This window comes from Oncorhynchus nerka, linkage group LG1, assembly GCF_034236695.1.
Source record: "Oncorhynchus nerka isolate Pitt River linkage group LG1, Oner_Uvic_2.0, whole genome shotgun sequence".
NCBI lineage: Eukaryota > Metazoa > Chordata > Actinopteri > Salmoniformes > Salmonidae > Oncorhynchus > Oncorhynchus nerka.
In genome coordinates, this window is record NC_088396.1 from 10,828,062 (window position 1) to 10,972,240 (window position 144,179).

The window sequence follows — 144,179 nt, forward strand, 5'->3', positions numbered from 1 at the left end:
TTGTGTGCCTTGGACTGGACACCAGGTCTACTGTGCACAATTGTGCAGGATAGACTGTTGCGCAACACCCAACGCTTTTCCTATTAATTGTTATGGATATAATGACAACAAGTTACATAGCCTAGATGGTTTATTCAAAATATAATCTGTTAATGAAATAACATGACAAATACATTTTTGTCCGATGTTACACCTGCAGTTTTAAACAATTACAAGGGGCTCGAAAATAGCCTTTTTGAATTTGGAGCTCAGAAATTCAAGTACTCGAATAGGCCTACACGCAAAAGATTAGGGGTTCAACAAGGGTTCTTCTAAGATCCTCAAATTTCCTCGAAGAACCTTAGGTTTCTTGGTATTGAAAATGGCCCCCAAAATGTTATTCCGGGAACCCCATAGGAGGGGTTCATCGAGGAACCCCCTTAGTCGGTGAGGGTTCTTGCAGGTAGTGGCGGTTCTAGCTTATATGGCTCCCTGGTCAAACCTCCCTTCAGCAAACCCCCCCCCCCCCCAAAAAGCACCATTTAGCACTAACTGTAAATAATCAGAACATTTAAAACTATATAAATACTAAAATAAGACTAAATATAAAAATATCAACAAGAAGTCAAAGACTTGTAGTTTATACATTTAAATAAAAAAGGGAATTGAATTATTACACTATTACCCTAATGCAAACAAATAACACAACTAAAACAAAATTGCACAATTCCTATATCATACAAATACACAAATAGAATAACACACTTATAAAGAAGAGAACCTGATTATTACACTATTGCACTTCAAACAAGAAACACACAAACTAAATTGCGCAACTGCCATCAAAACCCTGACCTTTCTTGCCTTCCCTGATGCAAAGTCATCAATTATATCATCACAACAAATCTGCCCAGCAATTGCATGGTTAATACTGATGACAGCAAGGCTACTGAGGCGTTCCTGTGACATGGTGGACCTCAGGTAGGATTTAAGGAGCTTCAGCTTTGAAAAGCTCCTCTCTGCTTCAGCTACAGTCACTGGAAGAGTAAGACTAATTCTGAGAGCAGTCCACAAATTTGGATACATTTCTGAGAGCTCCCATTCTTCTATAAATATCAGCAGCTCAAGCAGGGTCATGGTCTTCGATGGCAAGTCAGGCAAGTTCTTCAGTTCCTGTGCAAGCTCTCTGCCATCCTGAGTGTTCTTCATAGTGTAGTGTCACACTAAGGGCCTCTCATTGTTCTGTCAGCTCCTCATTGGAGAGACTTTGGAAGGTCGACAGCACTCCAAACTTCTCTCCCACATTTTCCAGTGTGGAAAATCTTTCCTGAAGGGCTGAGGTTGCAGCATCAACAACGACAATGAAAAATGTCACCTCCAGCTTCTTCATGGCATCACTCAAAGGCTCATCAAATGATTCGTATGAAAAGTGTCCGCTTTGTGGACCTCAAGCCTTTTTTGTTGTAGAACGGCCTCTGCATTCATACTCTCGCAAATATCCTTGGCTGTCGCTTGTGCAGTCGCAAAGCCTGTTGCCCTGTAGTTGATGAGACCTCTCTCTGTCTTTCTGAGAAGACTGACTGCAACATCCACATGCATACTGTGAGACTGCATCAGCTTGCTTACATGTTGGATCTGGCTCAAGATGTCATACCACACCACTGTACAGATGCTGAAGCTGACAAGGACTGGGCCTCAATCTTTATCGCAGGGTCTTTATCGCAGGTTTGATCCTTCACCTCAATCAGTGCCTCTCTCACCGCTGCTGCCTGATACCTCTGTGGCTCGACACTCTTTACTCTCCCACCACTCTTTACTTTCCCACCTTGTCTCAGTCCACATCTTCAAAGTGATGTCCACATGTTTTTTCAGGATGGCCCATTGCTGTGTGGAGGCTAAGAACAAGGCGTACAGTTTGTATAGGATGCCAAAGTGGCATCGACAGAGCTTTTAGCAGCATCAGCCACAACCAGATCCAATGTGTGAGCCCCACATGGCACAAATAGAGCTCTTGGATTCATTTCCAGGACTCTGGCTTGGACACCTTTGTTTTTTGCCTCTCATGTTGGCCCCATTATCATAAGACTGTCCTCTGCAGTCCTCAAAAGGAATTTTTAGCTCCTCTAATCTTTTGAGAATCAGGGATGTGAAATGTTGGCACGTGTACTCCTCTGCTTCCAAAACCCCCATAACATGTGCCTTTACGTGGGGCTCCTGAGGTGCAATCTAGAATGAGAGAGAATCATTTTGCCAGCTTGATGTCACTCACCATTATTGAAATGACCTTGCTGCTCAACAAATCAATGAATTCATTCTGTATTTGGTGGCCAAGGTAGCTGGTGGTGTGACTCGAGGTCCCTTTTTGGAACCGGTTAAGGTGCTCTTTCATGACTGGATCAAATTGTGCCATCAGTTCAAGGAAATGTCCATTAACTGGAGAGTACAGTGTTTGTGTGTCCCCTTAGTGCCAGATTTCTAATTGCCGGAGACTGCACAATAGCAGTCAGACGTGTCAACACCTCTCTCTATCTTATCCTCTCAGCCTCCATAAGTGCTATCTCATGCTTCTCAATCTTTCCCCATTTTTGATCCTCATTGCCAGTTCTTTCCATGTTTTCACTCAGTTTTGGTGTTCTGGACTGTTGTCGTGTGAAGTCAAAGAACGTGCATGTTTCCAGTCTGTCAGTCCTGACTTTTCTAAATGAATTTTCTTCTTAGAAAACAGTTTGCAGCAGAAGCAGAAGAGGCTGTTGTTTCTTTCAGAAAACACCAACCAACTTCTAGGGATTTTTTCACCACTCACCAAGGTCTTCCTGAAATACTGGTGGTGGCAACTTCTTCCAACACTCTCATTCCTTGGGGTAGGTGGTACCTCACTTGGTCCTCTGCAAACTAGTTGTGTCCGAATCAGTCAGAACTGAAGGCTAGTCAGCAGTGGTTCATCCTCAGCAGCAGGATTTGGTGGGGATGCTGCTACAGTACAGGCATTTCTAATGGAGAGCACATGGGCATTAGTTTACACACGTTATTCACAGCATTTATAGTGGTGGAACATCCCACATACATACCCAGTAATAATAAAATCATCATTGTTAGCTACAAAATGGAAACTTAAAACTTTGCAAAAGGGACATTTATTTATTTTGTTTATGTTATGCAGGGTTGCACACATAAACACATGTACATGCACCCACACACACGTGCACACAAACACACCTGAAGAATCCTGCTGGGGAGAAGTGGAAGCAAATGGGTCTTCATCCTCAGGCTCAGACAACATTTGTGAATACACCTGTGTGGCTGAGGAGGTGATGGCTCCTCATCCTGAGGCACCAAGATCATTTCTGAAGAGGCCTGTTTGGCTGAGGAGGTAGATGGCTCCTCATCCTGGCCAGTGCCAGAGGGTGCTCCAAAATATTTCAGAAGTGCCCCTGAATTTGCATTGAAATACAGTATATGAGTCTGACACCCTAAATGCATCTGTTGCACAATTTATCAAACTTTCAGAATAGGAACCAAATGAACCATACAACCTCCTTGGCTAATTCTAGGCATAGGACACACCAAAATACTCAATATATCACAAAAGATACAAAATATCAGCATAATGTAGATGTCTTTTAAGTTAGCCTACAGCATTGGAAATTCCCCTTACTGTGCTCAGGAGCTAGTCATTACAATCACAGAAAACCTTTATGATGTCACTTCAATGAAAGTTAACCAAATCGATGTGCTAGTTTGTTTGTAATCGTTTTGCTGCAGGCTACACACATTGTCATGATGAAACTGTGTGAAATTATATCCAATGTTATGTAAGCTAGTTGGGCAGAAAACTGAATATTGTCACCCTACTGTATATGTAATAACATAGCAAGCAACATATGTTTGTTAGCCTAAGTGTTATACTAGCCTATTTCATTACTTGCATAATTTTATACTCATAAAGAGATGACATAGCTGTACCTTTATCTTTTACGTGTTTCTCCTCTTCTTCTTTCCTCTTTTTCCTAAACTGGGCACCTGATGGCTTAGACCTTTTCTTATCCATTTGTGTTGATTTGGCACTCGAGAATCAATACATTACCCATCCCCCAAACACTGTCAACCAAGAGTCAAGACTAAACCAATTCACCTTGCTGGTGTGCAGACTGGTTATATATTATTCTTAATGATTTTAAGCCCCAATATGCAACAATATGTCTGTGAAACTATATATTCACAGTATTATGAATGAATTGTGGTTTATTTGGTAGCATTTCATAGTGTGACTGATTTTACTAATCACATTAGTACTGTACAAAGTTAGATGTGCGCTATTTGATAGATTCCTCCGCTCCCCCTTCCTCGGGGTTCCAGTGGGGAGACCTGAGGTCAACCTACCCCCGCCCCCCTACCCATCTCTTACTTCTAAGTGGGTGACCTTCCCAGGCAGTAGCCTGCCTAGCTCACAAACTAGAACCAGGGTGCCCACTATGACAAGGTTAATTGACCCACAGTCCCACATTGTGACATGATATCATTGGCATGATATGCATATGAGCGATATAAATCCGATCGCACAAATGTCACCATTACAAAAAGAAATGTGCGGGCGCGCCGTGCCGCCCGGCCCTGGGTGGCTGCCGATGTCGCCCATACCTAAATTCACTGCAGCTTGCAGGAACCTAACTGCCCAAATGAAACATTTAGATTTGAATTTCAAAGGACAGCAGGTGCGCGCATTTAACTGAAAAATTTAAAGATCTCAATTTAAGGTAATGTTGGTACCTTAAATGATCTACATTTTTTGGTGATACCATCTATCTTTCCATATTTGTTCAAATCTTTCTAAATCAGAAAATGGATACAATTCAATGGATATCAATCAACAAAGAGGTAAGAATATGTAGGCTATAAGAATATGTTGAAGGCTAGCTGTATTGGGTGCAGATGACGGAACTGCTCACTTTTGTGTCTGTGTCTGCAGGTATACAGACGAGGAGACATACAAAGGTATGTCTATTGGTATGTTGTGCAGATCACATTTAACATCCTCCTCCCTTACCTCTTCTATGAAAATCCCATAGGCCTCTACATTATGGACATGGTATGTCTATGAAAACCATTATCAAAAGTTTTTTTCCATTCACATACACCACAAAAACCGAGGCATGAATACTGTCATGTGCATGTTTTTTTAATCATCTTTATAATAAAGAAATGTTGGATTCACAGACTTCCTCCTCCATACGCCTCTGATGAATATAACAGGAAACCTGTTCGATCACCATGTACTGCAAAATCATTCTGGCTAAGGATAAGGAGAACATCAAGACATTAACATCAACACGCCAGAAGATATACCCATTGGACTTGAGTCTCTGCTGGGAGTTTTTAGATTTTATAATTTAACCAGGCAAGTCAGTTAAGAACAAATTCTTATTTACAATGACGGTCTACCGGGAAACAGTGGGTTAACTGCCTTGTTCAGGGGCAAAACAACAGATTTGTACCTTGTTAGCTCGGGGATGCGATCCAGCAACCTTTCAGGTTATTGGCCCAACACTCTAACCACAAGGCTACCTACTGCCCCCATTTACCTCATATTTAGATATTTTTATTCTGCTTTGCTACTAAAATCATAATAAACACTGAGAACTCAAATATTGTGAAAATGTTATGCATATTATTATTATTAATAATAATAATAATAGGAAGGGGATAGTTACATTTTTTACCCCAAAAGGTTCTTCAAAAGGTTATCCGAGGATTGTTGAGGTAAAATGACGTACGGTTATTATGAGCAGATAACATCCAATGTTGGCTTCAACTTGGCTTTCCATACAAATCCTTCCATTAAAAAAGGATCCTGTTTTTTGGTCACGTTTTCATTATAAAAATGGTAAGATTAATGCTACCACTAATTCATAGTGTATTATGTGTGACTGCGTTGGCCACATAGGCCACGGAAAAATCGCCATGCATGCATCCAATCTATTTAGCCTAGGCAATGTCCATATTATTCTCACGTTTTAGAATGTCATAATAATTTTAATATCAAGGCCCAAAAAAATGCATTATTCTTAGTTGTACTTTTTATTTGACACTTTTTTTTGCATGTTTTTGTGGGGGAGGTGGAGGTTCTTTATTAGTGGGGGGAGGTGGAGGTTCTTTTATTCTTTATTTATTCTATAAATTATACAATTGTATAACATTGAGGTCATTGAACATTTTAATTAAGTGATTGAAAAAGTCCCTGAAAGCCTTTGAATTTGACTTGCCAATGTCTGTATGAAGCCTGCTTAAAGAATGTATCGTCCTGGGCTATGTTGTTGTATAGGTGGAGTATGGGCCAATTTGCATATTCAGTTTTAAACATATTTTTATTTTTGTTTCAAACCATTTTGATTTGTTGATCCCAATGTCGCACATTGTCCCCATTATGTATAGACAACCCCTAATATTTCACCTAGGCCATGGAGCTCTGTACAGTCAAGGCCATGGCCTGGATTCATGGCCTTTATAAGTTAAATGTCATGTTGAAATGGGGAAAAGGTTCACAGCACAGCCAAAGCTTTAAGACCATGTAAAAGTTATAGATCCTTCTCTCTAATGAGGTCCTTGGTAAGAATCACCATATTTCACATTTATATGCTGAAATGCTTAACAAAAAAACAGTTTACTGCTCTGCTGAAGAGTCATTACAATATAATGACTTTGGGAAGGACATGGGATTACTCAACAATAACCTGACAGTCATTTCTATGTATCACTACTTCAGAGAGGAATTGACAGAAAGGCCAGAAAAGAAAATTGATGATCAAGAGTATTATTTTTTTTGTAGGATAAACAGCAGTTGCCTTTTGGAGAATCAGGAAATATGTTTCAATGGAAAATAGTTGAATAGCAAATATCTTGGATTATACAGTTCTAGTTCTATGAGCAATGATTGTCTATCCAGATCCCCCAGAGGCAGTTTTACTAATATGCCATCATTTTTAGAACCAAGGTTTTGCAGCCCATCCGTGGAGGGCTGTGTTGTCTCTTTGTTTTTCTTTAACTCTAAAATGCAGTTAGTTGTTCCCTTCAGTTTGATTAGGCTACTGATTATTTGGAGCTACAGCAGTGGTGTGTTGTTTGCTTTCTGACTAAAGAGATCTGGGGTGTTAACAGAGAAAGCTGCAGACACCCTTGATTTGGCTTTGGAAAAACAACACGATTTTCATATAAGTAAGATGGCGTCTGAGTTGAGACTTGATTTATGTCTCCGCATTGGGCACCGGGGGGTGATTTTGAGTTATCATACTCGGGCACATACAAACTTAATTTACTTCCTTCCTTATTTTGCTTGTTGTCGTGTTACCCAAGGCTATTTTGATTGGGTCTCTCCAAGTCTTCTAACTGAATCTGCCATTTTATAGGCTGAGAGGTGGAGGAAAGCGAGAGCGAAGAAAGCAATAGGCACTATGCTTTGTGATTGGATGAAAAAAAAGTAACCAAGGAAACCAGAGTGCTTAAAGTGTTCTAATTTTTTTAAAGCTATTTAACTGCATTGCGAGTTGCAACATTGGTGAAGTAAACATCAATCAGTGATGACACTCTACCTATTCCTGTATACCCCATATCAAGTGTGTGTATCCGCAATGTTGCAAGTGGCCTGCAAGAGTATCTTATGGAAATTTGGAAAATAATGAAAATCGTTTCAAAGGTACCCTCATAAATAATGTAAATTCAAAGTTAAATGTCCAACAGCCAGTGCTGGCGCTGCAGAAAGGCTGCCCTCGGAAAGGCTGAGCTGGTCTGTCTGGTCAGGTGGATTCATTGAGGTGCCATAAATTGACAGGAATGGGAGACAGTGCAGAATAAATAGATTGGCTTGAGTGATGAACGCTCCCTATTAATAATGTGTCCAATGAGGAAATCTGATAGCCTACAGGAGGGTTGAGACATGTATTAATTACCACTTCACACAAAAACCATTTCTGTACTCCTCAGATTTGTCCAGAATAAACATGAGAACTAATTTATGACTTCAGAATAGATGATCTGTATCAATCATGTTGGATAATATTGATAAACCTGAAAACAGATGGTGGTAATGGGGTCGCAAATCCCTCTCAAACAAATCATTATTGATGGGAGCTCTAATAAAATTGTTCTATATGTATACATTTCAACAGCAGAACTGACAAAGTATTGCCACACTATTCGTTAGCCTACTATACAACACCAAACAGACAGTGGGTATGTACTTCAGCAGAGAGGTGTCAGGTTGTGGGGGAGGGGGGAACAAACAACGCAGTGTGAAATAGATGCATGATACACGCTATCAAGTCACAACAAGGCCGACTTCAAATGCCGACATCCATAGGCAGCGCATGAGTTTCACGTTCGGGGAAGCTATTTCTTCACCATAAAAATGCACCTTTTATAATAAAGGATTGCAAGCAACTGTCATTGGGTTTACAGACTAATGTAAGATGGGCTACTATTCCTATTGTGACGAGTATATTTCATAGTCATTATTTAGGCTAATACAGTGATTGTCTTCAGAAAATATTCACACCCCCCTGACTTTTTTCACATTGTGTTACAGCCTGAATTTAAAATGGATTGAATTTAGATGTGGACACACAATACCCCATAATGTCAATGGAATTATGTTTACGAAATGTTTACAAATTAATACAAAATTAAAAACTGAAATGTCCATAAGTAGTCAACCTCTTTGTTATGGCAAGCCTACATAAGTTCAGGAATACAAATGTCCTTAACAAGATACATAATAAGTTGCATGGACTCACTCTGTGTGCAATAATAGTGTTTACTATTATTTTTTTAATGACTACCTCATCTCTGTACCACACACATATAATTATCTGTAAGGTCCTTCAGTTGAGCAGTGTATTTCAAACACAGATTCAACCACAAACACCAGGGAGGTTTTCCAATGCGTAGCAAAGAAGGGCACCTACAGTATTGATAGATGGGTCAAAAATAAACAATGCAGACAAATGAATATCCCTTTGAGCATGGTGTGACCACTAGCATATTTTTTACCCTGTTTTCTCCCCAAAGTAGGTTCCTTGGCTCATCTCTGCAACTCAATGGACACAGGAGAGGCAAAGGTAAAGTCATGCGTCCTCTGAAACATGACCCGCTTAGCCGCCTACTTCTTATCGCACTGCTTGCTTAACCCGGATGTCAGCCACACCAATGTGTCGGAGGAAACACCACTCGACTGACGACGTGAGTCAGCTTGCAGGAGCCCGGCCCTGTCACAAGGAGTCGCTAGAGCACGATCAGCCAAGCCCCACCGGCCAAACCATCCCCTGGGCCAATTGTGCACTGTCCTATGGGGCTCCCAGTTACAGCCAGGCTGTAGTGGGGCCTCAGCAATTACTGTTAGCAAAACAAACAGTTCTGAACAATGCATGGCTGAGCGCGTAGTGACATAGAGTAGACCTAATCACATTTGTTTCTTCTCCTTTCTTTTCACAGGAAAATGTCTTGAATGCAACCATCTAATTTAGGCCCTACGAAAAGGGGAGACACAAATTGTACAATATGACTATCCTGCCTACTTTTATAGGCCACAAACAGCTGACACCCCTGCTTCAGCATTAGCTTTTAAAATAAAATCAAGCTTCACCATATCAAACATCTACCAGTCACAGAGAAACCTTCTCTCTTTCCTCAAAGCCTAGGCAGCAAGGGTAATGTAGGAACACTTTAGCGACAGTTACCCCCCAAAGGAGTTCTTACTCGTGGATTTTATTAGCAAAATCCTATTTCACACATTTGTCTCATAACTTCTTTGGCACTAGTCACCGCTTTGTTTCTCTGGCACAGATCTTCTAGTAGCCCTTGCTATGTGAAGTTGAGCTACACTGTCAATATAGTTGTTTTTTCGGACAGTTTTGTTTGTTTTTCACTTCTTAAAGCAACAGCTTTAGTCACTCAGGATTATACCTTGATTTAAGAAGACCCAGTAATGTCTCATTTGTTCCCCAGAGAGCAGTGCAGTGCAGAGCACCCTTCTTTTTAAGTGTTGGTCTACCCTGTGGGCCTGTGACGGATGTGTGTGATGTCTCTGGCCCAGATCTCCAGGAGTGTGTCCACTTTGATATTCTGACTCCGGGGCATGCATAAGCGTGTTGCGCACAGAAGCCAAGGTCACTGCCACTCTGTCGCCAGCTGCACACTCATGAATATTATGATTAATCAGTCCTTTGGCTTGGAGTAATAACAAACCCAACATTGTTGAGGGAAGAGCATAATCTGTAGATTTGACGCCGTTGTGAAGAGCCGTCTTTGTCCCAAGCCCCATTGGTGCCGTTTTCCTTGTGTGAAAACAACCGTTTTCTCCCAAGGCACCTGTTTGTCTAGTTCAAACCTATTAGGGTGAATATTAGATGAATACAAAATATTTGGAACTGAGGTTATACAGAGTTCCCACTATGAATGATATTGCTCTTTTGTACGCGGTAATTAATGTATTTTTAAAAAATGTATTAATATTGATTCCTCCAGACATGCGTTTCATGTTTTCACATTTCACAGGGGAATCCAGCACACTACAGTAAACAAATCGACCCCACGAAGCATGAATAAAAATGACATAATCAATCAGCCTTTTTTAATGAGTAAGTTTCATATAACAGCTGCGAAGAAGTCAATCAATCAGGGCATTCAGGTATGTCGATAGCACAATACCAACAATCATTAGATTTTAAGTCACACACAGCGATGCTTGTAGAGCACTGAATCATAGACATAATTTCACGTGCAATTAGTCTGAGCAAATCGAATGGAGTCTCTTTATTATGAGACACAAGACACTTTATTTCTTTCTCAACTCGACGCCAGCCACCGGGGAAGACAATATTTCACATAGCTGCTGGTCCATTTGCCATGGTAGTGTAATGTTAATGTTGATTTTTACAAGCTGCCTCGCAGTGCAGTGTGTTCGGAACAATTAACCTGTCCAACTTAGAGCCGGGCATGTTGGCTAATTTATTAGCAGCCGTTTACTGGGCTCCGGTTGCAGCCAAGCCGTCACTGTCTCTGTCATGATGTGCCCAATCTAAAGGCCTTGTTCCGCCGAGGGAGGCCACCCCTCTTTACCTGTCACTGTGTTACTCAAGTAGAAACAGGTGTCTTATTTGATGCTCTCCAGCTCTCCAGCAACCTACTTCTTTATTTATTTCAATCCCCCTGATGGTCTCTGCTTTCAAATTGAGTTGTTCCTACCACTGCTGGTGTATGGGAAGTGTTTGACAGCTCTCGAAGGGTCTTTGGGATGCCTTGATGGGCATTAGACGGTTTCACATGCCCAGAGGATTGGAACACATGTAAGGACATCTGCTGGGTAGGTCTACTGTCTCTGCATTGGTTATTGTAGTACATTTTAAAGGGGTAGTGGGATAGTTTCATTTTAAAAAGAGATTTGTTTTTGTTTAACCTACAGCATTTCAGCATTTTTCTTGTCAACATTTCCTTGACGTTCCTGTCAGATCTGAGTCCATAGTCAATCTATCATCCATCTTCCCTGGATTGATTTACAGTCCAGCTAGCATCTGTCACTAAACTCACTTCCTGTAATGGAGCCTTTGACCTTTCCCGTTTAGCCATTCTTTCTTTTGTTCCATTTTGCTGCTTTTCCCTTTGAGGACAAATCCCTCCGAAGAATCTTAGAATACAACAGTTTTATTATGGATGTTGACCTTTAATTACAAAACTTTCATGACCTGGAACCTTCTTTTTTACTTAAGTTGACATTTATAAATACCGAATGTCCCTTTGAATTGCTTTTTGTTGAAGTCACTGTATTGCAGGGCCAGATAGCATCAGTCCATTTGTTCCAGACTGTAAGTATAGGTTCGGTGGGAAGGCAGGGCGTGAGAGGTGGACAATGCTATCGGTACATGTATGTAGAGGACAAAATAGTTAGCCCAGGTCTCCTCCGCAAACCTATCAGTCACAGTAGCGATGGAAAGCAGAGATAAAGATGGTACTCTCCTCTGCTCCCCTGCTCGTGTACCCAGGACAAGAAATCAATACTGCCGGCTTCAGAGACTATTTTACAGTCAGGGCACCTCTCATCTTAAATGTTTGTCTGTTTTAGTCAATGACACTTCTCTGCAAACTATTACCCACCGGGAATGGAGAACAACTGTGAAACAAATAAACTAGACGCCGACTCACCTTGGCATTGTTTGCGCTTACAGATGGAATCCTGATAGTGTGGAAATTGTCTTTGCACAGCGTCAAAGAAAAATCTATCACGGCCGAGATCCGAAGCCATTATATTACAGCCTCAGAGGAAATATTACTTCTCTCGCAGGCTTGTTTTATCCCTGATCTTTCTGTCCACCCATCATCAGAGGGATATGGAGAGGCGCTGGAGAACAGCACCTTTCTCTGCCCTCGTGATAAAGGAGGATTTCCGGCTGATATGCAATAAAGGTTATCTGGATCTTAGCGATGCCTCTTGTGTGACATGCAAAGCCAGCCAAAACAGTTCTGCCCCGCAAAAAACTCATTTCTGTTTTTGCTAGCTAGCCAGTAAAAAAAAAAAAAAACAGTACTGATGTGATCATAATTCTTTCTCTCCACAGTGAGTACTAGTGTAGTGTTTGTTCCCCATGCTTATATGGCTCTTACTGTGCTAGATCTTGTTCGGCTCTTTTAGAAAACAACAAACATTCAGTCAAATTTGAGGGATCAACCAGAAGTCAATATGTAATTTGAACACTATTTTTGTGTGTCATAAAATTACATCTCCAAGTACTCTTTGTATTGACTCTCCATGGTCGACATGGGAAAATATGCTACTATTTGGGTATTCTTCAGGGATCCTTCAGAACTTTAGTGACACTTAGACTAGCTTCACAGACATTATTCAGTGAAAGCGACTGTCGTAGCTGCAGAACAAGAAATTTTTAAGTATTTCTAATTTATTCCAACATACATTTCAAGACACTCATGTTCACTGGCTTTTAAGCACAGTATTTTCAGTCAATTATTTAGTTGAACTTCAAAATGACCTGTTTCTGACAAAGGGCCCTATTTGACAGGTATTGCTGTTACTGGGAAGAAAAGGAGAATGGAGACTGATGTTGCGTAGAGCAGACAAGCCATCCTCAGCCCCGTGTCGCTCACCTGGATCCAGGCAGGATGGAAATAGCACTAAAAGCACCCACTCTCACTTTGTAAATGTTCCTCTGTCTCTTGCATTACTGCTATGGCTGTAAACCCCACGTCTTAGCTTATCTCTCATGGAATTTTTCCACATCACTGCCTGGTGGTTCCCCCACCTAGACATTTTAACCCCTGAGATTCTGGGACAATGCCCCTATAGACCAAGGGGCTGTCACTTTAACTTCATGCATAAATATATGCTTTTTGGTGGTATAGCAACAAGATTCATGTCGCCTGCCACATAGCTTGTCAAATAGCAGAGGTAAAAATATATATAGGCCTGGTAATATAACTATGTGCAGTAGGCTTTACGAGTGGTTGAGCTTTTGCGGCTTTCTTAACCATCCTTATTGTTCGATCAAGCGGGGTTTCTACCATCTCCACTAAATATTCCCACTAAATAAAGAGCAACTCTCCTTGGCACGGTCATGTATTTTAAGGGTGAATATTATGGCTTCGAGAGTGTGTTGTCTGTACTGCTCTGCAATGACTCGTCCTGACAAGGATGGGGGACCCTCCCTCTCGCTGCTGGAGCCTGATTGATTGGGCAGTCACGACCATAGGGGCTGTCCTTCACAGCGGCCAGGAAGGACAGCAAACAGACTTTGTCTGTAGTTACTTGCTCTGAACAGACACTGTTTGCAAAGGCTGTGCATGATACAAGACACGTAGGGGCTGCAGCTACTCAGCGTACACAATAGTGATTTTACTTAGACAATAGTGCCTGTCGGCCGAAGTCAAGTTAGTTTTAAAGATTGAAATATGTAATTCTATATTTTTTCCAGAACCTTTATGTACAATATGTTTAACACTGTATTTGATTATTGACAAAATAGCAACCTCTCCGGGTATATTAATAATTGTTAAATTTTTGGTGGCAAGGATTATGCTTAAAATATCTAGTTTCTTTTTCATACCTCTTGCCTGTTGTTTTTCCCTAGTTCTCTAGCAATAGTGACAGATTCTCTTTGGCTCAAACTACACCTCAAGGCTATCAAAAGTCAATTTCCTCAGAGTAATGTGGTCCAGGGAGCCTACATGGCACTGTCAAGATTCTCCTCAGCTCCACAATATATCATGTTCTAGCATAGTAGAACTGTTTGATTACACCTAGTTAATGTAAACATCTAATTATGTCATAGGGATGGGCACAGTTATTTGAATATCCGAACGGACGTTAGTATTGGATTACTTGGCTGAGTATTCATTTTTGAGTCAAATATAAAATAAATTGTTAAAAAAGGCTCATTTTTTTAAGGCTTTGTCTAAAATGATCCTTGTGACATTGCTTCATAGTCTTAAAAGGATAGACCATTAAATTCACACATTTTATATGACAGCTTTTGAGTGCGCCCCATTAAAAAGACGGTGCGTAAGCCTACATGTAGCTTGTGTCACACCCTGATCTGTTTCACCTGTCCTCGTTATTGTCTCCATCTCCAGGTGTCGCTTGTTTTCCCCAGTATATTTATCCCTGTGTTTCCTGTCTCTCTGCCAATTCGTCTTGTATATCCAAGCCTACCAGCGGTTTTTCCCGGTTTCCTTCTTTTTTTTTTTTGCCATTTTCTAGTCCTCCTGGATTTGACCCTTGCCTGTTCTGGACTCATTACCTGCCTGCCCTGACCTTGAGCCCGCCTGCCACTCTGTACCTCCTGGACTCCTGATCTGGTTATGACCTTTTGCCTGTCCACGACCATTCTCTTGCCTATTCCCTTTGGATTTATTAAACATCTTAAACTCCAACCGTCTGCCTCGTGCGTCTGCATTTGGGTCTTGCCTAGTGTCACGATAGCTTGTCATTGTCGGTCAATTGTAGCTTCTTTATTGTCAGTGAATCTAAGCCGTGCTACAGTCAGAAGCTCGATGTGAAGCAAGTGAGGTGGGAAATTTCTAATCAATGCTAAATGGAATTAAAAATGACAGAATTAAGTTGGCTAAATGAAAAGGAGTTGGCTACAATGATCAAACAACAGGTAGGTTGTTGTTTCATATGTTTGGAGTTGTTGTAGCCAGCTAGCTTGTCTAACTTAGCTGGCTACAGTAGTTAGCTTAATTACAAAGATGTGACGCAGTGAAGTCTAGCAGCAACAGATGGTATTATAACATATGGCAGAAACAAGTTTGTCTAACTAGCGCGAGTCGTTTTAGATATTGTCTCTCTCTCTCCCTAGGTGCCACACACACAGACTGTCACAGTTTCTTTAAAACACATATCAACAAAAATATCATATTCAAATTTCCATCCCTGTTATGTCATAGGAAAATCCTCTCCTGCTCTATAATGAAAACAGTTGTCATTCATTTCTATTTCAGAACCAAGCAGTGTATAATCTACACCGAACAAAAATATAAACGCAACATGCAACAAAGATTTTACTGAGTTACAGTTCACATAAGGAAATCAGTCAATTTAAATGAATTGATTAGGCCCTAATCTATGGATTTCACATGACCGGGAATACAGGCATCTTGTCTCATCGCTACAACTCCCGTACGGGCTCGGGAGAGACTAAGGTCGAAAGCCATGCTTCCTCCGAAACACAACCCAACCAAGCCGCACTGCTTAACACAGCGTGCATCCAACCCGGAATCCAGCCGCACCAATGTGTCGGAGGAAACACCGTGACATGGTTAGCGTGCACTGCGCCCAGTCCACCACAGGAATCGCTAGTGCGGGATGAGACAATAATATCCCTACCGGCCAAACCCTCCCTAACCCAGACGATGCTAGGCCAATTGTGCGTCGCCCCACGGACCTCCCGGTCGCGGCCGGCTGTGACAGAGTGCGAACCCAGAGTCTCTGGTGGCACAGCTAGCACTGCAATGCAGTGCCCTAGACCACTGCGCCACCCGGGAGGCCCTCGGATACCTTTAAAGAGGTAGGGGCATGGATCAGAATAGCAGTTAGTATCTGGTGTGTCCACCATTTGCCTCAAGCAGCGCGACACATCTCCTTCGCAATAGAGTTGATCAGGCTGTTGATTGTGGTCTGTGGAATGTTGTCCCACTCCCCTTCAATGGCTATGCAAAGTTGCTGGATATTGGCAAGAACTGGATGTAAACTAATTTGTGCACAAAATTTGACCGTTTTGTGCATATGGAACTTTTCTGGGATCTTTTATTTCAGCTCATGAAACACGGGACCAACACATTACATTGAGGTTATATTTTTGTTGTATGAAAATGAAATGACTCCCTTGCCTCCTTTCCCTATAAATGCAGCTTTCATATGACAAGATGGGCATCCATTAGCTACTAACAAGCACAATACACCGTTTGGAATATAGACAGGCTGTTTCCTCAGTCGTAGACATGAGATGTCAGTCTACCCCTTTACCTTCATCCATTTTAGTCAGGACCTTGTTAAACATTTCCAGAGTGCCAAGGCACACAGGAGCCGTAGCGTCATCCCCATTACGAATGAGCCGGGTCCCTCTTTTAAATGTTAATTGCCTTCCCTCATGCTTTCTCATTACACCCATTCTAAATGATGTGCTCTAAGCTCCAGTGAAAGTGTTCTCATTCATTCTCCAGAAAGACATTAAAGATATGTAGTTACAGTATATTCAAATCACAAATTTGCAATAAATGAAAAGGAATCGCTCGCCACATTATGGTGTGTGCATTCACCGCTGTTAGTGATCAGGGTTGGTTGACTAAATTGTTCAGCCAAGTTTGCAGGAATTGAACAGAATGCACCAGTGTCCAGAATGACCACATGCATTATGGAATGTAGTGTATGCTCTCATTAGGTTGGTGCAGAGATGCTCGCTGTCTATGTGTGTATCTGCTCTGACCCACTCAGCTACTGCATAATGCATGGGACTAGCTACAGATCAGCATGCCATATAAAGCCAAATTAAACAGTAATGGTTTCAGAAATGGGCATTTTGTGGATATTTTCTTTTTGGTTTTTAGAAAGAGTGGAACAGTCTTGTTACACGACCTGCAGTACAATTGTTTGCCTTTTATGGGAAGTATGCGACATTTAGTGATTCATTTCTTACCGAAGTGATCCTCCATGATTGTATTTTATATTTTTATACAATTAGTGTAGTTGAAAAGTTGCCTTTATAGAACCCTATTGCTTTTGGAACTACTCTTAAAACAATGGCTATATCAATTATGATCTCTCCCAACATTGCCTTTCCTAAACCAAATCCCAAAATATATTGTCTTGTGGTACACAACAGTAATTACTTTAGTTTGATAATATTCACCATGTTTCTTGACTTAAAAATATTTCTCTAGTTTGTCATTGTGTTGTTCTTTTGTAAATTGCAACACATAGGCCTAAATGTAAAATGATTTTGAAATTCCTTTTCAGACATTTCCCTCCAGCCTGTTCTTCAGGGATTGAAAGGGGACCTCTGCAGTACTATTTATTACATAAGCATGTTTCTCTGCAGATCCATCGGGGGTGCTGGGTGTCAAACTCATTGCAGAGAGGAAGATGAGAATGCCAATAGTCAGGGCCTAGGGCTTTGCACCTCACGTCGTCAACATGGCTCCTGTCCTTTCCTACTGTAATGGCATCTGGCAGGGAAAAAAGGCTGATCCCGGTGCAAGACTTTGGGGTAAAAGGGAAAAAAGAATTTCAGGGTTTACGTAATCCCCAAACTCTGGGATGTATTGAGTGTTCCAGACAATCTAGGTATCAAAAGTGAGACAGGGAAGGTACACTATAAAAATACACGTATGTGGACACCTGAAATGAGTAGGTGTGTCCAAACGTTTGACTGGGACTGTATATCTGACTTGGTACAGGTGTTTTATTTTTTAAGCCCATAACCAAATGTGTGAGGTGTATACTTTTGTTTCAAAGTAGATTTGTTTTAGACTACCAAGATTCACTCTGTGTAGCGCCGATTTAACTTACTGCATTAAAATGTTTTTAAAGCATTCATGTGAACGCCGTTGGTGCATAAATGTGCCCTGTATCAACTCTTCATATGCCCTCCCCCTCTCATAGCCCTGGCTGTGATGCATATTAACCGATGTGTCTGGAAGAATGGACTTTCTCCCCATTACAATAAAATGGAGCTGATGAGAGCTCGGCAGACTGGTGTTCCTGCACCTTATATGTCTGGGTAATTCCTGTGGTGAAACTCAACTTGTGATAATTACGGGGACAGATTAAGTGTACAGGAAGGTGTCTGCTAGTCTGTCACTCTGTTCATCCATTTTGCATCATCCCTCATTTCCACATGAGCTACTAGTTAGTCGAATCAAAATGTTTAGTGCATGAGTATGTACAAGTTGAACTCTTTTCTCACCTTGTATCAAGATTCGGAGCACACAGCAACTGAAGAATAATGAGCTTCGTTGTAGGAATCCACCCATTTGTCACAACACGTCTTTACCATCAGCGCGTCAGCTTGTTATCTCTATGTAATTAACCTGGCTGAAGAGATTCTAGTGGAATTAACCAAGATGGGTAAAGCTGCAGCATCTTGCGTGATGCCGGTTGCCTTGGAAACCTTGGATTTGAAGCACCAAGCGTTGGGCAAAGTTGGATGTTCAAAGGAGCATTGGCACAGGGCGAAAAAAAAAGTTAATTGGTTTTGGAGAATCTACCATAACTGTCCCAATAGTTGGGGAAAAGAAAACATATAGAAAGTTTTAGAATCTGAGGCCTCGCCGAAGAAGAAAAAAAGAAGGATTCCATTTCTGACACGTACAGGGATATGCTGCTCTAGTCTAGGGAAGGGGAATCAGGATCGGGGTCTGACACAGTGCGGCTATACAAAAGATGGATCTGAAGTCTTGGGGATCTGCAATGGAATGCACAGAAGTAACAGAAATACCCACTACAAAGGGAAGGGGTGAAAGGGCAATTATTTAACCAGATGCCCCACTCAGCAAAGAGGGGATTAAAATGCTGCTTATCACAGGTTCCCCTCAAAACGTGGTGCCAAGGTCAGCCTTTTATTAGTGCTCCTTTGTGTGCAAATGAGAATGCGGAGGGATCTTTTCAGAGACGGGATTTAGGTGTTCTTTCTTCAAAGTTTGTGTCCATAAAAGAAAGAAAAACAAGGGTAATGACACATGAATTCTGGCAGGGGATGGTGGATACTCCCTAATGTGTCAGCATGTTCAAGTTGGACTGAGAGCAGATCTTTGGCAATTGTGTCCAAAGGCATAGGAATTTGGCAAAAGTGTAATGTGAGATTAAGTGGGCAAAGCTGCCTTGGTTTTGGGAGTGGAGCACTGTATGCCCATGAAGGACAAGATGTCTACCAACACACACAGTCAAAGTGTTTTCTTTGATGCACTAGGCTACGTTTTCATTTTATTCCACTTCAAAATAGCTGGTCCAGTGAAGGCACAGCATAGTATTTCCTTGTAATGCTAGTGACCTGTGAAGCAAATTACAGTACGTATTCCCAAGGTGCCCTAGTAGAGCTTCTGAATGATGAGGGGATCCTTTGGGCGAAGGGAAAATAACTTTCTACTGTACTGGATTATAGCATTTTGTTTTAGATGCTGTTTATTGTAAGGTGCTTCATCTTGAAGGTAGACAGGATTTACTGGTGTAATCAATTGGCCTTATCACATAATTGTGAAACTACCTGTAATTTAGGAATTAAAGAACTGCCAAAACCTTAGTCAGCAATGTTGAACTGGTTGAAGTAGATGAGTCAAAGTGTTAATATTACTGTATTTTGATGAAGATATGAGTCATTCCTTTTCAAGATGTGAATAGGCAAATTTCCTATATAAAAATGTTTAATTCTGATCATAACTTCCTCTAGATTATTCACTCAGGAGTGAGTGACCATAGACCATATATCAGTATTGTTTTATAAGTGATGGTGTTGAACAATAAGCAAATCCATGTAATTTTAGACTGCCAGAAAGACACACTTTGCACCATCTGTCAAAAATACAAAATAGTACTTTGCGCAATGTCAGTTTTGTATTTGACCACCTGTTTATGTCCATTTAGGTGAAGGGAGAAAATGTCAGCATATTTTTCTTAGCTCTAGAGCCCACTTCAAAGCCATTAGGCCTTCATAGTAGGATGAATATTCCCTTCACATGAACAATTGGCTGTGAATTTGAGGTTGAATTATGGGAGAGGTTTATGAGAACAAATGAATCTTCAATTTTACACAACAGTAAAGACAACTTAACATATGACAACGCCAGTCAATACCAACAAGGCCACAACATGTAACAGGATAAAATGGCAAAACTCATATCTCAAGGGAAATCAATTTCAGTTTGTGCTATCTATTTTACTGTGGCTTAATACATTCTCACAGTGAATGGAAGTTGACATTACAGTCACATGTATGATCTCTTTACTTGTAACTCAAATGTCTTTACCACATTTCTTGATTCATCTCTTGTCAATCCTTCTCCACATCCATTGAACGGAATGTAAAAAAACATCTGCCTTTTTTAGATGAGTCTCAGGTTATTATCAGCGAAGCAGTCATATAATTGTATTTGATTATTCAATCATGTTAATATTTGAATAACATTTTCACAGAAAATACAGTGAAGTCATAATGGTTCACATGAACATTTGCATAATCCAAATGACATAGAATTTCCAATGGTTGTTGGCAGCAGCCTTCCTGTATTAGTACTCTGTGGCCCCCATGTAAGGGGGATGTTGTGTTAAGAGGAAATTCACTCAATGTCACGTTCTGACCTTTATTTCCTTTGTTTTGTCATTATTTAGTATGGTCAGGGCGTGAGTTGGGTGGGCAGTCTATGTTTGTTTTCTATGATTTGGGGGTTTCTATGTTTCGGCCTAGTATGGTTCTCAATCAGAGGCAGGTGTCATTAGTTGTCTCTGATTGAGAATCATACTTAGGTAGCCTGGGTTGCACTGTTTGTTTGTGGGTGATTGTCTATGTTGATTGCTTGTTTCAGCGCAGTTCGCATTAGCTTCACGGTTGTTATTTTGTTTATTGTTTTTGTATAGGGTTTCAGTGTTCAGTGTTTTCTTTATTAAAATTCATGATGAACACATACCCCACCGCATTTTGGTCCTCTGATCCAGATGAAGAGGAGGAAGACCGTGACACTATGTGTTTTACAGTAAACGCCAGCTCAGTCCCAATTTATCAGAGAAAGCAGATCATGGAAGACCACGCTAAAAGGGAGCACCCACTGTAATCACGGCAGTTCTTATCGGTGTATGTTAACATAGAATAAAGTGATGATGGTCAAATGGAAAGCCCCCAGCTTGTTTAGTTCTTGACAACACAGTACTCGGGTGCTTTTGTTGTTGTGGTGGTGGTTGCACTACTGTCAAAGACGTCAGATATGTGTTTCATATTACTTAAAGTGTTTGTCCTTTGAGAGTTATCATACGCAGACTGCTGTCAATTCTGTCACCTTAGGCCTGGGGGGAGGATATGTCACTTATTCATAAATATGTTGATATAACTTGCAGTCTGTGGTTTGTTATACTTCTCAGTGTTGAATGCCCTTAGGTTACTGAGGTGGATTTGCCTCCTCTCCTTGGGAAGGTCTTTGAAAATATTGTCTGGGTAATTGTCTGGATATGACATCGTTCACTAACATCAATCTTGAGTTTTCAGTTGTATATCATTTTTTATCAATGGCAGAGTTGGTCTACAACAGTATTCTCTCTCCATCTTGTCTGTAGATGAATATGCCTTTAAAATGGTCCCCTATACTGTAAATGTACTTTCCAGAACTAGGCTTGGTATATGATATAACCGGTATATTTCGAAATACCGATGGTGTGATTTTCAATACCGCAAAAAAAGATATAAAGTTGAAGTTGGAATTTTACATACACTTAAGTTGGAGTCATTAAAACTTGTTTTTCAACCACTCCACAAACTTCTTGTTAACAAACTATAGTTTGTCATTTTTCCAACAATTGTTTACAGACAGATTATTTCACTGTATCACAATTCCAGTGGGTCAGAAGTCTACATATACTAAGTCGACTGTGCCTCTAAACAGCTTGGAAAATTCCAGAAAATGATGTCATGGCTTTAGAAGCTTCTGATAGGCTAATTGGCATAATTTGAGTCAAATGTACCTGTGGATGTATTTCAAGGCCTACCTTCAAATTCAGTGGCTCTTTGCTTGACATCATGGGAAAATCAAAAGAAATTGTAGACCTCCACAAGTCTGGTTCATCCTTGGGAGCAATTTCCAAAAGCCTGAAGGTACCACGTTCATCTGTGCAAACAATAGTATGCAAGTATAAACACCATGGGACCACGCAGCCGTCATACTGCTCAGGAAGGAGACGTGTTCTGTCTCCGAGAGATGAACGTACTTTGGTGCGAAAAGTGCAAATCAATCCCAGAACAACAGCAAAGGACCTTGTGAAGATGCTGGAGGAAATAGGTACAAAGGTATCTATATCCACAGTAAAACCAGTCCTATATCGACATAACCTGAAAGGCCGCTCAGCAAGGAAGAAGCCACTGTTCCAAAACTGCCATAAAAAAGCCAGACTATGGTTTGCAACTGCACATGGGGACAAAGATCGTACTTTTTGGAGAAATGTCCTCTGGTCTGATGAAACAAAAATAGAACAATTTGGCCATAATGACCATCGTTATGTTTGGAGGACAAACGGGGAGGCTTGCAAGCCAAAGAACACCATCACAACCGTGAAGCTCGGGGGTGTCAGCATCATGTTGTGGGGGTGCTTTGCTGAAGGAGGGACTGGTGCACTTCACAAAATAGATGACATCATGAGGAGGGGAAATTGTGTGGTATATTGAAGCAACATCTCAAGACATCAGTCGGGAAGTTAAAGCTTGGTCGCAAATGGGTCTTTCAAATGGACAATGACCCCAAGCATACTTCCAAAGTTATTCTCACCCCCCCCCCCCCCTTAAAAGATTTAGATGCACTATTGTAAAGTGGCTGCTCCACTGGATGTCATAAGGTGAATGCACCAATTTGTAAGTCGCTCTGGATAAGAGCGTCTGCTAAATGACTTAAATGTAAATGTAATGGCAAAATGGCTTAATGACAACTAAGTCAAGGTATTGGAGTGGCCATCCAAAGCCCTGACCTCAATCCTATAGAAAATGTGTGAAAAAGTGTGTGCGAGCAAGGAGGCCTATAAACCTGACTCAGTTACGCCAGCTCTGTCAGGAAGAATGGGCCAAAATTCACCCAACTTATTGTGGGAAGCTTGTGGAAGGTTACCTGAAGCGTTTGACCCAAGTTAAAAAATTTAAAGGCAATGCTACCAAATACTAAATTAGTGTATGCAAACTTCTGACCCACTGGGAATGTGATGAAAGAAATAAAAGCTGAAATAAATCACTCTACTATTATTCTGACATTTCACATTCTTAAAATAAAGTGGTGATCCTAACTGACCTAAGACAGGGAATTTTTACTAGGTTTAAATGTCAGGAATTGTGAAAAACTGAGTTTAAACGTATTTGGCTAAGGTGTATGTAAACTTCCGTCTTCAACTGTGTAACTGTATATACATATTATTGTTATTATTTTATGGTGTGGTGGGGGTGAGTGCAACGCAAACTGATTATACCTTTAAGTTAAGTATAACTATAAGAATTCTATGATGTCAAATAAATTATATCCAGCTCAGGGGTCCAGCTATGCATTTGGTTTGCTAAATTGCTAGCAAAGTGGCTAGATGTCAAGATCAAGCTTCTTGGTTACAGCAGAGACATTCAATCCCCTCCTATTCTTTATATAGTACACTACTTTTAAACCGAGTATTTAAAAGTTAGGGCACTAGGGCAGTGGTTCCCAACCAGGGGTACTAGGACCCCCCCTGGGGGTTATTTGGCCTATCCACAGGGGGTACTTGAAGACTCGTGAGACCATAGGTCTACATGTCTACTGGTAAGATGCACATGAGGGGGTACTTCAGGGGTACTCCGGGCAGAATTCAGTTGGTGGTACGGTAACTGAAAAAGGTTGGGAACCACTGCACTAGGGAATAGTTTTCCAATTGAGACGCAGACTTGTAATTTAATGGCAAGGTTTACTCTACTCCACCACTTGAGAACAGGAAGTCAAATGACATGTTTAAAATCACAGAACTCACTCATTTTGAACTTGTCCCCATAGGGGAGCTCAAGCAGAAAGGATTTATGCTATCCAACCATTGTACCTGCAGTAAATTATAGATGTCACGAATATCACCGAAGGTGGCTCTCCTTCCCGTTCGGGTGGCTCTCGGTGGTCGTCGGTCTACTAGCTGCTACCGGTCCCTTTTCCCCTTTTCGTTTTGTTTGGTCTAATTGGTTTCACCTGTTCCTTGTTTGGGGGATTTGGGTTGGGGTTATTTAAGTTCAGTTAGCCCGCCTGTGTTCGTGCGGGCTTGTTTGCTGTTTGGTCCAGGAGTGTTCCTGTCTTTTGGATTTTCCGCTGTACAGTGTATGTACCAGTGTAGTATATGTTGGAGTGTTTTACGCCTGTGTTCAGCGTCACCCTCTTTGTGCACTGTGATTGTACGGAATAAAGTGTTTTTTTTCCAAATCCTCTGCTCTCTGCGCCTGACTCCACACCCATCACTCTTTGAAGCCTGACAATAGATTTGAAGATAAATGGCAAAGCGGCAACAAACAAAAAAATCGCAGACTTAAGACATGAAGTGAGCAGACATAAAAAAAAATGATTTAAACAAGCTCAGAGTAAATTGTATTTGAGAATACCTTGTCTTGCAAAACACGACCAGTCAAAAGTTGTTGGTGAAGCAGACACGCTTTCATTAGTTCAGTCATTTAGCACTATTGAAGCATGAAGATTGGTGATATTATGTTAACCTCCTGTTTTTACATCTAGAGTGCAGATTACATTTCACTAGGGAGCTTTTGTAACATTCTGCACAGTCTTCAGGTAATTGATGACTGACTGAAGCCATTTAGTGAGTTGAGTGTCTGTGCTATCGTTCTGATTCCAGGTCGTGGCATATGCCATTTTTACAATGATTGACCGCAACTGTATACATCCTCTATGTAACTCCTCCTTTTTGGTCTGAATGTGGGCCCATATTGTCGCAATGTTTGGCGAGGGCAGCATTTTTCAAGGTAAACTGACCAAGATGCACCTCCAACAACACATAACACCTCAAATGATTCTGCCCAAAAACAATGATAACTTCTCTCACTCAGCCTTACAGTACAAAAAGTAGTAGCCTATGTGAGTTTTTCTGTAACCCTAGACTGGAGACCCAAATGTATTACAATGTCATGAGGCAGACACTGTTTTAAATCATCAACTTATTAATGAGAAGAGAGAGTGCAGGCAAGCGGGCAGACATCCGTTTTGGAGCAGCTGCAGCATAATCAAACAGAGAGACAGCAAATGGTGGTGAAAGTCATTCATTTCAACAATTGTCTTCATTTTAATTAGACTTCACTAAACTCTTTGTTGGAGCCTATTTCTTCTTATGTAAAACAAAACAAGAGGTAGGCCTACCTGTTTGACAGACGCAATTATGCTATCCATAGATTTGTCGGCCTAGCCAAATCCTTCAATACTTTCACCCTGCACTCCTTACATGCTACAAACGAGCATTAAAATGCCCACACATATACGTTACTCTGATGCATATGGAGATATATTGAATCATCTCTATGACATTCTGAAAGTGATTTGACTAAAACATAATAATTTCAAAACCTTGCTCACATTTGTATATGATCACATACAATATATCTCTCTATTATGCGTAGGGATACTTTGGAACAGATTTCCAAACTTAAAATGACTTGGAGATGATTTTCTGGTGTTTTTAGTCTTTTGTCCAACAATAAAAAAAATAAAAAAATATGTATATAATATTTTACTCAAAATTTGGGGGTTCAAATAAAGGTAACCCTGGTGTATACCATATGTGTCCTGTACATACGACCAACACAACTTGAAACTTGAGGCAGGAGATGGTTGACAAATGTCATTTTCTGAGCATATTGACCTTTTAAAAAACTATGTGAATGATATGTTTTCACATGACATTATGTTGTCACCCATTCCTCTGAATTCTTCAATTTGTTACTCCCCTTTACAATCAGGCCAACATTTTCTACTGAGTGCAGCTTTCTCAACCAGTCGTGGTATCTTTATTTGAGGCCTACTTGGGGATAGAAGCACAGATCTGGGCACTATAGTGTCTTTCCAAGTACTTGTTGGAGAGTAATGGTTGTCGTCTTCCTCTTCTGAGGAGGAGTAGGAAATATCAGACCAATATGCAGTGTGGTAAGTGTTCGTCATATTTATTTCACTCAACACAGAAAACAAACGAACAAGCGAATAAAGAAAAACCGAAACAGTCCCGCATGGTGAAAAACACTGAAACGGAAAATAACCACCCACAAACAAGAGTGGGAAAACAGGCTACCTAAGTATGGTTCTCAATCAGAGACAACGATTGACAGCTGCCTCAGATTGGGAACCATACCAGGCCAAACACATAGAAATATAAACACAAGAACAAAACATAGAATGCCCACCCCAACTCACGCCCTGACCAACCTAAAATAGAGACATACAAAAGGAACTAAGGTCAGGACGTGACCCCCCCCCCCTCAAAGGTGTGGACTCCGGCCGCAAAACCTAACCCCATAGGGGAGGGTCTGGGTGGGCATCTGTCCGCGGTGGCGGCTCGTGGACCCACTCCACCTTAGTCTCGGCCCACAAGAACAAAACATAGAATTCCCACCCCAACTCACCAACCTAAAATAGAGACATACAAAAGGAACTAAGGTCAGGACGTGACATGGAGTAGTGGATGTATTTTTGAAGATATGGGTTTGGAACACAATTAATCAAACTATTTTCACTCGTATGATATCTTGGTATCTTGGGCAATATGCTACAAAGGAGAGTCGGTTCACTATCCTGAATAAGGGAAGAAGGCATTTAATTATGCTCATCATGGACAGAATGGAATGGCCAAACAATATGGCAATATGCTTCAAGCAATGTTAACTACCGTACGTAGTATGTAATAGTAAGCATTTTAAATGTTCAATTAATTTACTGCCAAGATGCAGTATATCTATAGATCGAGATAAAATGGCATAATCCCCTAAAACCACGGTAATAATGTTACCTTCCCTGATCATCTCACAGGTACTGTACATACATCAGAGTTGTTGAAAGTCTCACCGTTTCAATAGTTTTTGGCAAAGCTTTTTCACCCATGTTAGGGGATGAGTGGATTTGGGTCTAGAGAGGCAAGCTCTGTTTTGGTGGCCTCTGGTACATTCTAATGCTTTGATTCCATCCGAAATACACATCTAAACTATTGAAAACTTTAACAACTTTACCTCCAAAATTGGTAAAAATGTGTTGATTAGAAATATAACTTTACATTTAAAATTACTGAAAATGTATGAATTGGTTGTTTTGGATATCGCCAAGGACTATTTTCAGATAACCTTTTTATTTTATTATTTTTTATTTTTTTACATGGGATCAGTCTTCTCTTGAGATTTAGTCATATTTATAGTTTTACTGCAAGATATGAATTTCCACAATGATGTTTGTTCTTTGAATTATGTGTTTGAGTCAGAGTTGGTAGGGTTGTTTTTTACCTGTCAATCAATCACTGCGGGTGGGACTTTGAGGGAAGGCAGTAGATTAGTAATCTAGTCAGAAATACTAGTCTAGTCTACTCTTTCAATTATTGTGGCAAAAACTAAATAAAATCTACTCTTTCAATTATTGTGGCAAAAACCAAATAAAATCTACTCTTTCAATTTAGTTTGTGACAAAAACGTGAGAAAAAGTTGTGTTCTGTCAAGTAAACATGGATTCCCTGTTGAGAAACAAAGTAGAATTGGCTGAAAATGGTCCTAAAAATATACAGGGAATGACCCCCAGAGACCCCTGCCAGATTGTGCACCTCCACTTTTATACAAAGTCAGACGCCCATGAATAGACCTACAGGTGTGATTGAAGAATGAATCAGGTGTTAAACATGGGCTTTGCAACACAGAAAGCAACAATTGACTATTCCATTGTTGACACTTTAAATCTGTAGGCCTATATCAATATGTTTAATAATACCATATAATTATCATGCCATTAGCTTTTATAACCTTCAATCTGTTTTCTTTTATCATATTTTTGACCAGATGATGAATGTTTTCTTAATTTATCTACCGATAATTGGCAAAAAGCAGTAGTCTACCAGTAAGGCTGCACGATTAATCAAATCAGGTATTGAACTTGCGATATATTGAGATGCATAATATCCATATCGCAACAGACTGCAATATTTTCAAACGGCACTCTTTTGGATGGTTCTCAATCGCGCGAACACACTAAGACCCACCCACTGTCAATCAAGCAGGCAGTTCCTCGTGCTCGAGATTCACCATGCATGCATTGACCAAACAGCAGGCAGTCAATAGATATTTCTAAACAAGAACAATGCACCTTCCTGCTTTACTGCTTAACATAGATCCACATGTTTTTGTGTAACTTGATTTCTGCAAAACGCTAGTTAGTTGGACTTAGGTAGCTGCAAATGTGGCAAAAAAAATAGTTAGCCCCTAATGCTAATCGCCAGCTGGCTAGCAAACTTTTGCTCTAATGTATGCCGGTTACCAGTGGTAGAGTGTATCAGCAGTGTTTGTGCAACAGCTTGTTCTTAATCAGAGAGGAAAAGGTAAAGAATATTCTATAATCTTCATCTGATTGTACCTATCTATTCAAATCTAATAATGGTCCCATGAGAAACACTGACCAAATCGTTGGTTCCTACTGTCACTTTCATTTATTGTCATGCCAAACAAAACTTAATTCCAAGTGCCCACTGTATTTCAACCATAAAATTAGAATGATCATTCTACTTTATAATTTCAGCATTTTAACAAAGTGTTTTGATCTAAAATCGCAATCGCCATATTTGGTATAAAAAAAAATTGTCTGTATGAAAATGATGGCGCCAAATGAACAGCTCTCTCACCGATGGATTCGGTTCCGTTCAAAAAGAGCCGAACAACCCATCTGACTGATGAGTCACTATAGCGGTCATTGGCAAGTCTTGACATGGGCTTCGAATCCTAGGAAAAATGTATTGCTTGTCCAGATGCGATACCATGGACATAAACAGTGCTTTGAGGAAGTATTCATATGCCTTCCACATGTTGTTGTTACAGCATTAATTCATAATGGATTAAATAAAACATTTTCTCACCCATCTTCACACAATACCCCAAAATGACAGTGAAAACAAGTTTTTAGAAATGTTTGCTAATTTACTGAAAATTAAATACAGAAGTGTCTCATTTACCAAAGTCTCTAAGAGCTTTGCACACCTGAAATGTACAACATTTGCCCATTATTCTTTTAAAAGTTCTTCAAACTCTGTCAAATTGGTTGTTGAGCATTGCTAGACAACAATTTAAGTCTTGACATAGAATAGATTTAAGTCAAAACTGTAACTAGACCACTCAGGAATATTCACTGTCTTCTTGGTAAGCAACTCCAGTGTGGATTTGGTCTTGTGTTTCAGGTTATTGTCATGCTGAAAGGTGAATTCATCTCCCAGTGTCTGGTGGAAAGCAGACTGAAGCAATGTTAATGCTAAATTGTAATTATTTTGCCTCTATGGCTTCTTTACTCCACACACAGAGACGTGTAAAAAGCTCTCCCTCGCCCTCCATTTGGCAAATCTGACCATAACTCTATCCTCCTGATTCCTCCTTACAAGCAAAAATTTAAGCAGGAAGCACCAGTGACTCTGTCTCTAAAAATGTGGTCAGATAAAGCAGATGCTAAACTACAGGACTGTTTTTCTAGGACAGACTGGAATATGTTCTGGGATTCTTCCGATGGCATTGAGGAGTACACCACATCAGACACAGACTTGATCAATAAGTGCATCGAGGAGGTCGTCCCCACAGTGACTGTACGTACATACCCCAACCAGAAGCCATGGATTTACAGGCAACATCCGCACTGAGCTAAAGGGTAGAGCTGCCGCTTTAAAGTAGAGGGACTCTAACCCGGAAGCTTATAAGACCCGTATAAGGCTCGTCGGATGTGGCAGGGCTTGCAAACTATTATAGACTACAAAGGGAAGCACAGCTGAGAGCTGCCCAGTGACACAAGCCTACCAGACAAGCTAAATAAATTCTATGCTCGCTTCGAGGCAAGTAACACTGAAACATGCATGAGAGCTTCAGCTTTTCTGGACGACTGTGTGATCACTCTCTCTGCAGCTGATGTGAGTAAGACCTTTAAACAGATCAACATTCACAAGGCCGCGGGGCCTGATTACCAGGACATGTAGTCCGAGCATGCGCCAACTACCTGGCAAGTGTCTTCACTGACATTGTCAACCTCTCCCTGTCGGAGTCTGTAATACCAACATGTTTCAAGCAGACCACCATAGTCCCTGTGCCCAAGAACACTAAGGTAACCTGCCTAAATGACTACCGACCCGTAGCACTCACATCTGTAGCCATGAAATGCTTAGAAAGGCAGGTCATGGCTCACATCAACACCCATTATCCCAGAAACCCTAGACCCACTCCAATTTGCATATCTCTATGCAATCTCTATTGCACTCCACACTGCCCTTTCATATCTGGACAAAAGGTACACCCATGTAAGAATGCTATTCTTTGACTAGTGCCCTCAAAGCTCATCACTAAGCTAAGAACGCTGGGACTAAACACCTCCCTCTGCAACTGGATCCTGGACTTCCTGATGGACCACCCCCAGCTGGTAAGAGTAGGTAACAACACATCCGCCACGCTGATCCACAACGCGGGGACCCCTCAGTGGTGCGTGCTCAGTCCCCTCCTGTACTCACTGTTCACTCAAGACTGCACTGCCAGGCACGACTCCAACACTATCATTACGTTTTCTGATGACACAACAGTGGTAGGCCTGATCACAGACAACGATGAGACAGCTTATAGGGAGGAGGTCAGAGACCTGGCCGTGTGGTGCCAGGACAACAACCTCTCCCTCAACAAGATCAAGACAAAGGAGATGATTGTGGACTACGGGAAAAGTAGGACTGAGCACACCCCCATTCTCATCATTGGGGCTATAGTGGAGCAGGTTGAGAGCTTCAAGTTCCTTGGTGTCCACGTCACCAACAAACTGACATGATCCAAGCACACCAAGACAGTCATGAAGAGGGCACGACAAAACCTATTCCTCCTCAGGAGATTGAAAAGATTTGGCTTGGGTCCTCAGATCCTCAGATTTTACAGCTGCACCATCGAGAACATCCTGACGGGTTCCATCACTACTTGGCATGGCAACTGCTCGGCCTCCGACCGCAAGGCACTACAGTGGGTAATGCGTACGGCCCAGTACATCACCAGGGCCAAGCTTCCTGCCATCCAGGACTTTCTACACCAGGCAGTAAAAATGGTCAAAGACTCCAGTTATTGTTATTTACTGCTGCTATTCAATTATTTGTTATTCTTATCTCTTACTTTTTTTTAGGCATGTTCTTAAACATTGTTGGTTAAGGGCTTGTAAGTCAGCATTTCCCTGTAAGGTCTACACCTGTTGTATTCGGCGCATGTGACAAATAAAATTTGATTCGATTTGAATTCAACTCATCATAACTACTTATGGGACATGTAAAGTTACACAGGAGAAGATGAGAAGCATCAAGTTATCCCTCCTCCAGAAAAATAAATTAGACTGCAGCCAACCACAGTATACAACAATAACACAAGTATCGAGAGGTTGGACAGACAGCAGACTGACAAACCAGCAGTTTCCCTGTCATTGCTCGCTTTGTGACTGACAGGCGCCTGTCCTATCAATAGATCACTCGAAGATTCATATTGTTCATTCTAGTGGAAGAAGGCTACACTGACTATTCTGACTAGTGAATGGAAACTTTTAAATGAAAAGAAGCCTTGTTAATTTATGAAGTGGAAAAGTAGCCTGCTTACACTAAGTCTGTTATGGGCTATTTAGCCGACAGCCGGCCCTTATGGAAAACACTACAGATGGGTCCCTTATAGTTCCCTCTTCGCTGACCTCTGAATATCCTGAAAGCTTGATACCACGAGGGCTCTGATTAAGACCAGTGCAGCCTGCACATCCCACTGGGCAGGTATGAGAAGAGGCAATAGAGTGGACGTGATTGACTACGCTGCACACCCTGGCCGAGTGCTGCAGTTCCAACAGATCGAGTCTTCCCAGTTTTTTCTGCTGTTTGGCTAATTAAGTATTATTATCCAACACAGCAGGAAGTACCTGAGAGGTAATTGTCCACAACTACAGCTAAATGTCCCAAAGTCAGGAGCACTAGGAAAGGTCAGACACCATTGTGTTCCACTGCTGATCTAATTATTGCTACCATCCGTCACAACGACTCCATTAATTTATATTCCAAAATATTTCTTGGATTTGTATTTTTTTTACTCTGTTGACAACCTTTTTTGTTGAGGTAAAAAAGAAAAAGGCAGGGAATTGAGGAGCGTTAGCGTCGCCTGAAAGCAGCTCTGAGGCTACCATTTATTTTTGTTGGTCTCTTTTTAAAAATGACTCTTTATCTATCCCCAGCCATTGTTTACATGCTCTGTATCTTAATGTCTGTACATGATAAACAGCACTTTATTGCTTTATTGTCGTGAGTTGGTATTTTGTCGTAGTTCTTTGAAAACATCAATTACATTGCATTACAAAAGCACCACCATGTGGACTTCATTCAGCTCTTTTGTCCGTGCCAATGTTCTACTTCTCTGTTATGATTAGATGGAAAAGGTCATCTCGGAGCCACAAAGGTTACAGAATGTTCACAGCTTGACTATATTTACACTGAAGCCTGATTCACTTTGGACTAGTTTCATTTGCAACCATAGTCGTTTCTTCCAATGTCTGTCAATATTGCCAGCATTCTAAAAATCCAGCAAATTTGCCCATTTAAGGGATCAAATGACAGATCATTGCAGTACATTTCACAGAGAAATAGATTCCGCCCCACTCATGATAGAGAATACATTCTGGATCGGAGTGGCCGGAACTGGACCTTCCTTGGTGAGAATGAAGGTCACATTCCTATGTGAATTACAATAATCAACAAGTAGCTAGCTGCTGCACATTGAACTGCTATTCCGTATTACATTTGTCTTTAAAACTACTCAAAAAGCCATTGATACACTTTTAAGAGAGGGCTATAACTTTCTTGATCTATTTTCATTAAGGAGAAAGACAAATCCACTCCAGTTCATAGTGACTGAACAATACGAAGTACCGGCTCATGTAAGATCACACCAGCATGTTCTGAGTGGCTTAAATGTAGTGTCAATCCAATTTCATTTCGGAACACATTTGAACTAGAATGATGTCTTGTTCCGAAAAGTAATAAACATACAGCTTCCAACTATAGTACATCAACACATTAGTGCCAAAACGCTGTTTGGTGCAAGAGCTTTCCAAATTGTGTAAAATGTATCTATCTTTCACTGCCTTTTTGAAGGTCCCATTGGCCGTGACCCCACTCTCCGAGGGTGTCTAAGGGGGAGTTGGGATATGCAAAAAATATATTTCCAATTCACACGTACTATGCACGTGTACATCTGTGAAATAGGACAAATATAAGCACCTGTCACGCCTGCTCCCGCTCTTCCCCCCTGGCGCTCGAGGGCGCCAGGTTGCCCTGCTTTCCGCACTCCTGCCACCATCATTTACGCACACCTGCTTTCCCTCGTCACGCGCTACAGCGATATTGGACTCACCTGGACTCACTCAATCACCTGTTTATTACCTCCCCTATGTTTGTCAGTTCCCCAGCTCTGTTCCCCGGTGCTGCATTGTTTGTCACATGTCCATGTTACCCGTGTGCTGATGCTGTTCCTGTCTTGTTCTATGTCTGTTCCCGAATAAATGTCTTCCCGTACCTGCTTCTCCTGTCCGGCGTCGGCCCTTACAAACCCACCCAAATTATAATTATAATTATCAGCATCGGGTGACTGTTCTAGAATATTTATGCAGTTCATCCCTCTCTGCCCCTGGCTAACCTGTTCATGCTCCCCTTCAACCTCATCTAGCTAGCCAATCACTCCTCCAATGCTAATGAGCAGCTTAGGTGCCTGCTCTCCTGTCACTCGAATATCATGACTGGAGAAGGTTGATCAGGCAAGCGATGATACTGCAACATAACATTATTTATTCTGCCTCTAATATCCTGCATCAGGGCCTCACCCTAGGGACGCTGTTTATTCAGGCATGCTGTTCTTTCATCATCGGGAGGATCAGAACCTCTTTACTAAATGCAACCTCAACTTTTCTTGCACGAAGTGGCTGTGACGCTCTTCACTTAGTGGAGAGCCTGACTGTTTAGATAAATTCTTACACAGTCTCAAAATGTATATTTAATGTGTTATTGCTCTAAGACTGTTTTTTCCTTCCCCCTTCCCTTACACGGAACAGCCGTTCGACTTGCATTCCGTAGTCCGTAGTTTCATTGGGTCCCCCCCTCCTTTGAAAGGTAAGATGACACAAACAAACAATGATTCTACCTCTCAAAATAACTGGATTAGAGATAAGATCCAGCTAGTCAGACACACTTTTCAACCCTCTCCCCACTACCACCACCACCCTCCCTCAAAACATTGTCACTGACTCACTGTGTGAAATCCTCTAAGGGCAGGAGTGAGTTTTCAGACTTCACCGCGTCTGGGTGGTATGGCGTGCATGGTGGTGATGTACACAGCTGGCGGCAGAACATGCCCTCTTTTAGTGGGGGCTGGAGGGCAGGTGAGGCTCTGTCAAAGCAGGGGGAGGATTGCGAGTGTGATTCCCGTCGTGTTTGTGCTGCTTATGGGGAGGGGAAGAGGGTCATCAGTCCCTCCCAGGCTTTCATCCGCGTGCGTCCCATCTGTCCTGCACTGACAGCCTACGAGCCCAATAACAAGTTAGCATCTGTCCTCTAATGAGGCATCCCGCTCTGCATCAAGACATCAAACAAACAGGTATATCATCAAGGCAGGAGGAGAGGTGCCCCACGTGAAATATAGCCTTCTCAGTCCACTTAATCACAATGTCTCCATCTACAAAGTAAGCAATAATCGTTTGGAGCGCCTCACTATTAATTATACAACACACACAACTTGTCTTTATCAGTGCAAACTTTGCTTCGTGAACCGGAAAAACATTTTATATGTAAAATAATTTTTTCACCACCCATTTTTTTTTATCTGAACCTCACTGCTGTCTTCTGTCATCCATTGTTTTGAACTGGACTGTTATTCTGTGTGTCAGATGCAAACAGATGAGGTTCAGTCAGTCAATGTTCTCCCCTGGCGTTTACAGGCCTTTGCTATTTCTGCCGGCCACAGAAAAACAGACACTCCCATGAACTTTTGAAGAGGTAGAGGAATTTATATTAAGAAGCTCTTAAAAAGAAAGTGCATTTATTATTTACAAGACACTATGTGTTGTAGAAATTGCGCATGAATGATTTTTGGCAAAGGAGATTCAGCCTGTGACATTTAGCTTTTGTTCCTTTGCTTATGGAAGAGAGTACCTTTCTTTCTTTTACTTGGGGGTGGGGGTCCGCACACGGGTGAAGGGATGAGGACAGAAATAATATCATACTGTTGGGAGGTTTGCACTATGTCCTTTATACTGTTCTGTAGATAAAGAGCTCTGCCAATTGTGGTTGTCAATACTTGGATACCCTACCCATTGTCAACAACCTCTTTTTTTATTTGATATTTGATCCATTAATGTTGCATTTGTTAGCCTTGGTTTCTATTCTTCCTGTCGCGATGGTATGAATGATTCGGGAGACAGGCGCAGGAATGCGTAATAATGTTTTTTATTCAGCACAAATTAAAGGCACGTGACAGTTCCCATTCATCTTAACTGTAGCTTAGAGGAGCTGATTGGCAGCAATCAGTGGTGTAAAGTACTTAAGTTAAAAAAACTTTGAAGTACTACTTAAGTAGTTTTTTTTGAGTATCTGTACTTAACTATATATATATATATTTGTTTTGGATTACTTTTACTTCACTACATTCCTAAAAAAAATAATGTGCTTTTTACTCCTTACATTTTCCATGTCTCCCAAAGGTACTCGTTACATTTTGAATGCTTAGTAGGTCAGGAAAATGGTCCAATTTACGCACTTATCAAGAGAACATCCCTGCTCATCCCTAATGCATCTGATTTGGCGGACTCATTAAACTTAAATGCTTCATTTGTAAATTATGTCAGTGTTGGAGTGTCCCCCTGACTATTCATAAATAAAATAATAAGAAAATTGTGGTGTCTGGTTTGCCTAATATAAGGTGTTAGATAGGATTTACTTTTGATAGGATTTTACTTTTGATAATTAATGTATATTTTTGAAATTACATTCACTTTTAATACTTAAGTATATTTAAAAACAACTACTTTTAGACTTTTACTCAAGTAGTATTTTACTTGGGTGACTCACTTTTACTTGAGTCTGTTAAGGTATCTTGACTTTTACTCAAGTATGACAATTGGATACCTTTTCCTCCACTGGCAGCAATACACTGAAAGTAATGTACTGTTCTCCTTAATGTTCTCACATATGTAGAGCACTACCTGGGAGGTCAAGGGATGTACACTTTCCGTGACTTCTCCCAATATTATTCTCATACTGAAACATTGAAGATATACACAGGTAAGACATTGCATTTTTTTTTGTAATTAAGCAGTGTACTGCATGTGTTCCTTAATATAAATGATCCTCAGAGCTGTAACAAAAACCCGTGAACCTTGAGCTTCAGGCTCATGTTTGCAAAACATGTCAACTCCTCCGTCCACTGCACTGGCTACACTTGCTGTTTCCCCCAGGGCAATGGATTTACAATCAAAAGTACAGCAAAATGAGATATGGTTCATCCATATGGTCCTTCAGTAGATAGTCTAACCTTAATAATGAGAGCTCTCATTAGGCCCTGGCACTTTGGACTTTGCTTTCATGTAGTATTAAACCATGGTAGTAGAATTAAGTGACTGATCCAATCTCCGCATAAACGGGTGGGGGGGGCTTTCAATGCCATACCTGAGTGGCTTTCAATGCCATACCAGTTATTTCAGCATTTTCAGAGGAATAAAAAGTAAAAAAGACTTCATCTATAATGAAACGGAGACTGGATGTAAAGCAGAAATTCCATTTCTAGAGTTAACAGTAAGGTAGGTTGGTCTCAGTTATATTCTCAAGGCAGTAAGTTAATACATTCACTTCCATGTATTACCTCATGTAATCTCCAAAGTAAATGTCTTTAAGTCAACCCTCAAAAAGAAAATGTCTCGTTTATCATAAAGTAGGTATAGCATTGCTAACAGTCGCCAATGTTCGCCAGTGTTAAAATTGCTAATTGAGTAGTGGTTTAGGCCATAACTGTTTGGGGTTTTAAGCTGGGTTTCTGCATAAGCACTTTGTGACATCTGCTGATGTAAAAATGGCTTTATATAAATACATTGATGTTATTCAATGTTATTCAATGTTATTGAATGGTATTGTCGAAAACTACTTTGTGACAGTTCTCAGTGATCCTCACTGAATTTTACACTTGAGTTTTTACCAACTGGGATCTCTGTTACATGGTGAAAATGGTGTTTTACTGGAATAAAAGTAGACTAAATTACATTAAACTTTATTCAGACAATTCAGCTACAACATCAGCAAAAGTTTTGGTACTTTTGCTTGATACAATCAGTATATATAGTAATGTTTTTATACTGAACAAAAATATTAACACAACATGTAAAGTGTTGGTTCCATGTTTCATGAGCTGAAATAAAAATCTCAGAAATGTTCCATAGGCACAAAATGCATATTTCTCTCAAATTCTCTTACATCCCTCTTAGAGGGCATTTCTCCTTTGCCAAGATAATCTATCCACCTGACAGGCGTGGCATATCAAGAAGCCAATTAAACAGCATGATCGTTACACAGGTGCAACTTGCGCTGGGGACAATAAAAGGCCACTTTAAAATGTGCAGTTTTGACACACAACACAATGCCACAGATGTTCCAACCTTTGAAGGAGTGTGCTTTTGGCATTCTGACTGCAGGAATGTACACCAGAGCTGTTGCCAGAGAATTTTATGTTAATTTCTCTACCATCGTTTAAGATAATTTGTCAGCACGTCCAACCGACTTCACAAAAGCATACCACGTGTAGCCAGTCCAGGACCTCCACATCCCACTTCTTCACCTGCGGGATTGTCTGAGGAGGACTGGTGGGTGTGCTGAGGAGCATCTCTGTCTGTAATAAAGCCCTTATGTGGGGAAAAACAAATTCTGATTGGCTGGGCCTTGCTCCCCAGTGGGTGTGCAGGGGTGCCCTCCCAGGCCCACCCATGGTTGCACCCCTGCCCGGTCATGTGAAATACATAGATTAGGGCCTAATGAATGTATTTAAATTGACTGATTACCTTATATGAACTGTAACTCAGTAACAATTTGGAAATTGTTACATGTTGCGTTTATATTGTTGTTCAGTATATTTAAAAAACAACAACATTGTAAATCAGTTAATCCTCCCATTTCCCACAGTCCCCCATTCTCAGAGGAGAAACCAGGAAACAAGAAATACAATATTTTGTAGCTGTTATGCAAATCTGACATTTCCCTGGCCTGTTCCAGGCAGTTGGGTTGTCTGTTTGGTGCAGATACCCGCCTGTGTTACTGCTGAGGTAGCAGTCACCTCACCTGCATTCAAGGAGCATCTTTTAACAACTGTCAAAATGAAAACCTCTAACGACAATTACATAGCCTCAAAGTCTCAGTTCATTTGCTTGTGTAGCAGGGTTAGGCTAGGCTAGGGTCTGGCAGAATCTCAAACTCCATATCTCATAGTTGCACTCTTGGGAATGAATAGAAATGCCTGTGTGGAAAACGTTTACCCCCAGGAAACGTTTATTCAACAGAGATTGAAGTAAATGTATTTTCCTCCAAGATAAATAAAAAAATATAATGAACTCCAAAACAGAGGTGCAACATCCTGGATTTATTATGTAGCACAAAACTGAAGCGTGAAGAGAATTCTCCAGTTCAACTTAGTTTCTGTTGATTTTGGTTGTTGCATACAGTATCAGGTCATGCCTTCCATCCCAATCGTTTTTAATTGACAAATTGTTGGTAATTATGTGATATTTGGTTTTATAGCAAGCATCTTCACCATATCCTCTAATATGATTTTCAAAGCAATTGCACATTGCACTGTGTTATTTGAGTAGCTCCCCTACTGCTCCTAAAGGTTTGCCAAAAGTAAAGTCAATTCTGACTTTTGATTCAAATTAGTGTATAGTGTGCTCAAAAGGTGTTGCATAGCCTTAAGCCAGTGAAGTGACATTTGAAAGGCTATTAAATGTAATATGTATGGTGTCCATCCACTCTGGGCAGGTTTGGTGATACAATTTCACTTCCTTATATTATAAAATCCATTTTACCAATACAAATATCATTCTTTATGTTCTGAATTGTTCAGTGTTGTAACGTATCATTAACATTATATACAAAATGTTGGATTTCATAACCTAATACCGACGATAATGAGCTTAGAGCTCTGTGCCGCTTCTTGACGCGACTTTTGAAGATTTTTGTGGTGGTCTTCTGCAAAGTGGTTTCTGGGGCTGCAAAAAACGAAATTAACACCAAATTCAATTAAATGTAGAAGACTTTGAAAATAAATAGTGTGCGGAATGATCAGTGACATTTCACAGAGATACATGTGTTTTTCTGAGAAATATTCTAAAAATAATATGAATTTTGCGTTAATATGAAAAGTGTATACTAAAATATGAAAATACATGTCATCAATATCTCAAAAATCGATATCTATCTTACCTCTATATTGTTTCATGTCCTCCGGATTCAAGAAGATGACAAGTTCAATGGTGAGCCTGTCAGTTTAACTTAATTCTCGCAGAATCCAGCCTAGCTGACGCAATGCTATTTTCCAGATTTTTATTGCAAGTGTTGATTTAGTCACACTAATCTTGGCCTTCCTACAAGTATAAAACAGATGATGGTAGAGACATAAGGTTTGGCTCATTGGTTTTCTTAGAGGAGTATCTACACAATGAACATATTCTTTTACCCATTGGTCAAAGTATGTTTTTGATTGGACACCCTGTAATATGATATTTACCATAGTCTGTAAGGCTCACCCCTACAATTCATTGGAGGTCTGTTGAATGCTATTAGTATTTATTATGGATCCCCATTAGCTGCTGCCAAGGCACCAGCTACTCTTCTTGGGGTCCGGCAAAATTAAGGCAGTTGTACAATTTGTACAACTTTTAAATAAATGTATTACAGAATTCACAACACACTAAGTGTTTGCCCTCAGGCCCATACTCCACTACCACATATCTACAATGCAAAATCCATGTGTACGCGTGTGTATAGTGCGTATGTTATCATGTGTGTGTATGCATGTGTCTGTGCTTATGTTTGTGTTACTTCACAGTCCCCGCTGTTCCATAAGGTGTATTTTTACCTGCTTGCATCAGTTACCTGATGTGGAATAGAGTTCCTTGTAGTCATGGCTCTATGTAGTTCTGTGCTCCTCCCATAGTCTGTTCTGGACTTTGGGACTGTGAAGAGACCTTTGGGTGGCATGTCTTGTGGGGTTTGCATGGGTATCCGAGCTGTGTGCTAGTATTTTAAACAGACAGTTCGATACCTTTAGCTTGTCAACACCTCTTACAAAAACAAGTAATCAGTAAGTCAATCTCTCTTCCACTTTGAGCCATGAGAGATTGACATGCATGTCATTAATGTTAGCTCTCCGTGTACTTTTAAGGGCCAGCTGTGCTGCCCTGTTCTGAGCCAACTGCAATTTTCCCAAGTCCCTCTTTGTGGCACCTGACCACACGACTCAACAGTAGTCCAGGTGCCTGTAGGACCTGCCTTGTTGATAGTGTTGTTAAGAATGCAGAGCAGTGCTTTATTATGGACAGACTTCTCCCCATCTTAGATACTGTTGTATCAATATGTTTTGACCATGACAGTTTACAATCCAGGTTTACTCCAAGCAATTTCCACATTATTCATTACTATCGTCACAATGCCATTTCTTTGGATTGTTGTGATGTGTGTTACAAATACACCAATCAGAAAATACTCTGTATTCCATATGTGATTTGTGCATGAACAATGGATGCTGAAAGGATCGTAGTGTATGCATCTCAACATAAAGAAGGATCTGACAAAAAAGCACAAAGATCCTTCGCTGAGGTACGACACATAGCAGGGAATTACCAGGCTGCTGGGAGTGGCAGTTGGTTCCTCTTACAGGTTATCAGTAGCATGGTTTTCCTTTTCACTGGTTCCTATTAAAACCTATAGCTACAACTACTAGAGCTACAGTACTGCTGGATGTACCCATTCCTCCTTATTGACATTTTAAGTGACAGCTCTCAAAATATTTCAAAAATGTGATAAAAAACATTGGACATTCCCCAGCGGACACTTACCCTGCCCCCACCCACACTTACCCTGCCCTCACCCCCACTTACCCTGCCCCCACCCCCACTTACCCTGCCCTCACCCCCACTTACCCTGCCCTCACCCCCACTTACCCTGCCCCCACCCCCACTTACCCTGCCCTCACCCCCACTTACCCTGCCCCCACCCCCACTTACCCTGCCCCTGCCCCCACCCCCACTTACCCTGCCCTCACCCCCACTTACCCTGCCCCCACCCACACTTACCCTGCCCTCACCCCCACTTACCCTGCCCCCACCCCCACTTACCCTGCCCCCACTTACCCTGTCCCTGACCCCACCCACACTTACCCTGCCCTCACCCACACTTACCCTGCCCCCACCCCCACTTACCCTGCCCCCACCCCCACTTACCCTGCCCTCACCCCCACTTACCCTGCCCCCACATTTATCATTGCTACAGTTGTAAATGTGCATATATTATTATTTTTATTGTCTCCTTCATACAGGCCATCATTGTAAATAAGAATTTGTTCTTAACCGACTTGCCTAGTTAAATAAAGGTTCATTCAATTACAGATATTTTTTTTGACCTGCACTGTTTGGAGTAAAGATTTTCACTTTACTCTGCGATATATAGTTTTTTTTACATGTCTTGGCTGAAGGCAAATATAATGATCTCCAATACGTGAAATTATTCCATTTGCCATAACGTGTCTTCTATATTTTTTTAGTAGGCTGGATTGAGGGCTGTACCCCTCCCCCAGGATGATGATCAACCCCAGATCTCTGTGTGGCTGCTGTAAATAACCTCAGCATTCTCAGGGTATCTCTATATCAAAGACTTCATGTCCAGCAGACCTCGCTGCCAGAAGCAAGGTTAAACCATGTTCCTTAGATATCTCAATGTATCTATAAGGAATTACGATCAAGGGTCCTTTGTTTGACAAAGTAAAACCGCTTGTAGGAGTGACTACCATGACAATGATCAAAGGAGAAATATACAGTGAGGAGTCACGGTTAGGGCTTCAATAGTTACTTGGGGGCACCTTGTCAGTTCTCACTGTGGATAGGAATTGCCTTGGCTTGCACAAACTAAGGACATATTGTTGTCTTTGCAATCAATATCTCAATCCGTGATCATTCATTATTTCTATAATTTAACAAAATTTCATGCTAATTGTTTATACTGCCAAAAATAACTTCCCTGCTATTTCACAGTATGACTTACTCCCCCAGTCTATGTAGTGAGTAACTAAGACAGCGGAGGGTGAGCAAAAAATACTTAAAAAGCTTGTCCCCATAGTTCCTTGTTCAATCTGTAATAATCCTGTTTCTCTATGCTGTCACCATCTCCACTTGAGGGGACTTGGCACATGTGTTTAAAGCAGTTCAATTCACCTTTTAAATATGCCTTTTCTTTAAAGGTTCCAGCCGTGTGATGTGACCAGCATGAGTAATCCCATTTAAAGGGGAATAACATGCATAAGGGAGCCCAATTTTGTGCCCCCTATTTACATAATTTAGTTTGGCAATCTGGAAAAGGGCTATTAACAGCATGGAGGGGGGAGATCGATACTTTATTTCAACATCTCCAGCGTCATCTTGGTCCCAGATAAGAAGGCATCCACTAATTCAAATTCATGCTAGAGCCTGTGACGCTGCCATTAATTCCTGATAAGAAAGGACCGTTGTACTGCCTTACTTAATCTCCGACAGATGCTTCAGCCGGATCGATAGTCTTTCACTTTTTTTTTCCAAAGTGAAGATTGATTGCTAGGAGTTACCTGCTGCTCGTTTCTACTTATCTCATTCCTCATTATTTTTCAAATTAGGCATTCTCTGGGGAACCCGAGGGGGGTTGGCATTAAAAACCAGTGACCCACTGAAATTCACATCAAGCACCGGATGTTTGGTAGAACAACCTTTGAAACCAACTTATTACGGTCAAGGAGTAAAACAGCTTTACAAACAAGTGGATTAAGCAGGAGCAGGCTATGGGAAGATCAGGGATGTACGACGGGGGAAGTTGCGGCTCGCGCCAGTGAAGAGGAAATAATCACAATGCTGCCTTCTCATGAATCATTAAGTAGCCCCATGCCTCTTAGCTCGACTCAAAACGCTGCATTTTCATCTATGGGTCTGAAAGGGTGTTTTTTGACAGCAGTATTACTGCTGATAAGCAAGACTCTGCCAGCTGATCAAGTACTGAGACAAGCATCCTGAGCAGCAGCTACACAGCAGCACTAGTCACTATGAGCAGTGGCAGTCAGTAGCAGCAGCACTAACAGCAGAAGCAGCAGCAACAGCAACTCTCTCGTGCCTTTTTTCTTCTTCTTTCTGTAGTTATAATCTGTTCTGAGATCAACGGCCAGGGAAGACGGGACAAGTGGATCAGGGCTGATAGCTGTCATCAAAACAACCCCAAACGCAGACCTGGCTGCCCACATGCCGATCGAATTTGTTTGCAAAATCAAATTTGCAGAGGAGGATGAGAAGCAGAAAGGCAAACAGGATGGGGACAAGGAGAGTCTGATTGAGGAGAGCTGCACTCCTCCAGCTAAGGACCTGGTTGGCTTCGCCAACTCCAGCTCTCTCCATGGGATTAACCACATCTTTGTCTCGGGGCGCCTGGGCATTCGGCAGACCCTCTGGGCACTTGCCCTTTTGGCTTCTCTGGCACTCTTTTTGTACCAGGCAGCAAAGTGTGCCATCTCTTACCTGGAGCACCCTCACGTCACGGCTTTGAATGAGGAAGCAAGCCCTGAGATGGTCTTTCCTGCTGTGACCATCTGCAACATCAACCGCTTTCGTTTCTCTGCTCTCACCGATGCCGACATCTACCACCTGGCTAACCTCACAGGTCTACCTCCAAAAAACCGAGATGGCCACAAGCCCACTGATTTGGACTATCCTGCGCCCGACATGCAGGACATCTTCAACCGGACGGGACATCAGCTGGATGAGATGCTGAAGAGCTGCAACTTCAGTGGACAGAACTGCTCTGCCGAGGACTTCTCTGTGGTAAGTTGAAAAGTTTCCCAAATTAGACTTGCTTGTGTCTTGTTCTGAGAAAGAATTTCATTTCATTCGGTGTTCATCTGAACTAAAACATTTAAAATACTGAAAACACAAGGCATTAGAAAAATAAGTATCCATGTTCTTATGTATTCTGAATTTTATAAAACACAATTCCTTGGGACATAGCACATGTCGTGTTTTTCCAAAACACCTGGAGGCCTGAAAGAAAAGGTTGGAGTCAGCTCAATACTTTAAAGTGTAATTAGTGCCATTTAAATTCTCTGTTCTAGTGTTACTTGAAGAGACGTGCTTTTTACTGGGACAAGCGTATAAAAATAGGATTCAGAGCTCTGTGTCAGTTAGCTTTCATCATGCACAGGGCAGCAACAGTTCTCTCATGATTTCCTAGTGTTTGAGAATGTAACGGCATGGAACAACTGCTCTGGCTCCCCTAAAGGGAAAAAAAGACTGTTTACTTTTTAAATACACGCTGTGGTTTTGTGCTACCTCTGATGCCAGCAGCTGAGAGAGTTCATGGCAACAAGATAATATTTTAAAAGCGAACTTCTCTTTCTCTCACTCCCTCTCTCTTTCTCTCTCTGGCATTGCAGAACCGCTGCCTAGCTCTCTCAGCTCTTGAACCTTTCAGGAGGGGAGGAGTAATGTTCCGCCAACGTTGTATTTCAATCTCACTGCTGTTAAGATTAAATATTTAGAGACAGACATACATGATTTTTGCATTAGCCAGATTGACTAAAATGAATAAAAAATAAATTCCATAAGCTTCTCTCACATCCAGACAGGAAGGTAAGGTCCTCTCTCTGTCTGTCTGTCTGTCTGTCTGTCTGTCTGTCTGTCTGTCTGTCTGTCTGTCTGTCTGTCTGTCTGTCTGTCTGTCTGTCTGTCTGTCTGTCTGTCTGTCTGTCTGTCTGTCTGTCTGTCTGTCTGTCTGTCTGTCTGTCTGTCTGTCTGTCTGTCTGTCTGTCTGTCTGTCTGTCTGTCTGTCTGTCTGTCTGTCTGTCTGTCTGTCTGTCTGTCTGTCTGTCTGTGTGTTGTGCACTATTTATTAAAGCCACAGTCCTGATAGTAGATGGATGTTTTCCCTCTATCCAGGAGGAACAGGAATATGCAATGGCTTTAGTGATGATAAAGTACTGGTGTCAAGTCCTAATAGGCTGTGTTGAACATTGATATGCTCACTTTCCTGAGACCCAAGGATTCTCTCTTTTCGTGGTGATTAAACAGTAATACCCTTTGATCTGCCATGTTACAGACCAAGGAAATAATGACGTATCCTTCCTTATTTCTGTGACTGTTGCAATGTATTGGCAGCTTGTTTCATATGCAGTACTTCTGATCTTCAAAAGAATCACTCACATAGTGACATGTTATTGCCCCTGACATGTAGTAAGATCAACGTAGATTTCTCTTCTTTTTTTTCATCATGCTAAAATAATAATAAAATGACGGGTAAAGATGCAAAATACTGGCAGCTTTGGAGATGCAATTCCAAAAGTTTGCAAAGTGCTTGGATTCAAGCTATTGCTGCACCAGTTGATGAGAATGTCCTATGACACTTTGACAGTCCCTTCTCTCTAAGTACATCAATTAGGGGAAGATTGTGACATCCAGGAACAGGGCTGTCCTGTGTCAGCTGTTGAAACCTCGCTAGTTCCCCGGGATGGGGAGTGACTTCAGCACAGATTAAGATCCCGTAGAAAGTTCCTTAAGTTGCTGTTTTCTCTCTGTCAGCTATGGGATCTGCATTTCGGGGGCTGTCAGTTAGATTTGTTACAGGCTTCCTACTGCCTCCACGCATGACAAGTCATTTACTCCACCCCCAAGGGCAGCACAACTGGGACGGAGTGTCTGTGTAAGGTGCCAGCCTTCCTGGTTTGGGAGCTCTGGATAAGGGCAGGCAGGGAAAGGATGGGATGGCTGTGCGCTAGGTAGCTAACGGATGTTAAAACCATCCACAGTCTCTCTCACACTGCATTTACTCCTCTTTTCATGTGTGCGTGCCTCTGAGGAACGTGGAGCAACAGAAGTATGCAGCTAAGACTGAATATTAAACTAACTCACTAGAAGCATTGTTATTACAGGCAAGATGCAATTAAACACACACACTATCTCTCTCTCTCTCTCTGTTTACTTTTTATTATTTTTCCTCAGTGATTTGCATATATCGGGAAGGCCTTATGCACAGGGCTGTGAGTTTCAATGGATCATTCAGAGGTTTCCAGATGTTTTGTTTAGGTAATGACTGAGATACTGCTCTGGGGAAAGGTGTCTCATGAATAGTCTCATTCCAAGGCATTTGTCATTTCATTATTTCTCCCTAAAGAAACATTCTGTCTTTATTACCTTGCAACTGATATTTAATTTTGATATTTTTTCAACTGGTCTCTCACAGAACACTTCAGTGTTCTCAAGTTAGACACATAATTGAATTGAAAAATGACACGGTGTGACACACTGTGAGTCTGAATCATGTGCTTTGAAATGCAATAATTGGTAGGGAAAAAGGAATTCAAAACATGCATTTGCGCTTGAGGCACTCAAGACCCCACCGAGATAGCGGTACATAGCAATTTATTGTACATTCTGGTCCCTAAGAATGAAATGATTTTCAAAGAAAAAGAAGCTTTGTCATCCAAACAAGGTAGCTCTGTTGGAATCCTATCGTCAGAAACTCCTTGGATAGACGTGGACTATCAAAGACCTGTTGGAAGCCTATCGTCAGAAACACCTTGGATAGACGTGGACTATCAAAGACCTGTTGGAAGCCTATCGTCAGAAACACCTTGGATAGACGTGGACTATCAAAGACCTGTTGGAATCCTATCGTCAGAAACACCTTGGATAGACATGGACTATCAAATACATGTTGGAAGCCTATCGTCAGAAACACCTTGGATAGACGTGGACTATCAAAGACCTGTTGGAAGCCTATCGTCAGAAACACCTTGGATAGACGTGGACTATCAAAGACCTGTTGGAAGCCTATCGTCAGAAACACCTTGGATAGACGTGGACTATCAAAGACCTGTTGGAAGCCTATCGTCAGAAACACCTTGGATAGATGTGGACTAACAAAGACCTGTTGGAAGCCTATCGTCAGAAACACCTTGGATAGACGTGGACTATCAAAGACCTGTTGGAAGCCTATCGTCAGAAACACCTTGGATAGACGTGGACTATCAAAGACCTGTTGGAAGCCTATCGTCAGAAACACCTTGGATAGATGTGGACTAACAAAGACCTGTTGGAAGCCTATCGTCAGAAACACCTTGGATAGACGTGGACTAACAAAGAGCTGTTGTCGTTTTTCAGGAGATTGATTGGTGTATTTTTTGCTGTTATTTTGCTTTGAAAATAAATTGATAAGAAAAATGCAGCTACTAGCGTTGTCATATTTTACGTTTTACAGATGTAACGCAACATTAGCCGTTCCCAGTCCCTATTCAATTCAACAATCTATTTTCCTAGTAGGTCTTGATGTTCATATTTATTTAATTGTATTTATTTCACCTTTATTTAACCAGGTAGGCTAGTTGAGAACAAGTTCTCATTTGCAACTGCGACCTGGCCAAGACAAAGCATAGCAGTGTGAACAGACAACACAGAGTTACACATGGAGTAAACAATTAACAAGTCAATAACACAGTAGAAAAAAGGGGAGTCTATATACATATATATAGAATTTAAGAATGTGTTGACTGGTCAACAAATAGGAAAACAAATAGCTGATCTATTTTAGAACGCGGTCGTACATAATTACATATCAGAAGGATTTGTTTCCCTTCATTAGGCTAATAACTTTGCATATTGTCAGCATTGTTTGACTAGCATCTTATACCATTTGGTGTAATTAAAAATCATATTGACTCTGATTATTTTAGCACCAGATAGAGCTGACCCAACATGCCAGTTTTTTTAACCTCCAGGATAATTGTTATTTCATTGTGTTGTGCTATCATGTAAATCTGTCTCCCCAGCATGTGCAGAGAGCCCTTTGGCATTTTAAAGAGGATATTTTGGATTTGTTTGCTCTCTCAGTCAGCTCTGTTTGCAGCTGCATTATCAGATTTAGCTTGCAATAAGGACAGATCCCTTCTACATATATTCATATGGTTAACTAATTGGTGTTGGTATGATGTGCAGCAATCTATGTAACATGGGTTAACGCAGTCACAATTAAAGGTGTCTGCAATTTGGCCCCTTTGCAATTGGTCATTTCTGCGTGTTAAGTCATTGTTGAGAGGCTGGTGTGTTTTAATAGATAATTGAATATTTAACAACGTGATCCTGAATGGTTAACTGTTCTTGATCTCCTCTACCTCATCTATTTCAATCAAATCAGAAGTGTTGGAACAAGGATAATGAAATCAATAGTATGCAGAATGGTTAGGCAAGCATGTATGGTGATGCTGTTGTTGATCCTTACCAAGGCAGACAACTGCCTGACTAGATATCTGGGGCTTTGTCCATACAGCATACGGCTTTGAGCCAGGTTGTATTAACCTACAGCTTGTTATTGCTAAGCTCTAGTGAATTTCCTATACGCAAAAACTCCCAAGTCAACAACATAAGTAGGCACTCTTTATATCTGATTTCTTTGTGTCGTCCTGTGAAATGGGCTGGCACCCACCCTCTCCCGAGGTGGCATGTCACCCTTGTCTTGGAGTGAGTGATGCACATGAGCAAGACATCAGGTTCCCCAGTGGGTTTAGCATCTGACCCCCCCCCCCCCCCCCCCCCATCCATCCAGCACCCCGACAGAGGACTGGGGACCGTGAAAGTGACCGCCTTTCTAGAGCTTCATCTGAAACAACCTGTCAATTAGCCATCCAGTTCCACTGCTCTCACTGCTCTCTCCTCTCTCTCTGCAGCTTACCATGCTACTCCACATCTGATGTACAGACTCGATCTGAATTTAGAGCCCTCTTTAGTTAGGATATGAGCAGCTAGGGAGACCACACATTTGCAGTTGCTAGCTGTGCCACTAGAGATCTTGGTTCGAGTACAGGCTCTGTCGCAGCCAGCCGCGACCGGGAGACCCGTGGGGCGGTACACAATTGGCCCAGTGTCGTTCGGGTTGCGGGAGGGTTTGCCGGCAGGGATGGCCTTGTCCCATCGCGTTCTAGCAACTCCTGTGGCGGTCCGGACGCCTGCACGCTGACACGGCTGCCAGGTGTACGGTGTATCCTCTGACACATTGGTGTCGCTGGCTTCTGGGTTAAGCAGGCATTGTGTCAAGAAGCAGTGTGGCTTGGTTGGGTCGTGTTTCGTAGGACGCATGGCTCTCAACCTTCACCTCTCCAGAGTCCGTATGGGAGTTGCAGCGATGAGACAAGACTGTAACTACCAATTGGATACCATGAAATTTGGGAGAAAAAGGGGTAAAAGTAAAAAAATATATATACTGTATATAACCTCTATGGGATAATATATATATTTGAACCTCTATCAACGATGATGGTATTATCTTTTACCAGATCTAATGTGTTATATTCTCCGTCATTCATTTCACATTTCCACAAACTTTAAAGTGTTTCCTTTCAAATGGTATCAAGAATATGCATATCCTTGCTTCAGGTCCTGAGCTACAGGCAGTTAGATTTGGGTATGTCATTTTAGGCGAAAATTGAAAAAAAGGGTTGGATCCTTACAAAGAAATACTTCAGTTTATCCCGTATCAAGCTGCCCTCTGATGGGGGATACGCAAACAGTACTGTAGGTGTAACCTATTCCGGGCCCTGTCCAACAAACACTGTCCTCCTCCACGCTGGAAATGAATTAGTCAAATTGGTCGGCTGCTTTACTCAATATGCATCATCAACATCTAATTAGATGAATCCATCCTGTGGCCAGCTACTGTATAATACAAAACCAAACAGTTTATATTCTTAAAGGATTTGTCTTTTTTTAATCATTTCTGAGCAGATTTAAAACATCTTACCTCTGCAAGCTTTGGAACACTAGGCTGTATATGAGGAGAAGCTAGAGCTTAGGGGTGGCATGTAACTCTACGATCAAGGTTTCTAATGCTCCGGTGAAGTTAACCCCCTTCTAACCCCTGGGTGTCATCTACTCATACATTTGTCTCCTTTTGAGAAGTAGCACACCAAGCTGTTGGTTGTGTTAATGCATGTGCGTGCTTGTGTGTACACACACGTTTCATCACAGGCTGAAGGACTTGGTTCAACAAGATTGATAATAACCCCCAACTGGCCCTCCCCCTTCCATGGATCGATATATCCTTCAGTCAGATTGCTTCCCAGGCCTTAAGCCTGGTGTGACTAATTATCTGGTTGCTGTGTTTTGGTCCGGGTCTCTGCTGCATTTGTTGATGCTGCCAGAGCCAGGTTCGAGTTAGATTTTAGTCTAGAGCAACATTTCTATTAGTAGAAACAGAGTTGTTGGTCGAACTCAGTCAATAGGGCTGACTTTTCCTAATTTACATGTAAAGTGTGCTCCAATGGTCTATTACTATTAAGTAATGAACCATGAGTAGCCATTTCCACACCTCACACAATATTGGGCTGAAAATACATTTGTTATTCTCTATACAGTGGGGTCCAAAATTATTTACATCCTTGATAAAGATGAGCAGTAATGAGTGTATAAAATAAATAAATCAAATACAGAGCTACAGTGGGGCAAAAAAGTATTTAGTCAGCCACCAATTGTGCAAGTTCTCCCACTTAAAAAGATGAGAGAGGCGTGTAATTTTCATCATAGGTACACTTCAACTATGACAGACAAAATGAGAAAAAAAATACAGAAAATCACATTGTAGGATTTTTTATGAATTTAGTGTACCTATGATGCAAATTACAGGCCTCTCTCATCTTTTTAAGTGGGAGAACTTGCACAATTGGTGGCTGACTAAATACTTTTTTGCCCCACTGTATATTGTACGCTAAAAAGAACAGGGAAATTCTATTATTTTATACTAATATTTTATATATTTTATACTTTTATACTAATAGAATTCTAAAACACATTAATGTGTACCATGATTACGGATAATGAATCGTGAATAATGATGCATGAAAAAGATAGAGTGTAAAAGGTTATACCCCTAAGTCATGCTAACTTCTCACCATTACCAATAACAGGGGATGTTAGCATGTCTTGGGGGTATGATTTTCGACCCTCGCTAACTTTCTCACTCATCATTATTCACAATTCATTTAGGATTATCCGCAATCATGATAGCATCCACATTAATGTAGACGTGTTTAGAAACATTCTATTCTTAATTGCTATAAAAGTGACTCCAAAATGACACAGTACATTATTTACCATTCATTTCTATTGGGCACAAAACAATCTGAAATCTAACCAAAATGAACTGCAAATGCATGCAAGTTTGTAGAGTCACAAGCTTGATGTTAGGAATATGGGACCAAATACTAAACTTTTGGCTATTTTGACCCCTACCTTTTTGAGAAAAAAAGTATTACAGTACATGTTAAATAATATATTTTTGAGAGAAAAAGTATTACAGTACATGTTAAATAATATATTCTTGAGAAAAAAAAGTATTACAGTACATGTTAAATAATATATTTTTGAGAGAAAAAATTATTACTTTCTCTGAGCAATTGTATTAGTATTAAATAATATAATCTCCCCATTGTTTGTAGCGTACAATATAGCTCAGTATTTGAATTATTTATTTTATACTGTCATTATTGCTCATCTTAATCAAGGGTGTCAATCATTTCGGACCCTACTGTATGTTTTGAAAAACAGTTTTGCACTCTCCATCTGAATACAGTAGGGTTGCATCCCAAATGGCACCCTATTCCCGATGTGTGAGCTGTAATGAACGGTACAGAACATAAATATAAATGCAACGTAAAACAATTTCAATGATTTTACTGAGTTACAGTTCATATAAGGAAATCAGTCAATTGAAATAAATTCATTAGGCCCTAAACTATGGATTTCACATGACTGGTCAGGGGCACAGCCATGGGTGAGCCTGGGAGGGCACGTGTTCTGCAGAGGCCGGTTGGATGCACTGCCAAGTGGAGGGGGTTGCACGCTCCCTAAAACTTGAGAGATCTGTGGCTTTGTGTTGGTTTACAAAACTGCACATTTTCGATTGGCCTTTTATTGTCCCCAGCACAAGGTGCCCCTGTGTAATGATCATGCTGTTTAATCAGCTTCTTGATATGTCACTGTCAGGTGGATGGATTATCTTGACAAAGGAGAAATGCTCACTAACAGGGATGTAACAAATTTGTGCACAAAATCTGAGATAAATAATGATTTTGTGCATTTGGAACATTTCTGGGATCTTTTATTTCAGCTCACGAAACATGGAACCAACAAGTTGTGTTTTATATTTTTGTTCAGTATATATAGGGAATAGTGCACTAAGTAATGCGCTATATAGGGAATATCATTCGGGACACAACCTAGGTGATGATGATGAAAGCTACTGACCAAAGATGCACTGTACAGTAAGTACTCTTTTCTTTCTTCAGTGGAGACAGCCGTGAGAGCTGTTTTTGCTTGGGTTTTCGAATCACCGAATACATTAGTGGAAATGTATCAAGCCTGCTTTTAGACCACACAAGATAATACATGCTTTTATGTTGTTTCTTTAACCAGTATCGCGTATATACTTTGAAAGATGAATGTTTAAATTCCAAAGATATTTAAAATGTAGAAACCATTGTGGCTGCGATTTGCATGGAAATAGCGGTGATTACTTGGGCATCATTCAGCGGCAGGAAATGACAAGGAGCACAAATGTCACGGTGCAAATCTACCCCCAGTGCTATCTGCATCTGCATGATGCACTGTCTGTGCCTGGTACTGTATATCTGCTTGGGTGGACAATTGGCCCATGTTCTGAATTATGTCTAATGTCACACACTTGGCTCGGCCCCTTGCTGATCTTTTGAGAGTGTCCTGGCCCCACTTTTGCATAAATTATCGAGCGGAATTTCAAACAATGTATTTCATTTTCTGTGCTCATTTAACAGGTTCATTTTATACCTTTTTGCATATTTGCCACTATTGTTAAAAAAAAATACGCAATCCAGGTAGGACCTATATGGATACGGTGGCATTACTGTCAGGTGTGAAATTCTGTCTTGATCATTCAGAACACAAGTGTCATGAAGAGGACCACTACTAGAATCCCTTTTTCCTGTGAGAGAGGTTTGTTAAAGCCTGTGGTATGGTTCCCAATATTGCTATATATAGAAAACATTAGGCCTGATTTACTAAGCATTTAAACTCGTACAAAGTTTGCACTTTTGAGTTTTAGAAGGGCATGCACCATAGTGGGATGATTTATCTCTGTCCCCCCCTGACTTAGAATACCAGATGCAAACGTTGCACTGGTGTAAATGGACATCTGTTATGTTGAGTGGGGAAAAAAGTGGAAATAATCTTGAAAAAAACCTTTAACAGTACTTTAGTTAATGAAGGAATTAATATATTCAAATAAAGTAAATAAATCATTTCTAAAGGTAGACTAGTTACTTGAACAAGGTTGTACAGTACCTTGAATAAATCACAAGTTATGCAAAAATATTCATGATCATTGATATATTTCTGTACATGGCCTAATCTTTCCAGACAGAAAATGTCCCTGTGTGCCAGACCAGCAGGTTGTGTGGAGACATGATGTTGACAAACCACTCAACCTTCAGGTGCAGAGAAATGTCATCTGATTTTGTCTCCCAATGCTTGATTTGCCACCTCTCATTGTGTCATTCTGCTAGTACATTTCACTTATAGCGTGTCTCGAATCAAATCAAACCAAATTGTACTGGTCACATACATATGGTTGGCAGATGTTATTGCGAGTGTAGCGAAATGCTTGTGCTTCTCGTTCCGACCGTGCAGCAATTTCTAACATGTAATCTAACAATTCCACAACAACTACCTAATACACACAAATCTAAGTAAAGGATTGGAATAAGAATATATACATATAAATATATGGATGCGCAATGGCAGAGCGGCATAGATGCAATAGATGGTATAAAATACAGTATATACATATGGGATGAGTAATGCAAGATATGTAAACATTATTAAAGTAGCATTACTAAAGTGACTAGTGATCCATTATTAAAGTGGCCAATGATTTCAAGTCTGTATGTAGGCAGCAGCCTCTCTGTGTTAGTGATACCTGTTTAACAGTATGATGGCCTTGAGATAGAAGCTGTTTTTCAGTCTCTCGGTCACAGCTTTGATGCACCTGTACTGACATCGCCTTCTGGATGGTAGCGGGGTGAACAGGCAGTGGCTCGGGTGGTTGTTGTTCTTGATGATCTTTTTGGCCTTCCTCTCCCTTTGGAGAGCCTTGCGGTTGAGGGCGGTGCATTTGCCATACCAGGCGGTGATACAGCCCGACAGGATGTGCATTTGTAAAAGTATGTGAGGGTTTTAGGTGACAAGCCACATTTCTTCAGCCTCCTGAGGTTAAAGAGGTGCTGTTGCACCTTCTTCACCACACTGTCTGTGTGGGTGGACCATTTCAGTTTGTCCGTGATGTGTACGCCGAGGAACTTAAAACTTTCCACCTCCTCCACTGCTGTCCCATCGATGTCAAAGGGGGATGTTCCCTTAGCTGTTTCCTGAAGTCTACAATCGTCTCCTTTGATTTGTTGACGTTGACTGAGAGGTTGATCACCTACTTTGTTTTGTTGACGTTGGTTGAGAGGTTGTGAGGGCACACTGAGTGCCCTCACCTCCTCCCGGTAGGCTGTCTCGTCGTTGATGGTAATCAAACCTACTACCGTTGTGTCATCTGCAAACTTGACGATTGAGTTGGAGGGTTCATGGCCACACAGTCATGGGTGAACAGGGAGAACAGGAGGGGGCTGAGCACACACCCTTGTGGGGCCCCAGTGTTGAGGATCAGCAAAGTGGAGATGTTGTTTCCTACCTTCACTGCCTGGGGGCGGCCTGTCAGGAAGTCCGGGACACAATTGCACACAATTGCACAATTGAGACCCAGAGCCTCAAGCTTAGTGATGAGCGTGGAGGGTACAATGAAGTTGAATGCTGAGCTATAGTCAATGACAGCATTCTTACATACAGTTGAAGTCGGAAGTCTGCATACACTTAGGTTGGAGTCATTAAAACCTGTTTTTCAATCACTCCACAAATGTCTTGTTAACTATAGTTTTGGCAAGTCGGTTAGGACATCTTCTTTGTGCATGACACAAGTAATTTTTCCAACAATTGTTTACAGACAGATTATTTCACTTATAATTCACAGTATCACAATTCCACTGGGTCAGAAGTTTGCATATACGAAGTTGACTGTGCCTTTAAACAGCTTGGAAAATTCCAGAAAATGATGTCATGACTTTAGAAGCTTGTGATAGGCTAATTGACATCATTTGAGTCAGTTGGAGGTGTACCTGTGGATATATTTCAAGGCCTACCTTCAAACTCAGTGCCTCTTTGCTTGACATCATGGGAAAATCTAAAGAAATCAGCCAAGACCTCAGAAAAAAATTGTGGACCTCCACATGTCTGGTTCATCCTTGGGAGCAATTTCCAAACGCCTGAAGTTACCACGTTCATCAGTACGAGCAATAGTACACAAGTATAAGCACCATGGGACCACACAGCCATCATACCGCTCAGGAAGGAGACGCGTTCTGTCTCCTAGAGATGAACGTACTTTGGTGCGAAAATTTTAAATCAATCCCAGAAAAACAGCAAAGGACCTTGTGAAGATGCTGGAGGAAACAGGTACAAAAGTATCTAAATTCACAGTAAAACGAGTCCTATATCAACATAACCTGAAAGGCCGTTCAGCAAGGAAGAAGTGACTGCTCCAAAACATGCATAAAAAAAGCCAGACTACTGTTTTCAATTGCACATGGGAACAAAGATCGTACTTTTTGGAGAAATATCTTCTGGTCTGATGGAACAAAAATTGAACTGTTTGGCAATAATGTCCATCGTTATGTTTGAAGGCAAAAGGGGGAGCCTTGCAAGCTGAAGAACACCATCCCAACTGTGAAGCACGGGGTGGCAGCACCATGTTGTGGGGGTGCTTTGCTGCATGAGGGACTGGTGCACTTCAGTAAATAGATGGCTTCATGAGTAGGGGAAATTATGTGGATATATTGAAGCAACATCTCAAGACATCAGTCAGGAAGTTAAAGCTTGGTCGCAAATGGGTCTTCCAAATGGACATTGACCCCAAGCATACTTCCAAAGTTGTGGCAAAATGGCTTAAGGACAACAAAGTCAAGGTATTGGAGTGACCATCACAAAGCCCTGACCTCAATCCTATAGAAAATGTGTGGGCAGAACTGAAAAAGCATGTGCGAGCAAGGAGGCCTACAAACCTGACTCAGTTACACCAGCTCTGTCAGGAGGAAGGGTCCAATATTCACCCAAAATTCAACCAACTTATTGTGGGAAGCTTGTGGAAGGCTACCCTAAATGTTTGACCCAAGTTAAACAATTTAAAGGCAATGCTCCCAAATACTAATTGAGTGTATGTAAACTTCTGACCCACTGGGAATGTGGTTAGAGCGTTGGACTATTAACCGAAAGTTTGCAAGTTCAAATCCCCGAGCTGACAAGGTACAAATCTGTCGTTCTGCCCCTGAACAGGCAGTTAACCCACTGTTCCTAGGCCGTCATTGAAAATAATAATTTGTTCTTAACTGACTTGCCTAGTAAAATAAAGGTAAAATATTTTAAAAAGCTGAAATAAATAATTCTCTCTACTATTATTCTTACATTTTACATTCTTCAAATGAAGTGGTGATCCTAACTGACCTAAGACAGGGAAATCTTATTAGGATTAAATGTCAGGAATTGTGAAAAGCTTAGTCTAAATGTATTTGGCTAAGGTGTATGTAAACTTCCGACTTCAACTGTAGGTATTCCTCATTTCAGATGGGATAGGGCAGTGTGATGGTTATTGCATCGTCTGTGGACCTATTTTGGCAGTAAGTAAATTGAAGTGGGTCTAGGGTGACAGGTAAGGTGGAGGTGATATGATTCTTGAATAGTCTCTCAAAGCACATCATGATGACAGATGTGAGTGCTATGAGATGATAGTAATTTAGTTCGATTACCTTTGCCTTCGTTGGTACAGGAACAATGGTGACCATCTTGAAGCATGTGTGGACAGCAGACTGAGATAATGAAGGATTGAATATGTCTGAAAACACACCAGCCAGCTGGTCTGCACAAGTTCTGAGGATGCGGCTAGGAATGTCGTCTGAGCCGGCAGCCCTGCGAGGGTAACACATTTAAATGTCTTACTCACGTCGGCCACGTAGAAGGAGATCCCACAGTCCTTGGTAGCAGGCCACATCAGTGGCACTGTATTATCCTCAAAGTGGGCAAAGAAGGTGATTAGTTTGCCTGGAAGCAAGATATCAGTGTCCTTGATGTGGCTGGTTTTTCTTTTGTAGTCCGTGATTGTCTGTAGACCCTGCCACATACGTCTCGTGTCTGAGCCGTTGAATTGAATCTCCACTTTGTCTCTATACTGACAATTTGTTTGTTTGATTACCTTGCGGAGGGAATAACTACACTGTTTGTATTCTGCCATATTCCCAGTCACCCTTCCATGGTTAAATGCGGTGGTTCGCCATTTCAGTTTTGCGTGAATGCCGCCATCTATCCACAGTTTATGGTTAGGGTAGGTTTTAATAGTTACAGTAGGTACAACCCTTCCTATACACTTCCTTATAAACTCAATCACCGAATCAGCATATACGTCGATATTATTATCGGAGGTTACCCGGAACATGTCCCAGTCTGCATGATCAAAACAATCTTGAAGCACGGATTCCGATTGGTCAGACCAGTGTTGAATAGTCCTTAGCACAGGTACATACTGTTTGAGTTTCTGCCTGTAGGAAGGGAGGAGAAAAAGAGAGTTGAGGTCAGATTTGCCGAAAGGAAGGCAGGGGAGGGCCTTGTATGCATCGGAGAAGTTAGAGTAGCAGTGATCCAGTGTTTTTCAAGCTACAATCAATATGATGATAGACTTTAGGTAGCCTTGTTCTCAAATTGGCTTTTTTTTAAATCCCCAGCTACAATAAATGCTACCTCAGGATATATGGTTTCCAGTTTGCATAAAGTCCAGTGAAGTTCCTTGAGGGCCGTCGTGGTGTCGGATTGAGGGGGGATATACACGGCTGTGACAATAACCTATGAGATTTCCCCTGGGAGATAATACGGTCAGCATTTGATTGTGAGGAATTCTAGGTCAGGTGAACAAAAGGACTTGAGTTCCTGTATGTTGTTACAATTACACCATGAGTCGTTAATCATGAAACATACACCCTTGCCCTTCTTCTTCCCAGGGAGATGTTTATTCCTGTCGGTGCGACGCACAAAGAATCCGACTCCGACAGCATATCCCGCGAGAGCCATGTTTCTGTGAAACAGAGTATGTTACAATCCCTGATGTCTCCCTGGAAAGCAAACCTTTCCCTAATTTGGTCTACCTTGTTATCTAGAGACTGGACATTAGCGAGTAATATACTCGGAAGCTGTGGGTGGTGTGCGCGCCTCCGAAGTCTGACCAGAAGACCACTCCGTCTACCTCTTCTCCGGCGGCGTTGTTTTGGGTCAGCCTCTGGAATCAGTTCAAATGTCCTGGGTGGTTCAGACAAGGATCCGCTTCCGGAAAGTCGTATTCCTGGTCGTAGTGATGGTAAGTTGACGTCGCTATGATATCCAATAGTTTTTCCCGGCTGTATGTAATAACACATAAGATTTTCTGGGCTATCAATGTAAGAAATAATACATTAAAAAATGAAATACTGCAAAGTATCCTAAGGACTAGAAGCGAGGCAGACCTCTCTGTCGGCGCAATCTTTCATGTTTAAAGATCCTTGCGTCTGAGGTACAGGGAATACATTAGTGTAATCAACTGCACTTAAAATCACCAAATTACTTCCTGTTAGATTCCAATATGATATGGCCACACCGTCTATTTATTCATGTTTTTTACTCCTCCAGTTATGCCATATTACAAATTAATAAATTCATTTTGTGGATATACACACATTTACACAATTTAAAGTAAACATTGGGAAACTGAAGAATTTGGGTGGTGCAGGAGATTACATGACTGGACCCCTCAACATTCTACATTCCAAATTCATTCTGACCATGACTGGACAGTTAGTTCCTCGGTGGTCCAGACAGGGCTGTCTCTCTCTTGGCTGTGGTCTGATCTACTCTTCATGTCTTTTGTCTTCTTCCTGACCTACAGCTTTGCTCTGGGAGCTGTCCCAAATGGCACAATATTCCCTATATACAGTGCACTACATTGGACCAAAAGCCATGGGCCCTGGTCAAAAGGGAATATTGTGCCATTTGGGACAGCCTTAAGACAATTGAGCCATGGGTTGTGTATGTGTGCCATTCAGAGGGTGAATGGCAAGACAAAATATTTAAGTGCTTTTGAACGGGCTGTGGTAGTCGGTACCAGGCGCACCAGTTTGAGTGTGTCAAGAACTGCAACACTGCTGTGTTTTTCACACTCATCAGTTTCCTGTGTGTATCAAGAATGGTCCACCACCCAAATGACATCCAGCCAACGGCAGGACAGTGGTTGAAAACGGGTCATTGATGAAAGAGGACAAAGGAGGCTGACACGAATTGTGCAGAGCAACAGACAGGCTACAGTTAGTCTACTGACAGTCCAGTACAACATTGTTGCCCAAAGACCCATAAAATAATGCTCAACTCGTCGTACCTTGACACGAATGGGGTATGGCAGCTGACGACCTTAGAGTTCCACTTCTTTCAGCAAAAAACAAGAAACTGCTGTTGCATTGGGCTAAGGAACAAAAACACTGGACACAAGAGAATTGGAAAAACATTGCCTGGTCTGATGAATCCCGGTTCCTACTGTTTCATACTGATGGGAGGACTAGGGTATGGAGAAAACCACACGAGCACATGCATCCATCATGCCGCATGTCAACATTGCCGGCTGGCAGTGGTGGTGTGATGTTGTGGCCTGTGTTTTCATTGCACACATTGGGCCCCTTGATAAAAGTAGAGCAATGTTTGAATGCCACAGGATATCTGAACATCGTTACCAATCAGGTGTATCCCTTCACGGTAGCAGTGTATCCATCTGAGAATAGATTTTTCCCGCAGGATAATGCCTCATGCCACAAGACTAGGATTGTCCAGTTCAAAGAAAATGACAGTGAATTCAGCTTACTGCAATGGCCTGCCCAGTCACCAGATATCAAACTAAGTGAGCATCTGTGGGATGAGATGGAACGAGCTATTCGGAGTAGAGATCCACTAACAGCCAACTTGACACAACTGTGTGAAGCATTCGAGTCAACATGGGCCAGCATCCCTGTGGAACGCTTTTGACACCTTGTTGAGTCCATGCCCGACGAGTTGAGGTTATTCTAAAGTCAAAAGGGGGTGCAACTCAATATTAGGAAGGTGTTTCTGTTTTGTACACTCAGTGTAACTGTGCCATCCTTTCCTGATAGTGTTGTCAAGATGAATTATGTTTATCCTAATGTAGGCTAATGAGAAAGCTGAGTGTTTCTTTGTCAATAATTTGAAACACGGCCCTGCTCCACTCAATAACCTATTAAAGTTGAATCACAGATAACTTGGTGCGCATTAGGAGAGAACTCTGAAATCTGTGCTGACATTGATCCAGCAGGGAGAGCACCTAGTGGCTTTCTAGAATAGTGCCGGAGGGGATGGCTGCCATTTTACGGGCTCCTAACCAACTGCGCTATTTTGTTTGATTTGGTTTGATTTAGCACTGTTGTCCCAAGAGGGAAGTCCCTTTGGCCATTAATGGCAACACTGTCCTCATGTCTTTGGTTCCCCTCATGACCATAGAAACAGGTTTATTTATGAGGATCATAGGTCGAGGTGTATAAGGGGGTTAAAAGCTACTTGGATGTGGGAGAGTCTTGCCCATCATTAAACATTGTTGCATAAAACAAAGCATCTATATATTAATAACAGAATTCACTGCACTTTTGATGGTCACGCACTACTGTGTGTGTGTGTGCAGCTGATTGGAGCACTTGAATGTAAATACCTTAATTAGAGCTTCTCTGTTTAAGATTTTCTCATCTTAAGATAAGTTAAGAATATAGGCTAGAAATCAAAATTCAGCAATTCAGATAGCTTTTGCGGCACATTCTAAACACAATAATGTGAATCATTTAACAACTTTATCTGGCACACCTGGCTCATTTGGTTGTGTTTTCTACATCACTATGTACGTTTTAAGATATTATTGGGCATTCTACAATTTTATATCTCATGCAGCTATGGTCATGCAAAATATAACCAATAAGACCCCATTGAGTTGCTTGCCGCCATATTGGGAAAAAGTGAGGAACTGAAAAAGTTAGAGGGTCAAAGATCATGCCCCCAAAGCATGCTCACCTCCTCCCCTGTTATTGGTAATGGTGAGAGGTTAGCATGATTTGGGCATATGATCCTTGGCCTTTGGGGCGACAAAGTAGCCTAGTAGTTAGAGCGTTGGACTAATAACCAAAAGGTTGCAAGTTCAAATCGCAGAGCTGACAAACAATGTACAAATCTGTCGTTCTGCCCCTGAACAGGCAGGTAACCCACTGTTCCTAGGCCGTCATTGAAAATAAGAATTTGTTCTTAACTGACTTGCCTAGTTAAAAATGTAAATTTCTCACCCATAATTATTCATGATTCATTCAGGATTATCCATAATCATGGCAATTATATCAGTATGAAAATATATGGTTCCCCCATTATTTTGAGCATACAATATAACTCAGTATTTTACTTATATTATACAGTAATTTTAATCATCTTTATCAAGGGTGTCATTCATTTCAGACCCAACTTTATCTACAAATTTGTTTCTAGCTGTGTGTGAAATGTGGTGCCTCTATCACTAAAGTTACAATCAAAAAACATAGTTACCCCACTACATAGAATTCTACGACAAAATTTCCAACATTCTAATGTCAATGGCAGAATATGGTCTATTTTTAAACAATCGTTTGTAGCGGGTGCTTTCAAAGTTGGTTAAGTAAGGGATAATCAACGGGGGGCTATGCGTTCTATGTAAAAGAATGAACGATGTGGAAGGTGTGTTCCATGATGCGCTAGCAGAGTTGCATTATTTTCCAGAGAACATATAGAGCCCCAAGTTGATTATCCCTTTTATACCATGGCTATAATTTTGTATTTTTTTTATATATATTTTTTTTTATCCCATTTTCTCCCCAATTTCGTGGTATCCAATTGGTAATTTACAGTCTTGTCTCATCGCTGCAACTCCCATACGGACTTGGGAGAGGCAAAGGTTGAGAGCCGTGCGTCCTCCGAAACACAACCCAACCAAGCCGCACTGCTTCTTGACACAATGCCCACTTAACCTGGAAGCCAGCAGCACCAATGTGTCGGAGGAAACGGCGTACACCTAGTAACCGTGTCAGTGTGCACTGCACCCGGCCCGCCACAGGAGTCGCTAGTGCGCGATGGGACAAGGACATCCCTGCCGGCCAAACCCTTCCCTAACCCAGATGATGCTGGGCCAATTGTGTGCCGCCCCATTGGTCTCCCGGTCGCGGCCAGTTGCGACAGAGCCTGGACTTGAACCCAGAATCTCTAGTGGCACAGCTAGCACTGCGATGCAGTGTCTTAGACCACTGGACCTCTCTAAAATTTAACACATTTGGAATGTGTTCATTTGCCGGTAGAAATGTGTTCAACATCCATTTTACTAGTCATCAAGTTTACTAGATACAGTTGAAGTCGGAAGTTTACATTCAATTAGGTTGGTGTCATTAAAACTTGTTTTTCAACCACCCCACAAATTTCTTGTTAACAAACTGTAGTTTTGGCAAGTCGGTTAGGACATCTGCTTTGTGCATGACACAAGTCATTTTTCCAACAATTGTTTACAGACAGATTATTTTACTTATAATTCACTGCATCACAATTCCAGTGGGTCAGAAGTTTACATACACTAAGTTGACTGTGCCTTTAAACAGCTTGGAAAATTCCAGAAAATTGTGTCATGGCTTTAGAAGTTTCTGATAGGCTAATTGACATCATTTGAGTCAGCAATTGGAGGTGTACCTGTGGATGTATTTCAATGCCTACCTTCAAACTCATTACCTCTTTGCTTGACATCATGGGAAAATCAAAAGAAGTCAGCCAAGACCTCAGAAAAAAATGGTGACCTCCACATGTCTGGTTCATCCTTGGGAGCAATTTCCAAACGCCTGAAGGTACCATGTTCATCTGTACAAACAATAGTACACAAGTATAAACACCATGGGACCACGCAGCCGTCATATCGCTCAGGAAGGAGATGCGTGTTCTGTCTCCTAGAGATGAACGTACTTTGTGCGAAAAGTGCAAATCAATCCCAAAACAACAGCAAAGGACCTTGTGAAGATGCTGGAGGATACAGGTACAAAAGTATCTTATTAATCCACAGTAAGTCCTACATCAACATAAGTTGAAAGGCCGCTCAGCAATGAAGAAGCCACTGCTCCAAAACATGCATAAAAAAGCCAGACTACAGTTTGCAACTGCACATGGGGACAAAGATCGTACTTTTTGGAGAAATGTCCTTTGGTCTGATGAAACAAAAATAGAACTGTTTGGCCATAATGACCATTGTTTTGTTTGGAGGACAAAGGGGGAGGCTTGCAAGGCAAAGAACACCATCCCAACCGTGAAGCACGGGGGTGGCAGCATCATGCTGTGGGGGTGCTTTTCTGCATGAGGGACTGGTGCACTTCACTAAATAGATGGCGTCATGAGGGAGGAAAAGTATGTGGATATATTGAAGCAACATCTCAAGATATCAGTCAGGAAGTTAAAGCTTGGTCGCAAATGTATCTTCCAAATGGACATTGACCCCAAGTGTACTTCCAAAGTTGTGGCAAAATGGCTTAAGGAGAACAAAGCCAAGGTATTGGAGTGGCCATCACAAGGCCCTGACCTCAATCCTGTCGGCAATTTGTGGGCAGAACTGAAAAAGCGTGTGCGAGCAAGGAGGCCTACAAACCTGATTCAGTTACACCAGCTCTGTCAGGAGGAATGGGCCAAAATTCACCCAATTTATTGTGGGAAGCTTGTGGAATGCTACCAGAAACGTTTGACCCAAGTTAAACAATGTAAAGGCAATGCTACCAAATACTAATTATGTACATTTCTGACCCACTGGGAATGTGATGAAAGAAATAAAAGATTAAATAAATTATTCGCTCTACTATTATTCTGACATTTCACATTCTTAAAATAAAGTGGTGATCCTAACTGACCTACAACAGGAAATGTTTACTAGGATTAAATGTCAGGAATTGTGAAAAGCTAAGGTTAAAGGTATTTGGCGTATGTCAACTTCCGACTTCAAATGTAGCTACAGTAGTTGCCTTCGTCAGGGTTTCCCAAAGTCGGTCCTGCCCCCCCCACATCTGATTAAAATTATTAAAGCTTGATGATGAGTTGGGGGGGCATAGGACCAATTTTGGGGATCCCTGGCATTGGTAACCAAACAGACTTGCTAGTTTAGCTAACCAAACCATCTGTCCTAGCTTTCTTTTATGAAAATCTTTCAACAATGCCAATGTTTTCAATTAGACTTTTACTTTCAAAATCAGTTCAAACATAGAACATGTAATAATTAACTGTAGCCATTGAATTCTAACGTGCGGATATGCCGTGCGTTATAGGGAAATAATGCACTCTGGCATGCCCAAGCCAATCAGATATGAGTATTCAACATTGCCATGGTATAAATTATATATAATTTGAAAAAGTAATTTCATGACCTTTCAGAACCACTTATATCACAAAGATTCAAATGTATCAGTTTCATTGTTTAAGCAATGTAACAGGTCATTCTGACATGTACCCTAGAGGTCAAAGGTCAAAGTTCTGTTGACCTGAACATTACAAAAAACGTTGGATACCTGTGAATCTAAGCTTTCCAATGATATGATTAAAGGGTATACGTGAGCAATAACTTTTTGTGTACTGACATTGTTTGTCATAGGGTTAAATCCCTTTGGGAAAAATGTATGGGATGGAGGGATGAAAGAAAGTGATAACACATAGAAACCATTGTTGCACTGCTATCACACATTTTCCAACTCTATGGACATCACCGAGACATCGTTGTCCCAAGTGAACCCGATGGCCAAAATTTGGGGGTTTGGCTCATGGACTATATAGAGTACAATACTTTTGGACAAGGCCCATAATCTTATGTAGGGAATAGTGTGCCATTTGGGACGTATTTTCAGGGTAAAGGAAGGAAGGGGGAATGGCATGCTTCAGAACAGATCTCCAAAGTCCAGGGAAGAAATAAATATCACAGTGCTTCACTCACAAATCACCACCCTTTTTTCATTCCTCTTTGACCTTCACCGTCGACTCTGTTCTAAGGGGAATTAACAGGATACTAACGTTTCATTAGTATGTTCTACCATAGTGAAAGTTCTCCCCTGAGACCTCTTGAATATTTTTCCTTAATGGCTATAATGCCCCTTAACTGACAACTAATTAGTAAGTTGAGGTAATAGGTTAATATATATATAACCACCACAACATTGAGGAACATCAGGGATGATAATGTGCGATTGAACTTGAGATATACAGTAGGAGTGGTATTGAGATACAGTGCCTTCGGAAAGTATTCAGACCCCTTGATTTTTTCTCACATTCTGTTGCATTACAGCCTTATTCTAAAATTGATTTTTTTTTTTTAAATCCGCAGCAATTTACACACAATAATCCATAATGCGAAAATAGTTTTTTTGCAAATGTATTAAAACGAAAAAACAGGAAGAGCTTATTTACATACGTATTCAGACCCTTTGCTATGAGAAAATTGAGCTCAGATGCATCCTGTTTCCATTGACCATCCTTGAGATGTTTCTACAACTTGATTGGAGTCCACCTGTGGTAAATTAAATTGATTAGACATGATTTGGAGAGGCACACACCTGTCTATTGTAAGAGCCGACGCTGGAGTAGAGAAGCAGGTACGGAGAGTCAACATTTAATTTTGCACGGACATGGAACAGGACAGGAACAGCGTCAGAACCAGGTAACACAACGACATAGGGCAATTAATGCTGAAGCTATTAATACAGAGCTGGGGAACAGACAGATATAGGGGAGGTAATAAAACAGGTGATTGAGTCCAGGTGAGTCCAATGAATCGCTGATGTGCGTGACGAGGTAACAGGTGTGCGTAACGATTGTGGCAGGAGTGTGTATTGCTGGGCAGCCTGGCACCCTCGAGCGCCAGAGAGGGAGAGCGGGAGCAGGCTTGACAGCTTATATAAGATCCCACAATTGACAGTGCATGTCAGAAGAAAAAGCAAGCCATGAGGTCGAAGGAATTGTCTGTAGAGCTCCGAGACAGGATTGTGTCGAGGCACAGATCTGGGGAAGGGTACCGGAAAATTTCCTCAGCATTGAAGGTCACCAAGAACACAGTGGCCTCCATCATTCTTAAATGGAAGAAGTTTGGAACCACCAAGACGCTTCATAGAGCTGATGACCCAGCCAAACTGAGTAATCGGGGGAGAAGGGCCTTGGTCAGAGATTTGACCAAGAACTTGATGATCACTCTGACAGAGTCCCTCTGTGGAGATGGGAGAACCTTCCAGAAGTACAACCATCTCTGCAGCACTCCACCTATCAGGCCTTTATGGTAGAGTGGCCAGACGGAAGCTACTCATCAGTAAAAGGCACATGACAGCCCGCTTGGAGTTTTCCAAAAAGGCACCTAAAGACTCTCGTACCATGAGAAACAAGATTCTCTGGTCTGATGAAACCAAATTAATCTCTTTGGCCTGAATGCCAAGCATCATGTCTGGAGGAAACCTGGCACCATCCCTACAGTGAAACATGGTGGTGGCAGCATCATGCTGTGGGGATGTTTTTCACCAGCAGGGACTGGGAGACTAGTCAGGATTGAAGGAAAGATTAACGGGGCAAAGTACAGAGAGATCTTTGATGAAAACCTGCTCCAGAGCGCTCAGGACCTCAGACTGGGGCAGCCAAAACAACGCAGGAGTGGCTTCCGGACAAACCTCTGAATGTCCTTGAGTGGCCCAGCCAGAGCCCAGACATGAACCTGATAGACCTGAAAATATCTGTGCAGCAACGCTCCCCATCCAACCTGACATAGCTTGAGAGGATCTGCAGAGAAGAATGGGAGAAACTCCCCAAATACAGGTGTGCCAAGCTTGTAGTGTCATACCCAGGAAGACTTGAGGCTCAACAAAGTCCTGAGTAAAAGGTCTGACATTTCTTTTTTTTAAAATTTTTATTTTTAGAAATTAGCAAAAATGTATAAAAACCTGTTTTTGCTTTGTCAGTATGGGGTATTGTGTGTAGATTGATGAGGGGAAAAAACAATTGAATACATTTTAGAATAAAGGCTGTAACTCAACAAAATGTGGAAAAAGTCAAGGGGTCTGAATGCTTTCCCGAAGGCACTGTGTATAGAACAAGACTTGTTATAGAACAAATAGTTTGCTCTTTGTGTCAAAAGTGGGCTGACAATATAATTGTTGCACTCTTATTAAAATAATTTGATTCTTGAATATTGACGATCTAATCTTTATTGTCAAACTTTCTGAAAAGAAGAGTATTTGGAAGCTCCTGAGGAAGCGAAACAGCTACGGATCAATAACAGCAGAGTACTATACATGATTATAAACTGGGTGATTTGAGCCCTGAATGCTTGACTGACACCAGTGGTATATCAGACTGTTTACCACGGGTATGACAAAACATTTATTTTTACTGCTCTAATTATGTTGGTAACCAGTTTATAAATGCAATACGGCACCTCTGGGGTTTGTGGTATATGGCCAATATACCACGGCTAAGGGCTGATCCATGCACTTCGTGTTGCGTTGTCCCTAAGAACAGCCCTTAGCCGTTGTATATTGGCCATATAATACACCCCTTGGGCCGTACTGCTTAATTAGACTCAACAAAAATATAAACGCAACATGCAACTACTTTACTGAGCTACAGTTCATATAAGGAAATCAGTAAATTGAAATAAATTCATTAGGCCCTAATCTATGGATTTCACAAGACTGGGCAGGGTCGTAGCCATGGGTGGGCCTGGGAGGGCATGCGGCAGGTCCACCAACTTGGTAGCTAGGCCCAGCCAATCAGAATGAGTATTTGCCTACAAAAGGGCTTTATTATGAACATAAATACTCTTCAGTTTCATCAGATGTCCCGGTGGCTGGTCTCAGACAATCCCGCAGGTGAAGAAGCAGGATGTGGAGGTCCTGGGCTGGCGTCGTTACAAGTGGTCTGCAGTTGTGATGCCAGTTGGACGTACTGCCAAATTCTCTAAAACAACTTTGGAGGCGGCTTATGGTAGAGAAATGAACATTAAATTCCCTGGCAACAGCTCTGGTGGACATTCCTGCAGTCAACATGCCAATTGCATGCTCCCTCAAAACGTGAGACATCTGTAGCATTGTGTTGTGTGACAAATCTGCACATTTTAGAGTGGCCTTTTATTTCCCCAGCAAGGTGCACCTGTGTAATGATCATGCTATTTAATCAGCTTTTTGATATGGTACACCTGTCAGGTGGATGTATTATTTTGGCAAAGTAGAAATGCTCACTAACAGGGATGTAACAAATTTGTGCACAGAATATGAGAGAAATAAGCTTTTTCTGTGTATGGAACATTTCTGGGATGTTTTATTTAAGCTAATAGGACCAACATGGGACCAACACTTTACATGTTGCTTTTATATTTTTGTTCAGTATATATTTTAGTTGTACACTATAGTATTTGAATGGAAGCGCCAAACCACTTGGCACAGCTATTTACTCCCAAACTGCTCCTTAATGAGCACAGAGGGAGACAGAGTGGTGAAATGGCGGCTATCCACTTCTGTGCTGGACCAGCTGTTTCGGGAAATAAATTGGAGCCACCCCATGTGCTGACCTGCCATATGCTATTGGAGTGTTCCAAATTGGGGAGTTACCAGCCTCCTTTCATTCGCCTCTGATTCAGCTTGTAATAAAGTCAAGCAGCTCGCGTACTCAGAGAGCGCATTGCCACAATGGATTCACCTTTTAGAGGGGAAATCACAAGCCACTCACAGAACTGGACTGCCACTCTCTTATGTTATGCCACCCAAAGAACTGTACTGCCATTGCCTTTCATATCTATGTTAAGGTGCATGGCGTCTTCTCATGGCAATCCGGGCACGTTTCTGGAATGTGTTGTTTGTTTATAAACAAATTTAAAAAACAATACATTTGGGAGCATAATATGTACTTTACAATGGATCGAAAATTAACAATGTATCACTAATGAATTTTTCAGCCGTCGACACATGATGAATACCTGCTTTCATATACTTTTGTTTGAATAATTAAACTTCCTGCCCAGTAAAAAGTAGTTAAGATGCAAAGGTAAATATGCATAAAACCAACATTGCACCAGACAGGTCCAGGTGTAGGATCTTAATTTGATCACCCTGTTGTTGCAGGAAATGCATACTTGTAGTTTATTCTAGGTTTAAAAAGGCTTGTAAAGTTTGTAATTTCCACTATAAAATGTGACTTGATTTGCCCTAACTAAAAATGTATCACCTTTACAAAAATGTCCATTAATTATAATCCACACAATAATGTGCATATCCTGTTGCTGCAGGATTATTTTCCTGGTGTGAGAAACTGGTCAAATGAAGATCCTGCATCTGTATATTGATGCTCAGAAGAGGTCACCTTTAACCATGAGCCCCTATCAAATCCAGCTAATGTAGGAAAAGGAACATGATACAGATAAATACTGAATAAATAAAAGCCTTCCTCCCCCGAAATACTGGAATAAATTGCAGAGGATTAGCATCTCATTACAAAGGAGGGCTGGGGATTGTGGATAAAGCGGTGTGAAACAGGGAGCAAAAGAGGGACTGGGAGAGTTCCCTCACCTGAATATGAAAGAGGTCGAGATGCTGCATCCCTCCCGGGAGCTCTGGATAAACATGCATTGACTATGGATTGCACCGCTGGTGTTTTGCGGGTACTATTGCGGGTACTAATGAAGCTGCCAATTGAGGACTTGTGAGGCGTCTGTTTCTCAAACTAGACACTCTAATGTGCTTGTCCTCCTACTCAGTTGTGCACCGGGACCTCCCACTCCTCTTTCTATTCTGGTTAGAGCCAGTTTGCGCTGTTCTATGAAAGGAGTAGTACACAGCGTTGTACGAGTTTCTTGGCAATTTCTTGTATAGAATAGCCTTCATTTCTCAGAACACAACTGACGAGTTTCAGAAGAAAGTCTTTGTTTCTGGCCATTTTGAGCCTGTAATCGAAGCCACAAATGCTGATGCTCCAGATACTCAACTAGTCTGAAGAAGGCCAGTTTTATTGCTTCTTTAATCAGAACAACAGTTTTCAGCTGTGCTAACATAATTGCAAAAGGTTTTTCTAATGATCAATTAGCATTTTAAAATGATAAACTTGGATTAGCTAACACAACATGCCATTGGAACAGAGGAGTAATGGTTTGCGTATAATGGGCCTCTGTACGCCAATTGTAGATATTCCATAAAAAATCTACCGTTTCCAGCTACAATAGTCATTTACAACATTAACAATGTCTATATTGTATTTCTTATCAATTTCATGTTATTTTAATGGACAAAAAAAAACATTTTTTCTTTCAAAAACAAGTACATTTCTAAATGACCCCAAACTTTTGAACGGTAGTGCATATATTCCCGGACTCTGACATTGCTCGTTATGAAATGTATATATTTCTTAATTCCTTTTTATTTTGGGGATTTGCGTGTATTGTTTTGTATTGTTAGATATTATGGCACTGTTGGAGCTAGGAACATAAGCATTTCACTACACTTGCGATAACCTCAAAATATGTGTACGCGACCAATAACATTGTATTTGATTTGACAAGCATCAAACTACACAATCACAAAGGTCAAGGATGTGAAAAGAGTGCAAATAGCCTCCACAGAGTAGGATAATTATGAAATAGAATAATCATGCAAGGCCCGAGAGTCCTGAAATGAACATTCGGGCTTTGTTTTAGGCAAGGTAGTCCATGAAGAGGTCCTACATCTTCAACAACACCTAAGAGGCAGCTCATCTCTAGTTCCCAGTATACAAGACTTTGCACACAGCTGGGGAGAGCATTCAAAAGCGTTATCTATACAGTATCTGTAGAATCTCTGACCAGAATTTGTATTATGTTAGGACAATCCCAGAAACAATGTGTAAGAGAACCCTCCGCACCGTGACACTTATCACAAAGACTAGACAAATGTGTTCATTCTGTCTAGACACAGAGGTGTCATGCAGTCGATCTAAAATTACATTTCCCAGGCTGAGCTGCAAGCTAGAAAATGGTGATGGTTGTACACACATTTCTTTGCTTTTCTGCAAGCTCATTGGGGAGCCTATATCAGTCTCATAACACCTTAGTTTTGTCTGCCTTATCTCTTCAAATTGCACAGTAGGTTCGAAAAGCCTTGAGTAATACGTTTGAGCTGTGTATTCTTCAAGAGGTGGGTCAGACTGTTTGCCACCGATAAATTGGCAAAACTACAAATCCTCTGCTGCTGGCTTGTCTGCGTTATCTGCGCCATGAACATGCAACTCATTGATTGCCCACTGATGTGTAGATGCTCAGTTAAGCAGAAAACTACGGTAGACAAGGGGCTCGTCGACAGTAGCTACGCTGCATCTCATTCTGAAGGAACCAAATACACTCTCCCTAATTTGAAACAAGGACCTTTTTAAAATTGAGATGCTGCACTGTTTTTATAGTTCTTTGGACAAGGTGCAGTTTTGTCTTGTTTTCAGGTTGCTTATGGGATAACTTCCAGTCTGTCTTCCTCTCAACTATTTAGCAGAGATTAAACTTGGAAGTGGTCTGCTCAGACTCTGCTGGTTCACTACCCCACTAAGTGCAACACTATATCCTAGAATGGGACGATAAACCAAAAACGATCGATGCCGACCAATTTTCGAGGACATTTTACTGAGATCGATAATGACGATAAGTAGCCTTTACTAGAGGAATGTTAAGTTAGAAATGAGAAAAGCCTGTTAATATGAACTATTGCTAACGGGACAATTGAGACCCACAACTTACAGAGTTGTATTAGTAGTTATAAAAATGTAACAGCACATTAATGTCATAAACGTATCGTTCAATTTATCGTTATCATGCTAATTCAGTAAATTTATTGGGATATATATATGTTTTTTTCTCCATATCACCACGCTCTACTATATCCTGGTTGATTTTGTAGACAAATGTCTCAGGGCAGTGTTTGGGAAAGGTAGGAGTAAAATGATAGATGGGCTCAGCGACAGTGTTCCATTGCGCCACTTTAATCTAATCAAACATGAACTTCACAAAGTGTGTCACGTGAGGTTACAAATGCATCACTTGCAGCAAAGAAAATACAACGTTTACCCTTGTAGAGTGAGTGAGTTGTCATTCACACAACTCATATTTGTGTTGACCACTACACAAGGGAACCAGGGGCCATCCTTAACTCTGATCCAATCATTCTAACGGATGTATAAGAATGCACTAGAGTAAGGGTGAGTTTTCTTCCACAAAACCGCATAACTGGAGAATATCTCAGCATGTCTGTCTCCTCCCTATGATGGCTTACCTTGCTGTATGTATCTGCTGTTGTGTACAACCTCAATTTCCTCCCTGTAACAACTCCTATTCTAGCAACATGTTTACCTGCAGGGGTGGAAAAATTCCTTAATCCCCTGACAATACATTTACTGTGCAGGATTACAGAGGAAATACAGAATATTGCTGATGACCTTGGTAAACATTAGACAGGATACACGTTTTATTAATATTGCTAGAGTCGTTCAATTTCTTTCATTTTTATGGATATGTGACATTTAGTTTACAATTGACCAACATAGATTATTTATTTATGTGCAGAGATATAGGTTTGGTCTAAACTAGATTTGGACGACAGGGGCTTTACTCCCAAATGACTGGAGAGCTGTAAAAGACTGGCAACTGCTCCTCTAAAATTTTGACAATGGGATTTGTGAGGAATATTCCTCCAGCATTCTCCCCACGCTCTCGACTTGAAGCTCTTTTGATCACCCACCTAGAAGGCCTCCACATCCGTGATTTACCCTCTGTTTTTTTATCACTCCGATCATCTATCTTGTGCTAGCATATGGAGCCTGGATTCTGCCTGTATATTCTATCTTTCTGATTACAAATTGTTCAGGAGCTGTCTGTTTTGCTGCTTGCTTGCAGTCAGCAGAAAGCTTTCTGTGGGTGGTTGTTTGTGGAGGGTGGTTGGGTGGGGTGATGCTGGTGCTGCTGGTTGAGTTGAGGGGTGGATTAATCCCCACACTGTGAGAAATTAGGTATTGTGTTCGCCCTCTCGCTCTTGGCACTTTGATCAAGCCCTTATGCGATTAGAGGCTGACCTTGACATGAGAGGCCCCAAAAACTTGTAAAAGAAGCTAGAAAAAAACTTCTTCTGATCTGACGGGTAAACCAGGAAAAGAAAGGAGTCTGAATTATTCTGAAGGTGTCTTTCCACCTCTCACACACAGTCTTGAGGGTAATAAAGATTTCATGTATTCATTTTACTCTGGCAAAAATTGCAATCTATAATGACCTGACATTTATTTTTTAAAACTAGCTGGAGGCCTCATGATTTGAATGTTAACCAGAGTCCTGCTTCACTCCAGGTAGAAACTGGTGGGAGCGGCATGTTTTGAATTGTACAGTTCTTACACACCTGTGAAAGCAGAGATGCATGCCTTGGATAAATCTGTATTATTAATTTGTTTATATTTTGCGAACATGCTTTCCATATTGGTTTATTCCAAACCAGATTAGGCAGAAAGTATTTTTGGTATCTGATTTTTCTGGAAATTCTCATGTAGAAACTTAATTGGGAGGATGTTTGACATTCTTTTTACATTTTTTCACAAACAATTCATGATGAAAGTGGTGGTGATGTGCATTTTTCCCTTTCAAAACGATGCGATACGTATCTATCTAAGAACGATACATTTTAGTTTGAAACAATTCGGCGCGATTTATCTTTAAATATTAGCTATGACATTGCCAATGAATATATAAGACAACTTTGGATGAGGCCGTTTGGAAGTTGACATACGCGGAGGGAGCTTCTCTTCTACTCATGATTCGACCATGCAGTGCGGGTAGCAAAAGTGATTGACGTCCTTGTTATGAAATTATTAACTTTACATTATAGCCTGTTTCAATTGACTGATTTCCTTATATTAACTGTAACTCAGTAAAATATTTTAAATTGTTGCATGTTTTTAAATCGTTGCATATATAAATGTAACATGCAACAATTATGAAGATTTCACTGAGTTACAGTTCATATAAGGAAATCAGTGATTTGAAATGAATTCATTAGCCCCTAATCTATGGATTTCACATGACTGGGCAGGGGCGCAGTGGGCCTGGGAGGGCATAGGCCCACCCACTTGGGAATCAAGCCCACCCACTGGAGATCCAGGATCAGCCAATCAGAATGAGTTTTCCCTACAAAAGGAATATATTACAGACAGAAATACAAGCCCCTAGACGATCCCGCAGGTGAAGAAGCTGGATGTGGAGGTCCTGGGCTGCGGTTGTGAGGCCGGTTGGCAACCGCTCTGGTGGACATTCCTGCAGTCAGCATGCCAATTGCATGCTCCATCAAAAGTTGAGGCATCTGTGGCATTGTGTTGTGTGTCAAAACTGCACATTTTAGAGTGGCCTTTTATTATGCCCAGCACAAGGTGCACCTGTGTACTGATCATGCTGTTTAATCATCTTTTTCATATGCCACACATGTCAGGTGGATGGATTGTCTTGGCAAATGAGAAATGCTCACTAACAGGGATGTAAACAAATTTGTGTACAAAATTTGAGAGAAATACGTTGTGTGTGCATTTGGATCATTTCTGGATTTTTTTGTTTTAGCTCATGAAACATGGGAACAGCCCTTTACGTGTTACGTTTATATTTTTGTTCAGTTTAACAAATGTACTATATATACAGTACTAAGAGTTTGCAAAGCTGTCATCAAGGCAAAGGGTGGCTACTTTGAAGATTCTCAAATATAACGTATTTTGATTTGTTTAATACTTTTTTTGGTTACTACATGATTCCATATTTGTTATTTCATGGTTTTGATGTCTTACTATTATTCTTCAATGTAGAAAATAGTAAAAATAAAGAAAAACCCTGGAATTAGTAGGTGTGTCCAAACTTTGACTGGTACTCTGTATATACTGATTGTTTCAAGCAAAACTACCAAAACTATTGCTGATGGGGAACCTGAACAAACAAAATCAAATCTAATTTAGGCCATGCCCCGATCAGCATATATAGCGAGATGAGAGTTGTGTCTCATGTGGTAATTTAGGCTACTTTTATTCCAGTAAAACACAATTTTCACCAGCGCTTTTGTGACCTACCTCCTGGATTCGGTCCTATGGAGCAAAATGTGAAATTGTATTTTTTTACATTGGATATAAGTAGAGACTCCGAGCTAGAAAATGTTATATCATACACTGCCATTGAGAAACAATGGGAAAGTAATTCTGCTTTGAAAGTTGATAAACTAGTAACCCCACTTTTGAGAAATTGCCCATGAATGTTTTGCTATACCTACTGAAGAGCACTTCTTTGTCGAAACCCCTTCAGCATCATTCACACACTCTTAAGCCTTAGCCCCACCCATCTCTTTAAGGATTCACAGTGTAGTAAACGACCAAAGATTTCAAGACTAAATGTAGTGAAAGTACTGTAGTAGCAAAAAGTAGTAGTAAAAATCCACTTAAAAAATACAAATCTAGGCCTATATCCTAATCTGATTTTGGTGCAGGTCATATTGCGCTTTACATTACTGTCTCTGGCAAACACACACTATATCAAATCAAATCTAAGTTTATTTGTCACATGCACAGGATACAGAAGGTGTAAACAGTACAGTGAAATGGTTACTTGCATAGTGGATAAAGTAATCCTTCTCACCCTCCCCCCCCTTAAAAGATTTAGATGCACTATTGTAAAGTGGCTGTTCCACTGGATGTCTTAAGGTGAACGCACCAATTTGTAAGTCACTCTGGATAAGTGCGTCTGCTAAATGACTTAAATGTAAATGTAAATGTGGAGTCTTTTGTTTAGACATGAACCATGATCCCAACTCTAAGTTTTGCTACGAAAGACTCCACGTCACAATTTAGTTGTTCATACTGGTCTATAACGCACACATGAAGGGTCTATGTATGATTTCTATGAAGTCAAAGTACAGTAAAATATTTTATAGCTAAGCACTTCATAGTAATTAATAGCTTCATATTCAAAGCATTGAAATTAAATTTCCCATTTTAGACTCATAGCTAGCAATAACTATTTAAGTGAGTAAAACGTACTAACATAGTGCACATTATAAGGAGTATACTGACATCAAGATGTTGTCTTGGCTCCCTAGTGGCGTAGTGGTCTAAGACACTGCATCTTAGTGCTTGAGGTGTCACTACAGACACCCTGGTTCAAATCCAGGATGTATCACAACCGGCTGTGATCCCGTAGGGCGGTGCACAATTGGCCCAGCATTTTCTGGGTTTGGCCAATGTTGGCCATCATTGTAAATAAGAATTTGTTCTTAAATGACTTGCCTGGTTAAATATATATATATTTTTATTGTCTGTATCATGTGCGGTTCACAGATCATAGGGTCTTTACCGGAGGTATGTATAAGTCAAAGAAGGTTGCCTGTGTGTTTACTATTATTAAATTGAAGACTTCGTTTTATCAAAGATTCTCTGTAATTAGTATTACGCGATCAAACTGATTAATCATGTAACTGTAAATAACTAGGAGGTCGGGGCACCAAGGAAAATATTCAGATTACAAAGTTATAATTTCCTAAAATAACTTTTCAGATATTTTATATCTGATCAAATAGTCTTCTGATTAATGAATTATTTACTTTATCTCACGTTAGTCTCATTCCAAACATCGTAAATTGTTGGTTATCTGCACGAACCCAGTCTTCACTATGAGTCATCCATACATCAATTGTTTTAAATAATTTATTTACTAACTAAGTAATTCACAGAAATGCATAAACAAACAGTAAATATGGTTACAAGAAACGATAGGAGAATGTGCCCTAGTGGGCTAAACCGGCATTGTGGCTTGGTGAACAAAAAGGGAAGTGGGTGTCGACTGAGAAGTCACTTCAGAGTTAATAATTATAACAATTGAAATGCTAATCCTTTACACATGAATGCTCACTCATTCGGGAACAATTGCAATCAATATATATGTTTACGCTCAGTGTGTCATCTTGATCGCTGTTGAAAAGTTGTTTCTTTTGTAGAATTGTCCGTCTCTCTCTCTTTGTCATGGTTATAGTGGATACTTCAGAGTGACATTCATTCATGTTGTTGTAGAATGGATGTTTCGTCAGTTGTTGTTCTTTGCGTTCAATGATACTGAATTCCTAGCTGCAGACTAGTAATTAATATCAAAGACTTGTTCTTATTCTGTCGGTATCGATAGTCTAACAGTTTAACCACGTGGTATGGTTAACATTACATTACATTTAAGTCATTTAGCAGACGCTCTTATCCAGAGCGACTTACAAATTGGTGCATTCACCTTATGACATCCAGTGGAACAGTAGTGCATCTAAATCTTTTAAGGGGGGGGGGGTGAGAGGGATTACTTTATCCAAGATTCAGCAATGGTCTGCAACCTTTGTACTCCCGTGATTGAGAGAAACATGGTCTACATGAGAATTTCTCAAAGTTGGGTTTTATTCAGAATTGCAGAAAAGGGGTTGTCCCAGGATGCCTGAACCTAACTGGGCCTTTGTTCTCTATGAAACTTCACTCTCTCCCTAGACTGTGTGGCCATGAGGCAGGGTCTTCTCCTCAGGAATTTACAACCTCTCTTTGACCACAGCAGCCTAGTTGAATGAGGCAAGGGGAGGCAGGGAGAGGGGTATGGGGCAACGTCATGACACCTGGCTACCCATCCACATCGCTTCGGCCAACTGCCGTTTCTTCTCCACGATGTATCTGGATTTGCCTCCCTGCCCAACTATTTCTAGAATGCAAACACATTCTGACTGTTATGATTGTTCCCAGAAAAGAATGGGTTGGGCCAGAGCTTAGCTGGGGCAGCAGGTAGCCTAGTGGTTAGAGTGTTGGACTAATAACCAGAAGGTTGCAAGATTGAATCCCTGAGCTGACAAGGTAAAAATCTGTAATTCTGCCCCTGAACAAGGCAGTTAACTCACTGTTCCTAGGCCATCATTGAAAATAAGAATTTGTTCTTAACTAACTTGCCAAGTAAAAAAAAATTAAAAAAAATAATAAACATTATGACGTTATCAACTTTGATACTCTGATTGGTTAAATTTGTTAGAGACCATCAAATTGCTGAATGACTTCTAGGATATCAGTTTCAGACTGAAAAATAAATTTTGGGTAAGTTGTCAAGCAACTAAAAAGGGCATAAAATAGCCATTTTCATCATTAACCTTTATGAATCACTGTATTGCATTTTTATAGTACAAGGTCAGATTAACATTTTTGCTTTCCTAATATTTGGTATTATAACTCGTATAACTTTTTACATTTTTAAAAATAATTAACAAGGGCATAAATGAAGAGTGAATAGACTGAAGGTAGCCTCTTGTTAGTTGAATGGATATTTCTTGATCTGTCAAACAGTTTGTAAAATAGCTACCTGATTGTGTTCCCCTATCTATAGTGAGTCCAATTCCTCCTGTTACCTCATGTTGTTTGGGGTAAACTCCTGTGCCTGAACTTGAGTCTGTATGCTGGCTCTGCCTGGTCCAGGTCTCAATGTATTAAGTTCAGTCTAAAGCTATTTATCAGCTTTGGCCTAGAAAGTCATGGAGATTAGAAAGAGGGTGGATAGTTGATTATTTAGCATTCTGTTTGGTTCTCCCCACCATGCCTGGAGTTGCTTAGAAGACTTTAAATGCCTGTCGGAATGTCTTTAACGTAGTGTTCTACTCCATCCTAGGGTACCTCCATTGCTTTTAACCACACAACCCTGGCCACAGACCCATAATCTCCATTGGTAATGCGATCTAGAATATTCAGGGCAATGTTTTCTCCACTGAGAGAGCCTCTCTGCTGATAGGAATTTTTCTTTTTACGGGCTATTGCTGCATTTTGAGGGGGGTTGAGATAAAATACTGGTCAAAAAATACACGCGCTATTAAGCTTCATGGGTTTTATACAAATATGTAACAATGATTCATACAGTATAATTCATACTATGTCGTGACCAATGCAGAACATAGAAAGTATCCTAAATGAACAAATCCGATACATATTTAATGTTCCATCCAACAACATTACAATCAGTTTCAGTTTTTGTGATCCATTCATGTTCAAATCTCATAGCACAATATTCAATTCTGTCCAGACAACATAAGATTTTCCACATGACAAGAAGTGTGTTCAGGGACCTTTCTGGAGATCCACACACATTTTGGAATGCTTGATTCAACACTTCACAAGGGACATCGACAAAACAGAATTGGCCAAAAGATGGAAAAGATATTCAACCACAAGGGATCCCCAAACATTAGCACAGAAGGGAGAAACGAGAAGTGTAGAAATTGGTTGGTTTGTAGTCAGACTTCTGGACTTGCAACTAATGGCACAGGTCTATTTCCTCTGAAGTATGTCCAGTGGAATGGAAAAATGTATAACTTAGATTTTTAAACATTCGGTTTTTATGTGCTTGATTACATTTGCGGTTCATATCTCATTATCGATGTATTACGTTTAAAATGAACAAACACTTTTGTCTCTTATCTGCATCATTTCATAAGAGCATTCAATGGCATTGATACTGTGAGTCTACTTAAAGAGATGGATGTAATTGCATGGATTAAGTATCCCATGGAGTTGGCTATCTGTTAACCCCTTAGATGTGTCTTTATGTGACCAGCTGTAACATATTTTTTAAACCTACAGAATTCTTGATCAAAACAGAGTTATGAGCTTTTAAAGTTGTCTTCAACTAGAAACAGCATTAAAACATGAGGCATGACAGAAAAACTGCAACACAGCTTGATTATGTCAAAAAAGATTGCCTGTATATTTCTTATTTTTAAAACTGCAATTGCTGGTATTGTTTGTATTAAATATCATTACTAGAACAAATGACTATGCAGTACAATAATAGATGCATACATTTGAATTAGATTCAAAATAATGTGTATTTCAGTGTGATTATAAACCGTCAACAACAAATCCTTAAAAAGAAAAACAAAGAATGGTCTGTTTGATTTGAAAAGATACACAACACCGGATGGTATGAAAGATGTCAAAAATAATTATATATAAGCTGTTTTCAACTCGTCAATTTCAAATGATTTTCAAACAAGTTCTTATTTTCTAAGAACAGTTTGAATTGAGGTGTGTTCCGCCTCCTCTTTCACATAAAAGTAGGCCTTTTTACTTTTGCGGACCATTTTTTTTTTTGTTGACATTTTTGACCCAGACAAAATTCCCCTTGCACTTCGCAATTGTTTGTACAGTACAAGTCTGCAGACATTTGCGCATGTCCCATAAGAACAGGATCTGCACACGTGTTCACATTTTTTAACCATTATGGTGTTATTCAATCATACTCATATAGCTAGCTGCATTCTTCTTTTAGCTCCGTAAAACAATGCTAATTGCGGCAGTGAAGTATTAGCTTGTGTTTTATTTTGAAGCTAACCTGGCCTTGTGACTCCCAATTGGCGCAGCTGTCTAAGGCACAGCATCTCAGTGCTAGAGGCATCACTAGACACCCTGGTTGAAATCCAGGCTGCGTTTCTATCAAAGTAAGTGCCTTATTACGTTATAATAGTTTCTGTATGTCATGTTATGCAGCTTACTGTATGTATGGAGCATAATATATTTGTGTATATTCCTTATAACCGCTGACACGCGAGGTAACGTTACTCATTTCATAACCTTTATGGTGTTATATTCAATCGTGCTTATGTAGCTAGCTATATTCGTATATTAGCTCTGGAAAACAATGCTAATTGCGTCAGAAGTATTAGTTTGTGTTGTATTTTGAAGCGACCCTGGCCTTACGACTCCCAAGTGGCGCAATGTTCTAAGGTACAGCATTTCAGTGCTAGACGTGTCACTACAGACACCCTGGTTCAAATCCAGGCTGTGTTTATATCAAAGTAAGTGCCTTATTATGTTAATAGATTCCGTATGTGATTTGCATGTGAACTGTATGTCCAATTACAAAAAATACCTTGTTCAGTAATCATCTCACCTGTCAGTTGGTGGTTAACTATGTGGCCGTTGAGGGCAGCGTCGTTCAGATGGAAAAATATCTTCTTATACCACTTGGGTGTTTTCGGAGTGCATTCCACAAAGCTGTTTATCATGTCCGCCTTATCCACTGCCCCCATTTTGAGGTTATAGTCAAGCACACAGTCTGGTTTGATTTTTCTCTCTCCCGTCAGGTGGTCCACCTCCCTTGTGGCCGACATGTTTGCTGTATGGACAATGGAGAGGACATGGTCGTCTCGTTTGTCATGCCACTTTACTTCCAGCTGTTGACCGTTCTCCTTGAACACCACCTCCCCTCTCTGCATCTTCCTGCATCCGAATGCCGACATCCCCTTCCTGTTCGACCTGACCCTGCCACAGGCCCCTATGCTGTTGGAGAGCAGATGCTGGAAGAGTGTGGGACTGCTGCAACAATTGTTCACATACAAAGTGTGTCCCTTGCTGAGATGAGGAGCCAGCATGGTCATCACCACAGACCCGGACACCACAAGCCCCTCATAATGTTGGATGTCAGTGGTGGACTCTGTGTAAACTTTAATGTCCTGGACAAATCCTGTCTTCACGTCGCACATGACAAAGAACTTGACCCCAAACCTGTGCCTTTTGGAGGGAATATATTGACGGAACACCAGCCTACCTTTCCCTAACATCAGGTACTCATCAATGCATATGTCCTTGTATGGCACAAAGACCCGACCAAATGCTGATGTCAGGCTGGTAAGAACATTTCTTATTTTGTATAATGGTCATTTAGGATGGCAGTAGCATTGTTGACGAAATGCAGGCATCGCAGCAGAACTAGGAAGCGGTCTTAGGAAAAGAGGGTTGCAAAGAAGGGAGTTGCAAACATAATACCTGGGCTCCAGTATTCTCTTAGGGAGTTCTTCTTTACTATCCCCATGAGAATAACTGTCACTAGGAAGGTATACATTTCACTAATTGTGGTTGTCACCCATTTAGCAAGTTTCCCCCTCACTCCTGGCTCTCTCTTCTCTTGTAGCTCCAAGGCATAGCGATTGGTGTCCTCTACTATGTCTCCCACCAGCTCCTCTGTGAGAAACAACTTGAAGCTCTCTGCCTCAGATGGAAATGGCAAGGGGCGTTGCGCTCCAGACTGGGACTCATCAAAGCAAACAGCAGGGCCAGGAGGGGTGAAATGCCTGGCGGCCTTCCAGCTACCACAGAACTCCTTTACTTCATCCACTGTCGGTCTGCCTCCATCACCACCAGCATCTTCAAAGGTACCTGGGACTTCGTCAGTGGACAAGGAGCCCTGAGACTCAGGGTTCTCAATGGCTACAAGGTTGAGGGGCAGCTCCTCACTGTCAGAATCTGATTCCTGACTTTCATATTTTTTTAAATCTCCAGAATTTCCACATTTGTGAGTTGTCTCCTTTTGAAAGACATTGCTATTGTTGCAGCTTAGCTCACTAGCTACGTACATACATAAACAACAACACTGAATGGCTCAGAGTGGGAGTGAGAGGTTACGTGATTGCCCGCCAGCACGCACCACTTGTATCAATAAATCACTATCAGTAAATGTTTTGTGTGGTAATTATTTATATATTTACTGTTTTTTTTTCACGTTTTCAATTACCGGTGACAAATCATGCATTCCGATTCTTGCATAGATTCTGATGGGCAAATATTTTGTGTGTAAAATATTTTTTGGAAGGTTGTACTGATTATGATGAGCTAAGCTAATTCCAGCTGTGTGTGGAGCCATGTTTGTTGACATACAATGCATTCTGGGTTTCACGTAATCGTCTGTCGGACCAAAGATGTAAACAACAAAATGAGGTGAGTAAGGGTTCACAAATCTTTTGAAAACTTACGGAAATGAATGGTGTGACGTGAACGATGGTAGACGACACGCCCTTCAACATACATACTATAAACAAACCAAACTCATCTTGTCTTCCCTTATTATCTTTGGTTTCTGTGAGAAAAAAAGCACAGAAACTACGCATCATCAGATTACTTTCGATTTGTTTTGATTTTGATCAATGGTGAGCTCACCCGTGATGTGATTAATTATAAATAGTAATGTATATTAGCTAATTCATTTTGTAGTTTACGTCAGCTGAGAGATAGAAATACGGCCGCTTGTGTTACATCAATCTTTCCACAGTTAGCTCTAGGACAAATGTTGCCAAAAAAATTATGGTTTGGATGATTGTGTTATGCTGCAGATACTTCTGTGAATGTCATTGCATCCACAAATAAACTGCTCCCATTCTGGACATAACTTTGTAAGGACCGTGTTTTGTGCAAAATGTTTTTGGAAAAAAAACAGTGGCCAGCTCAAATGCTGATTGTTGCGTCATTCAAAACTGGCCGTTCATAATAAGCGTTCTAATCACACCGTTTCCACTGTAGAATGATCACACCCGTGTGATGGTACATGTGAAAAGGTTCATCCTTTGCAGAAGGTAGGAATCATGGTCACAGGCAGGCAATGGTCAAACACAGGTAGGCAGGCAATGGTCAAACACAGGTAGGCAGTCAAAAACAAACAATACCTCACACCTATACAAACAGACATAACTGAAATAAATAGGGAGCTGATGAGACCAGGTGAGAAACGAACACAGGTGACATCAATGAACAAAAAATGAAAGAGAGGGCTATGTTCCAGAACACAAAGAAACAGGGCTACATTCAAGAACACCAAGAAAAAGAACACAAGCTTGACTAAGAAAAGAAAAGCAGAACCTTACAGATAGATATTAATGAATTTGACTATTTCTTTGTCAAACACACACAGAGATCTTTAACACACAAACACAAACTATTAAGTAATCTTTCTTACCGTAGCGGAGTGCTCCATGCTAACAACCACCTTGATCCATGAGCCTGTCCATTCCTTTCACCATCTTACCCTGAGGGGAAAAAACAGGTTTCAGTGCCTTATCAGTCTTATTTGGATCCACAATAAAGTAAATTGTCATGGAGACCCAAATGTATAGCTTACTTTGAACAAATGCAAAGAAGATGCAGGTAGTGAAGGCCTGAGTTTATATTGTACACTTAACTAGCTAGCTAGCTAGCAAGCTAGCTTAACATACCTTGCATGCTCCTCATTGAAGATGCTCTCTCATCTCTCCATCCATGATGAGGTGACACTTTGGGACAACTCGTACCAGTAATTCAGAGCATACTGCAGCTTTGATTAAAGGAATAACAACTAACTAGCTAAATCAAACAACAAGCAACATCACTATTTATCTGTGAAGTCAGCTTTTAGCTTCAATGATGACTGATGACTAACTAGAAAATGGGAAGACTGCACATGTGCATCCACCCCTTCTCGCCTGTGCACTCATTCACACCCCCTCAAAGATTAAAAGCAGTGGATTGGTGTACTTGTATTGGTAGACAATTCATCTACACCTATCATCTACACCCACATATGCTTTTACATCTTTGAGGGGAGTGAAGGCAAGTTGCCAGGGCTAGCAAGAAATGGGATGCGGCTCCAAATTACATAGCTAACAAATGACAGCAAGGTGCCTCTCGCTTCCAACAAGTTTAGGGTAGGATATCGATTGCTTTGCTATCTAAAATTTAAATTATTCTCAACTGCTGAAATTACTGCAATACTGTTAATACTGTAATACACTTAATGTCATGTTGGCCAGCTAAGAGGCCTACCCACTGATCAAGCAACATCGGAAAAGTGTAAACCTCTTTATGAATGTTACTCGTTGGCTTCGGTGTATGGCTACTTGAAGGCGAAATGAAAATCCGATCCAATTGTTTTCATAACTACTTTGTTGATTGTGAGTCACTTCCTATTGAATGCGGAGTGAGGGAGAGCTTGATTTGTTGTTTTGGAAAGTTTGTTGTTTTGAAAGTCTAAGTTTGGTTACTAGCTAGCTACCTTTTGAGTTTGGATCCGGTGACGCAGTTGGCATCAATTGTTGGGATAGCTACTATCTGTCCAGTGATCCTGCCGACCAGGGCTGCCTATCAAGCTAGCAGTGTTTTCTTGAGGGCTTGAATGCAGCCTGCGACACGGTTAGCTCTTGTGTCTGGGATTGTCTCGGGCTTGTGGCTGTCTAGATCCCTGCTGTTTGTTGTTGTTTCCAATCTTCGAGACCTGGATGGAGTCTGAGGACAAAATGAGGGAAATGATCTCGGTGAAACTGAAAATGGACCACAGGAAGATTGAGGTGGAGTATACCCATAGGACTGGAAAACCTACCACCGGCTCAGGTGACAAACCATTTAATTTGTGTGGGGTTTTCAAAACCATAAGGAGTATGAATGAGGGAAGCTATCGTGGGGGATATGATGCAGGAAATATTACTATGATGGGGGATTTATCAATAAATAAGGGAAAACACAGGAGGACTTTGTACTCTAAATAAAAATAAAACCCTGAGCTGGCAACCCTGAGGTACCATAGTTACAATCTGATGCACTGTTCTAAACAACTGGGAACTCAGAAATCTCCAACTTCAGTGCGTTCAAGATAACTGGGAACTGAAAAAACGAGCTCCGACTGGGAAAAATCTTTGTCAATAGTCATCCAACTCGTAATTCCAACTCAGGAACTTGGCCTCTTTCTAGAACTCCGACTTTCTGACCTGAAGATCACTGATGTCATCGTTTGACCTCGTATTATTATGAGTTCCCAATTGTCTTGAAAGCATCATAAGTCAGTCGAGTGAACTATCCCTTACCTCATTTTTTATAATATATTTGGTCTGGCAGATGCTTACATGACAACCAGAATGCATTGTATGATGTCAACAAACATGGCACCACACATAGCTGGCAAATAGCTTAGCATTATCTAATCATAATAAGTACAACCTTCAAAAAAATATTTGACATGCATCATAGGTATCCATTACGATCTGTGCAATAATCGGAATGCATGATTTGTCACCAGTACTTGAAAACATGAATAAAACAGTAAATACATTATGGTCCATACATACAGTACCAGTCAAACATTTTGACACACTTACTCATTCCAGGGTTCAAGAGGAAAAGCATTCCTCATGAAGCTGGTTGAGAGAATGCCAAGAGTGTGCAAAGCTGTCATCAAGGCAAAGGGTGTCTACTTTGAAGAATCTGAAATATAAAATATATTTTGATTTGTTTAACACTTTATTGGTTACTACATGATTCCATATGTGTTATTTCATAGTTTTGATGTCTTCACTGTTATTTTACAATGTAGAAAATAATCAAAATAAAGAATAACCCTTGAACGAGTAGGTGTGTCCAAACCTTTGACTGGTATTCTACATACAGTATGCTACAGTAGAAACGACAACATATTATACCAAAAATAAAGCACTTACTTTGATAGGAACGCACATATGTCCAAAGGTATTATTTGTTAGGAAAACAACAATGAAGGCAATGCGGGTGCCAGCCAGAAAATATGCCGGGAAAAAAGAGAGAAGTTTGTTTGGGCCAGTAAAAGCTCAAACATAAATGGCCCGCAACAGGGAAATGGTCTACTTCTTATGTGAATTAACGAGGAGGCGGAACACACCTCAATTCAAACTAGTGTTAGAAAATCCAACTTGTTCAAAAATAATTAGAAATTCACTAGATGAAACACAGCCTATAGATAATTAGCAGGCATCTACCTTGGTTGGAGGGGCAGTGCGAGTTAACTGGCATGATGCGTAACAATCACATTTTGGAACAGTGAGTACATTCTGACATCATGAGATAGAGATATTTGTAACTCACGTGTGAAAAGGTTAATGGACTTCTGAATGTATATTTTTTCTCTTGCTTTGTTTGTTCTTTTCTATATTATGTCTGTCTCTGATAAGCTACACAGGAAAGGGATGAAAATAGCCCATACTAATATATGTAGCCTTAGAAATAAGGTTCATGAAATCAATAACTTTCTAACATCAGATAACATTCATATATTAGCCATTTCTGAGACTCGTTAGATAATTAATTTGATGATACAGCAGTAGCAATACAAGGACATAACATCTATAGAAGAGACAGGAATGCTTATCGGGGAGGTGTTGCTGTATATATTCAGAGCCATATCCCTGTAATGCTTAGAGAAGACACATCTAAAGCCTTTTCTTTTGGGGTGTTGCTATAGGCCACCAAGTGCTAACAGTCAGTATCTAAATGTGTGAAATTCTTGATAGAGTATGTGATGTAAACAGAGGGGACCTGAATACTGACTGGTTTTCATCAAGTTGTCCGCTCAAGAAGAAGCTTCTCACTGTAACCAGTGCCTGTAATCTGGTTCAGGTTATTAACCCATTCGATCCTAATCGAATTCTAGAATGTTGCTGTAGATTACTGATCATTTTCAAGATAAAGCAAATTTTCTCACACATTTCAAACTAGGGTTGATCCCATTTAGTCGTCTGGTCCATAGGCTGTTGGTCGACTGAGATTTATTTAGTCGAACAGTGTGCTAAAAAAATGTATGGAACACAAGACATCTGTCTGATTCACACCTGTCTGAGTGGACGAATCCATTGCGGAGGCCGTGGGGATGGGACACCAGTACATTTACCGTTAATTACCATAATTTCTCATTTACAATGTTTGTTTGGTTGAGGTAATTTCTGTTAATGCATTCAATATATTATTATTACAGTTTTACCGTTGTCATTTTAGGAGTGGACACGTTGATTGCAGAGTTCACAACCTAGGCTAAACATGTTAGGAAAATGTTTTGGTTTATTTCGTTCCATTTTCAAGTTGTCAATTTATTCATTTGCTTTTGTTTGGAGGTTCCTGTCAGTCTTGAGTAAGGATGCGCTCCTGATTACACATAGAACAAGGTCTAGGCTACCTGGCCTGCACACAAATCTTATAAATCTTATAAATGTGCCTATTTGGGGATCTGATACTATTTCTGATTGTCTTAACTCACCATCACCGTGGAGCTTCTCAAAGTAATTTTTCTTCGCCACAAAAAGCAAGTAAAATAAGTCTGTTTTTACGTCCACTGAGAATGACAATAGTTCCTCAAGTATTTCCAGCGCTCTCCATTTCGATAACCACTCAGCATGGGGAAAGAAAACATGTCATGCTCTGATCCGGTGGAAATGTCATAAAAAAGGCTTATCTGATTACTTCTATCCCTTGACCAAATAGCCTACAGCTGTGTTTGTCTTTCCGGGGGGTCATTTGTATGGGAAACTCTGTGGGCCCAGTTCATTTTATTCAATGTTGCACGTTTGCTAGCCAATTTGATTTATAGGATATTTATTAAGATATTTTCTACCTGCGGTCTGCAATGTTTTTATTTGTTGGCTTTATGTAGGCTGTTTTTTTTTTAATGTATTGGCAATGGTAAAATAAGTTACTTGGAGGTTTGTAACATTTTAATTGAGATAGAATTTGGATTAATCATATGAAATTGATTTTGAGATATGAAGACTTAATTTATTCTAAATTAATTGAAACTATTCCACGAAAATGTGCATATGAAAATCATAACTGGCACGCAGATCAGTAGAAATGGTACGATAACTTGGCACTCCAAATGGATAACTTGGCACTCCAAATGGAAAAGGTGGCCGACTGCTGGTGTAGCCTTTTACCGGCAACTTCAGGAGCGTAATGGCAGAATCTGTGGAGGCCAGCAGCAGTGGGAGGAGGAGGGTCTCGTCGGGAACAGGTTTTTTTCTTCTGGTTAGGCTCCCTCTTTAGTAATTTGTGTGTTTTACTTTTGAATTGCAGTGCTTTAAGCATCAGGCATAGTAGTCTACATACAGTTGATTTTATTGAAACATTGGGTGTGTCTACATATGGAAAAATACACGTTTTAAAATTTTGACCAATCAATTGGTCAAAAGAACAGATGAATCTCGGTTGACCAATATTTATTTTAGTCAGGGATACCCCTACAAACAAACAGACATAGCTCAAAAACAAAGAACAAATTACAATGACAAGTTCACTTAGTTAAAAAGAGCACAACCTCTTCTTTAATATGATACCACATTCCTGTCAATAAGAATAACACACATTTTGTACTAAAAATACTCACTATCAAAAAATGATTAACACTCAACACAACAAAGACTATTTCAAAAGGTAGGTGACCTCTCTCAATAAGTTTTGTAGTACACATTCATATTTCACACGGTCTCTTTAGTGTTTGCATTTAGCCTACAACATGTCATGGAACTTCTGGAAGCACGACCCCATCCAGCAAAGTGGCACAGAACACGTAGAGCACCCAAAGGAGGTTTCCACATATCTTCCACTTTTTGCCCTGTGTCCACTCAGGATGCACACCACACACCCTCTCTTGCGCACTTCAAACTCCACCTGATTTCAAATGAGTTACAACTCTGTCCACGCGCCCTTGTGCCAAACCTTCCCCTCTTCCTGCCACTGTAGCCATATCACAAAGTGAATGCACAAGCTGCATTTTGAATGCCTTAAAGGACCAGCGCCTGCTGTTTCTGGGAAGGGGCCTTTGCAGGGTCCCCCACACAATATACGCATTTATGATGGACATGTTGAGCATCCCCAAAACACATATTTCCACCATTTTCTGCCTGTGCATCCAACATTGTAATAGCTCTTCAGTTGGTCAAGATTTTCAACCCCGCCCATTTTCTTGTTGTAATCCATTACAAGCACTGGAGCAGATATAAGTTCCTAGCACTTTTAAAACAACTCCAAAACACTGTCATTTTAGGCCCAAGCTGTGTGGTACAAGGGTGAATGGTGGGACTTGGGACAGACACACGCCATGGAAACGTAGTCTTCCCACTCTGGTGTGCGCTCCCTCTTCCCCTCCCTCTTCCTCCCCCTCTCCCTCTGCTTCGTCCTCTCCTTCCTCCCCTTCATCCTCCTTCCTCATGTTCCACTCCCTCCATTCTCCTCTCCTTAATATGCCTCTTCCTCTTTCCCTCTACTCTCCCTCCTCTTCACTTTCCTCTTCCTCTCTCCCTCAACTCTCCTCTCGCTCCACTCCTCCCTCCTCACTCCACATATCTATCAAATTCAAATCAAATCAAATTTATTTATATAGCCCTTCGTACATCAGCTGATATCTCAAAGTGCTGTACAGAAACCCAGCCTAAAACCCCAAACAGCAAACAATGCAGGTGTAAAAGCACGGTGGCTAGGAAAAACTCCCTAGAAAGGCCAAAACCTAGGAAGAAACCTAGAGAGGAACCAGGCTATGTGGGGTGGCCAGTCCTCTTCTGGCTGTGCCGGGTAGAGATTATAACAGAACATGACCAAGATGTTCAAATGTTCATAAATGACCAGCATGGTCGAATAATAATAAGGCAGAACAGTTGAAACTGGAGCAGCAGCACAGTCAGGTGGACTGGGGACAGCAAGGAGTCATCATGTCAGGTAGTCCTGGGGCACGGTCCTAGGGCTCAGGTCCTCCGAGAGAGAGAAAGAAAGAGAGAATTAGAGAGAGCATATGTGGGGTGGCCAGTCCTCTTCTGGCTGTGCCGGGTGGAGATTATAACAGAACGTGGCCAAGATGTTCAAATGTTCATAAATGACCAGCATGGTTGAATAATAGTAAGGCAGAACAGTTGAAACTGGAGCAGCAGCATGGCCAGGTGGACTGGGGACAGCAAGGAGTCATCATGTCAGGTAGTCCTGGGACATGGTCCTAGGGCCCAGGCCAGTTGAAACTGGAGCAGCAGCATGGCCAGGTGGACTGGGGACAGCAAGGAGTCATCATGTCAGGTAGTCCTGGGGCATGGTCCTAGGGCTCAGGTCCTCCGAGAGAGAGAAAGAAAGAGAGAAGGAGAGAATTAGAGAACGCACACTTAGATTCACACAGGACACCGAATAGGACAGGAGAAGTACTCCAGATATAACAAACTGACCCTAGCCCCCCGACACATAAACTAATGCAGCATAAATACTGGAGGCTGAGACAGGAGGGGTCAGGAGACACTGTGGCCCCATCCGAGGACACCCCGGACAGGGCCAAACAGGAAGGATATAACCCCACCCACTTTGCCAAAGCACAGCCCCCACACCACTAGAGGGATATCTTCAACCACCAACTTACCATCCTGAGACAAGGCCGAGTATAGCCCACAAAGATCTCCGCCACAGCTCAACCCAAGGGGGCGCCAACCCAGACAGGCCGACCACAACAGTGAATCAACCCACCCAGGTGACGCACCCCCCAGGGACGGCATGAGAGAGCCCCAGTAAGCCAGTGACTCAGCCCCGTAACAGGGTAGAGGCAGAGAATCCCAGTGGAAAGAGGGGAATCGGCCAGGCAGAGACAGCAAGGGCGGTTCGTTGCTCCAGAGCCTTTCCGTTCACCTTCCCACTCCTGGGCCAGACTACACTCAATCATATGACCCACTGAAGAGATGAGTCTTCAGTAAAGACTTAAAGGTTGAGACCGAGTTTGCGTCTCTGACATGGGTAGGCAGACCGTTCCATAAAAATGGAGCTCTATAGGAGAAAGCCCTGCCTCCAGCTGTTTGCTTAGAAATTCTAGGGACAATTAGGAGGCCTGCGTCTTGTGACCGTAGCGTACGTGTAGGTATGTACGGCAGGACCAAATCAGAGAGATAGGTAGGAGCAAGCCCATGTAATGCTTTGTAGGTTAGCAGTAAAACCTTGAAATCAGCCCTTGCTTTGACAGGAAGCCAGTGTAGAGAGGCTAGCACTGGAGTAATATGATCAAATTTTTTTGGTTCTAGTCAGGATTCTAGCAGCCGTATTCAGCACTAACTGAAGTTTATTTAGTGCTTTATCCGGGTAGCCGGAAAATAGAGCATTGCAGTAGTCTAACCTAGAAGTGACAAAAGCATGGATTAATTTTTCTGCATCATTTTTGGACAGAAAGTTTCTGATTTTTGCAATGTTACGTAGATGGAAAAAAGCTGTCCTCGAAATGGTCTTGATATGTTCTTCAAAAGAGAGATCAGGGTCCAGAGTAACGCCGAGGTCCTTCACAGTTTTATTTGAGACGACTGTACAACCATTAAGATTAATTGTCAGATTCAACAGAAGATCTCTTTGTTTCTTGGGACCTAGAACAAGCATCTCTGTTTTGTCCGAGTTTAATAGTAGAAAGTTTGCAGCCATCCACTTCCTTATGTCTGAAACACATGCTTCTAGCGAGGGCAATTTTGGGGCTTCACCATGTTTCATTGAAATGTACAGCTGTGTGTCATCCGCATAGCAGTGAAAGTTTACATTATGTTTTCGAATAACATCCCCAAGAGGTAAAATATATAGTGAAAACAATAGTGGTCCTAAAACAGAACCTTGAGGAACACCGAAATTTACAGTTGATTTGTCAGAGGACAAACCATTCACAGAGACAAACTGATATCTTTCCGACAGATAAGATCTAAACCAGGCCAGAACATGTCCGTGTAGACCAATTTGGGTTTCCAATCTCTCCAAAAGAATGTGGTCTATCCCTCCAATCATCTCTAACTCCTCTTCCTCCCTGCCTTTTGCTGCTGAGCCCACTTCCTCTTTCACTGACCTAGAGTAACAGAGGGAGACAAATAGGATACAATTGTAGTCATGAACATAATTTCTCTCTCACACTCTCTCTTCCTTCCGCTCTTTCTTTTTTTTCAACATACACATACTCTCTTCCTAATAAGAGGTTTCCATAAAAAATTGTGTGATACAGTTATACGCCTCCCATTCCACACACACACACTCTCTCTCTCTGTCTCTGTCTCTCTCTCTCTCCTCCAATCAGATCTTGCCTGACAGACTACAGAGTTAACCAATATTAGCTGATTAGTTACGAAGCTGTTTTGAAATGAATTGCATCGGTAGAAACAGGAAAAAACAAACATCTACGACCCTAACAAGACAGCTAAGGTGTCAAATAATAGAAATATGAGGCAATGTATAGCCTATGAATATCTGCCCCTAGCAAACATGACAAACCATAACCTAAACCCAACAGATAAACACAAATTTCTCCAGCCTTCATTTCGGTGGCTAGTTAGCTGGTTGTCTGTATGGCTAGCTAGTGAAAGTGACACCTGTGTTTGACGCTTTGTGAGAGCTACACACAACTTCTCTTGCCTGACAAACTTAATAGTTAGCTAGCTAGCTATAGCAAGCAGCTTGGACCGTTTCCATATGAAGTACATAATTAGAAACACGACAAAACAACCCACTATTTAGCTGACTATGTACAGCCAAACATCAATTCCATGAGATAGAGAGCAATCATTCGAGCTCCACCACTGATGTGCTCGCCTGTACCAACCAAGTTATCATGACATGATGGGACATGCTAATCTTTGAGCGATTCCCTAAGTTTAACAGCATCCCACATCGACAATACCAAACATACATCTGCTGTTGACTTATTAAACTCACCTAGACATCATCGCTTTTCAAAGTGCAAGGACGTGTGCGAATCTGTAACACCAAACAAGTCGTGTCTGGTTTGGCGCTGTGATTTTAAGTTTAAAAAACGTAGGAAAGTAAAATGACTGCACACTCTTTTTCCGGTTTCTAGCTGCTCACAACAGTCACGCGAATTGACACAGGTATTATTGTTAGAAAAACAAGGCCATTCGCGGCCGCTATAGTAATTTAAAGAAAGGTCGTTGACGGCCGCTATTGGTTCTAAAGGGTTAAATCAATCAACCTACCAGGGTGTTTACAAACACTACAGGAACAAGATCATCCACATGTATTGATCACATTTTTACTAATACTGTAGAACATTGTTTTAAAGCTGTATCCATACCCATTGGATGCATTGATCACAATATAATGGCTATATCCAGGAATGCCAAAGTTCCAAAAGCTGGGCCTAAAATAGTGTATAAGAGAGATTTTGCTGGACTCTTATGTGGATGATGTTAAAAATATTTGTTGGTCTGATGTGATTAATAAGGAACATCCAGACGCTGCACTTGATGAATTTATGGATCAGCTTCTTCCAATAATTGATAAACATGCCTGTTAAGAAACTGACTGTTAGAACTGTTAAGGCTCCATGGATTGATGAGGAATTTAAAAACTACAGTTGAATAGGACAAAGATAGTTATTTTTGGAGTAATGTCCTCTGGTCTGATGAAACAAAAATAGAACTAGTTGGCCATAATGACCATTGTTATGTTTGGAGGACAAACGGGGAGGCTTGCAAGCTGAAGAACACCATCCCAACCGTGAAGCACAGGGATGGCAGCATCATGTTGTGGGGGTGCTTTGCTGCAGGAGGGACTGGTGCACTTCACAAAATAGATGGCATCACGAGGATGGAAATGTATGTGGATATATTGAAGCAACATCAGAAGACAATTGTCAGGAAGTTAAAGCTAGGTTGTAAATGGGTCTTCCAAATGGACATTGACCCCAAGCATACTTCCAAAGTTGTGGCAAAATGGCTTAAGGACAACAAAGTCACCCAACTTATTGTGGGAAGCTTGTGGAAGGCTCCCTGAAATATTTGACCCAAGTTAGACAATTTAAAGGCAATGCTACCAAATACTAATTTTGTAAATTTCTGACCCACTGGGAATGTGATGAAAGAAATAAAAGCTGAAATAAATAATTGGCTCTACTATTATTCTGACATTTCACATTCATAAAATAAAGTGGTGATCCTAACTGACCTAAGACAGGGATTTTTACTAGGATTAAATGTCAGGAATTGTGAAAAACTGAGTTTAAATGTATTTGGCTAAGGTGTATGTAATCTTCTGACTTCAACTGTATATGGTTGAAAGAGATGGGACAAAAAGAGCGGCTAATAAGTCTGGCTGCACATCTGAGTGGCTGACTTACTGCAAATTGAGAAATGGTGACTAAACTCAATGGTGATTAAACTACTTTATGGGTAGAAAGACCAATTCAATCAGATGGCTTATTCATCACAAAACCATTTGATGTTGCCAACTATTTTAATGATTACTTCATTGGCATGGTGGGCAAACTTAAGCAGGGAATGCCAACAACAAACAGCGTGCCATTGTACTCATGCATAAAAAAAACAATAATGAAAGAAAAGCATTGCAATTTTGTAAAGTAAGTGTGAGAGAGGTGGATTTATTTTGTTATCGATCAATAACGACAAACCTCCTGGCATTGACAACTTAGATGGAAAGCTACTGAGGATGGTAGCTGACTTTATAGCCACTCCTATCTGTCATATATTTAATCTGAGCCTAGAGTAAACTCTTTGTCCTCAAGCCTGGAGGGAAGCCAAAATCATTCCGCTACCTAAGAGTGGTAAAGTGGCCTTTACTGGTTCTAACAGCAGACCTATCAGCTTGCTGCCAGCTCTTAGCAAACTGTTGGAAAAAACTGTGTTTACCAAACACAATGCTATTTCTATGTAAACAAATTAACAACAGACTTTCAGCATGCTTATAAAGGGCGCTCAACATGTACTGACACAAATGACTGATGATTGGCTGAAATAAATTGATAATAAGAAGATTGTGGGAGCTGTACTCTTAGATTTCAGTGCAGCCTTGGATATTATTGACCAGAAAACGTATGTGTTATGGCCTTTCAACCTCTGCCATATCGTGGATTCAGAGCAATCTATCTAATAGAACTCAGAGGGTTTTCTTTAATGGAAGCTTCTCTAATGTCAAATATGTAAAGTGTGGTGTACCACAGGTCAGCTCTCTAGGCCCTGTACTCATTTCTATTTTTACCAATGACCTGCCTCTGGCATTAAACAAAGCATATGTGTCCATGTATGCTGATGATTCAACCATATGTGGCATATGTCACGTGTCACTACTTCACAGGAGCACCATTTGAAAGTAAATTTAAAAAAAGGAAAATGTGTTTTTTGGCAGAAAAGCCTTCTGGAACATGTGAACTTTAATGTGCCTTAATAATAAACGTATATGCCTTCTGTAAATATGAATAAACTTGTTAAATTAAGAGCCTCGCCAAAAAGTTATTTTCATTTCAAGTTAAAGCGTACTATTAGCTAGCTAGCTAACATTAGCTGGCTGGCTAGCTAGCTAACATTACGTGTATGATCTGTGTAGTAATATGTAGTAATATTATAATTATTTGCATTGCTAATTATAGCCTAATGTTAGCTAGCTAACATTTAACCTGGTTGGTTAGCTTCCTACTGATTCATGCAGGGTAGTAACGTTATGAGTTGGGATTATGGTTCATTGTTTAGCTAGCTAGCTAGCTACATGTCTAAACAAAAAACTCTACTATGAAAGTAACTATTTCAATAGAATGTTTATGATGTTACTGCGACAACTGTCGATAGACGTAGCAGAATAACTGACAAATTTACTAACGCTCAACACCCATTGAATATGGCCGGTGTCAGTAAACGTTGGCAAAAAAAAATTCATTAAATTGCAGCAGAGTTGCAGTCACCAACGCTCTGCATAAAAACAGCCTAACCAGCTCTGATAGGGAGAGTAAAATGGTCAGTGAGCTGTTCTCTCATTTGTGTCTGGAAATAGCTAGCAAGCTAGCCAACGTTAGCTAGTTAGCTTGGGTGCTTTTAAAAAATATATATATTTTACCTTTATTTAACTAGGCAAGTCAGTTAGGAACAAATTCTTATTTTCAATGACGGCCTAGGAGCAGTGGGTTAACTGCCTGTTCAGGGGCAGAACGACAGATTTGTACCTTGTCTGCTCGGGGGGTTGAACTTGCAACCTTCCGGTTACTAGTCCAACACTCTAACCACTCTAACCACTAGGCTACCCTGCCGCCCCAGCTTGACTGCTGTTGTTAGGTCAGAATGCCCAGGTAAACCCTACTCCTCTGCCAGAGCGTCCAGTGTGTGCTCTGAACACTCCGAGAGCGAAACACTCTGAATTTATGAACGGCCAATCTGACAACACTCTGAATTTAAGAACGCCCAGAGCACACTCTGGCACTCCAGATTAAATTCACGAACACACCTGAAATGTAAACCAACCTTGCTACATAAGACTGAATTGAGCTGGTCGGTCACATATACACATGATCAACTACAGCTAATGAAGTGACTGAAACCAGTTTTGGAATGGATGTCCAGTAATAAACGGGTCCTGAACATCTCTAAAACAAGGAACATTGCATTTGGTACAAATCATTCCCTAAATTCTAGACCTCAGCTGAATCTGGTAATGAATGGTGTGACTGTTGAACAAATTGAGGAGACTAAATTACTTGGCTTACATCAGATTGTAAACTGTCAATGTCAAAACAAATAGATTCAATGGTTGGAAAGATAGGGAGAGGTCTGTTGGTAATAAAGATTCTCTGCTTTTTTGACACCACTCACCACAAAGCAAGTACTGCAGGCTCTAGTTGTATCTTATTGTGATTAAAGAAACACCTAGTTAAGCTGCAGCTGGCCCAGAACAGACAATGTGAGCCAGTGCCAGTCTTTCTTAGCTAAGAGTTGAGGAAAGACTGACTGTGTTACTTTTAGTTTTTATAAGAAACAATGTGTTGGAAATTCCTAATTGTTTGCATAGTTAACTTACACACAGCACTGACACACACACTTACCCCACCAGACATGCCACCAGGGGTCTTTTTACAGTCCCCAGGTCCAGAACAAATTCAAGGAAATGTACAGTCTTATTCAGGACCATGAGTGCATGGAACACCCTTCCTTTTTATATAGCACAAGTGAACAGCAAACCTGGTTTCAGGAAACAGAGAAAGCAACACCTCATGACACAACGCCTCTCCCCCATATAACCTACTTGTTGTGTGTATGTACTGACATGTATGTATGCTTAACTGATAGATGCACCCACACTCGATGCACACACACTGCATGTTAATGGTTTTAAATGTATGTAAATTGAAATGTCTTTTGTCTGTAATGTATTTTAAATGATATGTTGGACCACAGTAAGACTAGCTGTCGCGATTGGCTTTATGGTGAAATCCCTGAGCGGTTTCCTTCCTATCCAGCATCTGAGTTAGGAAGGATGCCTGTATCTTTGTAGTGACTGGGTGTATTGATACACCATCCAAAGTGTAACTAATAACTTTACCATGCTCAAAGGGATATTTAGTGACTGCTTTTCCAATAGGTGCCCTTCTTTGCAAGACTTTTGTGGTTGAATCTGTGTTTTAAATTCACTGCTCCACTGGGGGACTTTAAAGACTACGTCTTTAAAAAAACGTCTTTACGTCTGGCTACGTCCTTTCTACCAGGTGGCGTGGCGAGAATCTGTCTCCTCACCACGGCTCTCACCACTGGCGTCCCCCAGGGCTCTGTTCTAGGCCCTCTCCTATTCTCGCTATACACCAAGTCACTTGGCTCTGTCATAACCTCACATGGTCTCTCCTATCATTGCTATGCAGACGACACACAATTAATCTTCTCCTTTCCCCTTCTGATGACCAGGTGGCGAATCGCATCTCTGCATGTCTGGCAGACATATCAGTGTGGATGACGGATCACCACCTCAAGCTGAACCTCGGCAAGACGGAGCTGCTCTTCCTCCCGGGAAGGACTGCCCATTCCATGATCTCGCCATCACGGTTGACAACTCCATTGTGTCCTCGTCCCAGAGCGCTAAGAACCTTGGCGTGATCCTGGACAACACCCTGTCGTTCTCAACTAACATCAAGGCGGTGGCCCGTTCTTGTAGGTTCATGCTCTACAACATCCGCAGTACGACCCTGCCTCACACAGGAAGCAGCGCAGGTCCTAATCCAGGCACTTGTCATCTCCCGTCTGGATTACTGCAACTCGCTGTTGGCTGGGCTCCCTGCCTGTGCCATTAAACCCCTACAACTCATCCAGAACGCCGCTGCCCGTCTGGTGTTCAACCTTCCCAAGTTCTCTCACGTCACCCCGCTCCTCCGCTCTCTCCACTGGCTTCCAGTTGAAGCTCGCATCCGCTACAAGACCATGGTGCTTGCCTACGGAGCTGTGAGGGGAACGGCACCTCAGTACCTCCAGGCTCTGATCAGGCCCTACACCCAAACAAGGGCACTGCGTTCATCCACCTCTGGCCTGCTCGCCTCCCTACCACTGAGGAAGTACAGTTCCCGCGCAGCCCAGTCAAAACTGTTCGCTGCTCTGGCCCCCCAATGGTGGAACAAACTCCCTCACGACGCCAGGACAGCGGAGTCAATCACCACCTTCCGGAGACACCTGAAACCCCACCTCTTTCAGGAATACCTAGGATAGGATAAAGTAATCCTTCTCACCTCCCCCCCCTTAAAAGATTTAGATGCACTATTGTAAAGTGGCTGTTCCACTGGATGTCTTAAGGTGAACGCACCAATTTGTAAGTCGCTCTGGATAAGAGCGTCTGCTAAATGACTTAAATGTAATGTAAATGTAAAGATAATCGCATGTGTGGGGTACAGAGATGAGGTAGTCCTAAAAAAATCCTGTTAAACACTATTATTGCACACTGTGTGCTTAAAAAGTCACATAATAAGTTGCATGGACTCACTCTGTGTGCAATAGTGTTTAACATGATTTTTTACGACTACCTCATCTCTGTACCCCACACATACAATTATCTGTAAGGTCCCTCAGTTGAGCAGTGAATTTAAAAAACAGTTTCAATCACAAATGCATTGCAAAGAAGGGCACCTATTGGTAGATTGGATAAACTTTGAAAAGGTATAGTGAAAGTATAGTGAAGTTATAAATGACACAATGGATGGTATGTCAATACACCTAGAGACTACAAAGATACAGGCGTCCTTCCTAACTCAGTTGCCGGATAGGAAGGAAACTGCTCAGGGATTTCACCATAAAGCCAATGGTGACTTTAAAACAGTTAGAGTTTAATGGCTGTGATAGGAGAAAACTGAGGATGGATCAACAACATTGTAGTCAACAATGTTCAACAAAAATGTACTGAATACAAAGTATTATGTTTGGTGCAAATCTAACACCACATTACTGAGTACCCCTCTTCATATATTCAAGCATGGCGGTTGAGGCTGAATCATGTTATGGGTATGTTTGTCATTTGCAAAGACTAAGGAGTTCTCCCAATTAGGTTGTTTTCCCAACACACTGGGAGATAAATTCACCTTTCAGCAGGACAATAACCTAAAACACAAGGTCAAACATACACTGGAGTTGCTAACCAAGACTACATTGAACATTACCCTGTAAGACTCACATCTGTAATCAATGCCAAAGATGATTCTAACATGTATTGACTTAGAGGTATAAATACTTATGTAAATTAGATTTCTGTATTTTATTTTCAATACATTTGCAATTGTGCTTGAGGCTATTTGATAGCAGCCTTTTGAGCCGAAAGTGTGGAGATTAAATTTCTCTCCTTCAAAACCGCTCTGACAGACATTGTGTGATTGGCTCTTCTGTAGTGAATTGCTAGAACGCGATATCCCATAGTGAGACATCTCACTCATTCTCAGGGAACCGGAGTAACCTTGAGTTTCTTTACACTTTGACTTCCCTTAGGGGAGACTTCATTAGGTTTCCATTGGGGTGTGTGGATGTGGTGGTGAGAGGACAGCGGTAGAGTGGAAGTGTAGAGGGATGTTGTTGTTGAAAAGAAAGTGATGATACAAAACAGAGTAAAAAATGGCACAGCCAAAGAGAGAAAGGTGCAGATGCAGAGGCTTCACAAAGTATTCATACCACTTGACTTATTCCACATTTTGTTGTTACAGCCTGAATTCAAAATGGATTAAATATTTTGTTCCTCACCCATCTACACACAATACCCCATAATGACAAAGTGAAAACATGTTTTTGGACATTTGTGCAAATGTATTGAAAATGAAATACAGAAATATCAAAGGTACATAAATATTCATGTATGTGTTTAACACCCGTCCCCTATTGGCACATCATTAGTCAAAGTAGAAATGGCAACATTAATATCAAGCCTTTAAGGCCCTGCTTGCAAATAAAGCACAATTATTCTAACTACATTGCCTTTTTAACAGAAAACTAGGGAAAGTGTAGTAATCTGTTTGGTTATGACCAAATCCTTGCCAGTGCAAAATAAATTAAGTTATATGAAAGATAAGTTATAGACAAGAAATACAGTGTACAGTATATATGATACGTTATAGAGAAGATGCGTTATATACATTAGGTAACACAAACTTAAAGATGCCATGTTTTCACATCTTCCTAAAGACCACAGTGGATGCTGCTGATGCACAGCAGAAGAAGCAGGGGGAAGCATTGGGATAGTGCTGAATTTACATGTCCCTAGAAAACTCAGGACCCTTCCTTAGCAAGTTGCAGGACGAGATTTACTGTAGCATTATTAAGTAAGACACTTCAAACGGCCAATTGATCATTGAGGTTGAAAATATAATCTCAAAATCTGATGACTATTTTGGGTTGCTTTAGATTTGCTAATTAGGATTATCGATCCCATGTCATAATGTCACAGTTTAAGATGATGAAATCTCATAATCTACTAAGAGTGCAATGTGTGCAACCTCACAACTTTCACGAAGGGCACTTCTAAAGTATTTTTTTCCCCTTAACTCTTTCTCTGATGAATGTATTTCAATGGAGTGGAAACTATGAGAGAAAAAATACTCTCATGATTGGATAACCTTATGTTATTTATTCTTTAAGGAGATTATGTGTTGCTGGCCACTGTAGAAGTCTGAGGTTCAAAATGATTGCTCCCTCCTTACTCCAGTGCCAAGTGAGTGACAGAGCAGTGACAGGATACAAATGTGAACCCTTATCACACTGTGCATCCACATAAAAATCTCGCAACTCCTCGGGCGCACTTTGAATTGCTAATTCAGTTGTGATGAGGCTGACGGGAACATGTTTTGAGGGAGAATCATGGGTTATACGAGCCTTCCTGCCTCACTTTACAAAGTCATTCATTTAGTATGTTTTTCACTTCCCCACTGCTCCCATAGAGAATGGACAGTCAACTATTTTCAACAACATTGATCAGCCAGTGTGAAGCCAGGCCTAGGATATTAGAGGGAAAATGGTCAGTTAGGGCTGGAGAAATGGCTTACTGTAGGGAGACTGATTGACTTCCCTCAGGGGAGACTTCATTAGGTTTCCATTGGGGTGTGTGGATGTGGTGGTTTACAGGCTGATGAGAGGACAGCAGTAGAGTGTAAGTGTAGAGGGATGTTCTTGTTGAAAAGAAAGTGATGATACAAAAGAGAGTAACAAAGGGCACAGGCAAAGAGGGAAAGGTGTAGATGCAGAGCCTTCACAAAGTATTCATACCCCTTGACTTATGCCACATTTAGTTGTGTTACACCCTGAATTCAAAATGGATTTTAAAATAAATTCTCACCCGTCTACACACAATACCCTATCCCAAAGTAAAAACATGTTTTTAGACATTCTTGCAAATGTATTGAAAATTAAATACAGAAATATCTAATTTACATCAATATTCATATTCCTAATTCAATACTTTGTAGAATCACCTTTAGCAGCGATTACAGCTGTGAGTCTTTTTGGGTAAGTCTCTAAGAGCTTTCCACACCTAGATTGTGCAACATTTGTCCATTATTATTTTCAAAAATGTTCAAGCTCTTTCAAACTGGTTGTTGATCATTGCTAGACAACCATTTTCAGGTCTTGCCATTGATTTTCAAGTAGATTTAAGTCAAAACTGTAACTTGGCTGCTAAGGAACATTGGCTGCTAAGGAACTGCCTTATTGGTAAGCAACGCCAGTGTAGATTTGGCCTTGTGTTTTAGGATACTGTCCTGTTGAAAGGTGAATTCGTCTCCCAGTGTCTGGTGAAAACAGACTGAACCAGGTTTTCCTCTAGGTTTTAGCCTGTGATTAGCTCCATTCCGTTGATTTTTTATCTAAAAAAAAAACTCCCCAGTCCTTAATGATTATAAGCATACCCATAACATGATGCAGCCACCACTATGCTTGAAAATATTGAGAGTGTTGGACTGGATTTGCCACAAATATAACACTTTGTATTCGGGACAAAAAGTGAATTGCTTTGCCACATTGTTTGCAGTATAACTTTACTGCCTTGTTGCAAAGAGGATGCATGTTTTGGAATATGTTTATTCTGTACAAGCTTCCTTATTTTCATTCTGTCAATTAGGTTAGTATTGTGCTTTAAACAGTTACAGAGTTTAATGGCTGTGATAGGAGAAAACGGAGGATTTTAAATTCAGGCTATAACACAACAAAATGTGGACAAAGTCAAAATGCTTGCGCAAGTCGTGTCACTTTTCTTCAACACACCTCTTTCAAAAACGTGTTTTAATGTCTCACTATGGGACATCGCGTTCTAGCGATTCACTACGGAAGAACCAATCACACAACGTCTGTCACTGAAAGACCGATCCAATGCTGAATGAGGTGAGCCCCTCCCTCCTTATAAGGCGCCACTCGCCAACTCTCTTCCTTGCGAAGAGCACTACGCTGCTTGAAGCTCTCCTCAGCATGACTTGATCCATGTCTTCCTGCTTAACAGTTCTCAGGTGAACTGTAAGGTTAACGTGGACGAACGTACTTTCTCAGCTCTTGTCTTTTTGTGTTGAACAACTGACCGAAAGGAAAATTTCAGCTTCCAGTAGAATTTATTTTCTACTCTTAAAACCTCTTTGAACTACCGCTCCCGGATCCGGGAGAATTGTCATCAACTGACACTAATTAGCATAACGCAACTGAGCTAACTCAGCTAGCTCCCTACTTGCCCAGATGGTAGCAAAAGCATTGCTAACTAACTCAGAATGAGTTCCCTACCTGCCCAGATGGTAGTATTGCCAGCTCCCTTGTTTAGTACAACCTCATTCATGCGTTTGAGTTACTAGACTGACTGGTTTAAATTTTCTGCATTATGGTCTTGGGAGATTTTGAAGACAAATACCCACACACTTCACTTCGGCTAGTACTGTGCTAGCTATAACAAACTTAGCCCACAACCTGGTTGCTAGCTAACACCTACACTAGCCCCATGGTTATAATGTTTATAAATAGTGCCAATTTCAGTGAACCGTTAGCCGCGTGGCATGTAATAAGCTAGCTGAAGCATGTCATTGCAAATGTTCTGCAGGCACTACTGGGTATAAAGACATCCTTTTTTCCACAAATTAGAGATGTAAGAAGGGTAACAGTGGCTTGACCGAGGCCCAACGTGACTCCCCGTTTCAACAAATTATGGCCACTGCTACACCGTCTGAGGGCCAACTAGGTAATGTATTCAAACCCCCTCTCGCTTGCGTTGGCGGCTTGATGATGCTGGGAAGCCAGCTGATACTGGCCCTTCCACCTCATTTAGTACATTTAATGGTCACTCGTTTTGTTGGCTAAACCGACCGGTTACAGCTCAATGTGCTATGGTCAAAAGAGACCGAAGAAACAAAGCTATTTACACAGTTTTGTTCTGCACACGTGGTGTGAGCTATAGCTAGGCTATTATCCCACTGGGTGAAAACTAGCTAGATAACACAAAAGCCTCAAGGCTAAGTGTCGACTAGTACATGCATAACCCAGTTAGCTATACTTTTCTCCTGGAGCCATTATGGGCTCATGTACCCCATGGGAAACAAACATGCTCAGCCAGCTCTCATACGAGTCCTGTGAGTTTTGTAAGGTTTTAACAAGTAGCAGCCCGGGCTAGCTTAAGCTATGCTATTAGCCCTCACGACAAACGCTACTTAGCTAACCATGGTCTAGGGATTACTGGCTTAGCTTTCGTATTTAGTTCACCTAGCATTAAGTTGCTTTGTGCCTACTAACGGAATCAGTCACACCATGCGGTGATCTGAGCCATGAGATGGCCTATAACAGGCTAACTCATACAGCAAGGCTAACTGTACCACTGCTAACCTAGGCGAAATGCTCATGCAGTCACGGACACATATTTTGCAGATATTATTGCAGGTGCAGTGAAATGCTTATGTTTATATCTCCAGTAATACCTAACAATACACACAAATACCAAAAAAACAATTAAGAAATTAATTAAGAAATAGCAGAATGATTCATGTCTGAGTCGGGAATATAAATATATATATGTACAGTGCCTTCAGAAAGTACATTTTGTTTTATCTGTGTGCAATAATAGTGTTTAACATGATTTTTTAATGACAACCTAATCTCTGTACAACACATATACAATTATCTGTAAGGTCCCTCAGTCCAGTAGAGAATTTCAAACACAGATTCAACCACAAAGACCAGGGAGGTTTTCAAATACCTCGCAAAGAAGGGCAGCTATTGGTAGAAGGATGACAAAAAAAGCAGACATTGAATATCCCTATGAGTATATTGAAGTTAAAAATTACACAATGGATGGTGTATCAATAAACCTAGACAATACAAAGTTACAGGCATCCTTCCTAAATCAGTTGCTGGAGAGGAGGGAAACTGTTCAGAGATTTCTGAGGATGGATCAACAACATTGTAATTACTCCACAATACTAACCTAAATGACAGAGTGAAAATGACAACAAAAAAATATTCCAAGACATGCATCCTGTTTGCAATAAGGCACTAAAATAAAACTACAAATAATGTGGTAAAGAAATTTACTTCATGTCCTAAATACAAAGTGTTAAGTTTGGGGCAAATCCAAGACATTCTGAGTACCACTCTTGATATTTTCAAGCATGGTGGTGGCTGCATCATGATATGGGTATGCTTGTCATCGGCAAGGACTGGGAGTTTTTTTTAAATAAAAAGAAACAGAATAGAGCTAAGCACACACAAAATCCTAGAGGAAAACCTGGTTTAGTCTACTTTCCATCAGACACTGGGAGAGAAATTCACATTTCAGCAGGACAATGACCTAAAACACAAGGTCAATATGGACACTGGAGTTACTTACCAAGACGACATTGAATGTTGCTGAGTGGCCTAGTTACAGTTTTGACTGAAATAGGCTTGAAAATCTATTGCAAGACTTGAAAATGGCTGTCTCACAATGAGCATCAACCAATTTAGCAGATCTTGAAGAATTTGTAAAGCACTTAGATACTTACCCAGAAAGACTCACAGCTGTAATCTCTGCCAAAATTGATTCTAACATGTATTGACTCAGGGGTGTGAATACTTACACTACCAGTCAAAAGTTTGAACACACCTATTCATTCAAGGGTTTTTCTTTATTTTCACTATTTTCTACATTGTAGAATAATAGTGAATCAAAAGCACAACAAAAAAATATTTGTCACATGCACAACAATGCTTTAAGAAGTTAAGAAAAAAATAAAAATAAGTGTTGAGTAAAAAATAGCAAAGTTAAAAATAGAAATGAAAAGTAACAAATAATTCATCAGCAGTAGTAAAATAACAAGCAAGGCTTTATACAGGGGGTACCAGTACAGAGTCAATGTGCGGGGGCACCGTTTAGTTGAGGTAATTGAGGTAATATGTGCATGTTGGTAGAGTTAAAGTGACTATGCATAGATTTTTATTTTATTTTTTTATTTCACCTTTATTTAACCAGGTAAGCAAGTTGAGAACAAGTTCTCATTTACAATTGCGACCTGGCCAAGATAAAGCAAAGCAGTTCGACACATACAACGACACAGAGTTACACATGGAGTAAAACAAACATACAGTCAATAATACAGTAAAAAAAAACAAGTCTATATACAATGTGAGCAAATTAGGTGAGAAGGGAGGTAAAGGCAAAAAAGGCCATGGTGGCAAAGTAAATACAATATAGCAAGTAAAACACTGGAATGGTAGTTTTGCAATGGAAGAATGTGCAAAGTAGAAATAAAAATAATGGGGTGCAAAGGAGCAAAATAAATAAATAAATTAAATACAGTTGGGAAAGAGGTAGTTGTTTGGGCTAAATTATAGGTGGGCTATGTACAGGTGCAGTAATCTGTAAGATGCTCTGACAGTTGGTGCTTAAAGCTAGTGAGGGAGATAAGTGTTTCCAATTTAAGAGATTTTTGTAGTTCGTTCCAGTCATTGGCAGCAGAGAACTGGAAGGAGAGGCGGCCAAAGAAAGAATTGGTTTTGGGGGTGACTAGAGAGATATACCTGCTGGAGCGTGTGCTACAGGTGGGAGATGCTATGGTGACCAGCGAGCTGAGATAAGGGGGACTTTACCTAGCAGGGTCTTGTAGATGACATGGAGCCAGTGGGTTTGGCGACGAGTATGAAGCGAGGGCCAGCCAACGAGAGCGTACAGGTCGCAATGGTGGGTAGTATATGGGGCTTTGGTGACAAATCGGATTGCACTGTGATAGACTGCATCCAATTTGTTGAGTAGGGTATTGGAGGCTATTTTGTAAATGACATCGCCAAAGTCGAGGATTGGTAGGATGGTCAATTTTACAAGGGTATGTTTGGCAGCATGAGTGAAGGATGCTTTGTTGCGAAATAGGAAGCCAATTCTAGATTTAACTTTGGATTGGAGATGTTTGATATGGGTCTGGAAGGAGAGTTTACAGTCTAACCAGACACCTAAGTATTTGTAGTTGTCCACGTATTCTAAGTCAGAGCCGTCCAGAGTAGTGATGTTGGACAGGCGGGTAGGTGCAGGTAGCGATCGGTTGAAGAGCATGCATTTAGTTTTACTTGTATTTAAGAGCAATTGGAGGCCACGGAAGGAGAGTTGTATGGCATTGAAGCTTGCCTGGAGGGTTGTTAACACAGTGTCCAAAGAAGGGCCGGAAGTATACAGAATGGTGTCGTCTGCGTAGAGGTGGATCAGAGACTCACCAGCAGCAAGAGCGACCTCATTGATGTATACAGAGAAGAGAGTCGGTCCAAGAATTGAACCCTGTGGCACCCCCATAGAGACTGCCAGAAGTCCGGACAGCAGACCCTCCGATTTGACACACTGAACTCTATCAGAGAAGTAGTTGGTGAACCAGGCGAGGCAATCATTTGAGAAACCAAGGCTGTCGAGTCTGCCGATGAGGATGCGGTGGTTGACAGAGTCGAAAGCCTTGGCCAGATCAATGAATACGGCTGCACAGTAATGTTTCAAGATGATAAACCGAGAGTGACAGCAGCGTTAAAGAGTGGTCTGGGTAGCCCTTTGATTAGCTGTTCAGGAGTCTTATGGCTTTGGGGTAAAAGCTGTTAAGAAGCCTTTTGGACCTCGACTTGGCGCTCCGGTACCGCTTGCTGTGCGGTAGCAGATAGAACAGTCCATGACTAGGGTGGCTGGAGTCTTTGACAATTTTTAGGGCCTTCCTCTGACACCGCCTGATATAGAGGACCTGGATGGCAGGAAGCTTTGCCCCCGTGATGTATTGGGTCATACGCACTACCCTCTGTAGTGCCTCGCGGTCGGAGGCCGAGCAGTTGCCATAACAGGCAGCGATGCAACCAGTCAGGATACTCTCAATGGTGCAGCTGTAGAACCTTTTGAGGATCTGAGGAACCATGACAAATCTTTTCAGTCTCCTGAGGGGGAATATTCCTTGTTGTGCCCTCTTCACCACTGTCTTAGAAGACATATGGAATCATGTAATAACCAAAAAAGTGTAAAACAAATCAAAATATAATTTAGATTTTAGATTCTTCAAAGTAGCCACCATTTGCCTTGATGATAGCTTTGCACACTCTTGGCATTCTCTCAACCAGCTTCATGAGGTTGTCGCCTGGAATGCATTTAAATTAACTGGTGTGCCTTGTTAAATGTTAATATGTGGAATTTCTTTCCTTCTTAATGCTTTTGAATCAGTTGTGTTGTGACAAGGTAGGGGTGCTATACAGAAGACAGCCCTATTTGGTATTTTAAATGTTGCATCATTCCATTACATCATTAGTTTACCGTTCTTTCCTCTGTCATGTTTGTGTGGTTGTTTCTGAGGATCACGAGCAATAGTGGATCATATTAGGCTAACGTATTACAAGTTGTCATCACAGTTCTATGATGAGTGAGGATTATTAGGGTACATTTATAGGACTACTATTCAACCCCTATTGTACACTTTTGTCACCTTACAATATTTCATGGATTGAGCATTTGAATATGGCAACTTTCAGGAAGAATCAGACCACTGTATTTTGTATTCAGCAATATATTTTGTGCATAACGGCACTGTATTTACATGGCTTTCTTTCATTGATCCCTAATATTCTGAACCGTTCTCTCCATATATTCTAGTGAGTCTGTCGAGAAAATTAAAGGTACACCAAATTTAAAGGGTTGGCTATGAATAAATGTACTGAAAGCCCTAAACCTCACGAGAAAAGCTGTCTTCCAGCAAGTGGTAGGGTTTTCAGCAGTTTTATTTATTTATTTATTTTATTTTATTTCACCTTTATTTAACCAGGTAGGCTAGTTGAGAACAAGTTCTCATTTGCAACTGCGACCTGGCCAAGATAAAGCGTAGCAATTCGACACATACAACAACACAGAGTTACACATGGAATAAACAAAACATACAGTCAATAATACAGTAGAACAAAAGAAAACAAAAAGTCTATATACAGTGAGTGCAAATGAGGTAAGTTAAGGAAATAAATAGGCCATGGTGGCGAAGTAATTACAATATAGCAATTAAACACTGGAATGGTAGAACGGCAGAAGATGAATGTGCAGGTAGAGATACTGGGGTGCAAAGGAGCAAAATAAATAAATACCAGTATGGGGATGAGGTAGGTAGATAGATGGGCTGTTTACAGATAGGCTAAGTACAGGTGCAGTGATCTGTAAACTGCTCTGACAGCTGGTGCTTAAAGCTAGTGAGGGAGATGTGAGTCTCCAGCTTCAGAGATTTTTGCAGTTCGTTCCAGTCATGGGCAGCAGAGAACTGGATGGAAAGACGACCAAAGGAGGAATTGGCTTTGGGGGTGACCAGTGAGATATACCTGCTGGAGCGCGTGCTACGAGTGGGTGCTACTATGGTGACCAGTGAGCTTATCTAGCAGAGACTTGTAGATAACCTGTAGCCAGTGGGTTTGGCGACGAGTATGAAGCGAGGGCCAACCAACGAGAGCGTACAGGTCGCAATGGTGGGTAGTGTATAGGGCTTTGGTGACAAAATGGATGGCACTGTGATAGACTGCATTCAGTTTGTTGAGTAGAGTGTTGGAGGCTATTTTATAGATGACATCACCGAAGTCGAGGATCGGTAGGATGGTCAGTTTGACGAGGGTATGTTTGGCAGCATGAGTGAAGGATGCTTTGTTGCGATATAGGAAGCCGATTCTAGATTTAATTTTGGATTGGAGATGCTTAATGTGAGTCTGGAAGGAGAGTTTACAGTCTAACCAGACACCCAGGTATTTGTAGTTGTCCACGTATTCTAAGTCAGAGCCGTCCAGAGTAGTGATGCTGGACGGGCGAGCAGGTGCGGGCAGCGATCGATTGAAAAGCATGCATTTAGTTTTACTTGCGTTTAAGAGCAGTTTGAGGCCACGGAAGGAGAGTTGTATGGCATTGAAGCTCGTCTGGAGGTTAATTAACACAGTGTCCAAGGAGGGGCCAGAAGTATACAGAATGGTGTCGTCTGCGTAGAGGTGGATCAGAGAATCACCAGCAGCAAGAGCAACATCATTGATGTATACAGAAAAGAGAGTCAGCCCGAGAATTGAACCCTGTGGCACACCCATAGAGACTGTCAGAGGTCCAGACAACAGGCCCTCCGATTTGACAAACTGAACTCTATCAGAGAAGTAGTTGGTAAACCAAGCGAGGCAATCATTTGAGAAACCAAGGCTGTCGAGTCTGCCAATAAGAATGTTGTGATTGACAGAATCGAAAGCCTTGCACAGTAATGTCTCTTATCGATGGCGGTTATGTTGAGGTGCAACCATGACCAGCTCTGAAACCAGATTGCATAGCGGAGAAGGTATGGTGGGATTCGAAATGGTCAGTAATCTGTTTGTTAACTTGGCTTTCGAAGACCTTAGAAAGACAGGGTAGGATAGATATAGGTCTGTAGCAGTTTGGGTCTAGAGTGTCACCCCCTTTGAAGAGGGGATGACCACGGCAGCTTTCCAATCTTTGGGAATCTCAGACGATACGAAAGAGAGGTTTGAACAGGCTAGTAAAAGGGGTTGCAACAATTTCGGCAGATCATTTTAGAAAGAGAGGGCCCAGATTGTCTAGCCCGGCTGATTTGTAAGGGTCCAGATTTTGCAGCTCTTTCAGAACATCGGCTATCTGGATTTGGGTAAAGGAGAATTGGTGGGGGCTTTGGCGGGTTGCTGTGGAGGGTGCCGGGCAGTTGACCGGGGTAGGGGTAGCCATGTGGAAAGCATGGCCAGCCGTAGAGAAATGCTTATTGAAATTCTCAATTATAGTGGATTTATCGGTGGTGACAATGTTTCCTAGCCTCAGAGCAGTGGGCAGCTGGGAGGAGGTGCTCTTAGGATGCAAATTTCTGTTTGAAAAAGCTTGCCTTAGCTTTTCTAACTGCCTGTGTATATTTGTTCCTAACTTCCCTGAAAAGTTGCATATCACAGGGGCTATTCGATGCTAATGCAGAACGCCACAGGATGTTTTTGTGCTGGTAAAGGGCAGACAGGTCTGGCGTGAACCAAGGACTATATTTATTCCTAGTTCTAAATTATTTGAGAGGGGCATGCTTATTTAAGATGGTGAGGAAGGCACTTTTAAAGAATAGCCAGGCATCATCTACTGACGGGATGAGGTCAATGTCATTCCAGGATACCCCGGCCAGGTCGATTAAAAAGGCCTGCTCGCAGAAGTGTTTCAGGGAGCGTTTGACAGTGATGAGGGGTGGTCGTTTGATCGCAGACCCATTACGGATGCAGGCAATGAGGCAGTGATCCCTGAGATCTTGATTGAAAACAGCAGAGGTGTATTTGGAAGGCGAATTAGTTAGGATGACATCTATGAGGGTGCCCGTGTTTACTGATTTGGGGTTGTACCTGGTAGGTTCATTGATCATTTGTGTGAGATTGAGGGCATCAAGCTTAGTTTGTAGGATGGCCGGGGTGTTAAGCATGCCTCAGTTTAGGTCACCTAGTAGCACGAGCTCAGAAGATAGATGGGGGCAATCAGTTCACATATAGTATCGAGGGCACAGCTGGGGACAGAGGGAGGTCTGTAGCAAGCGGCAACAGTGAGAGACTTGTTTCTGGAAAGGTGAATCTTTAGAAGTAGGAGCTCAAATTGTTTGGGTACAGACTTAGCCTGCAGAGTTCTGTATTACTTTCTATCTTTGCAGTAGATTGCAACACCGCCCCCTTTGGCAGTTCTATCTTGGTGGAAAACGTTATAGTTAGCAATGGAGATTTCAGGGTTTTTGGTGGTTTTCCTAAGCCAGGATTCAAACATGGCTAAGACATCTGGGTTGGCAGAGTGTGCTAAAGCAGTGAGTAAAACAAACTTAGGGAGTAGGCTTCTAATGTTAACATGCATGAAACCAAGGCTTTTACGTTTACAGAAGTCAACAAATGAGAGCACCTGGGGGTGGGAGTGGAGCTAGGCACTGCAGGACGTGGATTAACCTCCACATCACCAGAGGAACAGAGGAGAAGTAGGATAAGGGTACGGCTAAAGACTATACGAACTGGCCGTCTAGCACGTTCAGAACATAGAGTAAAAGGAGCAGATTTCTGGGCACGATAGCATAGATTCAAGGCATAGTGTACAGACAAAGGTAAGGTAGGATGTGAGTACATTGGAGGTAAACCTAGGCATTGAGTGATGAAGAGAGAGATATAGTCTCTAGAGATGTTTAAACCAGGTGATGTCATCGCATATGTAGGAGGTGGAACAACATGGTTGGTTAAGGCATATTGAGCAGGGCTAGAGGCTCTACAGTGAAATAAGACAGTAATCACTAACCAGGACAGTAATGGACAAGGCATATTGATATTAGGCATGCGTAGCCTAGTGAACATATGGGTTCAGTGAGTGGTTGGGCTGGCTGGAGACACGGCGATTCAGACAGTTAGCAGGCTAACAAGCTAACAGTTAGTAGGCCGGAGCTAAACAAGCTAGCAGCTAGTAGACCAGGTCAAGCTAGCAAGCAAGCAGTTAGCATGGGCTAGCAGTTAGTAGACCAGGGCAAGCTAGCAGTTAGCAGACCGGGTTAGCAAGCAAGCAGTTAGCAAGGGCTAGCTGTTAGCAGACCAGGGACCAGCAGTTAGCAGTTAGCAGACCGGGTTAGCAAGCAAGCAGATAGCAGGGGCTAGAAAGTTAGCCTTTGGGGTGGGGACGTCGCTTTTTGTTTAATTGAATTAGTTCAGTAATGCACAAGGGAATCTTGACTGCAAAGCCATTAATGCACCTGCAAAATGTAAGTCTGAAAACTAACTACTGAGTGGTGTGTAGGAAAGGTGTACATTTTCTGAGTCGGAATCGGGCCCCAAAAGTGCAAACATTTAGTATGCATGGAAAGGGTACACCCTGATGGTCATTGTAAAGCAATGCATTTCCTTCTCCATCCACATGGAGTGTACGCATCCTCCATATGCACCGTTTATCTGGCTCATAGTTTATAATAGGAAAGGTGAATGGGAAAATAAGTTTCCTCACCTTGCTGGGTCTTATTTCAAACTCCACAACTTGAAAGCCCTGATTGCTAAGGTCATTTTGTGATGTTCTATTTTGGCACAGTGACTCCATATCCAAACCAGACGCAACTGGTTTAAAGTGGCAAAGAGATGTCATATGTGATCTCCTATTGCTATCTATTCGGCAAACTGGGAATCATACAAGGGATATACACTGAGTGTACAAAACATTAAGAACACCGGTTCTTTCTATGACATACTGACCAGGTGAATCCAGGTGAAAGCTAGGATCCCTAATTGATGTCACTTGTTAAATCCACTTCAATTATTTTGGATGAAGGGGAGGAGATTAAAGGATTTTTAAGCCTTGAGATAATTGAGACATGGATTGTGTATGTGTACCATTTAGAGGCTGAATGAGCCAGACAAAAGCATTAAGTACCTTTGAACGGGGTATGGTAGTAGGTGCTAGGGGGGCAAATCTATATTAGGAAGGTGTTCTTAATGTGTTATACACTCATTGTATTTACATCAATGGATAGATAGGGAGACTTCAGCTATATCCGAATATATGAAACCGAAATGAGGGTAGTATACAATATTATGCGTTGTTTACAAAATGCCACCAGAGGGGGTCAGAGTTTTAAAGGTTAATGTAAAAACAATGGACATTTATGCTAATTGATTCATTATGGAGTGCAGACCAAGCCATAACAGTTTAAACCTGATGCATTGCGCAATGACCTGGTCGTCGCACAGGTCCATGCCAGTGCGGGCAATATGCCATATCAGGTATCAAGGTAAGACCCAAGTGCAGACTGTGTGAAGTAACAATGTTTATTGTAACAACAGGGGCAGGCAAACAACAGGTCAAGGCAGGCAGGCGTCGATAATCCAGAGTAGGAGCAAAGATACAGGAATGCAGGCAGGCTCAGGGTCAGGGACAGGCAGTGTTCAGTAGTCCAGAGGTGGACCAAAGGTACAGGATGGCAGGCAGGCCCAGGGTCAGGGACAGGCAGAGTGGTCAGGTGGGCGGGTACAGGGTCAAGACAGGCAAGGGTCAAAAACTAGGAGGACGAAGAAATAAAAGAGGCTGGGAAAAGACAGGAGCTGACAGAACAAACGCTGGTAAGCTTGACAAAGAAGACGAACTGGCCAGGCAGACAGAAAACAGAGGTATACATATCCAGAGGATCAGTGGGGAAGATTGGTGACAACTGGAGGTGGCTATTTTCAAACCAAAGTGTTTTTATTTAGTGCATAAAGGCTTTCCAAACCCTATTTTTCCCTGAGGTAGCCTAGGGTTCATGACAACTTCCCTAAACATGCATATTGTGAAATATCAGTGTTTTTAAAACTGCAAATGGGTTCTGAAACAGAGGCTGTCTTTCATTCTGAACGCATTCATTCCAATGTGCCGATCAAATTCAAATTCAAGGTACACAGTATTGATAAAAGGGATTAGTTTAGATAAATTAACAGAAAAATCCATTGAAGAAAAACTACCTGATCAAATTGGTGGGCCACCCTGTGGGTGCCCAAGGGAGCCACACCTGCAAACCTTTATGTGCATAGGGTAAGTCTGAATACCAAATACTGAGAAGTGCTGAAATCAAAAAGCATAAAAAAGGCATCATATCAGAATCAGCACCTTGGTGCATTGGTTTTAGGATAGAGGAAATTAGGAGTTTAGGTTTGATTAGGTTATTAGATGAGTTTATTAGTCACAAGCACAGGGTGTAAAATCAAATCAAATCAAATCAAATTTTATTTGTCACATACACATGGTTAGCAGATGTTAATGCGAGTGTAGCGAAATGCTTGTGCTTCTAGTTCCGACAATGCAGTGATAACCAACAAGTAATCTAACTAACAATTCCAAAACTACTGTCTTATACACAGTGTAAGGGGATAAGGAATATGTACATAAGGATATATGAATGAGTGATGGTACAGAGCAGCATACAGTAGATAGTATCGAGTACAGTATATACATATGAGATGAGTATGTAGACAAAGTAAACAAAGTGGCATAGTTAAAGTGGCTAGTGATACATGTATTACATAAGGATGCAGTCGATGATGTAGAGTACAGTATATACGTATGCATATGAGATGAATAATGTAGGGTAAGTAACATTATATAAGGTAGCATTGTTTAAAGTGGCTAGTGATATATTTACATCATTTCCCATCAATTCCCATTATTAAAGTGGCTGGAGTTGGGTCAGTGTCAATGACAGTGTGTTGGCAGCAGCCACTCAATGTTAGTGGTGGCTGTTTAACAGTCTGATGGCCTTGAGATAGAAGCTGTTTTTCAGTCTCTCGGTCCCAGCTTTGATGCACCTGTACTGACCTCGCCTTCTGGATGATAGCGGGGTGAACAGGCAGTGGTTCGGGTGGTTGATGTCCTTGATGATCTTTATGGCCTTCCTGTAACATCGGGTGGTGTAGGTGTCCTGGAGGGCAGGTAGTTTGCCCCGGTGATGCGTTGTGCAGACCTCACTACCCTCTGGAGAGCCTTACGGTTGAGGGCGGAGCAGTTGCCGTACCAGGCGGTGATACAGCCCGCCAGGATGCTCTCGATTGTGCATCTGTAGAAGTTTGTGAGTGCTTTTGGTGACAAGCCGAATTTCTTCAGCCTCCTGAGGTTGAAGAGGCGCTGCTGCGCCTTCTTCACGACGCTGTCAGTGTGAGTGGACCAATTCAGTTTGTCTGTGATGTGTATGCCGAGGAACTTAAAACTTGCAACCCTCTCCACTACTGTTCCATCGATGTGGATAGGGGGGTGTTCCCTCTGCTGTTTCCTGAAGTCCACAATCATCTCCTTAGTTTTGTTGACGTTGAGTGTGAGGTTATTTTCCTGACACCACACTCCGAGAGCCCTCACCTCCTCCCTGTAGGCCGTCTCGTCGTTGTTGGTAATCAAGCCTACCACTGTTGTGTCGTCCGCAAACTTGATGATTGAGTTGGAGGCGTGCGTGGCCACGCAGTCGTGGGTGAACAGGGAGTACAGGAGAGGGCTCAGAACGCACCCTTGTGGGGCCCCGTGTTGAGGATCAGCGGGGAGGAGATGTTGTTGCCTACCCTCACCACCTGGGGGCGGCCCGTCAGGAAGTCCAGTACCCAGTTGCACAGGGCGGGGTCGAGACCCAGGGTCTCGAGCTTGATGACGAGCTTGGAGGGTACTATGGTGTTGAATGCCGAGCTGTAGTCGATGAACAGCATTCTCACATAGGTATTCCTCTTGTCCAGGTGGGTTAGGGCAGTGTGCAGTGTGGTTGAGATTGCATCGTCTGTGGACCTATTTGGGCGGTAAGAAAATTGGAGTGGGTCTAGGGTGTCAGGTAGGGTGGAGGTGATATGGTCCTTGACTAGTCTCTCAAAGCACTTCATGATGACGGAAGTGAGTGCTACGGGCGGTAGTCGTTTAGCTCAGTTACCTTAGCTTTCTTGGGAACAGGAACAATGGTGGCCCTCTTGAAGCATGTGGGAACAGCAGACTGGTATAGGGATTGATTGAATATGTCCGTAAACACACCGGCCAGCTGGTCTGCGCATGCTCTGAGGGCGCGGCTGGGGATGCCGTCTGGGCCTGCAGCCTTGCGAGGGTTAACACGTTTAAATGTCTTACTCACCTCGGCTGCAGTGAAGGAGAGACCGCATGTTTTCGTTGCAGGCCGTGTCAGTGGCACTGTATTGTCCTCAAAGCGGGCAAAAAGTTATTTAGTCTGCCTGGGAGCAAGACATCCTGGTCCGTGACTGGGCTGGGTTTCTTCTTGTAGTCCGTGATTGACTGTAGACCCTGCCACATGCCTCTTGTGTCTGAGCCATTGAATTGAGATTCCACTTTGTCTCTGTACTGACGCTTAGCTTGTTTAATAGCCTTGCGGAGGGAATAGCTGCATTGTTTATATTCGGACATGTTACCAGACACCTTGCCCTGATTAAAAGCAGTGGTTCGCGCTTTCAGTTTCACGCGAATGCTGCCATCAATCCACGGTTTCTGGTTTGGGAATGTTTTTATCGTTGCTATGGGAAGGACATCTTCGACGCACGTTCTAATGAACTCGCACACCGAATCAGCGTATTCGTCAATATTTTCATCTGACGCAATACGAAACATGTCCCAGTCCACGTGATGGAAGCAGTCTTGGAGTGTGGAGTCAGCTTGGTCTGACCAGCGTTGGACAGACCTCAGCGTGGGAGCCTCTTGTTTTAGTTTCTGCCTGTAGGCAGGGATCAGCAAAATGGAGTCGTGGTCAGCTTTTCCGAAAATTGCAGGATACAGTGAAATTCTTAAGCTCCGACCTCCAACAGCGCAGGTCATTGCAAACTGGGTTGTGCAACTTGCTCTGCTGCACCCTCTCCCAATAGCTGTTTATGGTCCAACTCTTGTCAAGAACCAACCCAGTTAGCAATGAGCACTGGAGAGATCGGTGTTCTTCCAGAATGGTTGCTTTTTTGCCCACATCGGCCTCATTCACGGGGTGCCCGCAATAGGTTGCTTTATCAAGAGGCAGCCTTGCGCCTGACATTCATGTGCTATTTTCTTCACATAGCCCACGCACCCTACCAGCCAGCTACAGCTGCCAGTAGGAGGCAAGACACTTTTTTCAGCATTAAGACATTGGCATGTTTACTCCCTGTCACCACCAATATATATTCATTCATTTTTGTTATTTAAGATACATTGGATGCCATTTGAAAGGTTGTGGAAAAGTACTGTAAATGATGGTGTGTGCAAAGTATATCAGAAAAGGAGGGCCAGTCCTGGTCACCTGTGTCCACTGGTGAGGACAAATCAAATCAGGTCCAATGAAATGTTATTGTCATGTACTTGCAGACTTCTCACACAGTGCAATGGTGACAAAAGTGACATAGTAATCAAATATGTAACACAGGAAAGCAATGAAATAAGTCACATTGTAAATATATAACATAGTAATAAAAATACAAAATAAACTAAATCAAGTACAAGAGGCATGCAGATAAGATAAAATAAGATTTACACTGAACATAAATATAAACAGAACATAGAGCCAAATATATTGATAAAAGTCACCTTCTCTGAGAGAGATTTACATGGTTATCAAAACATAATGGCAGGGTAAAGCCATTATTTTAAGTGTTTTTGAAATTTATGGTGGAATAATGATTGGAACCATTTCCCTGTTTGACCACTAGGTTTAATGGGTACTATGACACCTCCACTGTGGGACTCTATGTAGGTTGTACTAAGCGAAGGAGCTGAAAATGCTACCATCTGGGCAGGTAACATAAATTCCCTCACTTTTGTACATCGCCTTGGTCCGTACAATTTACCTTATTTTAGCGCCCAAAAAACGTAATACTTCCAGATCAACTGTAATGTCAATACCATTGTAAGGCACAATTTCTCCCCTTTCCAACAGAATTCATGCCGAGACCTCCACACTGCCCGTTTCTGTATAATTCAACAAGGCAATGAGCTCCGTCGGGTCTTTTATAAAATGGCGGGTGGGGAAGCGAAACTAATGTGTGGTAGTGAGAAGGAGAGGAGACTTTATCGCCTCTAAAATGTAAATAAAACACTATAAAGAGTTTATATAATGTGTCATTACATACCTACTTGAAGGTTTGTGTCGAAGTTGAATTGTGTTTTTAGGGCGGTGCTAAAGTGATCTTCAGAAGTAAACAGTGGCTTTGAGAATCATGATGGCCTGCAGTGAAGACGCCAAAAATGACTAGGTATCCCCCCCTTACCCTCGTCACTGTCCATTTCTTGTTTTTAAACAATGAGAGAAGTGGTGGAGAGAGATTGTAAGACAGAAATAGTTGCTTTATGCGTGCTGTACGCTACGGCATGACACGTCACGATGTAACAGAGGATCAGTTTTTTCAACTTTTCTCCAATACCATAGAGCCATTACCATGTCGATCAACGCTTGAATAGAAACGTAGTTCACACCCCAGATTTTGAAGTCAACACAGTCGCCACAGTCCCATTAGTTTTCTTTGCAGCCTCATTTAAATGTCGCGTTTGCGCACATTTGTACGGAATGGCGTGAGTTTACGTCAGGGAGCTAGCTGAGTTGGTTTTGCAGAGTTAGCTAATGTTGGTGTTTCATACTGGAGAGGGAATGCAAAACAACGACGCTGGACAGAGTGGAATCAGGTGTATCAAAAAGGCAGTTTATTGGTCAAAGTTATCTTGTCCTGACATTTATCGTGCACGGACCTAAGGAATGTGACTCCTGTGAGGAGTCAGAATAATTAGGCTGCTCAGCCAGAGTTTACAGCAGAATGTATACACAGAATAATGTAGGTGGAGTCTCGTCGTGTTGGTCTTCTGACTGGTCCTGAAGAGTTGGAGGCGGGCCTTGCTCTAGCCAGAGCGGGTCCCATTGGTGCACAGCAAAGTCCTTTGCTCTTGGCACCCGACCAGTAGGGGGGGGTAGAGTGTGTGTGCACAGTGCTTCATGAAATGTATGTGTGTCCAGGAAACGTGGATATTGGTAATGTCTGCTTTAGGCTCAGGTGTTTCCTGTCTTTGCAGGAGTGCATGCAGGGTTCAATGTCAGCGAGATAGCTTGGCACTTCTAAGCTCGTTAGTGTTGCAGGATGCTCTTTGTAGTTTTACAGGGCAGTAATATTTGCGTGATGGCAGCTGTGTGTCCTTCGGATAATCATGTTATTGCACACAGGCTCTAGACTTGACTGAAGACACTGGGCCCAGAGTTATCTGAGGGCATCCGGTTTAACCAGAGCTTTGGTCTGCTAGTAATGCTTGATATTAGATTATTTATATAACACTAACCAAGTCTCGATAGCTAGCCATGTGACGATAACTACCACCGGAGTCTTGGAGTAGAAAATGAATTCTACTCTAAGCTGAAACTTCTGAACAACTGAAAAGTCAGTTGTTGAACACTAAAAGACTAAAGCTGAGGAACTACATTTGGCTGCTTTAACCTTGCGGTTCGCCTGAGAACAGTTAAGCAGGGAGACAGGGATCAAGTCGTGCTGAGGAGAGCTTCAAGGAGCGTAGTGCTGTTCGCAAGGAAGAGGGTGGGGCGAGTGGCACTTTATAAGGAGGGAGGGGCTCAGCTCATGTGCCTCTGGACCTGTATGTCTCTGACACGTTGTGTGATTGGTTTTTCCCTAGTGAATCGCTAGAACGTGATATCCCATAGTGAGACATCGAAACAAATTTTGAAAGAGAACACCACAGGTGCTGTGATTTCATGTTCAAAATAAGAGTGGGTGCTAAGTAAATCTAACAGGGGACTTTTGGCCATTATCCAGTTTAAATGCCTTATTTTTTTATTAGTCTTGCACTCCCTTTGTTACAGTAAGAATTCTATACACTTATGTAAAGCACCGTTTATCACTATTTTATCAAAATAACACTGCATGTTTTTTTCCGGCATCATATCATGTGGCTCTCTACATCACCAATAATGTTGTCTGCTTATTGTGGTCATCACATTTGTTAAACACCAGCTTTATAATATGATGGCAGCTTATTGTAGTAGGAGACTTCTATTAAGTTCAATGAGGATCATGTCAACCAAGTTGGTATTTATACGCTGTTTGTCCGTCCCTGACCGTAATTATGTAAATGTAGTGTTAATCCCCCAGAATTTCCGGCATAGTGGATCTGAATTAGGGTCATCAAGAGGTTAATGATGGTCGGAATTGTCTGGGTGGTTATCAGCATACACTGATAACTTCTAGGAGCCACGTTGGCTTTGTCTGCTGCTGTAACTGCACTATGTAATTAGTGTTTGTACACTGTGTGCATATAATTAGCTCTCTGTGGCCCTGGCCACCTTTTGTGTGTGTGTCAAGTGCATATTTTCTTTCTCTTGCGAAGGTATAAGACCTTGTTAAGAATAGACACACACAAAATATAATGCCACAGCATGAGACAAATGTTTACATTTACATTTACATTTAAGTCATTTAGCAGACGCTCTTATCCAGAGCGACTTACAAATTGGTGCGTTCACCTTAAGACATCCAGTGGAACAGCCACTTTACAATAGTGCATCTAAATCTTTTAAGGGGGTGAGAAGGATTACTTTATCCTATCCTAGGTATTCCTGAAAGAGGTGGGGTTTCAGGTGTCTCCGGAAGGTGGTGATTGACTCCGCTGTCCTGGCGTTGAGGGAGTTTGTTCCACCATTGGGGGCCAGAGCAGCGAACAGTTTTGACTGGGCTGCGCGGGAACTGTACTTCCTCAGTGGTAGGGAGGCGAGCAGGCCAGAGGTGGATGAACGCAGTGCCCTTGTTTGGGTGTAGGGCCTGATCAGAGCCTGGAGGTACTGAGGTGCCGTTCCCCTCACAGCTCCGTAGGCAAGCACCATGGTCTTGTAGCGGATGCGAGCTTCAACTGGAAGCCAGTGGAGAGAGCGGAGGAGCGGGGTGACGTGAGAGAACTTGGGAAGGTTGAACACCAGACGGGCTGCGGCGTTCTGGATGAGTTGTAGGGGTTTAATGGCACAGGCAGGGAGCCCAGCCAACAGCGAGTTGCAGTAATCCAGACGGGAGATGACAAGTGCCTGGATTAGGACCTGCGCTGCTTCCTGTGTGAGGCAGGGTCGGTACTCTGCGGATGTTGTAGAGCATGAACCTACAAGAACGGGCCACCGCCTTGATGTTAGTTGAGAACGACAGGGTGTTGTCCAGGATCACGCCAAGGTTCTTAGCGCTCTGGGAGGAGGACACAATGGAGTTGTCAACCGTGATGGCGAGATCATGGAATGGGCAGTCCTTCCCGGGAGGAAGAGCAGCTCCGTCTTGCCGAGGTTCAGCTTGAGGTGGTGATCCGTCATCCACACTGATATGTCTGCCAGACATGCAGAGATGCGATTCGCCACCTGGTCATCAGAAGGGGGAAAGGAGAAGATTAATTGTGTGTCGTCTGCATAGCAATGATAGGAGAGACCATGTGAGGTTATGACAGAGCCAAGTGACTTGGTGTAATAGAGAGGGCCTAGAACAGAGCCCTGGGGGACGCCAGTGGTGAGAGCGTGGTGAGGAGACAGATTCTCGCCACGCCACCTGGTAGGAGCGACCTGTCAGGTAGGACGCAATCCAAGCGTGGGCCGCGCCGGAGATGCCCAACTCGGAGAGGGTGGAGAGGAGGATCTGATGGTTCACAGTATCGAAGGCAGCCGATAGGTCTAGAAGGATGAGAGCAGAGGAGAGAGAGTTAGCTTTAGCAGTGTGGAGGGCCTCCGTGATACAGAGAAGAGCAGTCTCAGTTGAATGACTAGTCTTGAAACCTGACTGATTTGGATCAAGAAGGTCATTCTGAGAGAGATAAGCGGGAGAGCTGGCCAAGGACACGTTCAAGAGTTTTGGAGAGAAAAGAAAGAAGGGATACTGGTCTGTAGTTGTTGACATCGGAGGGATCGAGTGTAGGTTTTTTCAGAAGGGGTGCAACTCTCGCTCTCTTGAAGACAGAAGGGACGTAGCCAGTGGTCAGCTGTTTAGTTATTGTAAACCTGCCATCCATGAATAATACATTCATGTGGCAATTCTTAGACATTTTTTTTGTCAGAGCTTCATAATACAATTTCATGAAATGTATTGCTGCTATTTTCTATTAAAAGCGTTGAGTTGCCTGATCTTTTGTTGATTTCGAATCAATGATACCTTGGGTGGCCACACTACATGTTCAGTGAGAAAACAGGGCTCTGCTTTGGCACATTTTCTTGTAGAGTTGAACATTGAAGGAAATTGCTCAGATCGATGCAGGCAATAACCAGAACAAACTGATTTAACAGTGTTCTGGATCATTCCACTCTCTATGGTATGTGATTTGTAAAATACATAGGCCTACATCTAATTAACAGTATGTTTTTATATAATTGGAATAATAAGGAACACTTCATATTGTTGTTCAACATTTTTTGTCATACGTATTTGTAAAACACTTTTTTAATCTCATTACCAGGGCGACTACAATGAACAAAATATAAATGCAACATGTCAAGTCCCATGTTTCATGAGCTGAAATAAAAGATCCCAGAAATGTTCCGTACGCACAAAAAGCTTATTTCTCTCAAATTCTGTGCACAACTTTGTTTACATAACTGTTAGTGAGCATTTCTCCTTTACCAGGATAATCCATCCACCTGACAGGTGTTGCATATCAAGAAGCTGATTATACACCATGATCATTACACAGGTGCACCTTGTGCTGGGTAGAACAAAAGGCCACTCTTAAATGTGCAGTTATGTCACACTACAGTGAGCTTTGAGGGAGTGTGCAATTGGCATGCTGACTGCAGGAATGTCCACCAGAGCTGTTGCTAAGAGAATTGAATGTTCATATCGCTACCATAAGCCGTCATTCTAGGGAATTTGGCGGTACGTCCAACCGGCTTAACAAGGGGTGAAATAAGTATAGCCAGTTATAATTGTGACGGTTTAGCAGATTATAAAAAAAGATCCGTCTTTACATGGCTAAGAGAAAAGGGATATAACATATAATGTTTACAGCAAACTCACTCTACATCCTTCAATGAAGTTGCGTGGAAAAAGGAATGGGGTGGTGAAATAATTTTCTGTTATGGACAAAGGAACTCAAAGGGCGTGATGATATTATTTAACAAAAATGTTGATCTGAATGTGCAAATTGTCAGGAATGATTCGCAAGGAAGGTGGATCCTTTTGAATATGAAAGTGGACGAAAAAGAGATTTGACTCATTGATCTATATGGTCCAAATCAGGATGAGCCAGACATTTATACCAATTTATTGAACTTACAGGCAATAAATGATCTAATCATTATGGTAGGAGACTATAACATACTCTACAAACTATCATCACCGTGCCCTTAAGGAAATCACAAATATTATGGACACATTAGAAATAGTGGATATTTGGAGACTAAAAAACACAGACCTAGTGAGATATACATTGAGGAGACTTAATCAAACTAGTCGATTAGACTACTTTCTTGTCTCTTTCTCTCTTGCATCAAATGTTTTAAAAAGTTTTAATAGGAGACAATGTGATCGGATCATCTAATTGCCATTCACATAACTCTTATAGATTTTCCACGTGGACAGGGGTACTGGAGGACAACTTATTTTTAACTAAGACAAAATTATTTATAGCTGAATTTTTCCAGTATAATATAGGTTCAGCAAATCCCCTTATTGTTTGGGATACCTTTAAATGTACCTTCAGGGGTCATTCAATTCAATATTCATCAATAATGTTAAAAAAGCAGTTTCTGGCTAAAGAGACAAGACTTACAAGGAAAATCCATGAACTAATAGTACAGGTAGATAGGAATAAAAACAATACTACAGAGATGCAAAATAAGTTAGAGGAAAAACAAGAAGAACTTGAGGAACTTATTCAAGAACGATCTAATGTAATCTATTACAAAAATAAAACAAACTGGATGGAATATGGAGAAAAATGCATAAAATTCTTCCTGAATCTCCAATACAGGAACGCTAACAAAAATAATTTGCAGAAACTTGTTACTGAAGATGGAGTCATCTTATGATTCTGCAAATTATATTTTAAAAGAGGAAGCTAATTATTGTAGGCAGATGTTCTCTTTTAAGTCTCATCCTTTCTCACTGAATGAAGATTATGGTAAGGAATTATTTCCAAATAATATAAAACATAGAAAATTAACAAATGTACAGAAAGATCCGTGCAAAGGCCAAATTACAGAGGAATAACTTTTTGAGGCTATTAAATCCTTTCAGTCTGGAAAAACCCCAGGGCTTAATGGCATACCGGTAGTTGCATATCAATACTTCTTTGATATGCTAAAAGCTCCCTTGTTAGATTGTTTTAACTACTCCTACAGAAATGGTGGTCCGTCAGGTACTCAGCAGGAAAGATGGCAAATATAAAGACCCAGTCTATCTAAAAAACTGTGTGATGCAAAAATACTTACAAAATGCATAGTACTCAGAAGGGTTTTACCAGGTATTGTTCATCCTGATCAGACAGGGTTTTTACATGGACGATACATTGGAGATAATATACGACGAACATCATGAAACATATAAGAAGCCAGGAATGGTATTTATAGAGGATTTTGAAAAGGCATTTGATAAAGTAAGACGGGATTTTACTTATAAATCAATTTAGGTAATTCTCTTATAAAAGGGGTAAAAATAATGTATAGCAACCCCAGGTGTAAAATAGTAAATAACGGCTACTTCTCAGAGAGTTTTGAACTGTCAAGAGGAGTTAAACAAGGGTGTCCGCTGTCAACATATCTATTCATTATGGCCATCGAAATGCTAGCTATTAAAATCAGATCCAATAACAACATTAGAGGATTAGAAATCCAAGGCTTAAAACCAAAGGTGTCCATGTATGCCAATGACTCAGGTATTATATTAAGTTCGCAAGCTAGATCCCTGCAATGTCTCATTGAAGAGCTAGATAACTTTTCTGTACTCTCTGGACTAAAACCTAATTATGATAAGTGTCCAATATTATGTATTGGATCCCTAAAAAATACAACTTTTACATTACCCTACAGTTTACCTATGAAATGGGATGATGGTGAAGTAGACATATTCGGTATTCATATCACAAAAGATATAAATAAGATCTCCACAATGAATTTCAATAGAAAACTTGTAAAAATAGACATGATCCTGCAACCATGGAGAGGTAAATACCTGTCTATTTATGGAAAAATTGCCTGATTAACTCCTTAGTCATATCTCAGTTTACTCACTTACAATGGGGAGAACAAGTACACTGCCGATTTTGCAGGTTTTCCTACTTACAAAGCATGTAGAGTAATTTTTATCAAAGGTACACTTCAACTGTGAGAGACGGAATCTAAAACAAAAATCCAGAAAATCACGTTGTATGATTTTTAAGTAATTAATTAGCATTTTATTGCATGACATAAGTATTTGATCACCTACCAACCAGTAAGAATTCCGGCTCTCACAGACCTGTTAGTTTTTCTTTAAGAAGCCCTCCTGTTCTCCACTCATTACCTGTATTAACTGCACCTGTTTGAACTCGTTACCTGAAAAAAGACACCTGTCCACGCACTCAATCAAACAGACTCCATCCTCTCCACAATGGCCAAGACCAGAGAGCTGTGTAAGGACATCAAGGATAAAATTATAGACCTACACAAGCCTGGGATGGGCTACAGGACAATAGGCAAGCAGCTTGGTGAGAAAGCAACAACTGTTGGTGCAATTATTAGAAAATGGAAGAAGTTCAAGATGACGGTCAATCACCCTCGTTCTGAGGCTCCATGCAAGATCTCACCTTGTGGGGCATCAATGCAACTAAAGAGTGGCTCCGTAAGAAGCATCTCAAGGTCCTGGAGTGGCCTAGCCAGTCAGTGTATCAAATAATTGTTCTCCCCACTGTACTTATGGCACTGCCTACTCCTGATCATTTGTTTTTCAAATCATATGAGCAAAAACTATTTCGCTTTATCTGGGACGCTAAACCATAAAAAATATAAAAAAATAAACATAATGAGTATGAATTGGGTGGGTTGAGATTGTTAAATATAAAAGCACTAAACCTCTCTCTAAAAGCTTCACTCATTCAAAAGTGTTATATGAACCCTAAATGGTTCTCAAGTGGATTACTAAGAAAAGCTCATCCATTGCTTAAAAATAGCCTTTTTTTCAATTAATTGAAAATTATACTTTTTTCAAAGTATCTCTCTTCTTCAAACAAGCATTGCAGAGCTGGCTACAATTTAAATGTCCTCCCCCTGAAAAGATAGAACAAATATTACAACAAATATTATGGCTGAACTCAAATGTGCTGGTTGATAAAATACCTGTATTTATTGGAAAGATGTTTGAAAATGGTATTTTGTTCTTAAATTATATTGTAAATTGGAATGGTAGAGTTATGTCCTTCATTGAGTTATCAGAATTGTACGGAATGGTCTAGTCAATCCAAGAGTACAACCAATTAATTACAGCATTGCCCCAAATATGGAGGAGGCGGGTGGCAGTGGGAGGAGGTGGGAGGAGGGAACTGGTCCATCTGCCCAATATAAAGGAATAAAAATAGCATAAATAGGAAAGTATACCAGTTTCATTTGAGGACCAGGATGTTGACAACGGTGCCATACAGATTGCAAAATAGTTGGGAAGAGATTTTTGATGTACCGATTCCATGGTACGAGTTGAGTTGATATATAAAACAACGCAAGATTCAAAATTATTATATGGAATTCTTGCCACCAACAAAATGTTGAATATTTGGGGCATAAAATCATCGAAGCTCTGCAGATTTCGTTGTGAGGATACATAATCAATAGACCATTTGTTTTGGTATTGCCCTCAGGTAGCCTGTTTCTGGTCTCAGGTTCAGGAATGGCTGAAAATGCATAGCATTGATCTAAAATTGACTCTAGCAATAGTACTGTTAGGAGATCTGGAGAGACCTGGCCAGTCAATTACTAATATACCAATACTCTTTGTAAAAGTATTTATCTTCAACTCGAAATCTGTGGATTCTATTCGATTAGATTGAAATTGTACGTTAAACATCACAGCATAGTTGAAAGATATGTGTTGCATAGAAACCCGAAGTGGGTGGCCAGCAGAGATTGATGGGATGGGCTGAGGGGAGCTGAGGGTTGGTATGTGGAAATGGAGACCAGTGGGAGTGGAGTTGCTGTGTGTGAGATAGAATGATGGTCAAAGATAAAAGTTGAAAAAAATGTTTAAGTCAAAATTAAACATAATAAAAAGTACATTTGAATGACACTAAGTGGCAGTGCAGGTGTTTGTAAACATGCATATACACACACTCTCATTCAGACAAACACATACAAGAACACACACATACATGTAATAGTGCCAGACATGCACACAAACATATACAGTTGGCATTGCGGTTATGATTTTAGTTGTCCTTGATGTCCTTCGTTTTAAATGTATTATTTTGTAAAAAAAAAAAAAAAATGTGCATTGTTGTTTGCTATTTTCCTCTGTCTTTTCCTTTTTTCTCTTTAGTTCATTCTCTTGGTTGTTGGTGCATTTGGGGGTTCTTGGGGCTTGGGAATGGAATTAATAGTATTTTTTATTTATTTATTTTTATTCCTGGGGGGGACTGTGGGATTGGTCTCGAATGGTTGAGGGACAGCTATTGGGGAACTGTGGGGGGGATCTTGGAGGGTACGGTTTCATGTTTTTTGGCCTGGTGGTAGATCGGTCAACATGCTCTTGAGCAGTGCATTGACCCTGGATGCTTCTGTGTGTCGCTCTGAATGGGAATCTGTTGGATGACTGGTATGATGTAGTTATTGAGCGGCTTCACTGCAAGTATATTGTGTGTTTCGAATATAAAAAAAAATATATATATATATATATATATATATATATATTATTTTCTTTTTTTACCCGGCTTCACAACCGCAGACCACGTGTATAGCGTTGTGTGGGCGAGTGGTTTGCTGATGTCAATGTTGTAAGCACAGTTCCCCATGGTAGGGGTGGGGTTCTGGTATGGGCAGGCATAAACTACGGATGACGAACACAATAGCGTTTTGTCGATGGCAATTTGAATGCACAGATACCGTGACAAGATCCTGAGGCCCCTTGTCATGCCATTCTAGTTTCAGCATGATAATGCATGGCCCTGTATCGCAAGGATCTGTACACAATTCCTGGAAGCTAAAAATGACAGAATTCTTCCATGGCCTGCATACTCACCAGACATGTCACCCATTGAGCATGTTTGGGATTGTCTAGATCGATGTGTACGACGGCGTGTTCCAGTTCCCACCAATATCCAGCAACCTCGCACAGCAATTGAAGAGCGGGACAACATTCCACAGGCCACAATGAACAGCTTGATCAACTCTATGCAAAGATGTGTCCAGCTGCATGAGTAAAATGGTGGTCACACCAGCAACTCTCAGGTTTTCTTGTCTATGCCCCTACCTTTAAAAAAAAGCTATCTGTGACCAACAGATGCATATCTGTATTCCCAGTCATGTGAAATCCATAGATTAGGGCCAAATGAATGTATTTGAATTGACTGATTTCTTTAAATGGACTGTAACACAGTAAAATCTTTTAAATTGTTACATTTTATATTTATGTTCAGGAGTCATGGGCAATCTATATGCCTTGAGGCTCTTGTTGGATTTCACTTATTACGCAACTTCATAATCTCAGCACATCCAATGTTTCTGTATGGACCAATATGAGGAACTCTCAATGGAGAACTAGCCTATTTCACTACATCCACCATGGCTAGCTATTTTGCCGTGGACTTGTATGACCTATAACCTGTTGTCAACATGGAAATGGTGGACCTGGAGATGGTTGAGATTAATTAAGAAGCTGTCTGTCAGAGCTAAGCTCCAGTGTTCTGTGACCTATGTCTCACATCTGATCTGACACACCTAACAGTGGAACTCTGTAAATCTGCAAAGGCAGGGTGCACACACAATGTTTAATTTTTTTTCACCTTTATTTAACCAGGTAGGCCAGTTGAGAACAAGTTCTCATTCACAAATGCGACCTGGCCAAGATAAAGCATGGCAGAGAGACAAAAACAACACAGTTACACCTGGGATAAACAAATGTGCAGTCAATAACACAATAGAGAAATCTGTATACATTGTGTGCAAATGAAGTAAAAAGCCTGGTTAATGAGCATTTCTCCTTTGCCAAGATAATCCATCCACCTGACAGGTGTGGCATATCAATAAGATGATTAAACAGCATGATCATCACATAGGTGCACCTTGTGCTGGGGACAGTAAAAGGCCACTGTAAAATGTGCAGTTTTGCCATATAACACAATGCCACAGATGTCTCAAGTTTTGATGGAACGTGCAATTGGCATGCTGACTGCAGGAATGTCCACCAAAGCGGTTGCCAGACAATTGAGTGTTCATAAGCCGCCTCCAACATAATTTTAGAGAATTTGGCAGTAGGTCCTTCCGGCCTTACAACAACGCAAATCACTTGTAACCATGCCAGCCCAGGACCTCCACGTCCAGTTTCTTCACCTGCGGGATCATCTGAGACCAGCCACCCAGACAGCTGATGAAACTGTGGGTTTGCACAAACTGTCAGAAACCGTCTCAGGGAAGCTCATCTGTTCGTGCTCATTGTCTTCACCAGGGTCTTGACCTGACTGTAGTTCTGCGTTGTAACTGACTTCGGTGGGCAAATGCTCACCTTCGATGGCCACTGGCATGATGGAGATGTATGCTCTTCACGGATGAATCCCGGTTTCAACTGTAACATGCAAATGGCAGACGGCATGTATGGCGTCGTGTGGGCGAGCGGTTTGCTGATGTCAACGTTGTGAGCAGAGTGCCCCATGGTGGCGGTGGGGTTATGGTATGGGCAGGCATAAGCTACAGATAACGAACACAATTGCATTTTATTGATGACAATTTGAAATCACAGAGATACCGTGATGATATCCTGAGGCCCACTGTCGTACCAATCATCTGTCACCATCACCTCTTGTTTCAGCATGATAATTCACGGCTCAATGTCGCAGGTATCTATATACAATTCCTGTAAGCTGAAAATGTCCCAGTTCTTCCATGGCCTGCATACTCACCAGACTTATCACCCATTGAGCATGTTTGAGATGCTCTGGATCGACATGTATGACAGCATGTTCCAGTTCCTGCCAATATCCAGCAATTTTACACAGCCATTGAAGAGGAGTGGGAGAACATTTCACAGGCCACTGATCAACTCTTTGCGAAGGATATGGTGGTCACAGCAGATACTGACTGGTTTTCTGATCCATGTCCCTACTTTTTTTAAGGTATCTGTGACTAACAGATGCATATCTGTATTCCCAGTCATGTGAAATCCATAGATTAGGGCCCATTGAATGTATATAAATTGACTGATTTCCTCCTATGAACTGTCACTCAGTAAAATCTTTATTGTTTCATGTTGCATTTATATTTTTGTTCAGTGTAGTTACTTCATAGTACTAACCTAAATGACAGAGTGAAAAGAAGGAAGCCTGTACAGAATAAAACATATTTCAAAAACATGCCTGTTTGCAATCAGGCACGAAGGTAAAACTGCCCCAAAAAATTGCTAAGAAATTAACTTCATGTCCTGAATACAAAGTGTTATGTTTGTACACAACACATCACTGAGTACCACTATTCATGTTTTCAAGCATGGTGTTTGCTTCATGTTATGGGTATGCTTTTCTTTGGCAAGGACTAGGGAGTTTTTTTGGATAAAAATGAATGGAATAAAGCTAAGCACAGGCAAAATCCTAGAAGAAAACCTGGTTCAGTCTCCTTTCCAACAGACACTGGGTGACCAATTCACCCTTCAGCAGAATAATAGCCTAAAACACAAGACCAAATTTACACGGAAGTTGCATACCAAGACGACATTGAATGTTCCTAAGTGGCCGAGTTACAGTTTTTACTTAAATAGACTTGAAAATGTATAGCAAGCCTTTAAAATGGCTGTCGAGCAATGATCAACTACTAGCTTGACAGAGCTTTCAGAATGTAAAAAATAATTATGTGCAGATATTGTACAATCCAGGTGTGTAAACTCTTAGACTTACTTACCCAGAAATGCTCTCAGCTGTAATCACTGCCAAAGGTGATTCTAACATGTATTGACTAAGGGGTGTGATACTTAAGTAAATTACATTTCTGTATTTCATTTTTAATAAATGTGCAAACATTTCTAAAAATATATTTTCACGTTGTCATTAATGGGTGTTGAATTAAGGCTGTAACAAATCAAAATGTTGAAAATGTCAAGCGGTATGAATACTTTCTGAAGTCACTGTACAGTAACTTTGAATTGAACTTCCACATTGATATTTGTGTTGTAAATTGCCCCCAAGCGGTAATGAGTTATCAGGAATTCATTATTGGTTTCAAGGGAAAGAGATACAAATCTATCTAGTATGCTATGTAAATTATGTCAGATTTATGGGTGTTATCTTAGTCCTTGGTGACAGTACTGTAAATCACATCAGGGGCCACAGACGGCAGATAAAAAAAAAAAACACGATATACGACCCATGATTGGGGATCTGAGCTGGGCTCTGTTGTCGCTGAAAGACGATCCTATTGGATGATGTAGTGTAAAGACTGCATCCCAAATGGCACCATATTCACCTTGTAGTGCACTACTTCTGACAAGGGAGTATGGGCTCTGCATAAAAGTAGCACACTAAATAGGGAATAGGGTGCCATTTGGGACATAGATCAGTAGAGGTACATGTAAATAGAGGGCAGGACTGTTTTGTTTTCTGTTGACATGCCAATACACTATCATCTCCGAAGACCATATTCCCCCATTCTCATGTCATTTCAGCAAACCACATCACCCATCCTCTCAGATTGTTCTGAAATCATTTATGTAGTTCGCGAACAGATAAGATTAGCATTCCTTAAACCTTATTTTGTTTAATCTCTGAGAAATTAAAAGCTAATTGATTGGACCCAAAATGTTCCCTTTTAATTGATAGGATTCACATAATATTCAACGATTGTAGTACCCAACATCAGATCTGGACCAAAAGTCTTCCTACCTTTGAGTTCGACATAAGAATCCAATAAAATTGTCAAAAGCCACCCACGGACCCCCCCCCACACCCTATGCCAATCTCACCCAAACAACCAGTATACAGTATCAGCTCACTGTCTGTCTGACAAGTAGTATGTAGCTGCGGCTTGGAGTAAAATTCTTAGAAAACATCTCACGTGTAGTGTGATTAGTGACATTTACCATTAAACCCAACCCAATTCCATTACTGGTGAAAAACACTATACTTTGTGTGTTAGAGACCATATCATTGAAACCATTAGAACTGTTTTAGGCTAATGGTTTGCTTGTTCACCAGGAATGGTCTAAGTAATCCAGACCTTTTTTAAGGGAACAAACCACACACAGAGGGGCTGTTTCCTGGACACAAATTAAGCCTAACAGAAGGACAAACTGTGGGGGTCTGTGGATGTGTTTTGGTCATTTTATTGGATTCCTCATGTCTTACCCATTGTTAGGAAGAATTATTGTCCAAATTGGATGTTAGGCACTATATTTATTGAAGATTATATGAATCCTATAAATTAAAGTGGCCAATTTGGGTGCAATCAATTAGCTTAAATTATATTAGCTTAAATTATATTTAAACAAAATAATGTTTCGGGAATCATTTCTGAACAATCTGAGATGGTGGGTGTCAAAATCCTCTGTGTCTTTTTTCAGAATAATGCCCCTTCACTCTGATCCGGAAACAACACTGGCCTCATTTCCACGTTTTACAGACGTGATGTTGAAACATGGGCTGGATCAGCCACCTCCGCCCTCTGAGGTGTATAACAAAATGTCACGATGGTGGTGAGGACACTACTGCTTTATTATCTCTGGTCTATTGTTCAGCAGATGGGATGAATGTCATGCAGCGGGACAAACATCCTGCCCTATCTCTAACTGTCTGTGGGTCTTACCAGAGGGAAAAAAAGAGAAAGCTGTGGTTCGTATGGTTACAGTAGAAGGGATGTTTGATCGGAGACCGGGCGGATGGCGTGTGGCGGATGCACTCGCGTCGCTCTGTGTTTGCCCTCTGGAGAGTTCTCTGCCACTACAGGGGAAGATGGAGTAGATCAGGGGGAGTACACACCATCAGAAGGTCAATACAGTGACAGGCAGGTGTGGTCCACTAGAGTGTGTGGGCAACAGCCTGCCTCCACAGCCACTGCATGCACCACTGCTGTCATACAGTATATCTTGAACAGACATGGCAATACACCATATACCCGGCTGTCATATACCTATCTCAAAGAATGTAGGCTTTGAGAATTACCTTTGAGAATGGTCTCAAGTGGGATTTGGTCCCTAGAGGAACATTATTAAATTGTGTGATTTGAAAACCATTAACTTTAATGTATTTAACTCTTATGGGCCTAGCATTGCATTATTGGAATTGCATTAAATATCTGAGAGAGTATGTATAATACAGAGATGGATTTCAGTAACAGTGCACTGATGGCAGAGAGAAAAAGGGGAATATCAGATCAGTTATCAAATCAAATTGTTTTGGTCACATACACGTGTTTAGCAGATGTTATTGCTTGTACCAGACAATTTTTAATGGAAGATCTTGTTCCAACGCGTAAGGTAATTATAATATAACATGTTGACCTTTCGGCATGACCTGTTTTAAAGGAGTGCTCTGCTGACAAGCGCTAATTAACGTTAGCCTGCAGCAGCAGGGGACTTGTGTCTTCTAGGAGGCGGTGTACTGTGCTAAAGGACGTGGTGGAGGTCCCGTAGAACACAGCAAAGGCCACGAGTTCATCTGTTCACACGTCGGTCTCAACCCTCTCCCACTCCTGTGAAAAAAAAAAAAAAAAGACCAGCTGCTCATGCATATGACCAAATATGGAGAATGGCTCAGCTCTCTATTTCTTAATTGAACTGTTATAGTACCAGTGGTGGTCACCACACCTCTCCATTTCAGTGTCATTTTGTGTGTTTTTAACAAGCTTCTATGCTAACGTGTATTGTACACGATAGGGTTGTTGGCTCACTACACATGATGTAGGCTCAGATACATAGAGGAAAACCCCAAAATAGCAATTACCTGATAAGACTGCCTTGGTACTTGATTTTGTTAGTCACTCAAGATATCATAATTAAAACTGCATTGCTCTCCACCCTATCATCACGTGTTGAATTGCAGCAAACTTGCTTTAAAACGTATATATTTCTTTCTCCACGCCCCATTGTATAATGTGTAGAATTGCAGTAAATTAACTCTAAAAACGTATATTTGTTTCTCTCCGCTGTCAAGAGGGGGGCCTCTAAGATGTTTTGCTCGCAAGGTAGGGTGGGCCACCTCTCACAATTTCACTTAGGGGCCCCCAAAAGGCTAGGGCCAGCTCTGACTGCATGTATGGATATGGCCCCTAATGATGAGTTCAGATTTTTTGTGGCCCCCACACCCATCAAAGTTACCCGTCCTTGGTCTATAATATCCTTCAAGTTTAACCTCTATTTTTTCCTCATTCTCCACCATGTGCTGTGTTCTTTTGGCTCCATATATACCTTTATCACAATATCAGTGCACCAGATTTTCTTTTTCAAAATATACTGTATGATATCAGACTTTAAAACTGAATAAGGTTTTCCTATAGTTGGAAATATGGGAATCTGCCTGGCCCATACCTGAAACAGTTTATCTCACACATGCATCTTTTCCCTCTGTCTGCCATTTCTCATGGTCAAATCAATAGCAGTTTATCAGCTGCAGCAAGAGGGGGCTCATTTTCATCATCGGCTCATAGACCTTCTCCCTCATGACGGGCCAGATTCTCCCAATAACAATATCTACTGATAGACCTTGAAGTATGCAGAAGGGCTGGGAGATGATACTTGAGCACAGCACACCTTAATGATCTTGTGTTGGGATAGCGCATGCCCATTCAAAACAGCTTGGTTAGCTGACATTTTGTAAAGAAGTCCTGCGTCCCAAATGGCTTGCTGGCCTATTCCCTATGTAATGCACTACTTTTAACCAGAGGGTCCTAGTCAAAAGTAGTGCACTATTCAGGGAATAGGGTACCATTTGGGACGCACATGTTGCTGACAAAATGTGCACGTTTGCATGTGTAGCTGTAATGTGGCTGCTGTGTAAGGCAAGGCAGTACAGCAAAGGCAAGGTTTCCCTTGATCTGAGGCATCATCAACATGGCTGTCACCTGAGTGGTCAGTCGGAAACTCGCAGATGAGATAAAGGCATCCAGCAGGGAGTTGGGTTTTATGTTGACATAGCATGTTTTTTTAAAACCACTTTGATAATGTTGCTTGGTAGGGGGCTGAGTGAAACCTAAGGTATACATACGTCAACGCTTGCTTTCTCCTGTCTACATTAATATAAGAAAATGGAGCATGAATGTATTTATTCTACTACGGTCAACTCCTAACCTGAAGATTAGGATTCGGAAATGTTCAGACGTACAGGTAACTACCAAAAAAAAGGGAACACTTGAGTAAATGATGGATACAAAGTGTATTGATAGCAGGTTCTTCCACACGTGTGGTTCCTGAGTTAATTAAAATGCTTACTTACGTTGAAATGCTTACTTACAAGCCCTTTACCAACAACGCACTACCCTCTGTAGTGCCTTGTAGTCGGAGGCTGTGATGCAACCACTCTCGATGGGGCAGCTGTAGAACTTTCTGAGGATCTGAGGACCTATGCTAAATTTTTTCAGTGTCCTGAGGTGGAATAGGCTTTGTCGTGCCCTCATCACGATTGTCTTGGTGTTTTTGGACCATGATAGTTTGTTGGTGATGTGGACACCAAGGAATTTGAAGCTCTCAACCAGCTCCACTACAGCCCCGTCAATGAGAATGGGGGTGTGCTCGGTCCTCCTTTTCCTGTAGTCCATAATTATATCCTTTGTCTTGATCACGTTGAGAGAGAAGTTGTTATTCTGGCAGCACACGGCCAGGTCTCTGACCGCCTCCATATAGGCTGTCTCATCGTTGTCAGTGATCAGGCCTACCACTATTGTGTCGCCGGCAAACTCAGTGATGGTGTTGGAGTCGTGCCTAGCCATGCAGTCATGAGTGAACGGGAAGTACAGGAGGGGACTAAGCACACATCCCCGAGGGCCCACGTGTTGAGGATCAGCGTGGTGGATGTGTTGTTACCTACCCTTACCACCTGGGGGACGGCCCGTCAGGAAGTCCACGATCCAGTTCCAGAGGGAGGTGTTTAGTTCCAGGGTCCTTAGCTTAGTGAAGAACTTTGAGGGCAATATAGTGTTGAACGCTGAGCTGTAGTTAATGAATAGCATTCTCACATAGGTGTTTTTTTGTCCAGGTGGAAAGGGGCAGTGCGGAGTGCAATAGAGATTGCATCATCTGTTGATCTGTTGGGGTGGTATGCAAATTGGAGTGGGTCTAGGGTTTTCTGGGATGATGGTGTTGATGTGAGCCATGACCAGCCTTTCAAGGCACTTCATGGTTACAGACGTGAGTGCTACGGGTCGGTAGTCGTTAAGGCAGGTTACCTTAGTGTTCTTGGGCACAGGGACTACGGTGGGCTGCATTTAAACATGTTGGTATTACAGACTCGAACAGGGAGAGGTTGAAAATGTCAGTGAAGACACTTGCCAGTTGGTCAGCGCATGCTCGCAGTACACGTCCTGGTAATCCATCAGGCCCTGCGGCCTTGTGAATGTTGACCTGTTTAAAGGTCTTACTCACATCGGCTGTGGAGAGCGTGATCACACAGTCTTCCGGAACAGCTGGTGCTCTCATGAATGTTTCAGTGTTATTTGCCTCGAAGTGAGCATAGAAGTAATTTAGCTCATCTGGTAGGCTCGTGTCACTGGGCAGGTTTCTGCTGTGCTTCCCCTTGTAGTCTGTAATGGTTTGCAAGCCTTGCCACATCCGACGAGTATTAGAGTCGGTGTAGTACGATTCGATTTGAGACCTGTATTGACGCTTTGCCTGTTTTATGGTTAGTCAGAGGGGATAGTGGGATTTCTTATAAGCTTCCGGGTTAGAGTCCCGCTTCTTGAAAGCGGCAGCTCTAGCCTGCAGCTCAGTTCGGATGCTGCCTGTAATCCATGGCTTCTAGTTGGGGTATGTACGTACAGTCACTGTGGGGACGACGTCATCAATGCACTTATTGATGAAGCCAATAACTGATGTGGTGTACTCCTTAATGCTATCGGAGGAATCCTGGAACATATTCCAGTCTGTGCTAGCGAAACAGTCCTGTAGCTTAGCATCTGCTTCATCTAGTCACTGGTGCTTCCTTCTTTAATTTTTGCTAGAATCATGGTCAGATTTGCCAAATGGAGAGCGAGGGAGAGCTTTGTATGCGTCTCTGTGTTTTTTTCCCCTCTGGTTGCACATTTAATATGCAAATAGAAATTTGGTCAAATGGATTTAAGTTTCCCTGCATTAAAGTCCCCAGCTACTAGGAACGCCGCCTCTGGGTGAGTGTTTTCTTGTTTGCTTATGGCAAAATACAGCTCATTCAATGCTGTCTTAGTGCCAGCCTCTGACTGTGATGGTATGTAAACAGCTACAAAGAAAACTAATGACAACTCTCTCGGTAGGTAGTGTGGTCTACAGCTTAAAAAAACTCTACCTCAGGCAAGCAATAGCTCGAGAATTCTTTAGATATCGTGCACCAGCTGTTGTTTACAAAAATACATAGACCGCCGCCCCTTGTCTTATACCAGACGCCGCTGTTCTATCCTGCCGGTACATTGCATAGCCAGCCAGCTGTATGTTAATGTTGTCATCGTTCAGCCACGACTCCGTGAAGCATAAGATGTTACAGTTTTAATGTCCCGTTGGTAGTTTAATCTTCGGTGTAACTATTTGCTAGTAGAATGGAGGGAACTGCGGGTTTATTCGATCGCCTGCGAATTCTCAGAAGGCAGCCGGACTCTTTCTCCGCCTCCTGTTCACGCAAATCGCGAGGATCGGGGCCTGTACCCGAGAAAGCAGTGTATCCTTCTCGTCGGGCTTAACGATTCTGCTAGTCTGTGGTGAGTCATCGCAGTACTGATGTCCAGAAGGTATTTTCGGTCATAAGAGATGGTAGTGGCAACATTATGTACAAAATAAGTAAAAAATAAGTTACAAACAACGCAAATAAGCGAACAAAAAAACACAATAGACTGGGGGCATGTAAAACGTCTGCCAACTTCTCCAGCTCCATCTTAAGGCGTGACCCGGTGAAACACAAGATATTACAGTTTTAATGGCCCGTTGGTAGGATATTCGTGATCATAGTTTGTATATTTAATTATCCAATGATTTTACGTTGGCTAATAGGACCGATGTTAAAGGCAGATTACCCACTCGTCGTTGGATCCTTACAAGTCACCCCGACCTATGTCCCCGATATCTCCATCTCTTTCTCCTGCTAATGACAGGGATGAGGGCCTTGTCGGGTGTCTGAAGTAAATCCATTGCGTCCGACTCGTTAAAGAAAAAATCTTCTTCCAGTATGAGGTGAGTAATTTCTGTTCTTATATCTAGAATCTCTTTTCGGTCATAAGAGACGGTAGCAGAAGCATTATGTACAGAAGGGTGTGTGTGTGTGTGTGTGTGTGTGTGTGTGTGTGTGTGTGTGTCTCAATTACCAGATCTCAACCAAATTGAACACCTATGGGAGATTCCGGTAGCGGTGCCTGAGACGCCGTTTTCCACCACCGTAAACAAAACTTTTTGTGAAAAAGGATGTCGCATTCACCCAATAGAGATCCAGATACACTACATTACCAAAAGAATGTGGACACCTGCTTGTTGAACATCTCATTCCAAAATCATGGGCATTAGTATGGAGTTGGGAAGGCTTTCCACTAGATGTTGGAACATTGCTGCGGGTACTTGCTTGCATGGAGCCATGAGCATTAGTGAGGTCAGGCACTGATGGTGGGCGATTAGGTACGGCTCGCAGCTGTCATTCCAATTCATCCCAAAGGTGTTAGATGGGGTTGAGGTTAGGGCTCTGTGCAGACCAGTCAAGTTCTTCTACACTGATCTCGACAAACCATTTGTTGTCGAGATCAAACCAACTGTTGCCACAAAGTTGGAAGCACAGCATAGTCTAGAATGTCATTGTATGATGTAGCATCAAGATTTCCCTTCACTGGAACTAATGGGCTTAGCCTAAACCATGAAAAAAAGTCCCAGACCATTATTCCTCCTCCACCAAACATTACAGTTGGCACTATGCATTGGGGCAGGTAGCGCTCTCCTGGCATCTGCCAAACCCAGATTCATAGTGTCCACTCTGCAGAGCTGCTTCCAGAACAAGATTCATGACGAAAAAGACTAACAGGCTATTAAGACATTTTATGTTGATGTTTCCTTTATTTTGGCAGTTACCTGTAGATCTGGAATAGACATTGATTGGGAAAGTATGATATATGTATTTTCTGTGCGAGAAAACATTTACTTCTTCACTTTGTTCATGTTTTTATCAGGCCAACGCTACGAGCAATTATTTGTCAAATTCAGAGCCATGCTATATCCCATGCACTGATCCCATTAAAACCAGACTCGTGAGGCTGGCCACTATCACCCTGTTTTCTCAGTTGCCATGGAGATGATGTTGCGTTGGAGAGTATTTCGATCACTCATGGCGGAGGGAAACATTTGACCATGCCATGTTAATCATCAGTTTGGATTTACTTTTTTGTTTTGTTATTAGTGCCAAGGCCAATTATGGTAAAGCCCTCACACACAATTACGCTAATGGCACAGGCTGAGCTCGCCTCTCCTTGGGTGGCCTCTGTAGTCAAGTACACACATTTCCCTCCCTGCAAAGCAGACTGGAACCAATGGGATGGCTCTGTCACTGGATGCGTCCCAAAAGGCAACCTGTTCTCTACATAGTGCACTACTTTTGACCACTTTTGACTTTTGAGCCCTATTTGCCCTTGTCAAAATTAGTGGACTGTATAGTGAATAGGATGACTGTTGGGACATATCCTGTGTTCCTAATTCACCCCCATGTTATTTCCAGCTCTGCTTGTATGGTACTGGACTCTCAATAATAGCTCATGGTTGCTGACCTTTTCTGCTGATTTTTGTGATGGGATCTAAGGTGACATTCAAGTATGTCCCCTGGGCCGAAGGCCTGCTCTTAGTGCCTGTTTGGGAGCAGAAATGCTTATTTCTCTGGTCTGTGCTACAGCCTGTCGAAAAGGGGATTGAACCAGTGGTCTGCTGGTCTCAGGGGGTGAGCCCTGAGGCAAGACAGAGGGACTGAGTACTGCTAGAATCTCAACTGAGTGCACTGAAAGGTGGGTGAAATGTTAGATTTTTTTTACCCCTACCCTTTTTCATGCAATTCAAACCTTTTCAGATGTTCAATTAAACACAACTTACACTGTTCAGTAAGGTTTAGGAGAAGGCTGTGGCAAATAATATCCAGAAACAGTGGAGTGTGTTAAAGTGGAATGCTAAAATATCCCTGCCGTGGCCTCAGCGAAGAGATGTGAGCTGCTCTAATGGAAATCAATGAAACCGCTGGCATTCAAATGTGGCTTGGCGAAATGTGTGAAGTGGCCAAGAGAAAAGGAAATAAATTGATCTGGGGAGTAAGCACATTGACGGCTGAAAGTCACAGCGTACCCCTGCTTATTGGGCTTCTCTGTGGGACTCCTGGTGCCCAGCACTGATTCTGTGACCCGGGCTTCACCTCACTGCTGTCCAAAGAAACCTGGGTTGCACCCCAAATGGCACTATACAGTGCAGTACTTTTTCCCAGGGCCTACCCTACAAAAGTAGGTCTAAATAAAGAGAATAGGGTGACATTTGAGACGCAGCTCTGCTGCCCTAGGGTGCCTGGCCAAAACCTTAGGATTGATGAAGTATACTAAGACTAATCACAGTCACATAATACTGTCTGCCAGTGGAGCAGTGCAATACATAATGAGAGCCAAGTTGTTACTGTGAGACATTCATCTACGATATTATAATTTTGGGGGGCCACAGGAAAAGAGAGCTAGACGAGCTACACACAATTGAACTCTGTTCTCTCAAACAAACAATTCAATGTTAATGATCTCCCCCAAATTTAGCTAACTGCATGTGGCAGAACACTATCGTTTCAGGGTATTCAAATGTGTCCCTTTAGAGACTTTTCGAGAGATCCCCTTTGACTGTGGTAACAGCATTAGTCGAGGGAAGATGGTTTGCCTGAGGTGCATTTGTTTTTGCAAATGGTATAACTAGTTGCAGTTTTACATTCTAGTCTAGAGTGACTTGCTCCAGTAGGGTGATTCCTCACAAAACTAAAACAGAGAAAGACCATGAGTTGGGGATTTTCATGAAATGTAATCCATCGAGGAAGGATTGTTGACACATGTTTAACATTTGTATCTTAAAGCATGAATGAGAAACAATGAATTGAAGTTGGAATATTAATATTTGTGACATTTTGGCCTTACCAAGGCCTCATTTAAGACTCCATAATGTTCTATCAGTATGTGCTACAAAGCACAAATTGGTGTCCATGTAAAGCTTTTCCGCTGGCACTGGAATATGAGTAGTATTTTGATTTCAATTCATTAAAAAAAAAACATTAGTTTATGAATTCAACAATATAATTGTTTTTTTTGGCAAAAAAAAAAGTATATATTGTTGAACGTAATATACTCTACGGGCATATGAGATCTCCAGAGTGGGATCCCTGCTACTTTTAGAGTTACAGTGAGCTCCAAAAGTATTGGGACAGTGACCATTTTTTTGTTTGTTTTGGCTCTGTACTCCAGCACTTTAGATGAAGGGATACAATGACTAAGAGGTTAAAGTGTAGATTGTCAGGGTATTTTCATCCATATCAGGTGAACTGTTTAGAAATTACAGCACCCCCCCATTTTATAGTCAAAAAAGTTTAGTATTTGGGCCGATATCCCTAGCACGCAATGCTTGTGACTACAAAATTGTTGGATGCATTTGCTGTTTGTTTTGGTTGCGTTTCAGATTATTTTGTGCCCAATAGAAATGAATGGTAAATAATGCATTGTCATTTTGGAGTCACTTTTATTGTAAATAAGAATAGAATATGTTTCTAAACACTTCTACACGAATGTGGATTCTATCATGATTATGGGTAGTCCTGAATGAATCATGAATAATGATGAGTGAGAAAGTTGCAGACGCATAAATATCATACCTATCAAGACATGCTAACCTCTCGCCATGGGAGGTTAGCAGTTTTTGGTGGGTATGATATTTGTGTGTCTAACTTTCTCAATCATCATTATTCACGATTCATGCAGGATTATCTGTAATCATGGTAGCATCCACATTAATGGAGAAGTGTTTAGAAACATGTTATATTCTTATTTACAATAAAACGGACTCCAGATTACACAATACATTATTTACCATTCATTTCTATTGGGCACAAAATAATCTGAAACAACCAAAACAAACAGCAAATGCATCCAACAAGATGCCATG